General features: G+C 37.8%; 9 protein-coding genes across 21 annotated transcripts in view; 6 read left to right on the forward strand and 3 right to left on the reverse strand.

The window, feature by feature from the left end:
* clstn3 (calsyntenin 3) overlaps positions 1–21,847 on the forward strand; it is a 22,473-nt gene extending 626 nt beyond the window's left edge. For 2 of the 3 annotated variants that reach the window (XM_060870625.1, XM_060870626.1), the window contains exons 2-19: positions 819–885; positions 2,301–2,423; positions 4,135–4,345; positions 4,526–4,734; positions 5,976–6,125; positions 6,815–7,000; positions 7,195–7,482; positions 11,752–11,864; positions 12,105–12,264; positions 12,971–13,030; positions 13,580–13,728; positions 15,284–15,432; positions 18,528–18,754; positions 19,073–19,234; positions 19,493–19,638; positions 19,785–19,920; positions 20,039–20,223; positions 20,322–21,847. In XM_060870625.1, coding sequence (XP_060726608.1) covers positions 819–885; positions 2,301–2,423; positions 4,135–4,345; positions 4,526–4,734; positions 5,976–6,125; positions 6,815–7,000; positions 7,195–7,482; positions 11,752–11,864; positions 12,105–12,264; positions 12,971–13,030; positions 13,580–13,728; positions 15,284–15,432; positions 18,528–18,754; positions 19,073–19,234; positions 19,493–19,638; positions 19,785–19,920; positions 20,039–20,223; positions 20,322–20,471 — 2,871 coding nt within the window. In that variant the 3' untranslated portion in view covers positions 20,472–21,847. The remainder of the gene's footprint in view (positions 1–818; positions 886–2,300; positions 2,424–4,134; positions 4,346–4,525; positions 4,735–5,975; positions 6,126–6,814; positions 7,001–7,194; positions 7,483–11,751; positions 11,865–12,104; positions 12,265–12,970; positions 13,031–13,579; positions 13,729–15,283; positions 15,433–18,527; positions 18,755–19,072; positions 19,235–19,492; positions 19,639–19,784; positions 19,921–20,038; positions 20,224–20,321) is intronic. The other variant, XM_060870627.1, reaches the window with a different exon arrangement.
* Positions 21,848–22,745: 898 nt separating this feature from the next.
* pex5 (peroxisomal biogenesis factor 5) lies at positions 22,746–35,480 on the forward strand. Of its 5 annotated transcripts, XM_060870633.1 has the most exons (17): positions 22,746–23,005; positions 24,909–25,065; positions 25,603–25,641; positions 26,129–26,246; positions 26,588–26,731; positions 28,579–28,669; positions 29,116–29,206; positions 30,057–30,179; positions 30,532–30,645; positions 31,113–31,187; positions 31,321–31,440; positions 31,988–32,131; positions 32,260–32,330; positions 32,448–32,669; positions 32,764–32,929; positions 34,204–34,361; positions 34,487–35,480. In XM_060870633.1, the coding sequence occupies exons 2-17, from the start codon at positions 24,952–24,954 to the stop codon at positions 34,725–34,727; spliced, it is 2,031 nt and encodes a 676-aa protein (XP_060726616.1). In that variant the 5' UTR covers positions 22,746–23,005; positions 24,909–24,951; the 3' UTR covers positions 34,728–35,480. The 5 variants fall into 5 exon arrangements, with proteins under 5 accessions (XP_060726616.1, XP_060726615.1, XP_060726612.1 ...); XM_060870632.1 differs by lacking the exon at positions 30,532–30,645 and having other exon boundaries at positions 22,747–23,005; positions 34,492–34,684; XM_060870629.1 differs by lacking the exon at positions 30,532–30,645 and having other exon boundaries at positions 22,748–23,005.
* A 312-nt stretch (positions 35,481–35,792) lies between these two features.
* On the forward strand, positions 35,793–39,318 carry cdca3 (cell division cycle associated 3). Of its 3 annotated transcripts, none has more exons than XM_060870634.1 (7): positions 35,793–36,036; positions 36,454–36,597; positions 36,707–36,824; positions 37,040–37,647; positions 37,728–38,055; positions 38,202–38,281; positions 39,020–39,318. In XM_060870634.1, exons 2-7 carry the CDS (start codon positions 36,460–36,462, stop codon positions 39,107–39,109), a joined length of 1,362 nt encoding a protein of 453 aa, XP_060726617.1. In that variant the 5' UTR covers positions 35,793–36,036; positions 36,454–36,459; the 3' UTR covers positions 39,110–39,318. The 3 variants fall into 3 exon arrangements, with proteins under 3 accessions (XP_060726617.1, XP_060726618.1, XP_060726619.1); XM_060870635.1 differs by having other exon boundaries at positions 36,457–36,597; XM_060870636.1 differs by having other exon boundaries at positions 35,801–36,036; positions 37,728–38,040.
* Positions 39,319–43,280: 3,962 nt separating this feature from the next.
* gnb3a (guanine nucleotide binding protein (G protein), beta polypeptide 3a) lies at positions 43,281–49,057 on the reverse strand. Its single transcript, XM_060869312.1, has 10 exons — positions 48,898–49,057; positions 47,888–47,972; positions 47,102–47,228; positions 46,480–46,625; positions 46,260–46,323; positions 45,323–45,485; positions 45,016–45,082; positions 44,722–44,923; positions 44,385–44,601; positions 43,281–43,545 (listed from the first exon to the last, which is right to left on the reverse strand). Exons 3-10 carry the CDS (start codon positions 47,156–47,158, stop codon positions 43,439–43,441), a joined length of 1,023 nt encoding a protein of 340 aa, XP_060725295.1. The 5' UTR covers positions 47,159–47,228; positions 47,888–47,972; positions 48,898–49,057; the 3' UTR covers positions 43,281–43,438.
* A 3,591-nt stretch (positions 49,058–52,648) lies between these two features.
* Positions 52,649–64,888, reverse strand: p3h3 (prolyl 3-hydroxylase 3). The gene is made up of 16 exons (XM_060870637.1): positions 64,517–64,888; positions 63,822–64,006; positions 63,526–63,684; positions 62,193–62,379; positions 61,901–62,032; positions 60,776–60,918; positions 60,191–60,280; positions 60,048–60,100; positions 59,883–59,962; positions 59,320–59,447; positions 57,563–57,658; positions 57,326–57,476; positions 56,572–56,689; positions 56,410–56,485; positions 55,282–55,422; positions 52,649–52,999 (listed from the first exon to the last, which is right to left on the reverse strand). Exons 1-16 carry the CDS (start codon positions 64,821–64,823, stop codon positions 52,832–52,834), a joined length of 2,214 nt encoding a protein of 737 aa, XP_060726620.1. The 5' UTR covers positions 64,824–64,888; the 3' UTR covers positions 52,649–52,831.
* A 1,945-nt stretch (positions 64,889–66,833) lies between these two features.
* Positions 66,834–84,121, forward strand: usp5 (ubiquitin specific peptidase 5 (isopeptidase T)). The gene is made up of 20 exons (XM_060870639.1): positions 66,834–67,107; positions 67,789–67,923; positions 69,999–70,065; positions 74,277–74,404; positions 74,876–75,021; positions 75,244–75,428; positions 76,325–76,419; positions 76,582–76,775; positions 77,918–77,989; positions 78,236–78,326; positions 78,952–79,077; positions 79,156–79,309; positions 79,755–79,929; positions 80,710–80,798; positions 81,101–81,229; positions 81,723–81,866; positions 81,952–82,094; positions 82,826–82,976; positions 83,224–83,308; positions 83,389–84,121. Exons 1-20 carry the CDS (start codon positions 67,000–67,002, stop codon positions 83,480–83,482), a joined length of 2,511 nt encoding a protein of 836 aa, XP_060726622.1. The 5' UTR covers positions 66,834–66,999; the 3' UTR covers positions 83,483–84,121.
* Positions 84,122–84,653: 532 nt separating this feature from the next.
* On the forward strand, positions 84,654–90,983 carry cd4-2.2 (CD4-2 molecule, tandem duplicate 2). 5 transcript variants are annotated; one of them, XM_060870648.1, is made up of 10 exons: positions 84,654–84,796; positions 86,076–86,212; positions 86,298–86,459; positions 86,594–86,719; positions 87,768–88,001; positions 88,126–88,373; positions 88,570–88,681; positions 89,277–89,425; positions 89,507–89,559; positions 90,495–90,983. In XM_060870648.1, exons 2-10 carry the CDS (start codon positions 86,176–86,178, stop codon positions 90,592–90,594), a joined length of 1,221 nt encoding a protein of 406 aa, XP_060726631.1. In that variant the 5' UTR covers positions 84,654–84,796; positions 86,076–86,175; the 3' UTR covers positions 90,595–90,983. The 5 variants fall into 5 exon arrangements, with proteins under 5 accessions (XP_060726631.1, XP_060726633.1, XP_060726636.1 ...); XM_060870650.1 differs by having other exon boundaries at positions 86,301–86,459; XM_060870649.1 differs by having other exon boundaries at positions 84,692–84,796; positions 86,163–86,212.
* Positions 90,984–91,958: 975 nt separating this feature from the next.
* On the forward strand, positions 91,959–110,865 carry cd4-1 (CD4-1 molecule). Its single transcript, XM_060870647.1, has 12 exons — positions 91,959–92,096; positions 101,833–101,958; positions 104,208–104,273; positions 104,672–104,761; positions 105,462–105,608; positions 105,709–105,855; positions 106,137–106,397; positions 107,293–107,667; positions 107,782–108,036; positions 108,903–109,009; positions 109,103–109,149; positions 110,439–110,865. The coding sequence occupies exons 4-12, from the start codon at positions 104,707–104,709 to the stop codon at positions 110,467–110,469; spliced, it is 1,425 nt and encodes a 474-aa protein (XP_060726630.1). The 5' UTR covers positions 91,959–92,096; positions 101,833–101,958; positions 104,208–104,273; positions 104,672–104,706; the 3' UTR covers positions 110,470–110,865.
* A 25,823-nt stretch (positions 110,866–136,688) lies between these two features.
* On the reverse strand, positions 136,689–140,287 carry LOC132845359 (uncharacterized). Its single transcript, XM_060869315.1, has 6 exons — positions 140,114–140,287; positions 139,604–139,703; positions 138,812–138,932; positions 138,614–138,708; positions 137,403–138,240; positions 136,689–137,311 (listed from the first exon to the last, which is right to left on the reverse strand). Exons 1-6 carry the CDS (start codon positions 140,116–140,118, stop codon positions 137,160–137,162), a joined length of 1,311 nt encoding a protein of 436 aa, XP_060725298.1. The 5' UTR covers positions 140,119–140,287; the 3' UTR covers positions 136,689–137,159.
* Between the last annotated feature and the right edge of the window lie 3,434 nt (positions 140,288–143,721).

Consider the following 143,721-nt stretch of genomic DNA (forward strand, 5'->3'; position numbering starts at 1 on the left):
GTAAGGTTTATGGTCATACACGACGCACAAAATGGCCAGTATCAGGACCCGCATGCTATGATAATTGTGCTGAATAAGAAGCAGATCTAGTGTGATACCCTGTGTGTTCGTGTGTGTGTGTGTGTGTGTGTGTGTGTGTATGTATTTACCTGAGCAGGAGCCTCCACAGTGAGGCTTTACATTATATTTCATGAGATTATTTCATACAGATTTTTCAGATTGATGTTGAGAGTTTTATATATATATATATATATATATATGGAAAGATATTTATATCATGAAGCCCTTTGAGAAAAACTGGACATGGAGGTTAAGGCCGGTTCATAGTCTGTAAATGATGTAATGTTCTCCACAGTAGCTGATGATATAACCTACTAACACACAGTTAAGGCTCAGACTGCACACATGCTGCATATGTGTTTTACTGTGTTCACCGATTTACTCCATCGCTTCAAAACGACACAACTTCATCTTTTTTTCATTTTACGTTAAAGCGTCCGAAGTTTGTGTATTTGCGTGTGTTTGTGGCACAGACGGTCCTAAATCGAGCAACTAGATCTGGAACAGAGCTCCAGCATCGTGCTTGTGTTGAGTAATCGATCATGATACTTTATTTAAGGCTAGTAAATGAGTGCTGATAAAATGAACGTTTAACGAGGACGAGACCCCATTGTGTGATGCAGGCGTGGATGTGTCCGTCTCTCTGTACTTGCACTCCTCTTTCCATGCTTCTGCCTTTATATTTCTCTGCTTCATGTCAGTTTAATGCATGTCTTCTTCCATGTCCCCTCCCTTCTTCCTCTCCCTTCCTCCCTCAGATGGCCGGAATGAGTTTCCTCTCCTTTCTCCTCTTTTGCTTGACTGCCGTTGCCCATGGCAACAAAGGTCAGTGGCCAACATCCTTTTGCATGTTGATTATGAGCAATGTGAATAATGACAGCTGTCCCAGAGAGCGACAACACGATGGTCAATGAGTTGTGCAGAAGCAAAAATACATCCCTAAATGTATGTCGTTTTATGCCTGCTGTAACCCCTGACCCCTTGAATGAATCTCAAGCATCATATCTGTTTTAAATGTCGTTGAGCTTTGCGTGACGTTAATGTATGGTCTAATCCAGTGCGGCCAATATACTGAACATTATGAGCACAGAAATGAATCGGCCAGTCGATTAATAATACTGGGAAGTAGCACTACTAGAGATTCAAAATGGATGGATGGACACTTGAAACCATCAGATGCAAGCAGGAAATTTTTTTGTAGTGCAGCATAGATTTACTCCGTTCTGACCAGCTGTGAAACATGTAAAAGTGAAAGAAAAACGATACAGGGAAAACGATAGAGGTTAAAAAAGAAGGCTACAGTAATTACTCTGCTGAAAAAAAAGAAATGAAGAGCCATGGCTGTAGGGAGTGGTGGAGTGAGGCAGCGTGCATGAGAACAGTTGGAAATTCAAGTCTCAATCTGTAATCAGTAGAGTAATCCAGCGAGCCGATGCTCAGATTAACGCTACGAGGAAGAAAGGCGGAGGGAGAGACAGAGAAAAAGCCCTGAAACAGGAGCTGAAACACGATGGATTGGTCAGCAGTTACACAAGATAAATCCTCAGCTGCTCCTGGAAGAGCAGAATGCTCATTCATGCTGTGAATATGCAGAATATATGACTTCCGATTATGCTGTTATGCTGCCATTTTGAACCGTACATTACATCAATGCAAATTCGGTTCATGAAACATTGCTCTTCTAATACAGATTGACTTATTATTTTGGCTTCAGAGAACCATATTACTGAAGAGTCATGATTTCTATGCAATACAACAAGCAAGAGAATTTGCCATTTTCATTGTGGCATTTGCTCGCATAGGGTTTTATAGGACATGTTTCTTTCCACTCTTTCAGCCAGCTCGAGCGTTTCGCATATCTGTAGCTGCAGGTGTAGTGGAGTGTTGGTGCAGATTGATGCGTGTGCTCGAGTGCTTTTCATGGGGAAATCACAGCAAGATGTTCAGTGTGTTTGAGTGATAAACCCTATTCTGTGAGATAAGAGACAATTTAGTGTGTATCAGTAATGTGTTTCAGTTTATGTATTGTGTTTGGGTGTAGGTTAGCTGCATGTCCTCTGCATGTGTGTAAGAATATATTGGGGTTATTATATGTGTGTATCTGGGAAACAGATTTGCTCATGCATCTAATTTTTTGCTCATGAGCCTTGGTATTTGTTAAATCGTTTTTAAATCCGTAAATGCAGAATATTCTAAATTCTCACATACTCTTGCCTTGTGCTTCTCTTCATTACTCTCAGCTAATAAACACAAGCCATGGATAGAGACCGAGTATCAAGGTATTGTCATGGAGAACGACAACACTGTCCTGTTAAACCCACCTCTGTTCGCCCTGGATAAAGATGCTCCTCTTCATTATGCAGGTAATGCACAAAACCACTAAGTTTTACAATAGAAGGTTTTTACAGTTTTCAAGCCACCCTTTGTCTCTTGAGCATCAAAATCGTGAGCTCTGTAAGCCTCAAGCGCGAGCTTTGTAACCCTCAAGCGTCAACTTTGTAACCCTCAAGCGTCAACTTTGTAACCCTCAAGCGTCAACTTTGTAACCCTCAAGCGTCAGTTTGTAACCCTCAAGCGTCAGCTCTGTAACCCTCAAGCGTCAGTTTGTAACCCTCAAGCGTCAACTTTGTAACCCTCAAGCGTCAACTTTGTAACCCTCAAGCGTCAACTTTGTAACCCTCAAGCGTCAGCTTTGTAACCCTCAAGCGTCAGTTTGTAACCCTCAAGCGTCAGTTCTGTAACCCTCACGCCGGGTCCGTACTCCTAAAGCGCCGGCTCCGTACTCCTAAAGCGCCGGCTCCGTACTCCTAAAGCGTCGGCTCCGTACTCCTAAAGCGCCGGCTCCGTACTCCTAAAGCGTCGGCTCCGTACTCCTAAAGCGCCGGCTCCGTAACCCGAAAACAGCAGCTCCGTAACCCTGAAGCGCCGGCTCCATACTCCTAAAACGTCGGCTCCGTACTCCTAAAGCGTCAGCTCCATACTCCTAAAGCGTCGGCTCCGTAATCCTAAAGCGTCGGCTCCGTACTCCTAAAGCGCCGGCTCCGTGACCCGAAAGCGCCGGCTCTGTAACTCTTAAATCTCTGAACCCTCACACATCAGCTCTGTAATCCTTAACTGTCAGCTCTATAACATTTGAGTGTCTGTAAACTGTAATTGTCATCTCTGTAATTTTAAGTGTCAGCTCTGTTATCTTTAATCTCTGTACCCTTCCCTAACTGTAGATTTGATTGCATACAGCCGCCTGCCTGAACAATCAGAACCGCCAGACATCTACATGAAACTTCTAAATAAAGTCATGATACCAGTTTTGTCTTAAACATGCACACATTCAGTGACATTCACAATATTATTAGTTGCATTGTTTTTATTGTTTTGTTATAGTTCATTCATTCATTCATTCATTCATTTATTTATTCTTTCATCTTTAGTCACAGTGCTTCCTTTTTTTTTTTTATAACCACTGTAATAACTGCCTGCAATAACTGCTGCTACTTCACTTTGTTGCACAGTCATTACTTGTATACAAACAGGTTGAGTTTATAAACAAGATTACTGTTGATTTAACACGGGGGCAGTTTGGAGTAAAGGGCTGTTGGTTTAGTGCAGCAGGAAGTAATTACACTCCAGCGTTTACACAAATTGCATAACATTACAGAAGGATCGGGCGTGCCTGGCCTGGCTCTCTCCACAGGATGACCCAGCATCCACAGAGACACGTTCATGCACGACTGAGCTCTTTAGGCTTCTGGAGGCGGCTTCACGCTCGTAGCATGGATTGTGATGCTGAGTAATAGTGGGGAGAAATTCTAAGTTTAGATTTTCTGAATTGAATTTTCAAGCTTTCTTTTTACAGTACATCTAGTCAGTAATAGTAGTAATAATAATAATAATAATAATAATCTAAAATAATTGCAATTGTGTGTAATATTGTGAAGGCTATTTGCAGTGTTTTGATGAGGGAAGGAAAATCCTCCCTTCCTTGTTCACCACATCCAGACTTTATTTCCACTAGCTCTTTCTATCACTCATTCCTTTGCCCCTTTCATTGGTTCTCTTCATTCTCCCCTTCTTTAGGCGAGATCTGTGGCTTCCGAGTACACAATGGTCCAGGCGGTTCTGGTTCGGCTCAGTTTGAGGCCGTGGTGCTGGACCGCTCCACCGGCGAGGGCCTTGTGCGCTCCAAAGAACCTCTGGACTGTGAGAGCCAGAGGGAGCACAGCTTCACAATCCAGGCTTACGATTGTGGAGAAGGTCCTGATGGCACCAACAGCAAGAAATCACACAAGTAAGACATCCTCCATACTTCAATTCTTCAGAGGACAAATGTTCTGTGTAGAAGCATCACTCAGACTGTATGTGATTTCTAAACTGTGTTTTAGAGATTTGTTGAGGCAATATTCCTTTGTTGACACCATCAGTGTTTCTGTGTCCGAAGTCTTTATTTTTCCATTTCCCCTTACTACAGGGCCACCGTGCACGTGCGTGTGAATGACGTGAACGAGTTTTCCCCAGTTTTTGTTGAGCGTCGGTATGAGGCGTCCGTCCCCGAAGGACGTCTTTTCGATCGCATTGTACGTGTGGAAGCTCTGGACGCTGACTGCTCACCTCAGTACAGCCAGATCTGCTTCTACGACATCATCACGCCCAACGTCCCATTTGCAATCGACAACGATGGTGAGAACTACAAATGCCAGGCTCCTGGGGGGTCTGGAGCTTTCTGTATTCTATGCCTGTAAACCTTTGAAAACGATTTCCCCCTTTTTCCCTTATGTTTGATTTAATCTCATATTAGTGAAATTCTTAATAGACTGTTTGTGCTGTGCAGTTTATTATAAAAACTATACGACAGTTTTATTCATTATTTATTAAATATTCAGTATAGTTTCTGAATTTTTGTTTTTGTTTACAGTGTCATAATGAAAGCGTTATTCGACTTTATCTTCTTTATACCATTTTTTTAAATTGTCATCAAGTCTGTTTATATTTTTTATCTTTTATCTTTTTTGCACTGACCTGAGGTATATATGATTAGTAGGTCTGGATTTATTTATTTATTTATTTATTTATTTACTCTGTAACCTGAGGGGAAACTGAGGAATCCTGATTGCAGATGTGACTCTCTCTCTGAGTCCCAATGACAAACCCAGAAGATCAATAGCTGACATTTGGTAATGCGATAAGAGCCAAGAGTGAAGGAGCCCAGCACGGAAGGCAGGTTGAACATGTGAGAAGAGAGAGACAATATAAGAGGGTCACGGGAAGGGGAGAGAGAGTGAGAGAGAGATGATAGCTTTTTTTAGTGATGACCTTGCAGATTTCTGTGCCAGGCTGTATGCAGTTCGACTGGTAATTTGGGTCAGGCTGAACTAGGCACTACTGCGTGAATGCCCTTGCACTGTGTTTTCACAGCCGTCTTGCACTCTGTTTTTCTGTTTCTTTCTGGTTTTCACTGTTTTTCCTTCAATATGCCTTTCCTTTGCTTTTAGTCACTGGGTTTCTGTGTAAGTATCTTTTTTGGTATCAAGACATTTCATTAAATTAAATAATTGTACTCAGTCTCTGGAATTATTTAGACCAAGTTCTGTATTGTTGCCTCATTGCCTTCAGTTAAAGATCCCTGCTGATGCAGCTTTTCTTCTGTTGGTCACGTTGTTGAAATACTGTTTTAATAAAGTACCTGCTGATTTCTGCCTTTTTGTTACATTCTTCACATGTCAGCAGGTGAATACCGCTCTCTCTCTCTCTCTCTCTCTCTCTTTATCTCTCTTTATTTCTCTCTCTCTCTTTATCTCTATCTGTCTTTTTTCTCTTTCTTTCTTTCTCTTTTTCTCTTTCTTTCTCTCTCGTTCTCTCTCTCCCTTTATGTCTCTCTCTCTCTCTCTCTCTCTCTCTCTCTCTCTCTTTCTCTTTCTCAGGGAACATTAAGAACACTGAACCTTTAGACTCAAAGAAGCAGCGCGTTCACAGCTTCTGGGTGACTGCATTTGACTGTGGGAAGAATCGAGCTCAGGCTGATGCTCAGGTCGTAGTGACCGTTAAACCTTCCTGCAAACCCGGCTGGATTGGTACAGAGCTTCATTTTCATTAAGCATCTCCTCTGTTTAGTCATTGCTGTGATATGTGAATGTTGCATGAATGGCACAGCTGTTCACTGTACTGAAAAAATGGATTGTGCTGATTTTATTACTCCAACCATCAAAACTTTTTAATTTTATATTTGCTTGGAAATGCTTGGTTGGAGCTCTGTCTGTGTTCCTTAGAAAAGGATTATTAAAAAGAAAAAAACATTCAGTTTAATTAGCATTAAAAATTAAAATACGAGACGCAAACTGATTTTTATTTTGAAAGCATTTTTGTTGCTGTTTGTGGTTGGGTCTTGTTTTTAATCTCTATATGGGGACCAAATTCCCCAAATATGATATTATATTGTGGCTGTATTTATATTATGGCTGTAATTTAAAATCTATTGGTAGATTGTTTTGCTGATTTTAAACGTTAATTACTATAAAGAAGCAAATTATGTTAATAAGAAAATAAGACAATAATAAAATTTCAAGCTTAAGATGTCAGACCCCTTGACCAGACCAGAGCTTAAGACCCCTTGCTAAGATGTCATTTCTTTTGCAGTGTTGTTGCTGTGTTTATATGAACCTCTTTATTTGTTTGTTTGTTTGTTTTTTAAATTCGCAGTACGTTACCTGTTTGTTCGGACTAATGTTTTTGTATTTGCATGTATTTTCAACGTGTCTCTCAGGCTGGTCAAAGCGTGTTGAGTACACGCCTGGTTCAGGCAGCATCCCACTATTTCCCAGCCTGCACCTGGAGACCTGTGAGGAGACCGTGTGGAACATCCAGGCCACTGTGGAGCTTCAGACTGGCCATATTGGGAAAGGCTGTGACCGAGATAGTTACTCTGACCGCTCTGTAAGAAGGCTCTGCGGTGAGTCTTCTAACCTCAGTACACATTTTTGTTTTCCATTCTTGTGTACAGAGTTATTATAAGCATGAGCAGATTAGCATTTAGGATTGTGGATTTCACATATAACGTATTTTGAGAATATTCCTCTCCCCTATTGAATGAATCGATAGCTCAAATTTTGTTTTTAATTACAAGAAAAACATGTTTCTGCCCAGGTGCTGTAAGGGGTGAGGTCGACCTGCTCCCACCACCGTCTCCTGCTGCAAACTGGACAGCCGCACTGCCCACCCTTCCTTCTTCTGACTCGTCTCTGGTATTTTCTTTCAACGGCTCCACACACGTTGCTGTAGTTCCCGACCCTGTTACCGCGACTGTGCCAGGAGACCACTTCACTCTCCAGCTGTGGATGCGAAGGGGCGGTGCCAACACTCAGCCACCAGCCAATCAGGCAAGAGGAGCCCGTAGAGAAGAGGAAACGATTGTGTGCAGCACTGTGAAAAACGGTCAGTTGTACTGGGTACATTTTTAATTTATGTGTGCAAATAATGGTCAGTTTCAGAATTACTGGTAACAAAAATGATCATACAAAACAAGTCAAAAGAGAGCGTGCAAAACTTTAATAAATTGCTTTTTAAAACATGATAGATATTATATTGAATATGGTTAGGGTTTCCCTTTGCTCTCCTAAGTACAATAAACATTCTTAGTACTTCATGGCATGGAGTCCAGTAGATGTTGGAACCATTACTTTATCAATTATGCTCCATGTTGACTTTCATGCCGCGAATTTCCATTATTCCACATCCCGAAGGCAACTGGGAAGGAGACTGAAATTCAATGAACTCATTGTCTGTTCATTACCAGTTTGAGAGACTTTTGCTTTGTGACATGTTGCTTTATCCTGCTGAAAGATGGTATACTGTGGACATTTACAGCATTTGGCAGACGCCCTTATCCAGAGCGACGTACAGAAGTGCTTAAGTCTCTTGGATACATTAACTCTGGTTCACTAGGTTACATACTTAAGATACCATGAGTCTAAAACATTGTTCAAGGTTTTTTTTTGTTTGTTTGTTTTTTTTAAAAACATATATGCAACAAACAAGGAACGAAGTGATAGTTGAAGTGTTTCATGAATAAGTAGGTCTTCAACTGTCATTTGAAAATAGCCAGCAACTCAGCTGTCCGGACCCCTAGGGGATGTTCATTCCACCACCTTGGTGCCAGAACAGAAAAGAGTCTTGTTGTATACTTGCCTCTTACCCTGAGAGATGGTGGAACCAGTCGAGCAGTGCTGTTAGATCTGAGGGTGCGGGGTGCAGTGTGAGGAGTGATGAGGGCTTTTGAGGTAAGAGGGAGCTGGTTTTGAATCTGATGCGTGCAGCTACCAGAAGCCAGTGGATGGATCACCGCTGTGGTGTGGTATGCGAGAACCTAGGCAGGTTGAAAACAAGCCGTGCAGCTGCATTTTGGATCATTTGCAGAGGACGAATTGCGTTCATAGGTAGACCTGCCAGCAGTGCGTTGCAGTAGTCCAATCTTGAAATGACAAGAGATTGAACAAGTACCTGAGCAGCCTATGTGGATGGCTGAATCCTTCTAACGTTGTAGAGAAGGAACCGACATGAGTGAGTCACATTAGCAACTTGAAAGGAAAAGGACAGTTGATTGTCCATGGTTACATTTACATTTACATTTACAGCATTTGGCAGACCTTGGTTACCCCAAGGTTGCGAGCTGTGGCTGAAGGGGAGAGTAGATCGTTATGCAGGGATATTGCAAGATCATGACCTTGGGATGAATCACCTGGGATGATCAGCAGTTCAGTTTTGCTAGGATTGATCTTTAACTGATGAGCAGTCATTGAAGATGATATTTCTGCCAGACATGCTGAGATCCGATCAGAAGCTGTGGTATCTGAGGGTGAGAAAGAGAAGATAAGTTGTGTATCATCAGCATAGCAGTGGTAAGAGAACTAACTTCACCAAGAGAGTGAGTATACAGGGAGAAAATAAGAGGACCAAGTACTGAGCCCTGTGGGACACCAGTGGAGAGTCTGCGTTGAGCAGATGTCACTCCCCTCCATGTTACCTGATATGAGCGTCCTTTCAGGTAGGAAGCAAACCATTCCCAAGCTGAACCGCAAATCCCAAGACTCCTGGAGTGGACAAGAGAGTCTTGTGGTTGACCGTATCAAATGCTGCTGAAAGGTCAAGGAGGATAAGGACGGATCACAGTTTGGCTGATCTAGCAACATGTAGTTTCCCAGAGACATCCAAAAGGGCTGTCTCTGTGGGATGAGCTGCTTTAAAGCCAGACTGGTTGGAATCTTAGAGGTTGTTCTGTGAGAGATAGACAGACAGTAGATTATAGACAATGTGTTCAAGAATTTTTGAAAGAAATGAGAGAAGTGAGTACCGGTCTGTAGTTACTGATGTCTGATGGATCCAGAGCAGGTTTCTTTAGGATGGGAATAAGCCTTGCTCTCTTGAAAGTAGTTGGTACCTGGCCAGATGCTATGGATCTGTTGATGGTAGTGGTAATGGACATGACGTGATGCACATGACCAGCGCTAATACTCAGAGATATTCAGTTGATGATTGATTAGTATTAACAGCCTAAAATGTGGCAGGAAAACCTTCCCCACACCATTACACCTCCTCCACCATCCTGGACTGTTGACACATGGCAGGTTGGTCCATGGAGTCATGCTGTTGGTCTCAATTTCAGACCGTATCATCTGTGTTCCTCAGCAGAAATCCAGATTCAGACTTGGCTTACATAAGTGGAACCCAATGTGATCTTCTGCATTGATGTGTTGTGCATTCTGATATGCTTTTCTGCTCACCAGAATTGTATAAAGAGTTACTATATATCTTCTGTCTGCTTAAAGCAGTCTGGTCATGCTCCTTTGAGCTCTCTCATTAACCAGGTGTTTCAGTCTGCAGAACTGTACTCATTAGCCCTATTCGGACGGGACTAGTTTTCCAAACGACGTTTGAGTTAGAATTTTTTTCAGCCGACGTCTGTCATTTCATGTATGGATTCGGACGGGACTAACATCTGTGTTTATTACGGAGGTAGGAGTGTCTGTGTTTTACATGTGGGCGTTGCACAAGACCACATGTCCAGGATGCGTGGATTGCGTATGGTCATATGACCGATCAATAGTATATCAATAGTATCAATAGTGTTTAACATCATATGGTTTTATATAGAACTTCTTATAAACCCACTGGAATAAATACGTTTTTATATAATTTTTACGATATGTAATTGACTACAGAAATGAAAGTACTCTTACCTGAAACTGATATTACAGTAGCCAGTATTAACAATTTACGTGATTTGGCTCTTCTTGTTGTTCATTTTTTTATTTCTTCGCAGGGTAGAAAACACATTTACATCCATTATTGGTGTGCAGAAAGCAGAAACTTGAATACTGGTGCGCTAGGGTTAATATGGTAGTTCACGTTGACCAAAACAGACAAGAAAACGCGTTTTGGAAAAAACATTTCCGGCAATCACAGACATTCGCATTCAGACGGGATTAGATTTCTCAGAGGAGCGCCGATTTTGCTGAAAAACAGTAGGTAATTTGCTCTGGAATTTTTACACAGGTCGTGTGAGAAAAAGACAGACATGGCAGATTCGGACGGGATTAAAATCACAAAGTACATCTGTGAAACTGAAATTTCTCGAACGACCCCCTGTAAAACTAGTCCCGTCCGAATAGGGCTATTGAATGTTTTTACTTATTCCATCATTGTTAGTAAACTCTAGAGATATTAATTTCAGGAGTTATAGAAATACTCAAAATACTCAGGCCGTCTGGTCAAAATCACTTTTCCCCTTTTTGGTGGTTGATTTGAACGTTACCTGAACGTTACCTGAACGTTACCTGAACGTTACCTGAAGCTGCTGGTTTGTATCCGCATGAGTTTATCTGCTGCCAGACGATTGGCAGATTTAGTGCATTGCTTGAATTAGCAGGTAAATAGCTGATCCTAAAAAGTGCTCTGTGATTTAAATATTTGAAACAAATTCATCATTTTTTTGGTTCTAACTGAAACCTAATTTGTTTTATATTATTAGGTTTGTGTATGTGGATTGTCATAAGTCCTTGATTGATTTTGTTTGGCACTACCGTATCTGTGTTGATTGACTCATTGCTGATGTGTCTGTCTATCTGTCTTCACAAAGGTTATCTTAAACATTGTAGTATTTTAGGGAATTATGTTAGCACTCTTTGAGGCATAGGGTTTGATATGCAGCTTGCAGTGATTCATTAGCATGTGTATGGGCTTTAGGTTTAGACGTCTCCAGTTGTAGATGTGTTCAGCAACCGCATATTTCTGGATTGCCTTTTAGAAGAGCTTGTTGTTGTTTTGTTAACAACAATTGAAAGCCTCTGGCCTTTATGTATTAAAGGAATGATAAGTATGTTGTAATGTTTATTCTACATAATCACTGTTGCCCTTTCTTAATAAGTGATCCCATGCATCCTTTGTACAGATTCATTTTCTTTAGACACGGCACAGAATATTCTCTGAGATTCGTGTTAGCTTTGTTATTCATGAGTTTTGCGAAATGGCTTTTCCAGCTAAAGTGCTGTTCTCCTCTCGCCATTATTAAACTGAGTCACAGGAAAGAGTCATGGATTAAGCTCTCAAGCTCTAACTCTCTCTCTCTCTCTCTCTCTCTCTCTCTCTCTCTCACCCACACACACCTGTGTGTAACCTGTGTGTGTGTGTGTTTGTTCTTATCAACAGATGACTCCTATTCACACTACTCTCTGTCTGTTCATGGTTGCCGCCTGTCTCTCTTTTACTGGCCGGATGTCTCAGCTGCGCGGCCAGTTAAATTTCTCTGGAAGCTTGAACAGGTAAATTAGTGAAATGCGTCGGCAACATAAATGTATGGGATCATTCAGTATAAATAATCTGTGTAATTCTTTCATTCAAGCAGGTGTGTATTCATTTTTTCTAACCAACTTTTAATTAGTTGAATAACATGAGAGGCAGAGACATCAGTTATAGACTGTAGGGGTGGTGTACATAATAACTTGGTCTGGTGTGTAATCAGTTTGGTCCCTGCTGAGATTTACCCTCTGTTACCTTCACAGGTGTGTGACAGTGAATGGCATCACTTGTCTCTTAGTGTGCAGTTCCCTTCCATCACACTGTATGTTGATGGTGTGACTTTTGACCCTGCACTTATTCATGACAATGGAGCCATCCCTAACCCGGCCCCACAACAGAAGCTGGTGATTGGAGCATGTTGGGGTATGTGCACTAAAGCAACCGTTTGCAAGACACAGTTGTTTTTGTATGTGTGTGTGTGTGTGTGTGTGTGTGTGTGTCAGACAGTGCTAAACAGAAATAAACAGCCAGTTAGAAATATTCTAGCAGCAGCTTGGTGACAGCTTGGTGCTTTTTCTCTTTAATTGCGTGTGTGTACATTTCTGTCTAATTAAAACCATTCGATTAATTTCTTATTCAGATAAAACAGAAAAACAGGTGGGTATGCGTGTGTGTGTAAGAGAGAGATAAAGAGAGAGATAAAGAGAGAGATAAAGAGAGAGATAAAGAGAGAGATAAAGAGAGAGATAAAGAGAGAGAGGAAGAGAGAAAGTGAGCGAGAGAGTGAGAGAGAGTGAGAGAAAGGAAGAGAAACAGAGTGAGAGAGGAAGAGAGAGAGAGGAAGTGAGAGAGAGTGAGAGAGAGAGAGAGAATATTTGGCCAACAGATGCCCAGCCAGGCTTTTAGTCTCCTGCTGTTCCTGCTTTCCTATGCTGCAGTGTGTGCTAATCAGCGCCATTGGCACTGATGCTGCACTTTTCTGCTGTGGATCAGACTGGATTTACTTATATACTTTATATCATTTCTCAATCATTTACTAAGTTTTTTTTTTTTTGTTTTGTTTTTTTTTGTTTTTTTTTACTAACTTTCTGTCTTTCCACTGTCTTCCTCTATATCTCACTTTCTCCAGAGCCAGAGAACAAGCAGAAAGACATTCTTAACAACAGCATCCCAGAAGGAAAGAACACAAGTGAGATATGAGCTATTGAGTAAAGTGTGTGTGTGTGTGTGTGTGTGTGTGTGAGTTAGAGGCTGCTGTATATTTATATTCCTCATCACCAGAGCTCATGATGGACCATCTGACCATCACTACTTTGAGTAATTTCACAGCCGTCAAGCATCGGCTTTCTTTTCTCCTACTGATGATTATCGCTTAAATGATTTTGTGTGTTCTTGAAAAATATTCTAGCACTCTTTCTGGCAGTGATTGTTGGAAACATCTTGTTGAACAGATATAGTACAAATCTGGATCTGTTTTGTAGCTAATGGCAGTTATATCAGACATTTTGATGGTAATGATGCATGGCATTGGTTCAGATTGGATCAGTGATGTTTAAATATTAAAGACCTCCGTGGTCATTTTTAGGACTTTCAGTATTTTTTATTAGCAGCGATGAATCAATCTGTGACTAAGTGTCACATATTAAGCATTGAATTTTTAAGCACATCATATTTTGCCCTGAGGAGTACACAGATTAAACATCTTGTATATTTTTTTTTTGTCTCTACAATCCTTCAGGGAGGTTTGTGGGTGGTTACCGTGGCTTGTTGTCAGGGGTAACGGTGCGTTCAGGAAGTGTGGAGCCTCACAGTGTGGTGGAGTGTCTGTACGCCTGCAGGGAGGGTCTGGACTTTGGAGATCTCGAGAGCCTTGGCTCGGGCATGAAGGTATTATAACAGAGACCACTATGGCCACTTTGCTTTACTCTGTTTTCTCTTTATATATATATATATATATATATATATATATATATATATATATATATATATATATATATATATATATATATTTATATATATGCTTTATTTTTAAAACCAAATTATTTGAACTAAATATATGCAATGTTAACATATTAAATGGTTCACTGTATAATTTAAACCAAACATCAAGAGAGGTTTAACATGTAGTGAACAAACTCAGCTTGATTAAATGTAACTAGCTGTAAGTGATCACAGTGCTTTTGTTGTTTATACTATAAGCGGCCGTAAAATTAGCATTGATGTAGCCTCAGACACCACAATTCCTTAAGAACGTAGACCTTAGCTGTGTTTTGATATTCGTTGCATTTAATCCTGGCTGCTCATGAACTCTTGAACTCCATCTATCCATCCATCCATCCATCCATCCATCCATCCATCCATCTATCTATTTGTCCCTAACACTCTCTATCTATCTATCTATCTATCTATCTATCTATCTATCTATCTATCTATCTATCTATCTATCTATCCCTAACACTATCTATCTATCTATCTATCTATCTATCTATCTATCTATCTATCTATCTATCTATCTATCTATCCCTAACTCTATCTATCTATCTCTATCTATCTATCTATCTATCTATCTATCTATCTATCTATCTATCTATCTATCTATCTATCTATCCCTAACACTCACTATCTATCTATCTATCTATCTATCTATCTATCTATCTATCTATCTATCTATCTATCTATCTATCTATCCCTAACACTCTCTATCTATCTATCTATCTATCTATCTATCTATCTATCTATCTATCTATCTATCTATCTATCTATCTATCCCTAACACTATCTATCTATCTATCTATCTATCTATCTATCTATCTAACCCTAACACTCACTATCTATCTATCTATCTATCTATCTATCTATCTATCTATCTATCTATCTATCTATCTATCTATCTATCTATCTATCTAACCCTAACACTCACTATCTATCTATCTATCTATTTATCTATCTATCTATCTATCTATCTATCTATCTATCATTTTTTTGCAAAAACTAAAGAAAAACATTGATATTCATAGATGTTAAGGATAGTTAGTCCAACCTCTTTCCAAATATCAAAGTACAGTGATCTCCTAAGACTACACAACCCTATGAGCAGACAGCTTTGATTTTACCAGTGACAGAAGATGCCAGCCTTGTACGGCACGTTTCGAAAGTACTTCTGCTATAACGAAACACAAATTGGACCGGGGTGTTTTTGTTTTCACGTCACAAAAATCAATCAAACCACATAAGGTCCCACAAACAAGCAGCACTCAGTCAATATCCTGATGTCCTGTCAGTACGGTTCATACGTGGTTCCTTATAAGGGGAAACCGAGATCATTCACATACCCTAAAACACCCTAAAGATAAGCGCAAGTGGCTGTTGTGTTAGTTTTGTCACTCTTAATACTTCAGAAGCACTGCTTTGCCTCTACATGGCATTGCTCATGTTTCCTTAGGTTCACGTAAACCCCAGTCAGTCAGTGCTGGTGTTGGAGGGAGACGACATCGAGAGCTTCAATCGAGCGGTCCAGCAGGTGACCTACAGAAACTCTCTGCGGTTTGCTACACCTGGAGTGCGTCCTCTCAAACTCAGCACATCCCTCAGGTAAAGACTCCTGCACACATTCAGGTGTGAGCATCTCTTACATCTCTTACATAACCTATAATCATGAAATCCATCTGAGTTAATCACCTTACCTGTTGGCCTGGTCTAGTTTCACTAGTCCTATTAGTTACACTGGAGTTACAGCACACTTCGTATTAGTAGTAGTAATAATATTCTTTAAAATGATAGAAGAATTAACTAGGGACACTGTTTACATTAAAATATGTTTCTCAATATTAGGCTTGTTCATTTATTGTATATGTAAATATATTGACTATGTATTAAAGCGAGACAGCTTTTTATTACTGAACTTTCACCCTTATTCCAGGTTTTTTTTTTTTGGTTTAGATTGAGAATAAACTGGAACATGGTTATTGGTGTTGGAAAATATAAATACAGTTCATGTTTTTGTGTTGGTTTTAGCATTTCTTTTTTTTCCGGTGAATGCCACTAAAAAAACTGGTCAAATTTTCTTTATTACATATCATTTTTACAAGCGATGAATTTTTCATTAAATTTGGCTTCACACTGGAGTGGGTTCAGTTATTGTCCTGCTTTAGAAGCCGAACGGAAGATGTAATCGAATAGTCGGTCTCTCTGTGGAGGGATGCGAATCAATGAACTCTGCATCAAAAAAGACGCAGAAAACTGATACGGCGGATCCATTTAACGAATCGACAAGGACAGATACTGAGAGTTTGATGTAATCCAGCCTGAAGAAATCAACCATTATGAAGTTCAGGAGTAGAGAATGCAGGATTTAGTGGCTCTGGCTCTTTAGTGGTTAAGGTGTTGGACTAGTGATCGGACGGTTGTGAGGGAAACCAAATTGCCACTGCAGTTATATAAATGACATAAATGGAAGTCACTCTGGATAAGGGCATCTGCCAAACGCCATAAATGAGCAGCGCTCTCAGTCAGATTTCATACATATTTTCCACAGAAAATTGTTTTATTTATTACACTTTTATTACTTACATTTTATTAACATTTATTACGTGCTGCTTTTTTGTCCCACAGACAGTAAAGTCTCATGAATCATATCTACTGTACATGTATCGGCTGTTTCAAAAGTTTTTTATTGCGTGGTCTTCTAAGGAAACTTACAAATGAATGAGAGATGAGAAGCTCTGAAATGCAGACTTTTTATATCATCTCTTTATCCTGATTTCTTTAGATTTTCCAGACAGTCTCACAATGGTAAGGGCTTCATACTTCACTGTACCTAACCCTGGGTTCTCATCATTCTAAGCTTTCCTGCTTTAAACTCTGTGTAGTGGAACATTTCACAGTTGTAGTTTAGAAGAGAATTAAACACCAAGTTGTTCCCATGGTTATGCAACACTGCTCTACCTTCACTGCAGTGCCAAACGTGCACGGTCTGAAACGATGTGGTGTTAAAATGTTACAACTAGATGCTTAGCAACAGACACTAAATCAGAAATTGTACAGCGTACACCTCATACCATGTGTTTTGTGCAGATACAAAAGTTATTGTGTGAACAGTAGTTGTAGCATTTGAGGGGAAAAATAAAAAATAATCTTGAATAGCGATGGAAACGTGTCAGTTTGTGCAAAGAGGAAACAAGTCTGTCTTCAGAGTTATGGTCAGAACTAACAGGATGGCACAGTCAAGAATTTAAGGAACTGACTGAAAAATGACCTTTAAAAACTATTTATGTGGGACTTTTATTCTCACCGTCCAGTCTAGTTGTTGACACTGTACGTTCCCAAACCAGGAGTTAACATTCTTCTTTGTATATTTACAGTGTGGAAGCATCAAATTATGAATAGTTAGGATTAATTGTTAACCCCAAGTAAAGTTTGACATTAACATTATAAATCAGGATTGTTTTTACCCGGGGTTAAAGTTGAGTGTAAAAAGCCTTATGATGTCATTTCTGTCGATTAACTGGTCCTTCGTAGCTGTCTGGGACAAATCGGGGCGCTTTTGCATTCACACTACAAATATGATGTGGTCATATGAACAGGAACTTGTTAAAGACACATTTGATCCCATTCACAGCTCTGTGTAATTATGATCCGGTCCTGTAGTTTACAACATTTTGTAGACACTCTTATCCATAGGAACTTACATTTTAATCTTATTTTATACAATTAAGCAAGTAAGGGTTAAGGGCCTTGCTCAGGGGCCCAGCAGCGGCAGCTTGGTGGATCAAGCTGGGAGTCGAACTGACAACCTTCTGATCAGTAATCCAACACCTTAACCGCTAAGCCATTTTTAAACCAGGTATAAACACAGCCAAAAAACAACAAAAGGAAGGTCCTGTGCTTCAGACGCGCCACATTGTGAGTCATGCTTAAGTTTGTTTTAATCTAATGAACACCTTTTATTTTGTTCTATGCGGCTAAGATTCTGAATGGATCATACAAACATTGTTGCAGTATAACATTTCCATTATTCTACTTTTATAATGTTGAATGTCATTCATTCATCTTCTACCGCTTATCCGAACTACCTCTGGTCACGGGGAGCCTGTGCCTATCTCAGGCGTCATCGGGCATCAAGGCAGGATACACCCTGGACAGAGTGCCAACCCATCGCAGGGCACACACACACACTCATACACTCACGCAATCACACTCTAGGGACAATTTTCCAGAGATGCCAATCAACCTACCATGCATGTCTTTGGACCAGGGGAGGAAACCGGAGTACCCGGAGGAAACCCCCGAGGCACGGGGAGAACATGCAAACTCCACACACACAAGGTGGAGGCGGGAATCGAACCCCGACCCTGGAGGTGTGAGGCGAACGTGCTAACCACTAAGCCACCGTGCCCCCCAATGTTGAATGTTTTAACCAAAATGCAAACCTGTGACCTGTGCAATAATGTTCATCCTTTGTACAGTGTTCTGATTTCCTGGTTGTTGATATTGTTTTGTTTTCGAGTTCATGCTCATGATTTGCCTACTCTTTGTTGTTTGTTAATCACCTGACCTCTACCTGTTTTCTGTGCATGATTTCTAATCACGCTTTGGATTTGCCTTCCTGCCTGTCTATAATTAACACTGTAACTGTAAATGCAGGACATGACAAATTTACCCTCTGTCACTTTTTCTTCTTTGCACAGGTGCTTCAGCGAGGAAGGATGTCTCTCTCTGCGGCAGCTGGAAGGTTATCTGGTAGTACTTCAGCCTGACGCTCCTCAGATCTCTCTCTCAGGCGTAGGACCTCACTTGGCCCGTCCCGCCCCTGAGTTTGAGGCTGTGCACGGAGTGCCTCTGTTTCCTGAACTCCGCATTGTCTGTTCCCTCTCTCATGCAGTGAACACTGCTGCCCAGGACATGGAGGGAGGAGGTGAGAATGCTCAGCACTGAAAAATCTTCCCACAAAAACCCACCAACTTTCACTTCTCCATTACTATAAACACCTCAGGTGACAAATCCCATCTGTGAGTCACTGTTCTCTAGCGTCACAAAGCCCACATGCTTATTGTAGGAGAATCAGGACAAAAGAGAGAGACAACTCTATATCCTTTATCCTCTTTACTATCTGTCTCCTTTCCCTGTGGCTACTGTGGATATTTCAATCAATATATGGCATAAAGTGCTTTATGTCTTGTGGTTTTAAAGTATTTTACTTACACTAATTGTGCACACTCTCTGTTTCTACCAGCTCTCATGTCAGACGCCGTGGCCCACACTCTGGATGGCTGTGAGGTCCAGCCGTTAGGGGAGGAGCTAAACCCAGAGAAGGAGGAGCTTCTGGTTGACATGGAGGCACTGAAAGAGAAAGGACTGGACATCATCAATACAACGGCCTACATCGCCATCACTGGTGATTTCCTTCTATAAAATTGTATTTATATATATTTTTGTTTGCTAATGATGCAAAAGCTAAAGCTGCATGGAATGAAACTATTACAACTATTGCATTACAACAACTATTGACTATTACAATTCTTGTGAATTAAAGAACGTTTCACGATTTTTTAAGTATCATTATAATTATCTAATTATTATAGGTGGGTAAAAACATTCAGTCTTTATAATCTGCATCTTTAACCTTTTTTTTATTCTTCCATTTAATTTCTAGGGGCGGAGTCTATTTCAGTGTACGAGGACATCCTGCGTTCTGTTCGTTATCGTTTAGCAAAAGGCTCTGCCCGCTTCGAGAGGAGATTCAGGCTGTCCTGTTCAGAAATGAACGGACGGTACACGAGTAATGAGCTCACACTGGAGGTAACAAAAGCACCTCTTAATATCAGTAATGATCAGTATTTGCTTCAGTTGTCATTATCACATCCGCTAAACATCTCCGTGAACACAGATTAAAGATAAAATGGCAAATTATAGACCTTCCATCCTTATTCCTGTATTCATCCTAGGTAAATTTCCTGCACTCTTTGGACAGCCTGTATCACCCGTCACACCTCCTGGCCTCTCAGCAGCAGTTTCTCCATCCGTCTCATCACACAGGGGAGCTCAGTGGACATACACTGCCAAACCCTCACCGCAACTCTGGTACACAGTGACTCATCAAAAAATCACCTACTTAACACGCACTGCAATGCGCAACAGTCAAACACTGAGTGCCCACACTGCACATTCACTGAAACTTCCAAATTCTTCTCTCCTGCAGTGGTTCCCGGGGCTGCCACTGTCATCATCATGGTGTGTGTGGGCTTCTTGGTTGTCATGGTAATCCTTGGCGTGTTCCGCATCCGCTCCATCCATCATCGTGGAGAGGGAGCTAGAGGAGCCGGCAAAGAGAGCAGCAACCAATGGGACGATTCAGCCCTTACTATTATCGTCAACCCTATGGAGGTGAGTGGGACGAGGAGTGTGCTTTGAAGTTCCTGAGTAGTTCAAATGGCCTATTGTATAATCAATGCATATTTTTTTTCATTCTCGAACCTTGTCAGTCCTATGAGAACCGCATGGGCATTGCGGCAGATACAGAGGGGGAAGGCGACGACGAAGAGGAAGTGGTCGAGTCGCCCGATGACTCGGCTGACGACCAGCGAATCATCATTAAGAAAGAGGGAAGAGATTCCGCCCCCCGTCGCTATTGAGTCAAGCATATAAACCGCCACACTCATGAAATCTTAACCACGATAAAGCCCATTTACATGAAACATAAGCACCACACACTTGCATATATTCACACAGCATAAATGTATTTGTATCAGCCTTTGTGAATGCATTGTCTCTGGAATGTATGCTCACACACACACACGTGCACACACACACACACACACACACATACACACGCAATGCACATGGCATAGCATCTCACATCAATGTCCAGTGCTTAGTCCACATTTCACTCAAGACTCTATAAAGTATGTATGTACGGCACAACGATGTAATAACCTTCAGTGAATGTGATCATTGCACTGTATCAAAGCACCGGGTATAATTGCAGACGAATGTAAGCTATGTGATTTTCATTACGGTAGAAATCAGTCACTTACAGTCAGTACAGTGAAGTTAAGGTTACAAGTTCATATTTTTACAGTATCACAGCCATAATGTGGCTCATTCAGACAATGTACAGTTTAATTCACGATTTGTCTTTTCTTTCTATTCTCAAAACATTCCTGTACAAATACACTGTTGTAGATAACGAGTGTGTGGATATTAATATAAGCTATATGCAGGTAACCAACAAATTCTCTAAAAACACACTCGTCGTAAGCCTGTGTTACAGCACTACCCCCAACCGAATGATGGCTCATCCTGGGCTGTTTTGATTGTATTTAAATGTATAGAAATTCAAATGACTACTATTATTATTATTATTATTATTATTATCATGAATTTTTTTTCTTAGTTCCATTGTTCTGATCCATATTTAGTCTTTGCACTTTAAGATGGGCTAGCTGTTATTTTCTATTTCTATTTATCTCTATAATGAATACAGATGCTGACAGTATATAGTGATGATGATAATAGTATTAGTAATAATAACGGTCATGATTGGCTTGTTTATTTGTGTGTCTAATTGTGTAAATGCAAATTTGTTAACATTTGAATCTCGCAAAAGCAGATGTATTACAGTTAAATTCGCTAACTTCTTCACACTCCTCATCAGAATTTTCCACTGTCCTTTTCATCCGTATTACAGTCTTTCAATTTGTTGCTGCTTTTCCAACTCTTCTCTCTCAATCCTCTCCTGCTCACATTATCTCCTGTGTGTTTACTCTTCTGTCTGTGTCAGTGTACAGTGCAAATCCTGTCTCTTAATAAAAGCCTGTTGTTTTTTTCAATGTGATATGAAGAATGGATCGAATTGCATAATTATATGATGTTATTATGGTCACTGTTGGAACATTTAACTGTATTTATTATTGATGCAGTCACGGATTATCGACTGATTGTTATTGAAAATCAACTGAAGAGTACATTATGTTGAAAAGTTCATAATAAAAACACTCAGATGACCTCAGAGAGGTGTTGTTGATTAATTTACAATTTTTTTCTATTAGGAACAGCATACTAATACTGGTTAGGGCTGCACATTCATGCTGTGAAGGCTCTATTCTACCACATCCCAAAGGAGCTGTACTGGATTATTATGATTATAATGATTATTATGCCGTTATAAAATTAAATTGTGGCCATGAAGGGAGCACATGATCAGTAATAATGCTACAATAATATAGGCTTTGGTATTCAAATGATGCTCAGTTGGTATTAAAGGAACCAAATTGTGTATCAATGGGCACCATGTTTTGAATGTGATCTGGTGTTCTTGTATTGGTGCCCATCTGCCTCAAGATTTCATGTAGTGTGCTCTCTCTGGGATGCATTCTGCTCATCAGGGCTGTAAAGAGTGCTTATTTGTGTTGTCGTAGCCTTCCATTTGTCTGGGTTGTTTTCTTTTTCCACTATTCTCTATCTTAAAAGATTGCAGAATGAAAATTGCATGAAAATCCCAGTGGATCAGTCATTTATTGAAATACCTGTCCCTGGGGTAACTTTTTTTCCCCCATTTCTGATGTTTAGTATGAACTCGTAGTGGTTTGTATGATCTTATGCAATGGTTAACAGATAAGTGAAAACTCTATGAATATACAGGTTCATGGGTGTTCCTAATAAAGTGGACAGTGAGGGTATTTATTGTGCACTGTGTCTAAACAGAAAGCTAGGACTAAACCCTTAATCGTTATCGAGCACAACATCATGACTATGTTTACATGAATCCTAGATGGATTTTCTCTGTCAGTCACAGGGTGACGGTGGACTTTGTGTCTTGACATTATGTACCACAACGAGGTACATACGTGCTGTCATTTTAGGAAGTTTGCGTAGTCTCGGCGTAACCTACGCACTATCTGTATTCCCAGTGAACAAACCACTGGCGCTCCATGTGTTTGTGAATAGCGTTTTGCTTCATGTAGCTGCTTCACCTCTTGCTTTGGGTCAAATAGGAGCCTAAACATATAGATTTAGCCACGTTTCCTGAATCAGAAAAGCACGTACTGCAGTTTAGGTTCGTATAATTTATTTTATAAGTGTCAGATATTTCGTTGAATCGTTTAAGCTGTTTATTAGTCTTATTAAGCTGAGTTAACAGCCACAACGCCTGGAGAACGACGCAGCGGTGAGTCTGAAATAGCTAGCTAAATAAACTAGCCGAATAGCTACATTGATATGCTAGCGTTATTAACTAATATTATCCATGTCTGTGTTACTGTTCTATCTATATTATTAGTGTGTTCTGCTGAAAAAACAAAAACGTTAGCTACTTTAGCTACCAAACATTGCTAACTCTTGGCTCTTTTAAGCACCTATTGATTATTAGCTAGCAATATGGACATTGAGCCAGTGACACACCTGAGCCAACTAGTTTGTTAGCTGTTGTGTAAATTTGTACAGTTAAATTATTGATGTATTTAACTAGCCGATGTAAAAATACGGGCAAAAAAGATCTACTGCATCTTAACAAAAACAAATGCTGTGACAGATATTGTTTTTTACAGATCACAGGTGATATCTAGGATGCTTACAGTATGTAAAAGTGTAAACAAGTGTGTTGTTTATTCACTAATAATGGGCTTTGGTCAGGACAGGACAAGCTTATTGTACAAATATTAGAATCTCTATCTGAACCAGGTGGCAGTACACAGTGTACCTGAACACACAAAGGATGGGACTTCACTCAGCACATATGTTTATTATTCATTCATTCATTCGTTCATTCATTCATTCATTAATTTTCTACCGCTTATCTGAACTACCTCGGGTCACGGGGAGCCTGTGCCAATCTCAGGCGTCATTGGGCATCAAGGCAGGATACACCCTGGACGGAGTGCCAACCCATCGCAGGGGACACACACACACCCGCTAGGGACAATTTTCCAGAGATGCCAATCAACCTACCATGCATGTCTTTGGAAACTGGAGTACCCGGAGGAAACCCCCGAGGCATGAGGAGAACATGCAAACTCCACACACACAAGGTGGAGGCAGGAATCGAACCCCGACCCTGGAGGTGTGAGGCGAACGTGCTAACCACTAAGCCACTGTGCCCCCTTTATTATTAATTATAACACCTAAATACAAATGAGTGGCAACAAAGAAATGGAGTTTTCTAATGGCAATATAATGTACCTAGAGTAAGAGTGCAAATGGTGCAGAAATACAATAAATATGTATAAGAATTATTACTACTCCGTCCATGGTGTATCCTGCCTTGATGCCCGATGACGCCTGTGATAGGCACAGGCTCCCCGTGACCCGAGGTAGTTTGGATAAGCGGTAGAAAATGAGTGAGTGAGTGAGAGAATTATTACTGCCTTAGACTGGAGGAGTTATGTAAGGGTCTGTATATACAGTAGGTAAATGCATTTCAGAGTAGAAGAGAGAAGTTGCATCATGTGTCCTAATGATCACAGTGATAACGTATTGCATGCTAAAAAAATGTTCTTCACAGTCAATGAGTTGAACTGGTGGCCTCTGGGATGAAAACCCAGTTCTTGTGTACAGCTGCATTGACAGGAGTGTCCCGGGTTTGAGGTATTAGTCGTGACTTGGTCACGCGTCATGGTCCTTAAAAAAGTGAGAGATCTGAAATTTTCTCATGAGTTCCTTTGTTACACTTTTTGAAGGAGTCCTCATAGTCGTAGTTCGTGTCATAAGCATGAAGCAGGTTATAATAATAATAATAATTATTATTATTATTATTATACACATGTACAAAAACACATTTTCACCAGCTTTTCCAGTCTTGTGTACTTCTTCTGTTGAGTGTCCACCTTTTTAATAGGTTTCTGATTCCTTATTCCTTCGACCGTAATCAGATTATGCGGCGTGTATTAATGCCAGTGGAAATTTAGATGACGTGACTAATTGTGACAAAGACAATGATGTAACCTCTTATAATCAGATATTATCTAAAGGATATACAGTATGAACCTGTTTGGTATTCTACTCTAGAGTTATTTTGTTATAAGACTCACTCATCTAAAGTTGTGTTTTGACATTAACGCTGCATTTATTCCTAGAAAATTCAAGGAGCCGTCAAAGCCGTCCTGACCCTGTGTTGCTATGGCGATGCGGGAGCTGGTAGAGGCGGAATGTGGGGGAGCCAATCCCCTCATGAAATTGACCAGTCACATGACTCAAGAAGGTGGGGCTTGGAGACATAGGTCAACACCCACCGTAAGTAGTTTTGCTGCATCCTAATTTGTATTTATGCATTAAATCCATGTTTGAAGGAACTTGTGAGTGTTTGGCAAAACGTATGCAAGGCCTGGGACATACTACAACAGAAAAGAGCATTATTATTTCTTAGTTACACACACTGTCATCGTAAACAAACACTATTCTTCATTCATTATTTCTTATATAATTAATGCTGTCTAAACGAATCTCCTGATTATACAATCAGACACTAGTCTGTACATAGTATGCAGTAAATTTTGTTCTTTTTAGGTTTATCACACAGCATACATTATTTTCTAGTTTCATGGTCCGTTATATGCTTTTGATCTCTAATTCCGTAATGAAAAGAAAACATTTTACTCTCTGGTGTTAAGATGGATTATGAAACAAAAAATGTTTTCAAGGCTGATTTTACTAAACATTTTAAGGTACTGCAACCATGTTTATGGGGTTTGACAAACTGACATAATGACATATTCGGTCAGCAATCAGTGGACTCACTAAATGCTTCTCTGTGACTGTCTTTCCACTTAGATCCCCCCTACGCCGATTGAAATAGCCACTGAAGAAGAGGTATCTATTTATTTATATTGATATTAACACATTACTGTATTTTATTTTACATTTTGTTTTTGTGCATTTATGTAAAATGTTGATTTTTTTTTTTGTCGTATATCGTTTTGTGAAATTCCTTCAGTTAGCCTCCACATCACTGCCAATGTTCGTTCGTGAAACCCTCTGGTATCCATGAGAATAAGTTATATTAGACCTGCTAGTATTCGTCTAGTAGCGCTATAGCTCTCTAGGTGGTGAATCAGTATCATGTGCACTGATTAGGACCCTTAGCACACTACACCTTGCGTGTAGTTTTTGGTGACATGATTATGTATGTATCGGCGTTGTAAGATGTTACCACTGCTATTTATCTTTACACTCTTAACAGATGCAAACAAGCTTGAATTTGTTGTAATTGTTTATGGATAATGTTACTCAGTTTCAGTCATCTGGGGCTATTTCAGCTGCCAGTGAACAGTCATCTTCTTTAATTCTTTAATTCCAGCTGGTGAATGAGTTTCTACAGGCACCCCCACGACCTCCCCACAGTTTTGACATGGGTCAGCTTTTGGAAGAAATGCAGCAAATCGACCAGCAGAGCTACAGACAGGCCCCGCAAAGAGGTAACACTATTATAAAAAAAAACACACACACACAGTATTTTAACAGTGTCAGTAGCTAATCTGAAGAACTGCACAAATGACCCTCCTTTTAAATTCAGTCAAGGTGCCACTGTATGTCATTTTACAGCAAGCACATCCTGGAGACATCATATTTATGCCATGAACTGACTTAGTCACATTGTCATCTACAAGCTATTTATAGTAAAGTTAGTAACAAAAAGATAGCATCATTTTGTCTTCTATTAAAAGCCACAGCTCTGCATCCACTTCTGATCAATTGCCATTATAGTACTACTAGAACATGATGTAAGGTGTAAGATGTTAAAACATTCTGCCTGCAGCTCCAGACGTAGCCGCATTGGCACTATCGGGTGACTGGGCAGCAGAGTTCCTGTCTGGCGCTGACTCTGCAGTGTCTCCAGCCCAGGCAGGCTTTGATGCAGCAGACGCTGACTGGACCAGAGAGTTCATTAATGACGTGGCAGGTTAGTCATCATACATCTTGTCATACAGCTTTGATCCTGTATTATTTTATCGAATAAAGAAGCATTTTTTTTTATATGCATTACAGTGATTGATGAACTGAAGATTAAAAGTGTGGATGTTATTTATTAATAATGTAATAATCTACTACATTTTACAGGGTTAGCATAACCCGATTTGATGCAGTGAATGTGGTCATGCTCTCACTCGCTTTTTTACTATATTGCCAGATGTTTCTAGACACTCGTCCATCATGGTTGGATTTCCCATTACTAATATAGTCACACCTTTATTGCTGTAACAGCATCCGCTCTTCTCGGAAGGTTTTCTATAGGGATTTGTCCATTCAGCCACAAGAGCATTAGTGAGGTCAGGCACTGATGTCAGGTGAGGGAGTCTGGTGTGCGGTCACTGTTCCGTGTCAGGGCTCTGTGCACTTTCACTCCAAGTTCTTTCACTCCAATTTTGGCATACTATGTCTTAATAAACCTTTTGTACATAGAGATTTGTACATAGAGATACTGTCATGCTGGAAAACGTTTGGCCCTGTTACTATGCTACAGCACGCAAAGACATTCTAGACACTTCTTTCGATATTGTAGTGAGGGTTGAGCAAGGCCCTTAACTCTTCAGTTGTGTAAAATGAGAGAAAATCTAAGTCACTTTGGATAAAATTGTCTGGCAAATGCTGTAAATAAATGCAGTTGTGAAAGTACATACGTTTTAGGCTGTATACAGTGTAAGTTAATAACACATTTCTGAATCTTTATTTCTTTATTTCTATAAATATTAGTGTTTTTCTACGAGTTTTTTTTAAGAGTTTTCCAAGAAAACATACCATTTCCATATATCAAGAATCTTAAGACCAGATTCAAATTTGCAAAATGAATTAATGAGATGAGCCACAGCATTTATGGTACTAAGAGTAAACTTCCAGGTAATTGGGAGGAATGTCTTAATGCAGCGAGCCAGTGATCTTCATTACACTGCCAACATGTCAGTGAACTTTACCAGAGAGAGAAGTTTAAAGTTTTGGACTGGCCAGGTTAATCACCAGACCTCGACCCAATTGAGCAGTATTTCCCGAATCATCACAAAAAAAAGAATGCAACACTGGTGATGTCGTTGAGTCTCTGGATTTATACAGTCATAGGAAACAAGGTCTATCTGTTCCAGTGCTTAAAGGTGGGGTGCACGATGTTTAAAAGCCAATGTTGACATTTGAAATCACCAAAACAAACACGTTCCTAACGCAAATGGTTGTCACCCCTGTTTTGATAGCTCTGCCCCCAATATATACGCAACCCAGTCAACTATTATGGCGGAACCTGCAGCTGGCCTAGGGGATATTTTTTCAATAAATGAACTCAATGAGTAATACTATGGTAATACAAATGTGTTTTTGTAGTACACTGTGTTGTACCGTGAAAGGTTTAGCTCCGTTTCGTTTTTATCCACCATGTCAATCTTTCACTCGCTTTCTGCTAATGTCAGACATGAGCACTGAACACTCTGTCCGCCGCATATTGACAAGACCCGCCCCTTTCTGCTAATTGGCTCCACGTTTGTTTTGTTAGTTGGCCCGACTCAGTTTTCTGAAGTATTTTTAAAACATCGTACACCCCACCTTTAAAGTATAGCAAAAAAACCCCCAAACAAACCCGGCCTTACAATTGTAATAATTTCAGAGAGGATTGTTTACATTTACGGCATTTGGCAGACACCCTTATGCAGAGCGACGTATATTATTATTATATACATATATTATTTTTAGGATTATGTATATACACTGATCAGTCATCACATTACAACCACTCTCCACACTCCATCTATTTCTGTGCTTTCCCAGACCCTGGGCGATGGGCTGAAGAGTATCTGGAACAGTCAGAGGAGAAGCTATGGTTGGGAGATCTGGGAGAGAAGGAACAGGAGAAAGAATGGTGAGAGACTTTATTCAATGGAAATATGTGGAAAGCTGAGAGAATGTAATAAAGTTTAGAAAGCGTTAACTCAAGTAAGTCAAGGTTGGAAAATGTTGCTCTGCATTTACAGATTTAAATGCAGAACCACTTTTCAACAGAACGAGAGAATTTTAACCCAGAGGCTTAGAAGAGTAATATAAGCAGAACAGTCTGTTGGTAGATGCGTGGATCACGTCCTTGGCAAATAAATATGGAATGTAACCTGAATAAAGGGGAAAAGATTAACGGAGCAGAGTTCTTACTTAGTCTATCAGACTGCCTGAAGTAGCTGTGAATGAGTCTTAATGACCTGCAGATGTATTTTATGGCAGGGTTTTTTTTTTTTTAATTGTAAATTTCACTGTGAAGATAGATACGAAGTTTTCTATGTTTTTATTTATTTATTTGTTTTTATAACCCATTAGGACAAAAGAGTACCAAACAGGGGAAGAGCTGAAGCAAACGGCTAATGAGCTTCTCGCAAAGGTCGATGACCCCAAGCTGCAAAACTCAGAGGTCAGCCGGTTATTTGATGTACGCTTCTCCTTCTGCACCTTTCATGTATTTTCTACTACTTTATTTGAATTTTAAAAACACTTCTGAAGGGGACAAAACATGGGTAAATTCTCTATTTTGATAACTGCAGCTTATTCTCAGAAATATTTAGCCCATGCTACTATGCTGGATTGAGAGACCAGACATAAGTTTGGACACACTGGACTGAATATACGTATCCTCATGATATATGTAATATGAAAACTTGTACACATGCACATTTACACAATTATCCAATAAACCCATCACGTGGCATGGGCACAATGCATAAAATCATACAGATACAGGACGTCAGATTGGGGGAACATATGATCTCAGTGGGATTTTCACTCACGGCAGTCTCTAGAGTGCAGAAATTATGGCACCACATCTTCTTAAATTTTTTCCGCTTTTTTTGTACTGATTTGTAAATTAGTAAAGAAACTAAGGAGGAGATTTTTTTTTAGAAGGTTAGATCTTTCACATTTTTTTTTTGGCCTGTACGCATATTAATTCTGAGTGACTGGACCCTTCAGCCAAGGTGTTGTTTTTTTGTGAAACTGCACCTCACTTGTTATGACACCCTCCTCTTTTTATGTAAAAATGTATTTCCATTCCCTATTTTACTTTGCATTGTCAATGCATTTTTTAGTAGCGTAGTGTTTTGTCTCGAGTCCTGCTTGTTTTGCTTTGCTGTGTGATTAGTGTCGTCATGGCAACGTTGGCATGTAAGGATGTGTGTCTGTTCAACACGTCTTGACTGAATTCCCTTGTGTGAACAACGAGCTGTAGGAGAGTAATGGCCATTGTTGTTGTTGTTGTCATTGTGCAGTTCCTACGATTTGTTAGGCAGATTGGCGAGGGCAGTGTGGCTGTGGAGGACAGAGCAGGAAAGCAGCTCGCTGATAAAGCACAGGCCAGGGAGGCACAGAACTGGGCGTCCAGCTTCACGCAGGTACGAGCCCTAACCAAACTCATAAAGAGGGCATGTGCAGCCAGCAGCCATTTGAGCTCATGCTGTTTAGTGTGAATTAAAAACGATTAGACAATCACCCTTGCCTTGTGCTTCTGTCACAAGTAACTTTCTTTTGGGTTTTAAGTAATAAATAGTAGTTTATTACTTAAAATTCTCCCTCAGCTATAACACACTGACATGTCACTTATAGGAGTTATTACTGTAAAATGCTTTGTTTGTCTGGCTTCTTCTTGACACATTTACCTCAATCCATACTTAACTCCACATCGAACCCACAACCAAACCCATAACACACCTGTCCCTCCCACCTGCCCCCATAATGGCTGCACAGTTCCTGAAGGAATCAGGGGGAGGGACTGTACAAGTGGAAACTGGAGAGTGCAGAGAGAAGAATGACCAAGATAAAGCTAAACAGGCAGAACAGTGGGCTTATCTCATCGGTCAGGTACGACCCCTGCTGCTTGGCAACATAAACACAATGGTCCTTTTTTTTTTTTAATTTGTCTTTAATATGCTGGGGTCCATTTCTTATTTAAAAATAGATTTTTTTTTTTTTTTAATCTTGTATGTTTGCTGCTTTATAATTCTGTTTACTCTTTGTGCTTCCTTGATGCAAGCCATTTTGCTATCGCTTGCATTCTCTGAAAGCAAATTTGCACAAAATGGCTGCCTTTCATTAGATCCACTCAGTTCCTCAAAGCACAATAACACTGCTTGACTTTTCATTTAAGGGCAAGCGCCTCTATAGATGTATAGAAAGAAAGATTAATGAGGGTAAGATGCTTTCTCTTCTAGGCAATTCCTTTTTTGTCTTGCCCTCATTTACCTTTTCCCTGTTCCCATCATCCCCATTTGTAAGTGGAACAAGATGGTTATAATGCATTATGAGGACCATCTGGTTCCCTTCTTCAGGTATCTGCCGAGTCCTGGGTAGACGAGTTCACTACGTCCGGTCCTGATTTTCAGCAGGCTAAAGCTGCCGTGGAGGTATTCGAGTACACACATGCATTTATTTCAGTTTTGCTGAATGTAGCAACAGTTAAAGTGTGTTAACAGTTTTTTTTGTGTGTGCGTCCATGCGTCTGTGCGCGTGTGTGTGTGTGTGTGTGTACACGCTCAGAGTGATATCGATTTCTGGGAGAAGCTGCAGGAGGAGTGGGAGGAGATGGCTAAGAGAGATGCTGAGGCTCATCCATGGCTGTCTGACTTTGACCAGCTGCTCAGCACCTCATATGACAAGGTAGTTTGCGTACACCTACACAAAAGCTTCTCAATTCACTTTTGAGGAAAGCCTTTGGTTCAACTCGTGCTGCATGTATAATTCTGAATATTCACATTTTCATCATATAATTTCAGTCCCATATGAACCATTTTACTGGGTGGTTTATCACAAGCTTGTAGTTACTGTTTATAAATGAGTGTTATATATTTTGTGTTTATGCAGGAGATCCGTACATGCATCTATTTACCAAATAATAACATGGATACATTATTCATATTTTAAACCTCTAAAGCTTTAAGGCTTGTGGTGTTGTAATACTGGTGGAAATATCCAACTTTGTCCATATGCATGAAAAACATTGCATTGTTTTTTTTTAATATTCTTTATACCACAAATGAATCTATGTCTATTAGTTTTGCCTAATGCCTTTATATTGTTTCTTTGTGACATAAGTTATAAGGTATTGATACTGTGCATATGTTTTCTTTTCTAAACATGCTTACAGTAATGTAATGTAGTGCACTGTGTCTGTTAACTCGTGTGCTTGATTTACTGATTTTCTCAGGGTTATCAGTTTGAGGAAGAGAATCCGTACTTGTCCCACGAGGACCCGCTGACGGAGGGAGTGAAGAGAATGGAAGCCGGGGACATCCCTGGAGCCGTGCGCCTGTTTGAGAGTGCGGTGCAGAGAGAACCAGACAACCAGCTGGTTAGTCCTATAGCTAATTCAGTGCTAAAACATTAGAATAACGATCTGTATTTTTTTGCTTATTAGTTATCTCTGTCTCTCCATATGCACCTCTGCAAATCAGATGTTTTGTTTCTATTACACCTCAGGCCTGGCAGTATCTGGGAACATGCCAAGCAGAGAACGAGCAAGAGTTTGCAGCCATCAGCGCCCTCCGCAGGTCAGAGAAGAGACACACACCTTTCCAAACTTTCCAGAATTTTTGGTTTCTAACTGCATGATTTTTTTATTGCTCTATTTATACTCGTTTATGTTCCTCCCGTTATCTTGCATTCAGGTGTATAGAGCTGCAGAAAGACAATTTGACAGCTCTCATGGCTCTAGCAGTCAGCTTCACTAACGAATCACTGCACCGGCAAGCCTGCGAGACACTTCGTGATTGGCTGAGACACAATCCAAAGTACCGGCATATTCTTGAGCAAAGGGACAGTGAGAAGGAGGCAGAAGGTGTTCGAGAGAGAGAGAAGGAGAGGGAGAGATTCGGATCACTGCTGCCTGAGTACAGAGATTTTCATGATTTTGTCAGAAGTGATAGTGGACTTTTTGGGTAAAGTGTGGAATGGATATTGAATCGCTTTTTTTCTGTCTCTCAGGGCATTGTTTAATGAGGTGCAGACTTTGTTTCTGAGCGCGGCGGGTGCAGATCCAACGCGGGTCGACCCTCAGCTGCAGTGCGGCCTTGGAGTTCTCTTCAACTTGAGTGGAGAGTATGACAAGGCAGTGGACTGTTTTACTGCCGCCTTGTCTGTTACTCCACAGGTACACACACACACACACAATATAGTATTTACAGGTACCAAATCAACTAAAAGCTTCATGCAATGCCTTCATTTTTAGTTTGAGAAATACATGCTGTGGAACAACTTGCAACTGCTTTTCTGCCTCCTCATATATTTGGCTCTCATTCATCTGCATGCTGTAATAGAACAAAAAAACATTGAATAAAATGTGTAGATTATATAGGTGTGTAATGTATAAAATATATGTATGGGTTAGAGACTGTAGCAGTGAGGAAAAGACATAAGGCAGAGATGAGGATGTTGAGGATGAACAGGATTAGGAAGCAGCACATCAGAGGGACAGCTCAGGTTGGCTGTTTTGGGGACAAGGTCAGAGAGGCTAGATTGAGATGGTTTGGACATGTACAGACGAGGGTGATGGTTTTATTGGTAGAAGGATGGTGGAGATGGAGCTGCCAGGTAAGAGATCAAGAGGAAGACCAAAGAGGAGATATATAGACGTGTTAAAAAAGGACATGGAGTTAACTGGTGTGAGAGTAAAGGATGCCGAGGATAGAGTTAGGTGGAAACAGATGACTCGCTGTGGTGACCCCTAACGGGAAAAGCCGGAAGTGGAAGAAGAAGAAGGAGAATGAGTAGTGTTTATATATTTTGTCTATGCACCCACTATATTACACGATACACATTCATATACTCATTCACACCTACAGGGAAATTTAGTGCAGTAGCTACGGACATGTTTATGGGAGTTGGAAGGAGAACCTTAAGGAAACCTTTTTACATTTATTATTTAGCAGACACCTTTATCCACAGTGTCTTAAAATTCAAATGAACAAATGAAAAGGTAGGCTCATGTCCAAGGCCCCAACTGTGAAAGGTACTAGGATTTGAACTTGAAACCTTCTGGTCAGAAGCCCAGAGCCATCATTGCTGAGCTAAATCCAGTGAAATGCTGAGTAACAAGCACAAAGAAGTAGTTGCCTTAAACCCAAATAAAGTAGCAACACAATATGGCAAAATCAGATTTGAGCCTGCACCAATATGACGCCCAAAATCTCTCACTCTGTCCTGCTTGTTCTTTATAAACTAATCTTAACAAAGCTGTAAATGTAAGCATAGTCATGCTATTGTTGTTTTTGCACAGTCTTATTTTGGAAATAAAATTGATAAATTCTGTGAAATGCCCTCAAATTTTTGGATTTTCTGTATTGGCATAGGTATAGATAGAGGAATAAAGGAAGTCTTCTCTACTCTGCCAAACTGTTGTCTCGGTCTGTTCTAATTTACTTGCAGGATTATTTGTTGTGGAATAAATTAGGAGCTACTCTAGCTAACGGAAATCGTTCTGAGGAGGCCGTTGCTGCCTATAGAAGGGCGCTTGAGCTGCAGCCTGGGTTTGTGCGCAGCCGTTACAATCTGGGGATTAGCTGTGTTAATCTGGGAGCTCACAGGTAAGTTTACTCCACTGAATGCTACTGTATGTTGCTGTATATATGTACAAATCAGCTTTTCCTTATTGCAATCACTGTCCTTCCTGCTTTTTCCTTTTTCATGTGTTGCTCTGTATCTGTCTCAGAGAAGCAGTGGAGCATTTCCTGGAGGCGCTCTCTCTTCAGAGGCAGGCTGCTGGTGACGTGGAAGGAGGTGCGAGTCGAGCACCAGGCTCCGCCACCACCATAATGTCAGATAACATCTGGTCCACCCTGCGTATGGCATTGAGCATGATGGGAGAGAGTTCGTTGTATGCTGCTGCTGACCGGCGAGATCTGGACACACTGCTGGCACACTTCTGCCAGAGGGACGGAGAGACGGACTGAAGGAGGGAGAGGGGACAGGGGTGGAGGGAGTTGGTAGCATGCGAGTGTGGGGAGAAGTGTTTTGGAAGTACAGAAGAGTAGTTGAAGGAACAAAGAGAGTCCTTGAGATGGACGACAAGAACAAAGAGGAAGGAAGGACTCTAAAGAGTGTAAAACACTCAACACATGCACTAAATGCTCTGAATGGACAGATAGACTAGCGATAATTGATGGCTATTCTTGAGAAATGGGTGTAACATTTGAAAATGCTACATCATTACATTACATTATTCAGAAGGTTCTTGTGCACAGAGTGTGGTGTTTTTCTCATTTTGTTAATCATTGATATGGTATGTCGTGGTTACATTCCAACTACTCGAGGACAGTTATTTCACTAAAAAGAGGTTCTATTTCAAGTACTGATCATGTGATTGCCTTTGGTGAAAACAAAGACTAAAGAGACCGGTTTGTGTGTGATACTTTTAGGAAGCGTTACTAACCATGATTTCTAAGACCGTATAGAGATGGTAGTTATTGCCAACAAGAAAATAATGAAAAAAGGATGAGAAATTTGAGGATGCATGTTCGCCATTTCTCTTTTGCTTTTTATCTAATTTGATAAATAATCCTGCTGTAAATAAATTTGCTTAATTGTAAATGCTGCCATCTTGTGTACCATAATTGTATTATTATTATAATTATTATTATTATTTGAATCTAGCCAACTGACTGTACGATTATATGTGTAACCCAAGCAATAAAACTTTAAATTAATGATCATGTATCTGTGTGTGTGTGTGTATGTGTGTGTGTGTGTGTGTGTGTGTATTGTTTTATTATAGATTAAGAATATTAAGATATGTCATAAATAATAGTCAGCAATACTTCAATATGTCATTCATATTACATTAATGTGTGGGAAGATGAGTAAAATTTTGAGATTGCTTTTAAAATAAAAATATATGTTTTGGTGTAAACAACAATCTGTTTATTTACACTCAGTAGGCGTGGTGTGTTATTTTCAAATCGTTTAAAACACCCACTGAATGGGAAACTCTGAACCAATCAGTGAGGCGGACGCCGGCACGTGCGCAGTCTCTCATTGGCTGGTTTGAAAATTGCCCCAAATGCGCTGCACGCGGTTTAAATAGTCGCTGTGGCTGTTTGTGAGCAGCGCACCTGGGTGTCGTGTAGCGGGTTAGTAACAACTCAGTATATTTGTCTCTCGGCTTGTTTACAGTTTTACAGTTTACTTTACGAGGTTTAAAAAGAGGTAAACCGAGGAAAGGGTCACCGAAGGAAAGGTTTGTGTGGAACACAGTAGTTTCAGGTGGGTATTGGGACTTAAACTGCTTAAATGTTGTTTGTTTACTTGTTTGATTCAGGAGCTAGTTTATTTATTTATGTTAACAGTGTGGTGGCTAACAAAGAGTGTGTGTGTGTGTGTGTGTGTGTGTGTGTGTGTGTGTGTGTGTGTGTGTGTGTGTGTGTGTGTGTGTGTGTGTGTGTGAGATAAGTACCTAGTAATTAACTATTTTAAATTTTTTTTTTTTCTTTTTACCACCATTCAGTCAGCAAGTGAAAATTAGTTTTTCTTAGACAATCTTATAAACTCACCCTTTTGTTTCTTATTTATCTTTTATTTCCTTCTGCATGTTCCATGAGTATTCACAAGCTTTTGGATTTCATGTTTTTAATTTTCCTGCATCCAAACACATTATTTTCCCCTATAACTTTGAAACAAAAGCAGATCATGGGTACCAGTGAGAGCAAGATGGCTGTGGAATCAACGACCAAGCCAGAGCTGATTCAGCGTCTCAAAAATCAACGCTTAGCCCATCTCGCAGATCCTCGATCTCCCTCCTGCGAGATCAACCGTACACCTATACAGGTAACACCTAGCCAGTTAGTCACCTGTTATTCATTGTTTTTCTGAAATTAGGTAACTGTATTCTGTATTCCTTTTGCTGTGAACATTTCTGTGCCATATTGTGTTGCAGGTGAATGGCGTAGCATCTACAATCCAAGAGGTTCAAGAATCAGTTGGCCCTGTGTTTGTTGATCCGCGTTCACCTACCGTTGGCGTTGCTCGCACACCACTAAAGGACAGCATGAAAGGTAAGTTATCATACTGAAAATTATAACCAGGTTGCACCAAGCCAATCTTTTTATACAAGCCAGACATGATCTTTAAAGAGTACAAGAGTGCTTGTTTAAAGAGATCATAGTCTGATCTTCCTGAGGTTTAGAATATGTAATTAAGGGGAAACCAGAACTAGATTTTGCACCAGAGCCTTTAATTAAAAACCTGTCTTCCTCTGTTTGTTTTGCAGTAACAGTCACCTCACTGGCTCGTCGGTTGAGCACATTCTTCCTTAACGATGTGATGGTTGGAGACTCCGTCCCCACTCCTCCCCCACCCGTGTCATTTATGGAACATCATAGCCTGCCTAATGTAGAGCAGAAAGAAGAACTGAGCTCCAATGAGCCCCTCCTCCCACCTCATTCCTATGACTCTCTTAATGGGCCTATCAAATGTCCATCTACTCCGAAAGATTTCAGCTCTTCCAGGGGTTATGTCTCCTTCTGCAGCAGTCCATTTGTGGTGGTCAGTGAGGCTCAGTTGGAGGTTGGGGCCGATGCTGACACCACTATTGATGAGGCTGAGGAGGCTGTCCTTATGGCTGGGTCTCCCCTTAAGCGTGAGCTCAGTCTCAGCATGCTCGGCTGCCGTGAGGGTGTTTACTCGCCAGAGTTCTTCCCCTCCGCTGAGGAGCGTCCTTGCACACCTCTTCCTCCATTGGAGGACAGGCAAGATGTGAATCATTCTTCTGCACAGCCTTGCATCAACTGTGATCCCATACAGTCTGCTCCTGTTCCAGTCCAAGAAGCCATCTTGCCACCAAGCACTACTGACCTGCCACAGTCACCTGAGCAGGAGGTATGTTTTTTTACTTAAGAGCACGAAAGTTTATATTGTCATTGAAACCAACTCTTCAACATGTTACCTTTTGTGCCCAGGTTGTTGTAGAAAAAACTGCTATTCTGCCAGAGCAAGTTCTAAAACAGCCTGAGAAGCCAGTGTTTGCCAATTCTGAACCAAACAAGAGTGAGGTCCTGGTGCATGGTATAACATTTCCCAGGTTTGACACCCGCAGCCCGAGCCAGGCTGTATTTAAACCCCAGTGGCTGGGTGTGGGATTTGGCGTGTCGGGTGTCCGTGCTAGAGGAGTTCAGAACCGTGGGAGAGGACCCTCATCCCCACTGTCCACCCGCAGACCAGCCACTGATGAGAATGAGAATAAGGTTGTGGTCAACAAACAAAAGCAGAGAGGTAATTTGCAAACATGTACTTACTTATTTTTTTAAAAATTATATTGTGTGGCAAGGGTTTGTACTTTTTATACCGAATGATGGATTTTTTTCCCCTTTTGTTGTGAAATTTATTACACTAGCTTGGTGATTTGTCACTAATGAGGTGTTTCTTCTGTTTAGGCAAAACGCTTATTGGTGAAGGCAGGTCCCCTTTGCAGATCCTCAAGGAAACCAATTCACCCAGAAAAAACAGTGCACAGGTTTATTCCTCATTCCTTGTATTTGTCTCATCTCACTTATTCACACTTTTAGTCAGCCACGTCTACATTGTACAACTACATTATACAAGATGTGTGATTTTATATCAACATGCTTTTAACCAGAGCCCTCTTCCATTCATGTGTCCAACATGAGTACAGCTGTAGAAAGTAATTACATTACATAAGTGTCTTTTCACTGGTTACTGGTTTAGGAGATGTAAAACTGCAAGCATGCAGTTCCAGTTCAAGTTGTTTTTTTTGCGAAAACTCTGCAGTTGTCAAATCTGCATAACAACAAAAACCTGAAGCAAAACCAAGCAATTTGATCACAACAGTCACAAAACTGCAATCCTGTGTGTCTTTGTCAATTCTTAAGCATCCTCAGATACTTCATTTGTATTATGAAATCGTGGATCTCGGTCGGAATCCTCAGGGATATTTCTGGCAAGCTTTTTGGCAAACGTGACTAAGCTAGTAAATTATAATTCAAAATCACATTGTTGTCAAATCACTGGTGGTCCTCATGTATGAATTTAGAGCATCTGTTCAATTCGAATAATGCATTCCTATAACTTTATATAGTGTTTATTATAAAAGTGGTAGTTCTGCTAAAATGTTCTACTTGCAGACATATCATTTGTCTTGCCAAACAGTAATTAGTTCAGTTGTCCAGAAAAAAGATGATAATGTTCTCAGTACTCATTTAAAAACCCTGTACATTGTCTCACTTCTGTGCAGATGAAGCTGAAGGTTTCTACTCCAGAGCAACAGAGGTTTGGACAAATGGACCGAAGAGCCCTCATTCTTTCTCTGAACAAAGAGAACTAGTCCAGGACCAAAATTGTTCTACATTTCTAAGCATAAACTCTGTACATAGGCCCAGTTTCTCTCTCAGAAAGCAGCTGTACAGTAATTATAAACGTTGTATGTGTGTGCGCCTTGTGTGGATGTAATTTTACATTCCTTTTCTGCCATCTTTTCTGTGTCTTACTTTTTTTTCCTAAACATTTGTAAATAAAATCAACATTTTAATTTTACTGTTTGTCCACATCATTAGAATTTGTTCTTATTCGGGAGCTTTGGTGTTAAGTGTAACAAACTATTAAAGGTACTGGAAATGTTTTCCATGAAGTATAGAATATGGTATATGATGTGTTCGGATGCTTAATGTAGCGGTGGGGGGTTTTTGAATTATTATTTATTTAATTTTTTCTTCTCCCCAGATCATAGCTAATGACTTTTACTATAGAGTTCATTTGTATGTGTCGATTCCATTGGCATAGAATATAACTTTATCTTGGTAAAGCTGAATGGACTGAGTGGTGTCTACATCAATTCAAAGTAATTTTTCTGGTCCAAATAATTACAATTTTTAAAAAAATAACCATTGAAGACTTGTCAGCATTGTACAGTCAGGTCCATAAATATTGGGACATCAACACAATTCTAACATTTTTGGCTCTATACACCACCACAATGGATTTGAAATGAAACGAACAAGTTGTCCTTTAATTGCAGACTGTCAGCTTTAATTTGAGGGCATTTACATCCAAATCAGGTGAACGGTGTAGGAATTACAAGTTTGCATATGTGCCTCCCACTTGTTAAGGGACCAAAAGTAATGGGCCAATTGGCTTCTACGCTGTTCCATGGCCAGGTGTGTGTTATTCCCTCATTATACTAATTACAATGAGCAGATAAAAGGTCCAGAGTTCATTTCAAGTGTGCTATTTGCATTTGGAATCTGTTTCTGTCAACTCTCCAAGATGAGATCCAAAGAGCTGTCACTAACAGGGGAGCAAGCCATCATTAGGCTGAAAAAACAAAACAAACCCAACAGAGAGATAGCAAAAACATTAGGTGTGGCTAAAACAACTGTTTGGAACATTCTTAAAAAGAAGGAACACACCAGTGAGCTCAGCAACACCGGAAGACCACGGAAAACAACGGTGGTGGATGACTGAAGAATTCTTTCCCTGGTGAAGAACACCCTTCACAACAGTTGGCCAGATCAAGAACACTCTCCAGGAGGTAGGTTTATGTGTGTCAAAGTCAACAATCAAGAGAAGACTTCACCAGCGTGAATACAGAGGGTTCACCACAAGATGTAAACCATTGGTGAGGAAGGCCAGATTAGAGTTTGCCAAACAACATCTAAAAAAGCCTCCACAGTTCTGGAACAACATCCTATGGACAGATGAGTCCAAGATCAACTTGTACCATAGTGATGGGAAGAGAAGAGTATGGAGAAGGAAAGGAACTGCTCATGATCCTAAGCATACCACATCATCAGTGGTAGTGTCATTGCGTGGGCATGTATGGCTGCCAATGGAACTGGTTCTCTTGTATTTATTGATGTGACTGCTGACAAGCAGCAGAATGAATTCTGAAGTGTTTCGGGCAATATTATTTGCTCATATTAAGCCAAATGCTTCAGAACTCATTGGACGGCGCTTCACAGTGCAGATGGACAATGACCCAAAGCATACTGCAAAAGCAACCAAAGAGTTTTTTAAGGGAAAAAAGTGGAATGTTATGCATTGGCCAAGTCAATCACCTGACCTGAATCCGATTGAGCGTGCATTTCACTTGCTGAAGAAAAAACTGAAGGGAAAATGCCGCAAGAACAAGCAGGAACTGAAGACAGTTGCAGTAGAGACCTGGCAGAGCATCACCAGGGATGAAACCCAGCGTCTGGTGATGTCAATGCGTTCCAGACTTCAGGCTGTGATTGACTGTAAAGGATTTGCAACCAAGTATTAAAAGTGAAAGTTTGATTATTATTCTGTCCCATTACTTTTGGTCCCTTAACAAGTGGGAGGCACATATGCAAACTGTTGTAATTCCTACACCGTTCACCTGATTTGGATGTAAATGCCCTCAAATTAAAGCTGACAGTCTGCAGTTAAAGCACAACTTGTTCGTTCCATTTCAAATCCATTGTGGTGGTGTATAGAGCCAAAAATGTTAGATTGTGCTGATGTCCCAATATTTATGGACCTGACTGTATTTCACTGCCATCAGTCAGAGCCATACTGAAATGCAATCACAGCACAGAGGGGGATTCCAATACATTTAATGATTCATTTTAAAGCACTCCAGAGAAGCTTTAGCAGTATGTTTTGGACCATAGTCCTGCTGGAATGTAAACCACCTTCTTAGTCTCAATTTTGGGCAGATTGAAACAGGTTTTCTTCAAAAAAAAATGCCCTGTATCTAGTGCCATCCATTTTTCCTTTTATTCTGACTAGCTTTCCAGCCCCTGCCCATAAACCAATGATGTCCTCAGGGGTGATAGGAAGTATTTGTTTATACCACATATGGTGTTTTTCTTGACGGCCAAAAAAAATAAAATTTTAGTCTAATCTGACCAGAGAACCTTCATCCGTGTGCTTGGGGAGTCGGCCACATGGCAAACTCCAAACATGTTTTCTTGTGTGTCTTTAAGCAGGGGGGCACGGTGGCTTAGTGGTTAACACGTTCGCCTCACACCTCCAGGGTTGGGGGTTCGATTCCTGCCTCTGACTTGTGTGTGTGGAGTTTGCATGTTCTCCCCGTTTGCATGTTCTCCTCCGGGTACTCCGGTTTCCTCCCCCGGTCCAAAGACATGCATGGTAGGTTGATTGGCATCTCTGGAAAATTGTCCGTAGTGTGTGATTGCGTGATTGAATGAGAGTGTGTGTGCCCTGCGATGGGTTGGCACTCCGGCAGGGTGTATCCTGCCTTGATGCCCGATGAAGCCTGAGATAGGCACAGGCTCCCCGTGACCCGAGGTAGTTCGAATAAGCGGTAGAAAATGAGTGAGTGAGTGTCTTTAAGCAATGGCTTTTTTCTGGCCACTCTTCCAGAAAGCCGCTGTAGAGTATATGGCTTAAAGTGGTCCTATGGATCCCATATCCTCTCTTCTTACCCGGTCTATGAGATTTGGTGGGCATTCTTCTCTTGACAGGATTGTAGTGGTGCCATAGTCTTCCTATTCAGTTATAATGGATTTAATAGGACTCTATTGGATGTTCAAAGTTTGGGATATTTTTTATATACAACTTTGTCTACAACTTTAGTCTACATATTGCCTTTCAGACGATGTGTATTTATACTGACATCGTGCGACAGAACACATGACACTGACTGCACAAGTAAATGGACCTTAATCAACTAATTATGGGTCTTTTGAAGTTAATTGGCTGGACCACATCTTATTTAGGGGACTCACAGTATACTTATGCACCATCTAGATTTCTGTTTGTCTTCATTATTGTTTGTTTCACAATAAGAAATATTTTGCTGCATCGCACCATCTAAAAAGATTGTTACTAGCGGTTTTCCAATCAACATTGAATAAATAAAATGTTAAAACAATAAAAGATATTACACTCAGAAAATCCATGATTAACTTTCTTTTTTAATGCCATATAATGGAAAAGCCAAGAAAAAAGTGAAATCATGCTACAAAGTGTTATTTATATAACAGTCGACATATGTCATAGAATAAGAATAATGATACTTTATGAAAACAACTAATGTTAAATTGATCAAATGTAGTCAATATTATATTCTTCAAATAATGTAAATGCAGATAACTAAAATCTTCTATCGAACAATATTTTCCAAACTCATAGATCATTATGAATCTATAAAGCAAAACGGTTATAGCTTGATTTTTAAATATGCATGCGAAATGTATTTGTCTGCATTAGTCTGCATTATTTACACAAGAACCCTATTGAATTGCTCGCTCTGGTCGGTATGTTTCAGTTCATTTTTAAAGTTCTATGCACTAGTAACAGTAACAGAAACCAACATAACTTACATACCTACATTCCTCTAACTGGTCTTCGTTTGAAATGACCTTAAAAGTGCCTGCTGCAGCTACTCAGGGCACCTTGGTCACTGTAATATTTAAACAATCCTATATATCGCTTGTCATTTGTGTAGTATATTCCATAAATTCTTTAAGAAAAAAATGTGCCTATATATAAGATAATGCTCCCTCTATCTCAGCCCCTCTCTCTCTCTCTCTCTCTCTCTCTCTCTCTCTCTCTCTCTCTATCTCTCTCTCTCTTTCTGCCCATATACCCAAATTTAAACCCACTCCGCTGTTCCCCTGAATCATGTTTTTCCCGCTTTTCTTTCGATGTGACTCATCCAGAAGGTGTATTAGTTCCAGATCTTCAAGAAGCTATCCCAGGATCCTGTGCAGAGGGCCATTCCGTCAGGCGTCACACCAAGGCAGCTCACTCGGTTATCGTGGCCTGACAATGTTCCTGTAGAAAGAAATCCAGCATTTACATTGAATGATAGTAGCACAACCTTCATCATAATATTTTCTCATGGCTCTGAGCTGTATCCTCTTTTTAAATCCTGTTTTCGTTCTTCTTCTTGTTCTAGTTTCCATTTTCTTAAAGGCATCTGTCTCAGAGTTCCATGCACGCACACACACACACACACACACACACACACACATACACTCCCCTAGGGGAAATTTAGCATAGCCATCCTTATTTACACTAAGAACCACACAGACTGTATACTGATTAGCACTACTTTATATACCTGTGTTGTAGTGTATTGTGTTTTCTGTTTGCACTGTCTTTAGTCTTGCACTGTTTGAACAAAGCTGCACACATGCACAGTGTGATTTATGAGGTTAATTTGACTTTTTAGCCCTTAGTTCTATATAGTCTTATATAGCACCAGGGTCCTAGAGGAACTTTGTGTCATGTCACTGTGTACTGCATCAGCTATATCTGTTTCAAATGACAATAGAAGTCTCTTGACTCGACTTCACCTACTGGCATGTTTTGGTAGATGGGAGGAAACCTGAAAACCCTAAGAAAATAAAAAACAGACAGGTACAAGGAGAACATGCAAATCCTATCTTTTGTGTTTTTTTTTTTCTGTTTCCTAGATGCTTTCTGTGGATTGTTATCATGGATATTCTTCTGTGATCTGACCTGTTACATCAACACACAGCTTGGTCGATTTCTATCAATTTGCGAAACCCTTGCCAAAAAGCCAGTTCAATCATGTTAGCCTCTTTCCTTGTAACTCCTTCCTCCTTCCCTGGCTTCATTTCATTGCTCTTTTATTTCCTCTCACTCACCCACTCTCTCAGCCTTCAGCATGTCCCAGATGTTGCAGGTGAAGTCGTCGTAACCAGCCAGCAGGAGGCGGCCAGAAAGTGAGGGTGCGAGGGAGGTGACTCCGCTCATGAGGCTCGAGTCGCTGTAAGTGGTCAGCTCTTGATCACTGCGCAGATCATACAGCTTGCAGGACGAGTCGTCTGAGCCAGTGATCACCGCATTACCGTTGGGGAAAAACTACAGAGGGATGAAGAAGAGTTTGTATTTTAACATGTACTTGAAATTGAAGATAATTTGAATTTTGCAGGTATATGAATATATGTGTGTTTGAAAGAAAAAAGAAAGAAAGAAATTCACCCCAATAGCATTTATGTCGCTCTCATGGCCGTAGAATGTCTGTTTGCACTGGCCTGCTCTTATGTCCCACAGTTTGGCTGTGTAGTCACATGATCCTGAAATAAAGTAATTCATATCTGGCGACAAAGCCAGTGACATGCAGTCCCCAATGTGGCCAGCAAAAATCGTCTTCTGTTCCCCGGTCTCGATGTCCCAGAGACAGCTAAAAAAAAAGATAATATTTTTCCTCAATCCTGAACAAAATGATTGTTATTATTGTTATTGTATTAAGTGCAGAAGGACAAAGGTGCTCACGCGGTACAGTCTCCAGAGCAGGTGATGATCTCGGTGTCACTCAGGAAGCGACAGGAAGCCAAATACCCTGTCATATATATAAGACAGGGGAATTAGTGAACACACATAACACACATTAATTAATTAGTTAATTAATGAATACATTTCTTCTGTTTGAAATGCATGGCACAAAACAATTGCATTAGAAAATAGAAATATATACCTGGCCTTACATTACATATAATTGTAGCTCTAGTAATTTAACCATAAAAAAAAAAGGTTTATCAAATTATAAAGCCTTATTCAGGTGTGTGTTTAATGTTTGCACCTGTATGTGCAGCCAGCTCACGTATGACCTTAATATTGCCATCTTTTGGCATCAGGTTGTAGATAGAGCACATGTTATCAAGACCACCGCATGCCACCAGGTTTCCTGAGGGAGCGTATGCACACGTCATCACCCAAGAAGACTTGAGCGGGATAGCGTTCACCTGGAACATGGGCATGGGGCAAAGGTCAAAACATTTAAAGTCAATTATAAAGAACGAAAGAACAAAGAACGAGAATTAAACAAAGAATTTATTTTTAATAAATTTATTTATTTATCTTGGAACAGTGGGATTGTCAATGTGTTTTTCCTAAAACTCTCCAAGCTATAAGCATTTTCTGTACATTTCTATTGAATTAGATGACCTTATGATTCATTTGACATCATCAGAAAGAAAACTGGAACGTTACTTAGAATTCTGTATGTTTCTAAAAACCTTAAAAATATTTGACAATTTTTTTTTTTTTGACGTATACACTGATAAATGTGTGTTTAATTCATTTTTAAGACATTTTTTAAATCTCTTTTTTTTTTAACTGTACATCTGTAAAACCGTACAAATTCATTTTACTTTTCGTTCTTTATAATTAATCATTTATTTAAAAAATATATATATTGTTAACAAAGTACCAGGAAATAATATTATTTTTATAAGCTGCCATGTGAACATCAGTGTAAAAAAAAAAGTGTAAAAGGATATGGAATTTTTTGATATGCAAATTAGTATGTTTGTAATGATCTTTTAACAGAAATTTGCAATTCAAAAATACAGCACTGCTATTTACTTTTTAAACCATGTTTTATTCTGATATGGAGAAAGCAGGGTGTGGTACATGAGCTGTAACAACTAATTCCCTTCATTCAAAACAGCTTTCAGCCTGGGATCTAAAAAGATCATACATCATAAATGAATCATTTGTAATCATGTGCTGAGTACCTTGTTGGTGCTGTAGGTGTCCCATACAATCATTTTACCATCCTGAGATGCACTCACACAGAGTCTGACAGACAAAAACAAAGGAACATAGAAAACAGGGTTGGAGAAAATGTAAAAGTGAGTTAAAATGCCTACTGACTGATCCACCACTGACCCACTACTATTAATTTGCATCTGTATATGCGTGTGTGTGTGTGTGTGTGTGTGTGTGTGTACATACTTTGAATCTGAGCCCCATTGCATGGCGTAGATCTTGGACAGATGTCCTCTCAATGTCTTTTTGGATTTGAGCTGAACCTTTGACAGTGATGCTGTGCTTGAGACGCTATCCTGCAGCGTGGAGTCCTGCACTGATTTACGTGCCGCCTGTGGAGGTCAAGGGTCAGAGAATATGTTCAAGGTGACAAACTGATGTTAAATAATGGCACTCATGTTGACTAACTATCCAAAAACTAAAATGTAAACAAAAACAAAAGTAATTTTGAAAAAAATAAAATCAATCTTTCCTGATGTAACATACGAGAACGAAATCCTTACATGGAGATGTGCAATTATTAGTCGAGCTCAAAGGCACAATGATGGCTGCTTGGCCAGTCTAGGATTTGACCTTCAATCACAACCTTCCTGTGCTAGGAATTAACACAGAACCTTAACCACTGCTGCTACAAAGGGCCAAGTCATGATTAAAAAAAATATTTTTATTATTTGTATGAGGTGTATTTTTGAAACAATAAAAGTTTAATGTCTAAAGTAAAATGAATCCCTTGCTGAATGTGTGTGTGTGCGTGTGTGTGTGTGTGTGTGTGGTGATAGATGGTATAGTTCACACTAGAGATACTAACAGCAATCTGGTCCTTGAGGTTCTCCACCTCCTTCCGAAGTTGAGCCAATTCACCCATGGCAACAGTTGTCAGGCACAACCAGCGACAGAGATGAACAGGAAGTGAGATCAGGTGAGTGAAGTGACTTCTGGAAGGCAATGGACAAATGTAAATAAATAAAATTAAATGAAATTTAAATGAAATAAGTCCCTTTCATGTTTCTATAGTGTCCCTCTATAGTCCTCACTTCTATAGAAAGGTCACATTTCATTGAAACCAAAACACATCCTCCCTGCCTTTGAGGCCATTTGCAATTCAAACTCTTCCTGAACTGGTTTGCAAATAGTCACAAATAAGGATGCACGCAAACACACACTGATTCAACCACATGTCCTTTAAACAATAATTAAAAAAATAACAATTAAACCTATACACACAATGCAGTCATAACAAGTACTGTTGAGTTTGATTTTTTTTTGTCTTTTAGCCCACATAGTAAACAAAGTGTCATATTCATTTATATCTCCTGAGCAGCACTAAACATTTCAGTGTTACTGTGGATTTCAGTTTACACATCTCACATACATAACATAAAAGCTAGCCTTATAAGGCTACACAATACATAGAAATAATAATTCTATTCACTCAGAAGGAGAGTCGTTTATTTATTTAAGCATTTAAAATTCTTTCGTAATAAGAATTTGCGTTACATTCCTGCAGCATCTTAGAATGAAATGAAATGTTCAGAAAGAAGACAAACACCACAGCTAACATTCACCTCAGTTCATTATTACAATTAAATCATACCTTATAATGCGAGGTCACTTTTTCTGCTTTTGCCGTTTAGATGTGATAGTGTCTCTAGCCAGCTCTTATGACCAAATGAGTTTGCCTAAAATTTGTTTGAGGAAGGGGAGTGGGAGAAGGTGCAGGCAGGGTTAGAGGGAGGGAACTGCTCTGGCATGGACATTAGTCAAATGGTGTCGTTTTACATCTTTTTCAAGCAGGGGACACATACTGTAGTATAGTATTTTGTGTGAGTTTGTGCTCTTTAGTGTTTATCAGATTATTCTAATATAAAAGTGAAGTTTTCAGTATGTTGTGTAGCGTAGGGAGTCCAGGAGACCCAGGATGGGACCACGCTAGTGAAGGGGTGGAGAGATGGAGAGATGAGGGGTATTGGACAACAGAGAAAAAGAGAGAAAGAAAGAGAGAGAGAGAGAGAGAGAGAGAGAGAGAGAGAGGGAGAGAGATGGATGGATGGATGGATGGATGGATGGAGATAACTTTAGAGTTGGTTTAACTCCAGACTGGTCAGATTTTAAGGAAAGCCCTTTGGCTCAAATCTGCTCTCATCTGATTATAGACTGCTCTTTGCATCTGGATAAGAGCTCAAAGGGTGGGAGAGAGAGAGAGAGAGAGAGAGAGAGAGGGAGGGAGGGAGAGGGAGAGAGAGAGGGAAGCTGTGTGGGTAAGGGGTTCATGAGTGTGGCCTAGACATCATTTGAATCCTGGATACTGTCCACTGAGTGACCTTTCATTACTGTGGACGGCTGAAATCTAACCTGCTGCTGCTGATCACACGTTTGATTCACATCTAACTTCATTTCACGTCAAAGCCTCACCAGTAAAAATGTTATTTTCCTGATTTTCACTGATTTCACATTTTCTGATTTCACTTTCATCATTACTATAATAAAAAAAATATGTAGAAATAAAATCTATTTATTTTAGTGTAACGTGTGATGTGTGTATCTTGTTTTAAATGTGACAAAAGATTAGTCAGAACAGAATAAAATACAAGTGTAATCACTTACCCTCTCCTCTTCCTCGTCCTTTCCTCCTCCTTCTCCTCCTTTTACTCCTCGGGTATGCTTTTTATTTTTTGCTATATTTGCTGTTGTATTTATGTTTCTCTTCCTCTCCACTTGTTTTTCACATAATGCTGTTTCACACCGCGTTGCTCTGCTTCCACTCGTTCTGATCTGTCCTGCCTCTCTGCCACTTCTGTGCAGGACAGATGATGTTCGTAGGGCATGAAATGAGCTCAGAGTTGAAAGGATAATGCCGAGGATGCATGAGAAGGAGGGATATTTGAAAAGAGAAAGTCGGGAAAGAGGTCATCAGCTGCAACCACCTTGAATCCTGAGCACAAAGAAACAGATAATGGAAAAATACAAGTAGAAACAAACAGCACTGGTGTTATAATAAAGATTTAAAGAAAGGGCTTGATTTTGGGTTTGTAAATTGTTAACGACAAAATTTGAATACTTGCCCAACAGTTTGCTCTTTTTCTTTAACACATTATCATAATGTTTCAGACTGGGATTCTGATCATTTTACTCATCAGTATAATAATTTCTGCTTTGCAGGAAAGTTATATGTTTCTTATGACTAATTTCAATCTCTCCAAAATCTCTTTAAGACACACTGCACAGCACTATATTAGAAATATTTACTGGATATTATTACCTATAAAGATATTCAAATTTAAGATAATTATTTAGTTTAATTATAAGTTCTTTTATTTATTTGAAAAAGTGTATGGTTTTGAGGACCCAGAACATCTGTGCTACTTACAGTATATTCGTGATGCAGGTTTTGTCAGTGGACTGAAAAATAACAAATCACTGCACGGCAGTTTATTATTCACCGCATGCCATGTGACTCGCTCATAAGCAAAGCAAATGACTCAAGCGTGTCTTTTTGCATCTTCAAGATGGCATCATGCACAGGCATCGTGTCCTTTCTCAACCTGTCTCCTCGTAACTTGACTAGTTCGCTCATGAGCCTTCATGACACCTTAGTTGTCTAGCTGTAAAAAAAAAAAAACAAAAAAACATACTGCTCCTGGATATTTACTAAAGAATTTTCAGGTTAAACTCTGTACATGCTCTGTGCTTTGTGTAGACTTTAAAACGTGTGATTTGTTTAACAAAGCTTGAGAAGATGCCAGCTGAGAGACAGGAAGTGGTGCAAGGATTTGGGTGTGATAGATATGGATGGATGCAGAGGAAGAAACACTCACACTGAATTTGAGTTCTAATTAAAAGATTAAGAAAGGAAAAACAGATAAAGCGAGGAACAAAGCCATGTCACTATCATATGCCACTAAATATGGAATATGTCACTACTAATCCATGTCACTAATCCTATTTAAGATGTACTGTAACGTATCTAGCTACAGTAGCTACAGATATATAGCTAGATACTGTATATAGCTAGCTAGTTACATGACATACAGTAAGATATGATGCTGAACACACCTGTGACTCCAGGAGTGACCTCCTGTGATTCCAAACCCCAAATTAAGCTGGTAAACATAAAGCCTGGCTTATACTTTATACTGTAAGTTATGTAAAAGTAGAATAAAAAGAAGATAAAAAGAATAAGGGGCAGCGATGAGTAAAATTAGGACAATTGTCTATATAATATTTATAGAATAGTTCACTAGTACTGGTTCAGACAATGATAAGTAGTCACACAATGATTAAATTCTCTTTTTATATAAATTTATATACATATCCAGATCTCATTAACATCATAATAATATTATTAATGTTAATTTTATAAATTTTAATACGAATTTGTTTTAAATATTGATTATTTTTTTATTATTTACAGATTCCCTTTTTGAAAAGCTATAGATGGGTTATAGATGTTAGGAAAAAAACTACAATATTAGGTTGTATGTTTGCTATATAGCCAAAAGTATTTGGACAGCTGGCCATAACAAGAATACATGTGTTTTTTTGTTTATTATTTTCCAAACCATTTCCACAAGTTAGAAGCACACAGTTGTATAGAATTGTTTTACATGCTGTAGCACTACAGTTTCTCTTCACTTGTACTTAGAGGCCCAAACCTGTTCCCGAGCGACAATGCCCCCATGCACAAAGCAAGCTACATGAAGATATGTTTTGTCAAGGTAGAAGAACTCGAGTATCCTGCACTGATCCCTGACCTAACAGCGTTGAGATGAACTGAAACACTGACTATACCAGACATTCATCCAACATCACTGTCTATTCTTTAGCCCTCATTACTGCCCTTTTTTATTCTGTGCTCTTTTGAATATCATTCGTTCCTTCTAAAAAAGGATTTGAATAAGATTCGTGTATTAACCAAAACATATTCATTTTCATATTTATGTCATATTTAGGTGAATTGTAAGCAGATCAAATTTGACTTTATGTGAACCGGTATACAAATCTAAATAACATTGTTTCTGAATGAGGTCAGTGTTCAAGCTCACATTAGTCATCAATTCTGAAATTTGTAAACAGTGACAGGATCTTGCTGAAAAAAACTCACTCTAGCTTTTTCTGTTTTTGTTTTGGACCACATGTGACAACCCACAAAGATGAATACAGGTTCTCATTCCAATCGAGCAGGAGCTAAACCTTATTCTATCTGTTTAATCAGTCGATCGTGTCTTTCACCTGACTTTGGTGTTGCTTCAGATTGGTTGGAATAAAAACCCGCACTAACACTGGGCCTTTTTTGATAAGATTGGACATCGCTGATATAGTAGAAGATGTGAATGACACTCAATAAAGCAGGACTAAAGCGAAAGCATATCCAATAAGATTGTTTTGATTAGCTCCTACTTTGCCTGCTCTTTCATCTCTAAAGAGAATTAACTATTCGGGACACAGTAGACACTCCATTGAGGTGACACGTATCCCTTACAATAATCTCAAATGAATTCAATTCAGTTTTCCACTTCTAAAAGTGGACATTGTCACAAAGCATTCTGAAACAAAAAATATAAATTTCCATCCATCCATTCTCTATACTGCTTACTACAGGGTTGTGAGGAACCTGGAGTCTATGCCAGGGGACTGAGGGCACAAGGCAGGGTATACCCTGGACAGGATGCTGGTTTATCTCAGGGCACAATCACACACGCTACGGACAATTTAGAGATTCTAATCTGCCTACCACGTGTCTCTGGACTCGGGGAGGAAACTAGAGTGCCTTGATGAAGCCCCTGAGGCACACAGTTGAGGCGAGACTAAAACCCCCAAAACTGGAGGGATGAGGCAAACCATCAAGCCACCACACACCAAAAAGTCATTGTATAGTCAGTAACGGAAGATACACCTCTTTAAGCCATTAACTTCTCATGTGCACATCTTATTGCTTAATGGACATTTTAGCAGATCAGTGGCATTGACAGGGTTAATAGTAAATATACATTATTGTATTCATTAAGCAAAAGACAAAGAAAATAGTACATGATCATAGTGTGTTTTGTTTTATAATGGAGGGGACTGATTCAATAATTTCTTGTCTGGATTATTGTTCCATATTCTAAATGGGAGCTTTGTAGGTTTCATAAACAAATGCATGCAGGATTATCTGTAATCTCGCTGTCCATCCTCCCCCTGCGCTTAAGTCTCCCGCTTTCCCATCATCTCACTCATGTTTTGTGTCTGCTGTTTGACATCAGTGTTAATAGTCAAGAAATTCCGCTTGCCTTTCTTAGTCGTGCTGTCTCGTTTAAATGCTACTTAGTTCACATAGTAACAAAGATTTATTTAATAACAAAACTGTGATCCAGTTTATCATGTTTTGTTTTTATTCAAAAAAAAAAAAGTTTGACCAGTGTAACACTGAGTGGTGAGCTGATGCTACACATATATACAGAAAATAAAAGCCTCAGAGATGCTTCTGAAGTGAATATCAAATGTTCATAAAGAGATCAGAGAGCTCTGGATAGATCACGTGTCAGAAGTTCAAATATGTTTAAAGTTCATCTTTCCCACTTGACACTCTCTCCTTCTCTTTGCTTCTGCTCTTAGATGTTTGGCTTCGCCCACTCCGAGCAGGTGGGAGGTTGTCGTCGAACTCCTCCTTTTCCTCCTTTATTTTTGGTCCACCTATTCCCAACATGGCCTCGGCCTCCTCTCGTTCCTGGAATCACGTGAGCAATCAAGTGAACACAAATTCTAACACTAACACATTATTACAATTATTCAAAATAGGAACGTCACAACATTACATTTCCAGAATCTGGCACATGCCTGACTTACACTCTCTATTATTTTTTACAACTGAACAATTGGGGGTTAAGGGCCTTGCTCAGGGGCCCAGCAGTGGCAGTTTGAGGGTCCGGAGATTCAAATTCACACTCTTCTAATCGGTAGTCCTACAATTTAACCACTAAGGTACCATATTATTTTGCCTATTATTTTAAGTTAAGAACAGTTATACCAGATATATCAGGTGAATTGTTGACCATTCAGCTATACACTCTGGAGTCTACAGTATATGAAGAATTTTCACCTGGATGTTATCCTTGTCTACAAGTGTCAATGCCTGTAAATTTGACTAAGATGAGACACCATAATAAATCTGCCAAAAATCAACAGTATGTGGTATATACAGCACATGACATGGAAGAGCGCAGACCACCATAATGGGTTACTCTCTGAAATACAGTTATAGTATGACGTCATAAGACGTAGATTAAACTATGATCGACTGATGGACTGAAGGAAGAATTCATTCATTCATTCATTTTCTACCGCTTATCCGAACTACCTCGGGTCACGGGGAGCCTGTGCCTATCTCAGGCTTCATCGGGCATCAAGGCAGGATACACCCTGGACGGAGTGCCAACCCATCACAGGGCGCACACACACACACTCTCATTCACTCATGCAATCACACACTACGGACAATTTTCCAGAGATGCCAATCAACCTACCATGCATGTCTTTTTACCGGGGGAGGAAACCGGAGTACCTGGAGGAAACCCCCGAGGCACGGAGAGAACATGCAAACTCCACACACACAAGGTGGAGGCGGGAATCGAACCCCCATCCCTGGAGGTGTGAGGCGAACGTGCTAACCACTAAGCCACCGTGCCCCCCTGAAGGAAGAATGTTTTAGGAAAAAAAAAAAAAAAAGAATTTCTCATAAAAATTCCCGGAGGTACAAAGCAAACATTCTAACCACTAAGCCTCCATACCGCCTTTTACACATGAAGGGTATTGAGAATTAGAAAATAAAGTTCTGTTGTGCTGCTGTGCAGGTTTATAATGTTCTAATGACATGATCTAGTATCTTACCTTAAATAAACGTCAACAGAATGTTTTGTGAAAGTACAACAATAAGTAGATTGATGTTACTTTGGTCCGAAGATGAGTTTGGATCGATTTCACAAACGATTGCGTTTGACTTATACAAGAATGGGTCTCTTAGCATGTGCGTATTTAAACATACCCACGGATAGCTAATATAGAAGCTCCTGTGCAACTTCAAACTAATCATACAAACTTTTGGTATTTAGTCATCAGTTATTAATACTTATTTATTACAAAATAAATAATTAGGTCTGTATTTTATTAGTATTAGGTGTTAGCTAAAGTGGCCTGATATTAATATTAAACATCTATAAAACTAGAGGGTAAGAACATTCGAACAAGACATATAAGGCAAATATTGAGACAATCCAATCACATGGGAATATAAGAACATAAGCCGGAAAATCCCAGTGATTTGGAGGATTTGAATGTCACACCCTCTTTTGCAGCCCACTACCCACTGCAGTGTGCAAAGGCAAAAAAAAAAAGCACACACCTGTGTAAGTAGCTTCCATAGACGCAAACATAGAACAGAGAAAGGCTTTAAAAAAATACTTAAATTAAAGCTGATATTCTGCTCTGCAATCTTATAGTCAGTTTTACAGAAGATACAGAAATACCACTGTATAGTTTTACACAGAGTAGAAAAAAGGTGCTTCAGAAGGGTTATTTGGAATCTTCTACCATTTTCTAAGGTTCTACTTGGAACTGTTTATAAAAAGGAAACCTGCTCTTGTAGAGGACAACATAGTATATTTAACTCTTTAACAGTGGTGATTAATGGCTCATAGGAAAATAAAGAATCCGGGCTTTAACTGGCAATAAAATAATTAATTTGTTTATACTTATACAATGTCAGATATTTCGCTTTCCAAACTGCCAGTGTCATGGAAAGCCGATCCACTGGTAAAAGGGGTTAAAAGGGACAAAAAAACTATTCAGGGGCTAAATGTACTGAACATCTACAGCCTCATTGCTTAACTGGGAGAGAAATGGGTCATGACTTGTTATAGGGAATATCATTCTGAAAATGAAAACAAATCTGTTCAGGCTTTTATACAGTATGGTGACTAAAAAAACCTACAGTATCTCAAAATGTTTTCTTACCATGTCCCTGTGATGCTTTTCTGTGGTGAACCAGAGTGCTAGTGCACACCTGCGGCCTGCCGTGACCGCTGTGACACCGTGAGGGTTCACGGGTCCTGAAGTGAAAGCAACAAGACGTCCACAACTGGGCTTCACCCTGGCCTACAGAGAGAAGGAAAAGGAGTGAAGATTACAACCAGCACTGTGGGAGCAGAGTACGTAAGTATATGTTCTATTAACGTTTCAGTGATAGATCACCTATTGACTTTGAATAATTCTTTTTATAGTAATTGTAAAATGAATAGAAGAAGCTTTAATATGTCACATATACATAATAGTAGAGTGAAGCTACTTTCTTCACATATTCCAACTTATCAGGAGGTTGAGGTCAGAGCTCAGGTTCAGCTATGATACAGTGTCCATGGAGCAGAGAGAGTTATAAGCTTTGCTCAAATGTGGCAGCTTGGAAGTGCTAAGGCTTGAACACCTGACCTTCTGAGCAGCAACCAAGAGCCTTAACCAGTGAGCCCCCACTGCCCAAAACAAGCTTATAAAACACATTATATTCTGTTTACCTCAGTTATTAGGCACACAAGCAATTTTTGTGAGTGACAGATCATATTTATTATACATACAGTATATGACCTGTGCTAGAGGAAAGAAACACACTGAGGTGTAAGAGTTAAAGCATGTGTACCTTTATTTTAATGGTGGCAAGTTAGAGATTAGTATTCATGATAGAATGATAGAAGATAGTGATGTATCTTCTGTATATCAATGGGGATGATGGTTCATTCCACCAAAGTTTGAACGTTTTGGAAGACATAGTATGTTCTGATGGTTGGTGTGAGTTTACAATATTGTGTAAGTAAGAAATGAAGTGAATGTGACGGAGCCAATACTTTTTGTTTTATATTTACAACAACGAGTCATTTTACAAACTTAATGATTTAACCCTGTTACTCTCAGGATAATCTGAAAAAAGTTAACAGTCCTTAGAGAACCTGAGATAACATTAGAAAAAGATTGTTCTACCTTAAAGAAAATGTTTAAACTGACATTTTTATATGATCAAAACTTAGATGTTAAAGTTTGCTGTTGGTGTTACTTTCAAAACTAGCCCACGTGTAGAGATAAGAGATTACTTACTGTGATAGTTTTGGCATCTCTGTCTGTAAAAAAAAGCTCCCCTCCTTCAAAATCTTCATTCAGGTAAAGAACTGCACTGCAACAACATTTAACAACATACCATGTTGCATCTGCTGTTTAATAAATAGGAGTGTATTAAGTGAATGTGTGTATGTACAGTACCTCAGGTCTCTGTGTGTGAATGCAGGTGCTTCTCTCCAGCATTGCCTGGTCTCTGGCTCCAGAATACAATTATCCACGTGCACAGGGTGAGACAGATCTAAGCGTCCCTCCTGATGCCCTACACACAGATACACACATAGACTTAATCAATCCTCTGACACGTGTCTATGTATACGAGTACGATATGTAGGTGTGTCCCGGTGCTCCTGAGAAATTTTGTGTTTACGAGTTGGGAAGTTCAGGTCACTTTCAACAGAGCAAAATGGAGGTGTAAGCCTTGAAGCCTACCTTCTTTTAAATAAAACTACAAAAATACAGCAAGGTTTTTAAACTCCTACGAAATGAAGTACAAAGATGGTGCATTATTTTTATTTTTGCTTTGCTTTTTTTTTTAAAAAATCTTTTTAATCAATTTTACGAAGACACTAAACTCAATTGTTCCATAATTATATTGTAATCAACCATTTCTTTCCTTAAAGTGCTTAAATGTTAACAAATTTGCTTGAATTTTAATAACCCATATGATGTGAAATTCAATGCCCATAATACCAAACATATAATAACTGTAATCAGCTTTTGAGATTCAATTTCAATAAATTTACTCTTAAATACAGATGCTGCATCCACTAATTCCACCATGTTTTCTTACTAACACACCACAGATTCACAAACACGAAGCCGAAAGATTTCCCAATAGTAACTACCTTGAGACATGACTTAAACGCACTGTTACTGCAGTGGTGTGCTTGTATACCTGGAATGGCAGACCGGCAAACTAGGTGTGTGTAGGAGAAATAGAGACCGGTGTGGCTCCTAAAATAGGAGTGAAGGAGGATTCTAGCGTTCTCGCCTACTTCGTGTAACAGCTTTGCATCCGATTGGTTCAATAATCCATCCTGTGCCAACTGAAAGACAGAGATGTGACTTTAGATCTCTTATGGTTATAAAGGCATAACTGATGTTCTTTCATGAACACATAATTCGTTTTCACCTTAAAGGCTCTTAAGACAGTCAGGCCCTCGAATTTCTCGTGAGGTGTGTGTGGAGAGCGTCGTCCCTTATAACCGTCACCGAGTGACGCAGCAATCTGTTGAAATGCAACAGGAAATGTGGTAAAGCCCTTTTGATACCCATTTTTATAGCCACATATCCTTGGACAGTACATTTCATTTTAGAGTGTGTTTAAAAGCAAAGTGCTGTACTAATAATAATAAAAAACTCATTATTAACAACATAGTAATAAATAAGAACAGACAAAAGTTTATCATGTTATATGAAATAGTTGTACACTATAGTTAGTATAGTGTACAACAATAAGCACAATTTCTGTTGAGTTCTAGTAATCCTTAGTGGGCAAGTGGTTAAGGCTCAGGGTTGTTGATCGGAAGATCGAGTTTCCAGCCCCACCACTGCCAAGATGCCACTGTTGGTGTATGTACAGCTGCCCCTAGCAGTAAATTAGGAGTGTTACCACATGCACAGATGATATAATCCATACATCACAAGCAGAGACCTACAGTAATAAGCTTGAGAAAAAAATGCTTCATTTTACATTTTGTTTGGGACTTTTTTTAGAAGCGCAAGGGTGGGGGATGCTTTCATGTTACAGCAATCATAGGGAAATATGTTTATTACAATTATTATGCTTTTATGCTACTCAATGAAAGAATCAGTTAAAGTTCGACTTACAATTAAATCAGTCAAGACGCCATTTTTAAAATTTGTATTACCTTTCATGCATGTCTGCTTATGACCAAACGAAATGTTTATTTATCTTTGTGTATGATATAGTTTATATAAATTTCCCTATATTTCCAAATAATTCCCATAAATTCCCATAAATTCCTGTAAATTCCCATAAATTCCCGTAAAGTTTCCAATTTGTAATATTTCCAAAATTCCCCAGATTACATTCCCGTGGAAAGTTTCCGGAAATTTACCTGAAATTTACCGGAAACTTTCCGCCCCTTTGCAACCCTAGCTGCCCCTGTGTTCTGACCCCAACCTCCTCAGTAGGGATATGAGAAAAACGAATTCTGTGCTGTAATGTATATGTGGCAATAATAAAGCTGTCCAAAAGCTAACCCTAAAGCTAACCCTAACCCTAGCCCCCAATTCATAATAGACAGGGAGTCAGTTATACAGGGATATAATCAGAGAAAAAATGCCCAGAGTTAGCTCAAGCTGTGCTTGATACCAGAACTGGAAAAAAGGCAAAAAAAAAAAAATCATATAATTTGTTTTTAAACAAACAAAACAAAACATTTCCTGAAGTCACGTTTAACATTGTGACATGCTGAATTTCATTTGACTTCATTCTTTATATTATTTAAATTTTTTTTTGTATTATCAATTTCAAATTTTCAAATATTCATAAAAATGTAAAAAAAAATGTAAATATATAAATTTGTAATCCTAAATTTATGTCATGTCTGCAAAGCTGCATTGTAACATTTATAAAAGTGCTATACAAATAAAATAGAATAGAATTAAGATAATGATTCAGTATCCAGATTTGGGTACTCTCAAGCCACTCGGTGTGACACTTCAGTGAGATTGTTAGTATACGCAAATATAAAGGAAGGAGTACAGGATGAAGAAGTGATGCTTGAAGGATTCCACAGACAAAGTTTGTGGTGAAGGAAAAAAAATATGCAACATTATCTGTAGAAATGTCGTTAGAGATGCAGCAAACAGCACTGTGGAAAGGCATTATTAGATATATAGATTATAATGTCATCAGCTTACAGTTGCCACCTGCATCAAGGTGTCGCATTCAGACTGGGACAAAACACCATCCAGTACAACACGATTGGTTCCATTCATGGCCTCGTCATCCATTGTAATAGTCACACCAACCAGAGGAACTGGACCTCCTAGAAACAGAAATTATATATTTTTTTATATTTTATATATATATATATATATATATATATATATATATATATATATATATATATATATATATATATATATATATATATATATATATATACATACACACACACACATATGTATATATGCACATATATATAGAGTGAGAGAGAGAGAGAGAGAGAAACAAATGTTTTTTATTATTATTAGTATTATTATTTCTTTATTTCCATCCTTTGTTAGCTTTGGTGATAGAGAGAGAGAGATTTAAATGCTTATTATTATTATTATTATTATTATTATTATTATTATTATTTATTTATTTATTTATTTTCTTTCTATCTTGTGTTAGATTTGGTTACAATGTAAATACAACAATGCTAATGAGTTAGATAGACAGTGCACACATTGAACCAATTCAGACTCTACACACTCACCAGCATAAAATCCACTATCATCCACCTCTAAAACCTTCTCTCCTTCCTTTAATTTCTCAATTAGCTCTTCTCTCTCTGCTCTGAAAATGAGAAAGTGGAGATGTCAGGTTCCCACAGTAACACTTCCTAAACAAATCTGTGTGTTTATCCATTATTCTCCTTCACCTCCAGCTTTCTCTCAGCGACTCCGGAACGATGTCCTCTGGCGTCCATAGATCCTGCCAGAGCCGAATTGGAAAACCTCATTTAATTACTTTAAGTGGAAAATGAAAAACAGAACGGAAAACAGAATAAGAGGTGTGTTTTACCGGGTCAAAGAACTTGAAATCTAGGTTTTCCACTCCAAAGTAAAGCAGTTTCTTTTCTGCTAGAGCTCTGCTGATGTAGTTGGAAATTTCCTATAAAGAGAAGGTTGTTATGTTTTTACTTGATCTCCAATTTTTCCAAAGAAGGTTACGAGGCTGATAATTGATTCTAAATCAAAATTAAATTTCTTTAATAATTCATAGTTCTTGGTTCATATATGCTTTTTTATCTTGTTAGATAGACTATTTGTGTTTTTCATAAACAGATTCATAGTTAACTCATTAGTAAATTAGTCAATGGTTTCATTAATATTCTAAGTGTTCGTAAACACCTCTGGATGAATAAAATGCTAATCAATGGAAAGATTCTTCCACCTATGCTTATTATTATTAATAGCCCTAATTATGCGAATGTACAGTATGAATTTATTACGTTTCTTCTATTAAGTAAATGTTTATTTTTCTATTGTGTTGTTTTCTGGTGTGACAGTTTTCCAGCTTGTTTCACACATCCCAAAAAGAAAGACATGTTTGAACGCTTTACCTATAACATTCACAATAACATCACGGATCATGCACTCGTCCTACCCGTGAAGGGCCTGTGGCCTGTGCGTCAGTGTCGCCCTCCAGAGACTCTGTGTAGAGCTGAAGGTTACTAAGTGATTCCGTGTCATTTGGGTAAAACAACAGCAGAGAACGCAGTGTCTGCAGAGCCCCCTTCAGGTCCCCCGCTATCAATACAACAAAGAAAAGCCAGTGAGTGAACAATAACATGGCCAAATATATGATCCATTTGTGTTAGCAGAAAGTTCATTGCCTTGAATGTATCATGTAATTAATGAAACACGACATGTTCTTATAGGAAAATGACCAGTGGGTGGTGTGCTGTCAAATAGAGTTGATTATTTTCCGATAACAGCATGTCCAGAAGTGCTGTATTCTTCTAATAGCACTGCAATTTTCTTAAATGTATTAAAGCAATAAGAGAACACCTTATTAAAGCAGCAGACAAGAGACAATGGAGCAGGAAAAAAGCAGGGAAAATACGAGGCAAATATACAAAACACTGTTGAGAACGTATACACAGAAAACAGACATGCAACATGGGACTGGATATAACCAGATCTACTCATTTCCAGATTATAACGTGTGTGTGCAAAAATGTCACTGTGCAGCATGACACGTTAAACGTTCATCCATTTACAGTTGTCCTTAATATTGTGGAACGTACTGTAAGTACTTATGATTTCATTTATATACAACAGCTTCCAACGGTCTTTCCAACAGCCACCACTCTAATTGAATGAGACACAAAACTTCATCTTGTCAAATTAGTAAGAAACTGGACATCCCTCTGTCTTTCAAAGAATTGGAGACTCTTTCCAAAACATCCTAAATAAACATTACTGAAAGCTTCATCGACCAACAATTGTTCTGATTTTTTAATCAACTTCTTAGGAATATCTGCCATACAAAAGCCTGAATAAAATGTTACTACAGAAATGGGAGAATGTAGTAGAGTAAGAAAGAGGAGAACTAAACTTACAAGAGAAAAGTACGAAACAATAAAAAACAAAAAAAATATGATTTTAATGTAAAATAAGCGTTTTCAGGTCAGTTTGAGATGATGAAGACAAAAGCATATACACAGATGCTCGGTAGAAGCCTCCCAGAATGAAAAATGTTCTCAGAAGGAAAGTGGTGAACTCTGACCTTTATACTGGGCAATATGGAGATGCTCCAGCTGCATTGGAAGGAAATCCTCCTGAGGAGAGATCCGTCCAGGCCGAGTGGACACCAGACCAACACATGCTTGATTGCAAGCCAATAGAGAGAGAGACAGGGCTGTGTGGTATAGGAAAAAAAACCTTGTCCAGTATACCCTTACAAAATCATACAAGATCTCCAAAAGTTGATTCTCCTGTGTATAGTACACAATTAACCTTACATTTATTTATGTACTGGTATTAATTCCTGTTTCGTATTTGTTTACTTCTTTTCTTACCTGCAGCTTTTTCATACACTCCCTCTACACTATATGTCTCCTCCGGGAGGCGCTGTGATGTAACCACGCACTGAGCTCTGCACTCATCCGTCTGTTTCAGCGTCTCGTTCACACACTCCTTCCACCTCTCCACCGCTCGGGCCCAGTCAGAGGAGCTCTCAGCCGTGACAGCAGCATCATAGACCTCCTGTGTTTCACACAGGGTGGGATGGTGGAACATGTGCATGAAGTGTGATGGATAAAGAACTCACCATTTGAGGATGTGAGCTTTTGTGTACTCAATCAGTCACTGGCACTGCTATGGAGAAAGAATTAATGAGAAGGAAAGTGGGGGATGAAAGGCTATTATGGAAAGAGGGAGAGAATTAATATATATGATATTAAATATTAGTGAACAGAGGAAGTGAAGGTAGGTATGGGATGCTATTATGGAGCCTGATGTGGCAGAAAGAAGTTTGAAAAGTTATTAAATCAATGATGAACCAAAATAAAAGTCACCTTCTACATCAATGAAGACATATTTGAATTTTTCTTCTTTCATTTTTTATTTAACTAGAGCTACATTGTAGCTAATATAGCTAACATGTAGGCTACATTCATCATTCGATTCACTGCCTTGAGTAGTTTCACAAACTCAGGTACTTGCTATTTGCTTTATAATGTCAATTTTACAAGTAACTCTGTGTTAGATGCGACAAAAGAAGAAAATTATTCATTTGCCTGACACGATGATACTAATTTTACTCGGCATACTGTTAGCATGATGCTAAACTTCCTTTACTTGTCTGCTACATAAGCATCACAGCTGCAGTGAAAAACTGAAAAGCAAACTTGGAGTAAAAACAAGTCTTTGATGACTGTATAAAGTTAGCGTAATTAATGATTATGTACATTTCATAGTTCTATTCAAAAAATGACAAGATTCTATATTTTGTTTGGCCTGAATGATTTTACAGTTGCTTTGTAAGATGTATTAAATCCTTGCACATGCTCTTCCACACCTAGGTGGAAATTGCACGCTAAAAGAGTCCTAACACTAGACATTACTCAATTTAATCATTCATACTGTACAGAGCTGTTACATCTGAAGAAATATGTCAACTTTGCAAAGATGCTGAACAAAATATTCTTAATATATAAAGTGTTTAACATGGGCTGAATTTTGTTAGCTGTAAAGAATTATGCCTCTAATGTTGCTACTTACAGTAATCTGTAATATATTAGTTGATATTAAATGAACATTTCCATTCTGACATATTTCTTGTTACTTAGCATTCAAAGTATGCAGATTTTCATCTCAGATTTCCTCATCATATCCTGTCCTTCTCCTTACCCAGTGCTTCTCTAGTTCTCTCTCTCTGTCCTGAAAGGCATCCTCTGTAACCCCAGCCATACGTCTGTATTTCTCAATGTTGTTCCTCATCTCCAAGTGACTCGGGTTGGCCATAAAGAACGTGTGAGCGGCAGCAGCAGCCTTCCTTGGCTTACCTAACTGCACAGAAAAAGTAAAGGCTACTCAGTATTCAGAATCAGTACAATTTTAATAATGTTGATGCCTAATAGACATGTGTGGATAATAGGTTACTCAATAGGAAGCTTTGTTCATTTGTTGCAGACACATTAGTCTACCTGGAAGTAGATAATCTGCAGGAAATTGTAAGCATTGCGAGTCCCAAATTCATACTCAATATCTGACGATACAGGAAGCTGACCAGCAGGAGTGACACCTCGGTTTAAACAGTACTTTATACACTCTGCTCGCTGCTGGATCCAGTCCAGTGCCCACAGGTCCCGGGTTCTGCCTTTTTCTGCGTCTGCTCACACACACACACACACACACACACACACATATATACAGTATATATATGCACTCACCAGTCACTCTATTAGGAACATGGCATTAAATAAAATCATACTGATACAGGTCAAGAGCTTCAGTTCTTGTTCATTAGACTGGGGATACAAAATGAACATGAACAAGTTTTTTTCCCTTCTTTAACTGTCCTGTTTGGGTGAACCTGTGCCCAATGGTTGTAGCTTGTCATTCCTGTTATTAGTGGACAGGAGTAAAACCTGATGTAGTATTCTACTGTGTATTCTGAGACACTTTTCTCCTCATCATGGTGAGAAACTGTTTCAGCTGTGCATGAAAAGCCCAATTCTGAAATACTCAAACTAATCCCCTATGTCACTTTTTCTCTCCAAATAATTATGACGTGCCACAAATATTCAAATTCTCGCATGCAGTTATTTAGCAACTTTCTCATGGTGATTTTGCTGCTTGGCTATTGTTAAAAAAACCTGCAGTGATGTCTGAAGGCTACCTAGTGTGGACACTATGTCGTCTCCAGCAGCTGAGCACTCGTCGTGGCATTTTCGCCTGATTTTGCGCAGCGCTTCTCGGGTCGATATGGACAGCTCGATGTACTCGGCCGCTTTCTCCCAGTCCTCGGCGAAATAAGCTCGCACTCCGTGGTAGTAGAGTTCGTCGTAAGGCTGCAGCAGGCCTGAGAGAGAAGTCGAGCTTCCCGGACCTCCTGCAGCCAGAGACACGCAGAATAACAAGGCGCAGAGCGAGACAGAGGCCACGCGCAGCGCCACGTCTACAGGCGCTTTAAAGCGCAGCGCCATAGTGCACAGTGCGCAGGAGAAAGAGGAATGGGATGTTGGAAGGAGGAAAGCAGAAAAGAAAAAGGGAGGAGTGATAAAAGATGGGTGGGGATGTAAAAGGAGTGTGTGTGTGTGTGTGTGTGTGTGTGTGTGTGTGCAGTTTTAATGCTACCCAGCTGTTATAGGCTGGTACTGAATAGAAATATAAACATATAAATAGTAAATAATAAATAAAAATTAAATAGTGTCTGTCACATTGCAGACAGCAGTACTGAATGTTTGCATGAAAGTTTTCTTTTCATGAAGGTCCCTTTACAACCGTGTTCTCTGTCCACACTGATGCGACCAACTTCTCTGTCTGGCACTTCACAAAACACTAACGTTTAACACGGACAAAGGCCCTGTTCTTGTAGCATGCGAGTCAATGGGCCGTATGTTTTAGAATATACGCTCAATGTCTTTTGTGGATAGGTTTGATACTACGTACAATTATCTGCCATTTAAATCAACAGAATTTACATTTAATTACGTGTGAGTGATCGGGGGAAAGAGAATTAATATGACTGTGACAGATATCTGACAGGCAGGAAACAACAGGTGAGCTGGGAGTTGTTACCTCCAGTATTCTGACAATCAGCACTGGCACTCCTCAGGGATGTGTCCTCTCCCCACTGCTATTCTTCCTACCATTGACTGCACTTCAAGTGACCCAACTGTTAAACTCTTGAAATTTGCAGATGATACTACGCTCATCGGTCTCATCCAAGATGGCGATGAGTCTGCATACCAGCAGGAGGTAAAGCAGCTGGTGATATGGTGCAGTCAGAACAGCATAGAGCTAAACACCCTCAAAACTGTGGAGATGATAGTGGACTTTCGGAAAGACCCCTCATCACTACTCCCCCTCACAATATCCAACAGCCCTGTGTCATCTGTATAGTCCTTCGAGTTTCTGGGCACTACCATTTCCCAAGACCTGAAATGGAAGTGCAACATAAACTCCATTATAAAAGGCCCAGTAGAGGATGTACTTTCTAAGCCAATTAAGGAAGTATGGTCTGCCACAGGAGCTGTTGTTGCTGTTCTGCACTGCAGTCATTGAATCTGTCCTACTGTATGCATATCCATCACCATCTGGTTTGGAGCAGCAACAAAACAGGACAGGAATAGACTGTAACGCACAGTAAAAACAGCAGAAAAAATAATTGGTGCCCCCCTGCCCACTCCCCAGGTCTTGTACGATACAAGAACCAGAAACCAGGCAGGAAAATCACTACTGACCCTTCACACCCTGGACAAAACTGTCAGTCATCAAATCATCTGTATACATTACATACACTACTGCTGCTGTATATTGTACAAAAAGCATAACATTGCACAATACTGTTATTTGCACTAACATGCACTTCTCACACTTAATGTATGTAACTGGTCTGTCATATATTCTGTATTCATATTTAATACTCATACTGTCTATATTGTATCACATCTGCATTGTCTTGTATAGACTGTATTGTCTTGTATAGTACAATGTTATTTATGTCTGTATTATCTTGTCTTGTATAGTATAGTGTTATTTATGTCTGTATTGTCTTGTATAGTGTTATTTATGTCTGTATTATCTTGTCTTGTATAGTATGGTGTTATCTATGTCTGTATTATCTTGTCTTGTATAGTATGGTGTTATTTATGTCTGTATTATCTTGTCTTGTATAATGTTTTTTATGTCTGTATTATCTTGTCTTGTATAATGTTATTTATGTTTGTACTTTTAAGAGTCACAAACTTGGCCTGATAATAAACCTGATTCTGAAATCGCAAATTTACGACACTTTAAGGTAACCGTGTCTCTGTTGCTTTGCGTTTTCCGCCTGTATTTCGACCACCTCAAGTTATGACGCTATCCTGCTTCTAAGTTATAATCGGCTTGTAGTTTGTTATTGCAAATCATCCGACCAATTACGGCTCAGGAGGCGGGACATTTCTGAATTAGGGTGGGGAAAAGAAATCAGGCAGTACTGGACCTGTGCACTGGGTGGCACTGAAAGCTGCAGTTCATTGAGCGAAACGGAAAGAGAAAAGGGAGTAAGCAGAGCTGTCACATAGCGCCTTGTATTTTGAGTTGGATTGTTGCGGTCTGGGAGCAAAAGCAAGACGGGACGAGTGCGCGAAAGAAAGGCAGATTTATCCAGACGACATGGCGGACGCTAGCGAGGTTTTGATGTCGGTGTTGTCTACTATCCGGGTGCCGAGGCCCGGAGACCGCGTTCATAAAGACGAGTGCGCGCTGTCATTCGCGTCTCCGGTGGGCTTTTTTACTGCACACACTACTATCCACATTACTATCTAATTTATCTCGTATTCTGCTTTTTGTTCAGCTGTTTATTTCCGTTAAGCCGTTAGATCGGATCCACTGTTTTTAGCCTTGCTGCTAAACGATGCTGAGTTTCGCAAGTTAGCACAATGGCTAGTTGTGTTAGCCAGCTTCATTCAGAAGTTTACATACAGCGTTGATTTACTTCAAAACAAAGCTGATTTAAATCTTAATTACCAGACATAACAATCTCTGTCACGTCACTGATGTTTACATAATAAACACGACAGAATTTACGTAACCAGATATCCTTTATAAGTACCAGGATAGCTAGCTATCATTACTAGCTGTATTAGCTACCTAGCTAGCAAGCTAAGTTCGCTGAGTAATGATCGGGCATCACGACTTGTGTCCAAAATGCTGCCTTACTCCCGAGTCCATACTCCATACTAACAGCCAAGCGCTTTAAACCCAAGCCCATTGTGTTCATTTACACGTTGTTTAATTGGTAAAACCGTTTAAAAGACGCGTTATAACACGTCAGTGACGTGAGGCTCGAGCGTGCGGCGTGACGCCAACACGAACAGCTGTAGTTCATTTAAAGCGAATTCTTTAAATCTATGTGCTTTGTAGCTAGACAGATAAACAGCATATTTTGTCCTTGCTGTTCAGGAGAGCGATGGAGGTCTGTACGTCTGTATGAACTCCTTCCTTGGCTTTGGGAGTCGCTTTGTGGAGCGGCATCACGCGCGCTCCGGCCAGAGAGCTTACCTGCACATCAAGCGCACGCGCAAGCCGCACACCCAGGTAACCTGCATCACATTGCTTAAGAGGTTATATGGAAGCTCAGCACACTTCCCAATACTATAAAAACTCCTCATTTTGTTTTTTTTTTTCCCTCCCCGTATAATATAATGCATTCCTTCTTTTAAAGGAAAAGTTTTGCTTTGAATAATATGCACCGTCACAAAGGAACACAAATCCAGATGTAGCTTTAGATCCCTAATAAGCAAGCCAGAGGAGACACCGGCAACCAAAGACAGCTTTGATATCTAACTTTGATCTTTGGTGCATCGTGGGATTATAAATTAATCTTCTTATCAAGTGTGGAAAAAGGATATCCATAAGAGTCTTTATGATTATAACATCAGTTCTTAGATACAAGTTGAACACGGGGGATGTGTGTTACTGTTTAAGGTGTTGGACTACTGATCAGAAGGTCATGAGTTCAAATCCCAGGTCCAGCAAGCTGCCACTGCTGGGCCCCTGAACAAGGCCCTTAATACTCAATTGCTCAGTTGTATAAATTGAAATTGTAAGTCACTCTGGATAACAGTGTTTGCTAAATGACTGAAATGTACAAATTCCACTGAATTAAAAGTGAGACTTGAGCATGAACTGTTTTAAGGGATGTTATGTGATGTTATAGGAACGTACACATAAGTCTAACTAGTGATTAATCATTAGCACAGTTCAGTGACTTCAGTAAAGTCTCACACAATGTTTAATGAATTGTATTGTAAATACAGGGAAAGCATGCATTATATGACTGCAGGTGTATGTGCTGTTTTGGGAGGTTTGCTGGTGGAGCAGCAGATTATAACTAAGCACAGTGGTCGTCCTCCTCGTCATCTACACCTTGTTTACATCGATGAAGTACAAAAATGTGGTGCACAATTCCTCAAATTTATTAAGTCATTAAGGGTGCATGGATTTAAATGCTGACTGTTAGCAGTGTTTCCCACAGATCTAAAATATACTTGAGAAGGTCAGAGAAACATTAGGATACATGGTATGCAGATATTAGATATCATAGAATAACAGCACTTATGGAAGATCAGTATTTGCCCCTTGCTCATCATAATAATGGGAACGCCGTTCAAATGGTAAGTGTTTTTACCGTGAAGTCGATGCAGTGCTACATGATTAAAACGTGTTTGATATCTTGGATCGTTCTGCATGTGTCTATATATTTAGAAATCCACTTAACACACCTCTTTGCCACGATGCATAATGACGCCTCATCTAATTGGCGTTGAAAATTTTAGTGTAAACTGACTGAAATTTGTGCCAACTTTTTTAGCAACGCGCCAAAGGCATCAAATCCAAGCAGTGTGTGCTGCCTGTAGGAAAAGCAGCACCACTCTCTCTGCTGTTGGATCTTTTGTCTTCTTCCAAACACTGTCAACTCTCTCCCATATCTCTTAGGGCACCTGTGTCTGACAAAAAAGTTTATTTTCATGCATGACTATTTCTAGAATCATTTTGGAGTTATCATCAGTTATCTTTTTCAGTGTATATCTCACTATGTGGCTTTTGTTCTTGTGGACATCTGTGTTATTCTGGGATTCCAGTTTTTTTCCAATTAAAAAACCGACAGTGTTCTAACAGTTACGGACATGACCGATCCGGATTGAGATCCAGTTTGTCTCAATTAAATAAGAACTTCCTTTTATTTTTAAGATGCCTCTTGCACACTGACAACAACTGTTGAGCAGGCTGCGATCAAAGTGAAATTTTGATGAATTGTTTGAAAGTAGTTCAGTTGAAAGCATGTTCTTATTGGCACTCCAAATCACAGGCAACATGAGAAGTTAATAGAATTTGTTTGTTTAATTTTTAAAAGAGATAATGTAATGAAACTCGTATACATTTCTCATGTACTGTCTTGTCTTCTTGCACTCTTTCCCCTGACCCTAAGCATGTGCATGAGCACTTCTTTGAACCCCAACGTGTGAAATGGCACAAAACCACAGGAAACACACTTGATCTTCCTTTGACTTTTACTTTATGTTTATAAAACCTGTCCTCTTTTTCATGTGTTGTTCTTAGATGTATCCTTGACGTGAATAAAAAGCTGCTAATTCGTGCATGTTTTTCAGAACGAGGATGACGGCAGTACTGGGTCAGGAGATCCTCCTAAAAAGAAACCCACTCGCCTGGCCATAGGTAAGCCCCAACTTGACTTGCGTTTGAGATGGCCATTTCTTCTTAGGATCCCGTTTTGGGTCCGGGGAAAACTGTTTAGCGTTGCAGCATGATGTAGAAGTGCTGGCTCTAGGCTGAGGAAATTGATCCACTTCCAGCACCAAAATGCTGACAGTTTGAAATCCATAACTGCACTAGCCAAGGGCATGAGAAAGTTATTATAACCACCAAGACATTACACGTTGTAGACATTTTGGTGGGCATTTCAATTCAGTTTATTTGTATAGCGCTTTTAACAATTGACAACATCTCAAAGCAGCTTTACAGAAGCATGGAAACAAAATAAAAATGTTAAAGTTTAAAATTAAGTAACTATTTATCTCTAACATCTATCATCTATCTAACAGAGTTCAAAGTTGTTTTTTGCTATTTTTTCCCTGTAAGATACACACAGATAAGCAACGTTGTTGTTTCGTCACTCACTTTATATATATATATATATATATATATATATATATATATATATATAAAACACTTTCTCAACAATGATCAGATCATCAACGCACAAAATGGATGAATTGCAGCTACAAATCTTCTCGTTTGTGATTGCTGTATTATGATAATATCTGAAACCTGGCTGCACACGCCAATTCCCGACGCAGCAGTTTAACTAACGAGATGCACTATCCACCGACAGGACAGAAACAAAGACCTGGGCAAGAGCAAAGGAGGGGGGCTTTGTATTTTTGTGCACAATGATTGGTGTAATAACAGCAATATCATAGACACTTACTGCTCGCCTGACTTGGAAGCGCTGTCTGTTGGAAGCGCATATTGTAGACCGTTTTGTTTACCAAGAGAGTTAACAGCAGTAGTAGTGACTGCTGTGTATATTCCACCATACGTGTATTATACCATACGTATTATACCATATATTACACCAGTGAAGCTCTCACTCCGTTACATAATACTGTAAATAAACTCCAACAGAATGGTCAGAGGATAATCAGATCACTCTTCTATGCTTCTTCTAACAGCATACAGCCCACTTAAGAGAAAAACTGAGGACCATCTCGCAGACAAAAATCTAAGATGAGTGGCAGGGAATTTATAGCATCACCAACTGCAAGAAAAATAACCACAGCACTGTATACACAGATGCTTCACTGGCCAAGGAACTTAACCATTTCTTTGGCTGCTTTAAGCAAAGTTAAGCAACCCCAATCATTTCAGCACCTCCAACAAACTCTGGCACCTGCCATTTCATCCTACAGAAGTATGAGGTGAGACACGTGCTTAAAAACGTGTACACAAGGAAGGCTGCTGGCCCGGATGGAGTATCTGGCAAAGTACTCAAAACCTGTGTCGACCAGCTCGCTGGGGTCTTTACAAAGACCTTTAGCCTCTCATTGGCATCAGCCATCATACCACCCTGCGTAAAATCTGCTACCATCATCAATGTTCCTAAATAAGGAGCCATCAACAGCCTGAACGACTACAGACCGATCACAACAATAATTATGAAGTGCTTTGAGAGACCGGTCTCACAGCACATCAAATCCAGCCTTCCCTCCACCTTCAAGCCATAAAAGTTTGCTCACACATCAAATAGGTCTATTGAGGATGTCATCACCGTAGCCCTCCACACTGCATTGGATGACCTCGAACAACAGGGAACCTTATGAAAGAATGCTTTTCATAGATTTCAGCTTGAAATTCAATACAATTATCCCAGACATCCTAGTAAGCAAACTGACTGAGCTGGGCCTCTCTCTTTCCATGAGTACCTGGATAAAAGAGTTTCTCACAAACCACCTCTCCTCCACTATCACACTCAGCCCCGGCTGTCCACAAGGCTGAATACTGGGCCCTTTACTGATCTAACTCTCCTCCCACTCATTCTACAGTCATTCATTCACTTCATACTACAGCAATTGGACTCATCTCAGGATATGACGAATCAGCCTACAGAGATGAAGTCCAGAAACTTGAATGGTTCTTTGATGATAACTTATCTCTAAAACAAAAGAGCTCATTCTGGACTTCAGGAAGCACTTTATACCAACGGGGACTGTGTGGAGAGGGTCCAAACCTTCAAATTTCCTGGGAGACCACATATCCAATGACCTTTTTTGGTCTGCTAACACCTCAGCAACAATCAAAAAGGCATAGCAATGGCTGCATTTTATCAAAGTGCTCAGGACAAACAAACTGATGGTGTCCTTTTACCGCTCTACCATTGAAAGCCTGTTCGTGTACTGCATTTCAGTGTGGTACTCCAGTTGCACTGCAGCAGACAACAGAGCCCTCCAAAGAATTATCAACACAGCCGAAAAAAATCACTAACAGCTCACTACCCTGCCTGGAAAGCATTGCTTGCTCCCACTGTCACTCACAGGCCAAAAAGAAAATCAAGGCCATATCACACTAGGACATCATCCGTTTAATCTTCTTCCCTCAGACATGTGGTACAGATCCCTAAGATACAGGGTTTCAGTCGCTATCAGGACTTGTAATAATCTGCACTAATGCACACTTGAGCATAAACAACGTTCAATTCTAGATGTGCAATGCTGAAGGTCAATGTGCAATAATATCTCATCATTTAACCACTATAGTTATTTATTCCTTTTCAATGTGTACTTGCACAAAAACTTGTATCTATGTAAATACTTGAAAAATTGTAGTGCCTTGTTTGTGGTTACAGTTTTTTTTTTTTTTAACACCAGACAGGAGCAGTGCGCCTAATTTTGTTGTATACATTGAATAGGAATACAATTAAGTTTTGTAAGGTTAATCAGTGGGGCTAGCAGTGAAATGCTTTCAATCTGATGAATCTGGATTTTTCTTTTTTGAGAAACACGGATGATCTGGTCAGAATTTTTCACCAAGATCATAGATCTAGAACCTGTGTTAACAGTCCAGGTTGGTGGAGATAGTGTAAGGTCGTTTCCTGTCACGCTTTGGGTTGTTAACACTAATCAGTCATCACCTGAATGTCAGACACTATTTGAGTGTTGTTGCTGATCATGTGGAGAATTTACCATCTTTTAATGACCACGATCATCACGATAAAGCACCATGTCACAAAGTAAAAATCATCTCAAACTGGTCTCATATACATGATAATGAGCTCAGTGATCTTCAGTCAGCCTCCCAGTCACCAAATCTGAATCTAATAGATCACCGTTTGGGATGTGGAATAACAGGAGAATCACAGCATGAAAGTACGGCTGAAAATCCACAGGAGCTGGGTGATGTAATCATGTCAACATGGAGAAGAATCTCAGAGGAATGTTTTCAAAATCTTGTCTTATCCATGCCATGAAGAACTGGGAGCGAAGGGAAGCCCAAACCAGTATCAGTGCTGTGTTCCTAATAAACAGGGTTCCCACACATCCTGGAAAACCTGGAAATCCTGGAAAATTAATGACCAATGTTCCAGTCCTGGAAAACACATGGAAAATGAGAGAAAACATAAACTGTCCTGGAAAAAATCTTGTTGTCCTGGAAAATTATTATTTTTAAATGTTCTTGATCATTTAAAGAACAGTTTACAACTGGTCGAGACAATTAACGTTAGTAACAGAAAGCGCTGTTTAATCTCGCTGTGACGGATGACGCTGTCTTGTGTTGGCGGTTTAAGGTGCTAGGAATGGTTTAAGTGCTCGAATATTTTCAGCAAATGGTGACGGGTAAGCAGGTTAATCTGAATATCATGTGCAAGGGGAATGCACAGCAAATTAAAGCATGACAGCATTGGCCTGAGAAAGGAAAGGGTATTAATATGTGCGGTCTTTTTATTTTATAAATGTTGAAATTTCATTCACATGACAAATTGTCTTTAAAAGTATAGTTAAGTAATAGCCATAAAGTGTACGCTGTTTTTAAGACTTCTGGAGAGAAGAACATATTACTTTAGGCCGTGAATCTGTGATCCTTGTCTTTTTTTTTTTTGTCCTGGAAAAGTCCTGGAAAATGATCTCTGAAAAAGAGTGGGAACCCTGATAAAGTTCTCAGTGAGACATTGAGATCAATATCGGAGAGAATCTCATCCATGTAGCTCATAACACACAATGTCATTACATATAGTACATTTGATTTTATTTTAGTTTCCCGATTAGGCTTTGGCATTGTTTCTTTTTCTTTAGGAGTCAGGAGTAAAGTGTCACATTCATAACTTTTGGTTATCTTTAAATGATGCTCACGTTCTGTATAACGCTGTGTTTCAGGGATTGAGGGAGGATTCGACGTGGAGCAGGAGCAGTATGAGGAAGAAGTCAAGGTTGTCCTTTTCCCAGACAGACAGGAAGTCACCTCAGAGGACCTGGCCACTATGCCAGATGTAGTGAGAGAGCGAGTAAGATTAGGATCGTTTTTTTATTTGGTTTTACGTGTGTAAAAAAAGAAAAAAAAAATCATACAACACAACAAGCTGATGTCTTTCATGCACTTCTTTCTCAAAAACCAGACATTCAGTAACCGTCATTGCTGTCTCTTCAGTACTGAAGTATTTAATTATTAAGCTTGTATTAGTTCTTGGTTTATACCTACATTAATCATGAATGATTTAAAATTTAATTAGTGTAATAATTCTGAATCTATTCCTCAAGGTATTGCCTTTAGTTTATTTTTTTTTTTTTTTTTTTTTTTTGGTAATTTTAATAGTTTGAAGTTAATTGTAATATGAGTTTTAATTACATTTTTAAAGACAGTTCTTATAATACGTAATGGATATACTGAAACTTTAATTTGTCTTACTGAGCCAGTACTGTTTCTACACAGTGGTGTTCATCTTAGTTACAGTATTGTTTGTGTGCGTGTGTGACAGGTGTCACTGTCGATGGCGGGGTTGCTCGCTGCAGACTCGGTATCACAAGCTCTGCAGGTAGAGCAGTGGGACGGAGAAGTGAGGCAGGAGTCCAAACATGCAGCTGAACTTAAGCAACTCGACAATGGAGTAAAAATTCCTCCTAGGTACACACATGGTCTCATAAACACACACATGGCCACACACACACTCACTCACACCACATGCTCTCACTATATAGGTATTATATACTGTAAATGCACATTGACAGGAAATTCACTTCAGTTTTTTACACCAATATTTGTTTAGGTGTTTTGGCCGTATATAATTTCATTTTTTTTTGTCATGTTTGTGCTCTAACGGTGTGTTACTCTTCTTTGACTGCTCAGCGGGTGGAAGTGTGAGGTGTGTGACCTGCAGGAGAACCTGTGGCTGAACTTGACAGATGGTAAAGTGCTGTGTGGGCGTAGAAACTTTGACGGGTCAGGTGGAAATAACCACGCTTTTCAGCACTTCCAGGAGACCGGCTACCCACTGGCTGTCAAACTGGGCACCATCACCCCTGACGGAGCTGGTAAATCTCACTACTGCACAACCTCGGTGAAATGAGGAATATAAAAACATAAAGTCTTTGACAAATGTTTGAACAACGCTGTAGAAAAGCAGACCTAGTGTTTGGACATATTTTATAAGTTATGACCTAGAAATGAAGGAGTTTTCTATGATGCACAATATTGGAGACTGAAATGCACTGTGTTGCTTTTTACATCCAACACTGAAGAACAAAACCATCACACTATTGTTCTTGTATTCTTTGAGCTCAGTAATAAAAACAATTAGCAAGGGAAAGCTTTTTAATGCTGAATGTATGTCTGAGATCTGGGTGTTAATTAAACGACCTACTCTGATCTGTATGTATTTGTCATATTTAGACTTTTATTATGTTTTACTAGTGATTCCCTAAAGCATAACGATGAAGAGATTAAAGAATAGCAGAGATTTAATGAAGAAACAGTGAGTTACTAACATTGCTAAATTGTCATACTGTATATAACTATATGTGTATGTTTTATATATATATATATATATATATATATATATATATATATATATATATATATATATATAAAATATGTTTATTTCTTCATCCCATATCTACTTAGTGACATTCTTATTCCTTTCATTATTTTACTTTTATTCTCTACAAATTCAGTGTATAATTCTTAAAAACTTTTATTTATTTATTTTTAAAAATTATTTCTACTTTGTACTAATTGCTTGAACTTTTCACTTCATTTGAATGTCTCCGCCAACTAATGTGTGTGTCAGAGTGTGAGATCAGCTTTGAGATAAAACATTGATGTCAATGAAAAATGGCCTCTGGTTAACATTGCACTTTTTAGGTTTTTGTAAAAGACACATGGTGATGCTTTGTATTCGCTGTGTGTTGAATTGACTATTTTCTTTCAGATGTTTACTCATATGATGAGGATGACATGGTTTTGGACTCAAAACTGGCAGAGCATCTGAGTCACTTTGGTATCGATATGATGACCATGGAGAAGGTGAGCCATTAACAAGTGCTTTGTTTATATAACGATACATTTACGAGTTATCAGTGAATCAAATTCTGTATGAGTGGCTTATCATGAAGATGTTTTTATATTGTATTTATTTGTGCTAAAAAGAGGTTGATTCCTCCCTGCCTTTGTGTCTGTTCGTTGCAGACAGAACGCACTATGACTGAATTGGAGATTGCAGCGAACCAGCGTGTGGGAGAGTGGGAAGTGATCCAGGAGTCCGGCACCACACTGAGGCCTCTCTGGGGCTCTGGGCTCACGGGTATGAAGAACCTGGGCAACAGTTGCTACCTCAACTCAGTCATGCAAGTGCTCTTCACCATCCCTGACTTCCAGGAAAAGTCAGTAACATGTTATTTCATTAACCTGTAAAACTGTGTCATTCTCGTATATCGTACGTCTGCTTAGAAATAGAAATGAAACGTTTACTCCTAAATGAATTCTGAATACAGTCCCAATCTATATTACAAACAAGTTCTAAATTATTTGTAATCACACCCTCTAGTGTCACCCATATGAGGATGGGCCCCCCTTTGAGTCTGGTTCCTCTCAGGGTTTCTTCCTTACCAATTTAAGGGAGTTTTTCCTTGCCACTGCTGCCTGAGTCACCTCAGACTTGCTCATTGGGGATAAATACATATACATACATACATACATACATACATACATACACACATACATACACACATACATACACATATACATACACACACACACACATACATACACACATACATACATACATACATACATACATACTCACATACATACACACATACATATATACATACAGTGAACTATATATATCTTGAATTTTTATTATATTAATTCTTTATACTTCTCCTTATGTTTACCTTCTGCTCTATGTTTATGTTCTGTAAAGCTGCTTTGAGACAATATCCATTGTAAAAAGCGCTATACAAATAAAATTGAATTGAATTAAATTCATAAAAAGCATCTCTTTAACACGTGTGAATCTGGAAAACTCAACGATTAATTTTGTGCCTCGATGCTTAGTGTTTTTTTTATAAGCAGTAAATTGTAATCACATTGAAGCTGATTTTAAACTAGAAGCACTAACCTCACTGTTGCCCTGCCGCTTAAACATATGTTTACCAGTAAACCGTTTTAACCGGCTGAACGTGGAAAACGCAGTAGCATGCACAAAACCATCTGTTGATGCAAATTCCATGCCTCTAGATATACATGTCAGATACACCCACATTTCTGACTTCCAATTATTGTAAAACCAAAAGCATTGCACAAACATTCCGCTTTGTCGTTCCTACACTGTTTTTCCGCCTGCCGTCAGCTTTTTTACTAAGGAGAAATCGTTTCCACTCATTACATGAACTGATACGCCCGCAGCGTTGTTACCGCGTGGAAAGTTTGAAATTTAGTAGCATTTAATTGTAATTCAATTGCCGAATACTAACTGTGGAGAATGGGCTTTATAGTGTTTCCCTTTAACTTACTTTAATAGGTATGTGTCCAACATTGACAAGATCCTGGACGAAGCCTCAGGTGATCCCAGTCAAGACTTTAAAACACAAGTGTGAGTATTTTCTAAAGCTTGCTATAGCTGCATGTACATCTTTTATTTGCTGTAAGACTTCAATTCACCAGCAGAGGTCGCAGGAGTGTCACCTAGCAGGAGAGCAAACTGAAGGACAAATGAACTTTTGCTTGATTTGTACTCAAACCTGCAAATCACTTTTAAATACTGAATGTTTTTGGTCAGAATTCTTTCTTCTTCTTCTTCGTGTTTTCTTAAATTTTTTTTTCTTTCTCTGGCTGGCAGAGCAAAACTGGGCTATGGTTTGCTCTCGGGAGAATACTCTAAACCCGCTCCAGACCCAGGCGATGACCCCAGCGCGTCCTCTGAACCCAGGGTAGGACCACATATGCTCGCGTGCATCGTGTTCGTCTTTCGATGAGATCTTGCATTTCTTTTGCAAATTCGTGTTTCATATTGTATTAAACCGTATTCCATTTACCTCAGTGTGATCGATTTCTCAAATCAAAAATGTGGATTCATTTTCCATAACCGCATCTCCAAAAAAAAAAAAATTGGGGGAACATATAAATAAATATAATATAATTTTTCATATGGTGAGATTCTCTAAAGCGATGCTTATTTAACTGGAATTATTATTTATGTAATTATTCTTCTGTTTATTATTAATTAATTATGAAAGTCTTCTTCGTGGATGTTCTATAACACTGAATTTAACTATAAACTGTTTAAATAAAAGTCATTCATTAATAAATAAAAGTAGAATCACTGGATAATATGTGTGGTATAATGGGAATAACACACCGTGAGAAGCTCTTATAGGAATGTGATCCACTTCAGTGTGGGTTATTTTCCTGCAAAAGGCGAGCCAGAGGAAATCTTTTAAATTGAGACATGAATTAGACTCGAGACCAGTTGTTTCATAGAAGAATATAGACATTTTCTAAGCACTGGGACAATTCAACTAAATGGTGATTATGCTTCTGATGATTTGCTTATAGGGAGATCAGGTTGGCATTGCGCCACGCATGTTCAAAGCACTCGTCGGACGAGGCCACCCTGAATTTTCCACAAATCGGCAACAAGACGCTCAGGAGTTTTTTCTTTACTTCATAAACATGGTGGAGGTAAGCAACGTCTCTTCTCCATCTCCTTGTCTCTCCCCTGATTCTCTTGTTTATACCCACTCTCCATCCCTCTCACAGAGGAACTGTCGGTCAGGGCCAAACCCATCTGAAGCATTCCGCTTCCTGGTGGAGGAAAGGATCGTATGCCAGCAGTCTCAGAAGGCCAAATATACCCAAAGAGTAGACTACATAGTTCAGCTCCCTGTGCCTATGGACCAGGCCACCAACACAGGTCAGAGGATCCTGGAAATTGTTGTTCATAGATAACTATTTTGAAACTGCTACTTAACACACTATTGATAAACAATAAGATAAGACAATATTCTTATGTATGTTGGATTAAAGCCCCAGGAACAGGAAGTGATAACTAGTGATAGGAATGTAATTAATCTAAATAAAATCTCTATAGTCCTATTTACTGCCTGTTCGGACCTTTTATGTGCATGTCAGACTGCATACGGTTTGACAGAAACAACCTCTCGACACTGATGACTTGTTAGAAAAACGTGTAGGAGTCAGTGAGCAGAGCAATTTTTATTTTTAATTGAACATCTTTTATTAAAAAAATAATAATAACTTAATAGTGTACTGAGTCAAATACTCCTGTCTTAACCTTATTTTTCTGTTACTGTTCGTAACTCAGCCTTTCTTTCTGTTTCTGTTTTCGTCTTCATCAGAGGAGTTACAGGAGGCCGAGCATCTGCGGGAGGAGGCAGAGGCATCTGGAAACCCCCCTCCTGCTGCTCCTCGTGCTCAAATCCCATTCTCAGCATGCATGAATGCTCTTAGTGAGCCAGAGACACTCACTGACTTCTGGAGCTCTGCGGTGCAGGGCAAGACCTCTGCCACCAAGTAAGTCACTTTGACAGTTTCTGTCTTCCTTCTTGACTCTGCACTGTGCTCTTCACATACACCATATTGCCAAAGGTTTTGGGAAACTCCTCCAAATCATAGAATTCAGGTGTTCCAATCACTTCCATGGCCGCAGTTGTATAAGCACCTACTGTATATACATGCAGACTGCTTCTACAACATTTGTGCTCTCAGGAGCTGAAGTATGGTACTGTGATAGGCTGCTAATTGCGCAGTAAGTCCATTCATGAACTTTCCTCACTACTAAATATTCCACAGCCAACTCTTAGTGCTATTATAACAAAGTGGAAGCAATTGGGAACAACAGCAACTCAGCCACGAAATCGTAGGCCACGTAAATTCACAGAGCGGGTCAACACATGCCGAGGCTCACGGTGTACAGAAGTCGCCAGCTTTCTGCAGAGTCAATAGCTACAGAACTTTAAACTTTGTGTGGCCTTCAGATTAGCTCAGAAACAGTGCAGAGAGAGCTTCATGGAATAGGTATCCATAGCCGATCATCTTCTTGTCCAACATCAGTGCCTGACCTCGCAAAGGCGCTTCTAGTAGAAGATGGTCAGAAATTCCCATAAACTCCTAAAGCTTGTTGAAAGCCTTCTCAGAGAAGTGGTGAAGTGAAGAGTGAGCCAAATCCATACTAAACCCTACGCATTAAGGACGGGATGTCATTAAAGTTCATGTGCATGTCAAATCTTTGGCAATAAATTGTGAACACAGGTGAATTTAGACTAAACTTCTCTTCCCTTTTCTGGATTTCAGGACCACACGCTTTGCTTCATTCCCTGACTACCTTGTCATCCAAATCAAGAAATTTACTTTCGGCCTGGACTGGGTCCCTAAAAAACTGGGTAAATATTTAATCTGCTTTATTTATGATGTGACCTGCTTATGTGCTTATTTTTTTATTTATTTTTTTTAAATATATTGTTGCTGTTATTTTTACTTTATGCTTGTTTCTAAAATGTAAAATATGAGGCTTGATAACAATGTATTGTATCTCTATTTTTTTTAAACCAATGTGGTGTTTTTTTAGTCTAATGTAGTTTATGGATAGTGACTGTCGTATGTTTATAAATTAGAAACAGAGTAGCATTTTGAAACCCGTCTCAAACGTCATTCATGATTTATTCCTCGCGTTATTCATCCCTAGATGTTAGCATCGACGTTCCTGATACACTGGATCTGAGCGAGCTCCGGGGAACTGGACCGCAGCCTGGGGAGGAGCTTCTTCCAGAGGTGGCCCCGCCCCCTCTCATGACCCCTGACGTGGAGGTCAAAGGTATCCTGGGTTACCATGGCAACGAGGAGGAGGACTCTCTCTATTCCCCACTGCTGTGTCAGTCTGTCTGTCTCTTTCTCTTTCTTCCTTATTCATCTGTCCATCTCCGACACTTTTTTCCCAACTGTTTTTCATCCTTTGCTTACTTCTTGTTATTTGATGTTGCATGTTTGCATGTAAGGTTTATGCCTGAATTTTGTAATCAGGGACAAATTAGGATATGGAAAAAAGATATTTGGAAAAATATTGTTGTTTAATTACAATTTAGCGTCTAAGATATTTCATTCAGTGTTCATTTGTGACTTTTATTATATTTTTTTGCTAGTTTGTTTTGGTTTGCCATACACCTAGCATTATTTTTTATAAAGACTTTTATGTCAGTGAAGTATTGACTCATTTGCCAAGCCTTTATTATTTGATCGCAGCTCATATGTAGTTATCTGATGTGCTGTAATATCAAGTCTCTTTAGGAAATTCTGTCTCTGTGCCTCAGCTCCAGTGTTGGATGAGTCCACGGTGTCTCAGCTGTGTGAGATGGGCTTTCCTCTGGAAGCCTGCAAGAAGGCTGTGTATTATACCGGGAACACGGGCATCGATGCCGCCATGAACTGGGTAATGGGGCATATGGACGATGCAGGTAAATCTATCAATGTATCAGAAATTGCAAGCTGAAAACACCTCATTCCAGGTTCTATTAACCAGGTCCACATGTTTGATTGCAGATTTTGCCGCTCCGTTGGTGTTGCCTGGCTCTAGTTCTGCTCTTGGATCCACACCCACCGAAAGCCTGTCAGAGGAGCACCTGGCAACCATCGTCTCCATGGGATTTAGCCGGGATCAAGCCTCACGTGCTCTCAAAGCTACGGTGAGCGCACTACATAGTGATTATAACTTCACATTAATTACAGAAGTTTCTATTTCTGGTGTCGGGAACAGTTCAGGACACAGTCATGGTTTATTTAACCTTCAGGAAAAACTCTTCACCTTCACACACAACTGCATATGCTGCCAGCTGACCTTGAGAAGGCGCATATAAAAGAAATGAGTGAGAATAATAAACATGAATGAGGTGGATTTTTTTATCAGCCACTGCAACTTTTCTCCAAAGGTGTTAAAAATGAAATAGACTAAGCAAAGCTTGTCGACGTACAAGAAGGAACGAAAGTTTTGTGTTTGTTGTGCGGTTGAGCGCAGGCACAGCTCTTCTGTTTACCACAGTATAAAAGTAAGCCTGCATCTTTCAGCAAGCTCTGTGTATGTGCAGTAGCTTTATACCTTTGATGGGACCCCATTGCTGCACATAAATGGGTTAAATAAAAGTTCTTTGTAAACAGGAAACTGCTATTGGCTACTGCTATTTCCTTTTTGAGTTCAGGTGTTTTAATGCACGTTACAGCAATGTAAAGAGATTCCCTGGCTCAGTGGGAGAGATCATGAGGAAGTTAAAGTAAATTTAATCTTACACAAGTAGTCATAAACTGATTCTCTAATTCTCATGTAGTAATAACTTGCGTATTTATTTTCCTGCATTTTTTTTAAATAAAAATTTCGTTTTGGATTTTGTAGTAAGCGTGTAGTAAAACTCTTTGTGTGTAGAGTAATGTTCTCGAACGAGCAGTGGACTGGATCTTCTCTCACCTGGATGATCTGGAGTCTATGGAAGTGTCTGAAGGTGGACGCTCAGAGGGCGCCAGCGAAGCCAGTCGAGACGCGCCACCAGGACCCCGCGTTCGCGACGGACCAGGAAGTGAGTCGAGTTTGTGTGTTTATACGGTGATGTTGAATAATAAGTAAAAATAGGTACGTTTTCTTAGTTTTTAGTGATAATGCTTACATTTTGGGGTTTTTGTCCTCTTAAACACCACAATGGACTTGAAATGAAGCAAACAAGATGTTGTGGAAGTGAATATTTTCAGCTTTAATCCAAGAAAAAATCATTTATAAATGAATTTCTATTTTCTGAAACTCTTCCGGATCTCTGTTCTGTCCTGCAGAGTACGAGCTGTTTGCTTTCATCAGTCACATGGGCACGAGCACAATGTGTGGTCACTATGTCTGCCACATCAAAAAGGACCAACAGTGAGTAAATCGCATTCATTTTAAAGTCTCATGCTGTCTTTAGGGAATAGTTTAATTACTTGCTCTCTTTTCTTTCATAGATGGGTGATCTTTAATGATCAGAAAGTCTGCGCCTCTGAGAAACCACCAAAAGACCTGGGCTACCTGTACTTTTACAGGAGAGTGGCGGAATAGAAGACTACATCATACACACACACACGTTGTCTTAGCTGCTGAGGGATGCAGGGGGGCATACTAAAGCTTCTGAACTGACAGGTTTTTTTTTTTTGTTTGAGCAATTCGAGCACTTCTTCTGCTGATACTGCCCACAGCCAGCCAGGGGAGGGTCATGCTGGAGTGAGCAGTGCTGCAGGACTTCTAATGACACAAGTCAACTCCTACAAAACATTCTCTCTCTCTCTCTCTCTCTCTCTCTCTCTCTGTCTCTCTCTGTCTCTCTCTGTCTCTCTCTCTCTCTCTCTCTCTCTCTCTCTCTCTCTCTCTCTCTCTCTCCTTCCCCCTCTCTCCTCTGGTTCTGTAATGGTTATCCACGGTTACACATGTTGTTGCTTCTAGAGCCTGGCATGGCTCTTCTCCCATGGGTTCCAAAAACAAGGTTTCTTCAGAGCATGGAGATCACTACATGACAATGAAATAAAAGGTACACACTGAAGATGACTTGCATAAAAAAGAAACAAGATCAAGCTGGTTGTGCTGTCATGTGTTGCCAGGCTGATAGCTGAAGGGGTTTTTCTCCATTTTTGGGGAAATGAAAATTTTGTTCTTTCCGCTTTGAAAAAAATAATTAAATAAAAGATGTGTCTCTTTTGCCAATGAGTCTGTCTAGAGTTATTCAGTTCTTTACATTCTACATTTACATGAAAAATTCTTTACATTTTTAAAGGGAGACATGAATAGTCAGATAATTTTTTTTTTTTGTACATGTATGGAAAAAGAAATAAATAAAAAATCTTAATTTTAATACCTGCATTATTCTGGTCAGGATTTTGACTAAGTTGAGAAGACAATTTTAGGCTTTAAATAAATGTTAACTTATTTTTTTTTAACAAATTTAATTCAAAGATTTTATTATGGAGGTACAAAAAAGGTCTTATTATTTACCTTAAAAACTATGAACCTTGTATCTGTTTTCTGTGATCCTGTAATATGCATTTCCTATAGTTTTAGAGGGTTGGGTCTTCTTACAGTTATGTTGCACGTATGATCCGTTCATAAAAGCAAACATTATAATCTTCACTAATAGGCTTCCTTACCTAATCATTTTAGTCTCCCTGGATATAATACACAAATTATAAAGTCCACAAATACACAAGTTATAAAGAAGTGAATGTTGCATTCACACTATATTTTTTCCTCACAAACTGCGTCATTTTTTTCTCCTTCCGCTTTCTCGTGTCTGCTGTGAAGACACCAGCTGCTTGAAAATCTATTAACCTACTTTACTTACAGAGCAACCAGCACACACAAGCTTCTCAACTCAACTCTACTGTAAGTATCACACAACATCTCTATTTCTTTTAAAATCATTAAAAACTATCCCCTGATAGTTGGTTAATATCAGTCAAATTTATTTTTGTGTTTTTGGAAAAAAATGTGGGTGGAAAAATTATACAGTAAAATTTGATTTGATAAATATACAGATGAAATTCAGAAAAAGATTTTATAAATGAGCAAAAATAAATCTATTTGATTGGGAATTCATTCATTTAAAATATTTGTTTATTTTATATACTTATTTGTTGCTGTAAATACTACTACCACTAATACTACTACTATTAATAAAATGATGAAAATATATTTAAAAATTCCAGTAGTTTTTTGTGTATTTTTATCCAAAAGATGTTAGCCAGCAACAAATTGCAAATAAGTAGTTACATCCCTTTTAATTTTTTTGCACAATATTTATTTATTTATTTATGCAGTGGATTTAAAAGATCAACACAATTAGTAAAAATATAGTGGTAATACAACATATAGGACGAGAAAAATAAAACACCAACATTACGTTCACAATTCAGAAAATAGACATAGACACAAAGATGCAGTGAGCAGATTAAGGAACACGACATCGTGAGAACATCTCTGTATGAACTAAAAGAAAGCCACACAATAAAAGTAGGTGTCAGCTGCCCCCACACTAAAAAGAGGGTTGCATTTTTAATAAATGCATTTAAAACAAAAGCTAAATATTATTTAATGGCTACTTACAACAGTCAGTGTTATTGCTCGTTTGCTTTATGTTGAATTTTTTTTTTACAGTATTTAGTCTGTAAACGTATAATAAAGATGTAACCATCAGTAGATCAATAATTCTCTCTCTTTTTTTTAAATTTGTAATTATAATTGTACTTGTAATAATCATAGGATCAGCGATTACAATTCTGTGGAGAAAATGTCTAAATAAAACATTTTAAATGTTTTAAATGACTACTTTGTACAGATTTGTGTAAACTACATGCACGAAACACTTTATTTTAGCAAATGTGATTGCTCAAATTTTTTCAAAAATAAACTTACATGCTGCATTTTGGATTCAGATTTATTTTCATATTCATAGTGATCTATACTCTTACTGGAAAAACCCAACTTACCAACAGCTCACAGTCTGAACAGTGCAAAGAAGAGAAACGTGGCATGAACGGAAATAGCTATTGCGGCTTTGTTGTTTTTGATCTTTAGATAAAATCTAAAAACATTTTAAGTAAAAAATAAAATGTATTAAAATTAATTTCAAAATGTTAACATACAACAAAATCTTTTTATTTAGAATCAAGAAGCACAAATCATCCTCATCCTCCCCATTATCATCATACTAAAGCTACCTTGTTTAGTAGATGTTTTTTTTTCTCTTCAGTATCTGAACAGAAATGTTTGGGTCAAAAAGCATCCTTTGGATCACCTTTGGTAAGTGAAATATTGATCAGTACATATATGTCAACATAATGAAGCCACACTCGAACTAGTGCTAACATAGAGTTTGTGTTTGTAGCAGCTTTTTGTGTAACCACAGGAAGTTGTAAAGAATTTTATCAAAAAACTGGCGATACCGTAAAAATGGACTGTGCTGCTGAGGGTCCAATGAACGAAGTAGAGTGGAAAATGAACAACCACCTGGTGCTATTCAGGGACAAATCAGGAAGAATGCGTAAAGGTATTAAAAGCTTTGCTCAAACTGTTTCACATAAGCATTTGGATTAGATTTTTCAGGGCATGTGTACAAACACAAAATATGTGTTTTTGTCAGTTCTTGCCTGTGGTTGTGATGTGAACGGTTTTGTTTTTAAGCTGGTTTAGGCAATAGTGATAGGGCACGGATAGAAGGAACCTCGTTGAAGATTTCCGGATTGCAGCACACCGACTCTGGAGAATTCACATGCAGATCAGCCAAGCACATGCTGTATGTGGCATCAGGTGAGAGGACTGTAACTTCTGTGTTGAATTTTTCATCATCAGGTCCAACTTCTGAGAAACTAGACTTATGAATAATGTTGCAAAATTTAAAACAAGCCCAAGTGCCCAAGCCAAAAGTATTAAAAGTCAAAAAAAATAAGTAACAGTATTCTGGTTCTCGAATATTCTGATAAAAAGACTACAAAATAATAAAAAAATAATAAATAACTAAAAACCTTTGTTCTATTTTTTACAGAAGTCCTGACAAGCCATGCGTTATTACATTTCTTGTTTTCTCGTGATCACGACTTATTTTTCTCGTGAACTCGACATAGCAAGAGTTGTTTTCTTGTTATCACGACTACATTTTCGTGATTTCGGCATAAGAACATGTTCTAGAGGCAGAAAGAGGGCAACATCATGGATGATCGGGATTTACTCAAACTGAAACAGCTCTCTGTCTGTCATTGATTTAGAACTTCCACAGAAGTGTCTGACACTTAAGAAGGAAGCTGTCAGACGTGATCAATTTATGATGGCGATTTTAGACGCTAACACACACGTAAACCAGAAATATTCGCACACAAACCAGAAACATTCACACATAAACCAGTAACATTCACACATAAAGCAGTAACATTAGCACTTAAATAAGAAACATTCACAAGTAAACCAGTAATATTTGAACGTAAACCAGTAACATTCGTACGTAAACCAGTAACATTCGTACGTAAACTAGAAACATTCGCAAGTAAACCAGCAACATTCGCATGTACACCAGAAACATTCGTACGTACACCAGAAACATTCGCAGGCACACCAGAAAAATTTGCACGTAAACCAGTAACATTTGCACGTAAACCAGAAACATTCGCAAGCCGCTTTTGTTAAGTCGAGATTACGAGAAAATTAAGTCGTGATGACGATAAAACAAGAAAAAACATAAGAATGCATGGCCTCTTAGGACTTCCATGATTTTATTTTTTAGTATTTACAACTTAAAGCTATGTGTGACAATTTGTGCTTCCTGTTTCACGCTTCTTTCCTGTCTTTTCTCCTGCTCCCTCAGCCAATGCAAACCCTTCTGTGGTGCTGCACTCCAGTGAAACAAAGTTAAGCTGTGATATCACTGGGGACTTTAAAGGAAAATTTAAATGGACAACACCAAAATCTCAAGTGCAAGCCCAAAGTAAGGAGGTGAATGTGAAAGCTACCTCAGAACATTCAGGATCCTGGAAATGCACCATCACAAATAATCAGCAGGAGGAATTGATAACGCTGGAAGTGATCCTCAAAGTTGTTGGTATGCTTCTCTAAATATATTCTCGTGTCTCGTCCATGTTATGAATGAAAATCTTAATTCATTACGGTGACTGCTGAACATATGGTAATATAATGTTTGGCATCTACCTGTTCACTCTCTTCAGGTCCTCTGGTCACCTCGGAGAACGTTAAGGTTTCTGAAGGGGACTCTGCAATGCTGCCATGTTCTCTATCAGCCTCCAGTGGACTGTCTATAACGGGGGGCTCATGGACACGTAACTCCTCTGGTGTCCACTTGGTCACATTAATGAGGACAGAGAGCGATGTCAAATGGAATAAAACTAACGTCAATACTGATAAAGTTGGCTTCAGTGACACAAAGCTGTCAAACTATGATGTGAAACTGAAAAAGGTGAAAACCAAGAACGCTTATTGTGTTACTTTTTAAATTTGATTTCATTTAAAACTTGTCCTGTTTCCCCCAAGATATATAAATGATTATATGATTCTAATAAGGAGGAAAATGCATAAAATTGTTCAACCATCAATATAGAACTTGTGTTTCTATGTTATGATGTAAATTTGCACATTTTTAAAATATTTCGCAGGTGAAGCTTGATGATGCTGGTGTGTATGTGTGCAGTCTGAAGTTTGACAATGGAAAATCTCTGAGTGCTAGTTTGATGTTGATGGTTTCGAGAAGAGATGGTCCTGCTCCTGGTAGGCACAATATCTCATGCTCTCTGAACATTCATTCATTCATTCATTCATCTTCTACCGCTTATCCGAACTACCTCGGGTCACGGGGAGCCTGTGCCTATCTCAGGTGTCATCGGGCATCAAGGCAGGATACACCCTGGACGGAGTGCCAACCCATCGCAGGGCGCACACACACTCTCATTCACTCACGCAATCACACACTACGGACAATTTTCCAGAGATGCCAATCAACCTACCATGCATGTCTTTGGACCGTGGAGAACATGCAAACTCCACACACACAAGGAGGAGGTGGGAATCGAACACCCAACCCTGGAGGTGTGAGGCGAACGCGCTAACCACTAAGCCACCATGCCCCCCATGCTCTCTGAACATCATACTGTAATTTCACGCTTGTATAAAAATATTCAGTTCAAGTTTAAGCTTTGGATGCGGGGCTAGTGCTCTAAGCTTTACTTCCAACTTTAGTCCGAAAAATAATGTCAAAATGTATTCTTAATTTTTTTGAATGTTTACATGACTTTTGTTTACATATTATGTATGTAAACAAAAGACTTGTGTGTGTGTGTGTGTGTGTATGTGTGTTCTATTTTAGAGACAGGTTCTAAAACATCTACATTGGAAAAAATGTGGTTTGGTTTGCCTTTGTGGATCTGGATTGGAATGTTAGTGATTCTGTTTGTTGTTGTGCTTGTCATTGTTGTCGCCATTGTACTGTTGTGCTACAGAAAGAAAAGAATGAAGGTGAGGAACAAAATGGAGGGAGTGACTGAATCGAGAATGATAGAGAGATAAAATCACTAATGCAGCTTTTTTCTTTTTCAGAGAAAGTTGAAGAACTCCAAGCGGCAACCCAAGAATTACTGCATATGTGACAGGTAGCTGTTTATTTTTGTTATATCTAAGAGATAAAGAGATTTTAAAGAGATTCTAAACACATTCTTACATTTAGTGGACTTTTTTATTCAGCTTGCACATGCTTTTAATACCATAACCTTATATCCTTCTACTTGTTGTTCCTTTACAACAGTGTCTGCACATTGTTTCAATGCTATAGCCTCAGAACCATTTACTTGTACTTTTCAACAATGTCCACACATTTCTGCACTGCTATAGCCTTTATATTTATTCACTGTACATATGTTTACACATATATCTACTTTATATATATTACATGCTGTACATATGTTTACATATATACCTATATATATTACATGTTGTACATATGTTTACATACAGTATATATCTACTGTACAGTATATGTATTACATGTTGTACATATGTTTACATACAGTATATATCTACTGTACAGTATATGTATTACATGTTGTACATATGTTTACATATATACCTATATATATTACATGTTGTACATATGTTTACATACAGTATATATCTACTGTACAGTATATGTATTACATGTTGTACATATGTTTACATATATATCTACTGTATATATATTACATGCTATACATCTGCACTTGTCTATTTGCACAAGCGCTACTCTTTGCACTTCTGGTAGATGGCAATCTGCATTTTGTTGCTGTGTACCTGTACTATGCAATGACAATAAAGTTCTATCTATCTATCTATCTATCTATCTATCTATCTATCTATCTATCTATCTATCTATCTATCTATCTATCTATCTATTCAAACATTCAGAATTAGGATCAACATATTAATGACATGAAAGTGATATAAATTTAAATATGACTGTTATATTCCAGTGACTTAGTTACTGACTCCTTATGAATTATGTATAAAGTTATTTGATTACTATTCACACTTGTATATTGTTTCTTATCTAAAGTGCTAGGAGGCAGAGTGGTAAAAGCCCAGGTAAAAGCCCAGGTAAAAGAGAGCGGCCTCCACCTCTCCCCAGGCATCAGTACAACTCTTTAAATGAATAACGGATCAAATGGTCAAGGAGCGACAGACAATAATACAGGAGATAACAAAGCTTCAAGAAACTAGGAAATCACCAGGAAAACTGCTGATCATAGCTTGCTTATGCTCATAATTTCATTCTTATTTTTTATTATTATTTGTTGATGTCAAGAATATTGCAAGATTTAAATAACCAAACATAAGCAAATCCTTTCCAAGTGTTTTGTGTTTCTTTTCTTCTGTTGTAAATAATACTTTCCTGAAAATATTTTTATTGAAGTTTTATAATTTAGATAGAGGAATGATTGTATTTGTTTCATCTGATTCACTGTATGTTCAAGAGTTTCTTTCTTCTACCTTAATGAAACATTGAAATAAAGCATAAACATATATACGTTATATAGACCTATAACGTGTGTAAATATGTGTGTTTCGTTACATTTGCACCAGCGTGAAGTAGCAGAACTTCCCGCTTGCACTGGTACAGATGGTGTTATAGCTGCACAGGTGGCCACACACACACACACACACACACACACACACACACACACACACACACACACACACACAAACGTATCACTGCCAGAGTGTTCAACACCTGTGTTCGTGGGGTAGAAAGAAAACACAGCAGAAACACTCTGTCACTCTGTCTCAGGTTTGCAAACAGAATCGTCATGAACTTTTCAATCCTGTCTTTCACACTCTGCCTTTGTGCATGGCTTCATGCTTTTGAGGAACAGATATATGATTTGAAGCCATTTAAATCCTATTCAAGCTTTAATCACATGTTCATCAAACAACAGTGAAATTACTACACATTGTTAGGAGCCTGTATGTATTCAATGTTGAGACAATTTTTAGAATAAAATTTTCTAATAGAAGAATTAAAGATTTTTTTTTGCAAAACTATATAAATATTATTTTTTGAATTGTGCAAGTATACTCTATAGCGTGGATCTTTTAAAAATTCACGTCACACATTTTAAAAACACAACTTCATGCATTAACCAGAGAAATAAAAAAGTAAATAGGCCTAAATTTGTCAGATTGTTAATCTTGTAATATCCAAATAAAATATCTATCTCCAGACATGATGCTCCAAATGGATACATTTGTTAATGAGATGTGATATAAGAGGAGAGAGAGAGAGAGAGAGAGAGAGAGAGAGAGAGAGAGAGAGAGAGAAATTGTTAACACACTGTTAAGAGAGAGAGAATGAGAGTGAGAGAGTGAGAAAGAGAGAGAGTGAGTGAGAGAGAGAGAATGAGAGTGAGAAAGAGTGAGAGAGTGAGAGTGAGAGAGAGACGGAGAGAGAGAGAGAGAGAGAGAGAGACACTGTTAACTCACTGTTAAGTCTGTATGCACTCTACACTAAGCATAGACCTCTACAGCAGTAAGACAGGTGACAGCACTGTTTCCTGTCCCGTGTGTGTGTGTGTGTGTATGCTGGTGTATTACAGAACATTAATGTCAGTTCATATCTGTGAGGCTCAGCAGAAGGATTTGTACTTTTCACATTATCATTGTAAGTACTTATTTTTATTCTGTTGAAATTTTGCTTCTTAGTATAACTTATATCAGTGTAAAGTATGTGCAGGCACTCGGCCTGGATTTCAGTCAGTAAGTTCAGTCACTGCTAATCGCACAGTAACTGAGACAGTGTTAGCGATCTCGCTCAGTTACATATCAATCCTTTACTGTGTATAAATCTTATGGGTTTTTTTGTGTTATTGTGTTGTCAAACAACACAGTAATAAATAATGATGGAGTTGTGTTTTTATGATAATTTTAACTGTAATAATAATAATAATAGTAAGAATCATAATCATAATCATAATAATACAATGGGAGTGTATAAATATTGAACCTAAACATTGTATTCTGTCTGAAAGCACTAAGGCCTCAACAGAACATAAACTTTCGCAGTTTTCATGAGAATTTTGTATGTGTGTAGCGAATTGAGACATGTACATATATTATTATTAACTGTTATGGATGAAGAACCGGTTTCTTGTTTTTCTTTCTTGTTTTTCTCTCATGTTTTTCTCAACTGTATCTTAATAGCACAGGCCACAAGCTACATGCTAATAAATTATAAATTGCTTAATGTATGATGGCAATATTCATTCAGAGAAAATTATTAATAAGCTCATTTATTGTTCAGAATCAGACTTTTTCAGGACAGTAATGAATCTGGTTATTTGTATACATTTTTACTGGTGCTATAATATACAGTTATATATACAGTTTGTCTAGACAAAGTTTATTAGTTTGTTATAATACCTAATATTCAATGCGGAATATGTTGATGTTTGGAAATTATACAATTTCATGTTTACGTAAACCGTTATTCCTTACTTTTGTGTTTGACTTGCGTGGATGCTGCGTACTCGTTCGAGCCATCATTACACAAGTAGTTTTTTTTTACAATGGCTTTTGCGAAATACATTTACACTATCATAAACCTTAAATGGCCGAGAGCTGCTGTTTGTAATTCTAGTTAATATACCTAATTATATCATTATGTTTTACACAAGTCAGTTCTTATGGGTTAACCAGCACATGTAAAGTGATCCCATTAGATCCATTTTTTGCGTCCGCTCAGAAAGCTTGTCTTTGCCTTTGTCTCCTCTGGTCTGTTCATCCAAATCTACTTCAGGGTTTCTGTAGCGTTGCTGTCTGACAAACTCAATATTGATAATGTGATTAGTGAAAATTGACTATAAAGTGGGATCACATCAGCTGTGGTGAGCCACTCAGAAATCTAGAATCAAATCTAGTATATAAACCCACATCCTATACGTTGTATATTAAATGCATAATAAAATTAGAAGTTTAGCTGTTGAATGTTATTAACTGATAAACCACCAAACATTTGGGGAACTCTACACCGGTCCAGCTGGAACTTAGTTTCTACGAATGTCGAACGATTTATTCTTGACAAATTGTGGTTGAATTTACGGAGATCTTTACGCCATGTCTCAAGTATAAAAGGTATAAAGGTACTTAAAATCCAGTTTCAAACTACTGACCACTCATTTTCAATCAAACAAATAATAAAAAAGATCATGTTCATCAATATCCCATGTTTTAATCTGATAGTTGTATCAGACGATATGTATCAGACAGATGTATAAAAAAATCAGCTGGAACTCATTCACATCTGATTTCTCTTCAAATACAAACGCAGTCTATTAGCAGCATTATAATGCTGTAATTACAAGGTGTGTGTTGTGTATATGAGTTGTGCGTTGCTTATATGCTGCCATCTTACCTTGACAGTTTAGTTTTTATCTGGATTCACTTGATGCACTTGTCTAGACTGTAATTAGGCCATTGTGGACAATATGTCTAGCTTAGAGACTTTATCATCCTAAAAATATTTCAATGCATGATTTACTAGAGGAGCAAAAAGCAAGACAGACTAAAACAATAAGACAAGAAAGCAAGCTAGAGTAAAGTAAGACAGATTAAAGTAAGATGGACAAATACAAATGTCTCGAAGAACTTGTGCATGTCAAACTAAAGCGAGACATGCAAAATCAAGGGCGACTAAAGCCATGGACTAAAGTCAGACGATCTAAAAGTAGATGGGTTAATGCAAGAGTTTCAAATGCAAAAACAGACAAAAAGCTAGATGGACGTAAACAGGACAGTTTAAAGTAAGATAGACTGAAGCAAGACAGACAATAAACTAGAGAGACTAAAACAAAATGGTTTAAGCAAGACATACTGAAAGTCAGAAGAACTAAAGCGGGATGGTTTAAAGTAAGACAGGCTATAGCATTATAGACTAAAAAGCTAGATGGTATAGATCAAGACTAAAGCACTATGGACACATGCAGAAAGATGGACAAAAAGTCTGACATATAAACCCTAAATTAGAATTAAAGCTAGATAGGTTCAATCAAGAAGGATTAAATATAGACGACTAAAGTGTTATGAGCAGCAACATTTCAAATATCCATTCACCAATCCACTCATTCATTCATTCATTCATTCATTCATTCATTCATCTACAGTAAAAGCTTTATCCAGGACTGAACCAGAGCCTTCCTAGGCAATACTGGGCACGAAAAGTTAACGTTTTTTAAAATGAACGCTATATAATAATCTTAATATTGTTTACTATGTAATTGTTTTTTTTTATTTAAATAAATAGGTTAATATTTCAGTAATCCATACACTGAGTTATCTACTCTATAAGTTACCACACTAATAAACGAGTAACTCAGTGTGCACACACAGATATATCCAGCATGTTTATTGACGACTAAATATCTGTGGTTAACAGTTCGAGTAACTGATTGTATGGAGTTCATGTCTGTAATGGAGCAACATACACAGTTTATTTTGAGTGGTGTTGTTTTTTAACAGCAGCGTAATGATCATGAGCATTTAAGAGCGCTTAAAAACTACAGCTGGAGTTGTGCTTGTAAAATATAAATACTGTGTATGATGTATTATGGGTAGTTGCCGTGTATGAATATATGGTATTTGTATGTGTTTTACACTAGAGATGTGTATTGATGACAACAAACCCTTTAGTCACTTTGCCGTAGTGTCTTTGTGTACTAATAAAAATGACCCAGAATAAACCTACAGTAGCAGGAATCAAATATTTACAAGTGAGCTTAACGTTGTTTGACTTTTTAGCACGCAGTATAATCATTTATAACTAAGACTACTTTTCATACTGAGACTAGGATTCCCTCTTTCATACAATGTGTCATACACACATTTCTTTCCTTTTCACTCCATCCCTAGCCCACACACCACCCATTACCTTCTGGTGTGTCCCTACACCCCCATATTTTGTTTCCTACATCTGTCACGTTGTTGTAGTTATACAGTTAAACAAGGCAAAAACGCCATTAACCACTCAAAAAACTTTGAATACAAGATTCGAAGTGTCAAGTCTTGTTTAAAAGAATAGAGCAAAGGAAGCTGTACTTTATTTCACCCCTGTATGTAACACAAAGCTGTAGAGGAAGAATGAAGTTTCATTGAAGCGAAACAGACAAAGTTGTAATGAGCAGGTAACTTTTATTCATACCTAATAAATGTAGTGGTACTGACTTCCCCAAGCCATTAATATATAATTAGTCCTATACACCGTTACAAATTCTTCTTGGCCTATCGATCTTTGAAGAAACTTTAGAGTCTTTATGGTTTCTGTGATGCAGTGCTTGTTTCAGGTGCTGCTGAAGACGGTTACAGCAGCTGACTTTGCTTCCTTTAAAAGTGAGTTCAGCAGGCCTAACACACATCGTACATATTTACTGTGTGTATATACGTAGGACTTAAATCCACATGTTTATTGTTGATTATTCTTTATTTGTAGGTTCTCATTGTCCATTTTCTCTAGAGCTGTAATCAACCTAATAAGGTTATTTATCACTAAGCTTTGTTAGATGTTCCTTTTGGGTTAAAATGAGACAAGGAATAATTCTTTTTAGAAGTGTTTTCTGTGTTTCTCCTCTATAATAAACTCACTCTTGTTGATAGAAATATCAACTGTAAAATATACACTAAAGGAAGACTACAGGTCCAAGAAACTTTCAGTCTTTCAGGTTTTGTTTAATTATTTATTTATTTTATAAATGATTTCTTGGATGATTTTATGACTTAATGATCATTAGGAAAAAAGGTTAAACCTTTCACTACTGGGAAATTTAGTTGTTTTTTTTGTTTGTTTTTTTGCTACGTTTAGTTGTGGCTGCAGTTTGGTGGAGTTTCACTTAAGATGGAGTTTCACTTAAGATTTTAAAGTTGTAGTACTGGGAGTTTTACTCAAGCACACGAGCACAGAACCTTATTTGCTGCAATACTTACACTGTTCAACCTCTAGAATAATCTTCTTCTGCTGATTTCACAATGAATAATTTTCCTGAGTGATTTACCTGAGTTATTACGTAAACACTAACACACATTACATACTATCTGTGTAAAGGTTTGTCTCATCTCAAGATTTTTCTTTATCAACACTTGTGCTGCTGTAAAAGATAAATAGACGTTAACAATGAGAAAACTGTGACCAAACTAGGAGAACAAAATGTCTTTTACGGGATACAATATTCAGTTATAACCAGATCCATTAGCATTTACAGATTTGGCTGATGGCTGGTTCGCGTTTCTGTTGCGTGCTAAACAGCACCTGCTTGTACCTTTGGAGTCTCAGGAAATAAATCATACCTAAAAATGAAGCCAGCATTATGTAGTGAACCGATTATTTCACTGTTTAGATTACGTCTGTGATACTTGTTTAATGTGTCTACATTTTTTGACAATTTTTTTGTATTATTCTGTTATTTCTAACCAGAAAAGGAAAATATTTTTTTATGAAGCCTTTTTAAGACTGGCAAAAAAAGTCTCCCTATAATCTATAGTCTCACTGGCTTTATCAAATGTGCTTCTTTATTACCATTTAATTCAGTTTAAATAATAAAAACAAATGTTTGTTTTAATTTAATTATGACTTCTCACTCTTTATTTAGCAGTGCTCACTGAAGATCTGAATATGAAAATAACAGAAATCTATGGCACCTTTTCATCCTGTACGTTATTTAAGTGTTGCTAGACACTTTACTGAGTACAGTGTATCAACGTGGCAAGCTCATGTTTGTATCAAGATAAGAAAGAACTTTAATATTGGACAGAAAAATCCCTGGAACAAAAACAATATGTTTATAGCCGATTTGTGTTACTCAACATTTGTGTTAAATAGATACTTGGATGTTGCTGTGTTCTGATCAGGGGACTGTTGGTGTAATTTTTGTCATAGAAAAAAATATTAAATGTTAAAACCTTATTATGCAGAAAATTATCGTTATATTTTCTGTTATTTTTGTGAAATCCCCAAAGCAGTGTTTGTCAGTTTCTGTCCTGAAGTTCATCTCTAGCAAATTGATTTAGACCCACTGTCTCATTAACTACATTACTCCTTGAACAGATGTGTGAATTATCAGCAAATTCTCATTTTGTAACTATTTTGTTATCAAAAGTATTATATAAGCTATAAGTGTTATACATTCTTCTATACAGAAGAAACAAAACACACCATGTTGTTTGATTGTTAAAAAAAAAATCAGTGATGTCTGTGATTTGGCCCAAAGTAAGGTGGTAAAAGTGCTTTATTTCGCTTATACAGTACACCATTGCACTTTACCAGCAATTACAACTTTTCATTATTTACAGAAAAATATATCACCCTTTTTAATGTTGTGAAAGATCTGAAACAAATTAGTACCACTATTTTACAATGCTATGTCACCAGATGTTTACCTAACAATCTCGTTATTTAGACCTATAACCTTTTTTCATGTTGTCGGGAAAACACAAACAGTAAACAGTCCTGTGTCTGAAAACATAAATCTTACGCCTTTATCTCTGTCTGTTATAAAGCAATGATACTGGAGACTCCTTTCGGAACGTTAAATAAACATCTCCTCACCGAAAAACTATCAATAAACCATATCAATAACTTTTTATTTAATATGGCGTGCCGCCTATGTTTATTTTACACAGTAATGCATGGCGAAAGAATATATAGAAACTGAATCCACATCCTCTGAACTTCAGATTCAACTTTTTATGCTGTGGTGTTGTCTGTAACTTTATTAACAAAAGCAATGGAGCTGTGGCATCTCTGAAAGATTTAAGTCGCTGCTCTGTCACAACATTCCACCAGTGCAATCTTCAAACATCTTCATTTAAAAAAAAAACATCAGCTAAAATAGACTGGTGCAGATGGTTAAAAGAAATGTGTAGGAATTGAACCAGATCTGTAAAGATGAGTCTAGAATATAGAATGTTGGATAGGAGTAATGGATACTGAGGAAGAGTGGTTAGGAGAGAGAGAGAGAGAGAGAGAGAGAGAGAGAGAGAGAGAGAGAGAGAGAGAGAGCAAGAGAGAGAGACACAGAGAGAGAGAGAGAGAGAGAGAGAGAGAGAGAGAGAGAGAGAGAGAGAGAGAGAGAGCAAGAGAGAGAGACACAGAGAGAGAGAGAGAGAGAGAGAGAGAGAGAGAGAGAGAGAGGGACAGAGAGAGAGAGAGAGAATTACATTTCACAATAAGGAAACCAAATGTCACTCAGCCATCTTTCCATTGACATTTGACAGTATGTACATATAAAGCCCACGGGACTTGCATCACTGACTGGAAGAGATTTAACTAAAAATAATCTAAAAGAGCACAGATAAACTTATCCGCGTCACTTCACTAGAATTTATTCTGCTACATTTTCTTGCTTCACCTATTCATAAAACCTTATATTTTTTTCTGTCAAAGTATTTATAGCCATTTTTGTGGGTTAATTCTGCCATGTGTTTGACTTGAATGAGCAAAGTGTGGTAATCTCTGAAAGTTCACGATGATTAACATGCACGTATGAGGGATCCCCTTATTGACAGACTTCAGCCTAAATTCATAAACAGTCATTATTAAAGAAGAGAGAGGTGGTAAGGAGTAGGTGAAGGTTTTCTCCCATCAAGCTAATTTTAGTTTGTTAGTTCATGTCTTCAACAAAAAGCTGAAACAATGAGAATTGTGTTCATTTGGCAAAAACGGTGCAGAGTTTTTGAAAAAAGCTGTACTTTTTAGTTAGTGATTGTATCTGTGGATGATGACTAATTGAAAATCTCCTCCTCCTCTTTTCCTCTCAGCCTTTCTCTCTTTCAGTAACAGTTGTGTTTTCAGTCTATACTCCCTTCAACACTGTGAGTAATGAGGGATCCCTCGCAACTGGGTCTTTCCTCTTAAAACACCCTATATGAAAATTTCATAGTTATGAATCATTCTTTAGGTTTCCCAACGAATCTATTTTTAAATTATGGCATATTTCTCTCTAAATTCTACATTAAATATTTAAATGGAGGGCAGATGAAAGCTGAAGTAGATGTGAGCTACATGAGAAAGGCTTTTTTTTTTAAGATTAACTAAGAGAGGCAGGAAGAGGGAAATGAAAGAAGGGAGAAACCTCAAAGACATATGTGAGGCAGGAGCCATGTTTATTATGACCTTCATGTGGTTCCCCTAAGCAAACCACCTGTGTCCTACAGAAGCATGTTGTTACACAATATATGATGCTGCCTTTCTCTCACACCCTTCATCTACAACCTGTAATATATAATGGATGAGAATGAGTGCTACAACTTAACCTGAACCATAAGTTTCAATTCAAATGTATTTGTGTAGCACTTGTAACAATAGACATTTATAGAAAGCAGATTGATTGTATAACACAAGCCTGAGCCAGAGACGACATGGGGAAGAAAGATTGAGGGGAACAAACTCAAAATCAAACCTAATCTCTTCTGGGTTACACTGGATGTTGAGATTATAACTCATTACACTTTACAGTTGTAGAAGAATGAAGACTTCCAGTAAAAAGTGTGTTGAAAGGAGGTTAAGTATGAGTAGAAAGTAGATTGTGAATTAATGTCCTGGGATGAGAACAGGACAGTCTTTTATTCTGTTCTATCTGTTTTAAAAAGGAACACGTTTCCAGTTTTCAGGTGAGATTATACACCGGATCAGGACTGAGACTTGAGCTTGAACAGATTTAGATGTGTTGTAAAATATTACTGAACTCTTTTTCATAAAAGTTTGCTCATGCAAGTTCTTATGAATTTGCGAGCAGAAGGTTGCGTTCATGCCGAAGACTTGTCATGTACCGAGTGGATGTTACTGAAGAAATGAGAAATGTTGCTTTTGCATTTTCTTGAGATTTGTGAGAAGAAAATGCAATTTGTTTTTTTATCACTAAATAATTCATTACTCAAAACCTACATCATGAAAAGTAAAAACTATTCGTATTGTGTTCTCCCTGTAAATTATTAACCAAAGCTAATAAAATCTAGAATGAGACAACTATAATATATTGCATAGATTCATAATTTCGGAAGTGTTTAATTTGAATTGTAAATTAAAATTTACTTGGTAAAACAGTATTAAACTTCAGTATTCACTAACAAAGACTTCAATAATACTTGTAAAGTTTCAGGGTGATAAAATGCCATTTCTATTATCTTCTATGAACCGATGTACTGATTACATTGCACAAATATCAGTTTGCAAAAACTGAAGCTGGCAAATTGAAATAAATATGAAAAGAGAAGTTGGTGAGATTCTGAATGACAAGACAAGCATGAAAAGATTTCACAAGCATATCTAGTTCTCTAAAAAAATAAAAACGTCAATGAGTCTTTTCACCCCTTTAACAAAATAACAAATAATTTTTAAAATAATTTTTGGATGCTACAGATGAGCTACAACTGTACTGCAAAAAATAGAAGATATCGCAATGTTTCTGAAGCTAATTCCATTAAGTTTTAGTAAAACTCAGTTCTTAGTTTGAGGAACAGAGTCAGAGTGTTGATTTAAACATGTTCTGAACTACAATGCGTTCAAAAAAGTAGTTATGTAGAGCATCTGAAGCTATTGCCAAATTTTCTGTAAAGAGTATTCATTAAATCCTTTTATACTGTTCTGATTTATCCTTCGGTCTAATTTGGGTTATTTGGTGAATAATAATGAATTGCGACTTGAGAACTCATCAGCTGAGTTGTTCATGTTAAAGAGTTAAAGTTATATATAAAAATTTTTTCTATAACAAGGAAAGCACTAAAGCAAAAATGATGATGCAGCCAAAATGTCAAGAAATGCACGTAAGGCAACTATTTATTGCTTTCATAATGTGTAATAAAAATGCAGAACAGAAATTAATCCAAGCCATTTCCCATATCATGTTCTAAGTTTCTTTGAAATAGAACGTCAGTATATACAAAAAAAAAGAGGATTTTGTAATTCATAGGAATTTTCTTGTACCTTGAGGATAAAATGATCAGGTGAGCTATAGACCGCATAAAGAACATAATTTTCCCGAACAAAACAAATACTGGCATCAATGTTGTAGTTCCATTAAATATCATTCTTATTTCTTTAGGATCAAAAATCTATTTCATTCAACAAGCTATTACACAAACACGGGTGTGTAATGTTTAACATACATCAGCGCGTACTGTTTCACTCTGATATAAACCAATTATTAATGTGAGCTTGATCAGGTGCTGAAAACAATTTACGGCAAAACTGCATGGAATTTGTGTCCATGATTGTGATCAGTAATATACATACAAATGCATACATATATATTATATACATATAATAAACATGATGATCATCGCCATCAATCTTTATCTAATCAGAATTGAAAGATTACATGTTATTCTAAACGTGGACATCTTGTCTTTCCTGTTAGGCCAATCAGATGTAAGGGAGGGGACAAAAAACCTTATAGGACCGTTACAGCTTGCACATGAGCAGAGCTGGTGAGGATCTGAGAAAGGGAACGACCAACGTCGGATGACTGAATACTCAAACGCAGGTACAGTATTCTCCGTAGCTTTAATTTAGCACTAAATCATTAAACCTAGTAACACATACTGTAGATGTAGAAGAATTCATCGCTGCTGACGGCCTGAAGGAGACCAATTATTATTAAGTCATTGAAATAAAAAAAAACATACACACAAATGCTAAATGTTTGCTGTATATATTTGACATCATCATTACATTTTTGAATGACTGAAATAAGATTTTTCACAATATGCATAGACACATATTTGCCTAATACATTCAAAAAGGGTACTGAAGTGTACTTCCTTCTCAGGAGTGGTACTGTCAACCTTTTGTACCTTCAGGATGGGTCTTTTATCTAGGATGATTTCATCTGGAGTGTAATTACGGTCCAGTTCAATGACTATTGAATATTGCACTATTTTCATATTTCCTCATGAGCGACGCTTTAAATGTACAAAATATACACAAACCATCCCAGTGTCAAGGAACTGTACTTTTTAATAAACTTTTTTCTTAGAATCAGTTTTAGCACCAGACTTTATAAATATTCCATTCATATGATTATGTTTAATAGAAGCGAATGCACTAAGGATTACGTATATGATGTCTGTATTACGGTATTATTTGTCATTATTGTCATATGTAATTAGAAAGATCTAATTCATGTAAAAGAATCGCATATTAACAATTCAGTTATTTGATTGTATGCAAAAAAAATCCTGTGACAGACAGAGTAGTTGAAAATATATGATAATAATTGAATTTATAATAATATTTGTGTCACATTTATCTGACCAGTGTTGTGTCGACATTCCTATGGCAGTTCATGTGAATACATTTTAAAATGTTTGGTTGTAAAGTCAATTTTAAACACATAAACATGCCCTCGATATGCTTGAATTTGCTGCATCGCAGTGTTTCTGTTGAACCTCGGCTCTGACCACAGCCCTGATCATCTGTCTTTCTGGGTTAGGTGTCAGGTGCAGTCTTCTGCTTTCTTCTATCTCGACATCTATTTGCATTTGAACTGCACTTCCGTTTTCTCCAACTTTTTTGTATGTATGTCTGTCTCCTTATTTGCTTGCTTATCTTTTTTTAAAAGAACATTTAGAATATACATTTAATAGTGCTGTTATTTTACTTATCTAAATTTATAAAAGCTGCTGTGACGATGAACGCTCCACTGATGTACTTTTATAATACACTTTAATAACCAGGCCTCTGGAGAAGTATTAGCTACATTTTAGGAAAAAAGACTCATATTGTCTTGTAAAAAAAAGCCTAATATTGTATATATATATTAAGATAAAAATATTTAAGATAATAAAAAAAACATATTAATGTCAGTTGTCCACAGATTTACATAATTTCTGATTTTAATTTCTGGTTTTAATGATCATAAACGTGTGCCTCATAATCTGCTTATTTATTTATTTATGTTGAACTGTGTACTACAGTATATATTCTGCTGCTTATAATCTATTACATTTTTGCATCGTGTAACTTACATTTTTTGTTTTCATATATCGTTAAAAACAAGGGTGACAAAACACCACAACCACAACTAACTCATCATGAGTTAAACTATTGCCAATTCTATTATATGGACAAACAGGAATAATGATATAATGTGGGATAGAATCGAGTAAAATAGCATTTTAACAGATTCATGCTTAAATTACACTAAACTTGTGCGTAAAGTTAAGAGTGTTTTGTTATTGTTTTAAGTATAGGAAATTGAAATGAGGCGTTTTCACAAAATCGTATGAATGTATTGTAAGGAAGTGAATAAATCCTAAGTCTAAGGATTTAAGTGCTGAAAACCTTTTAAATGATTTGAGGTTTTACATTCATCTACAAGTGAAATTAATATGTAAACATCTCGTTTTTTCTATGAGATCAATGATTATTCAAGAAAATGTATTAGTTAATTATTTTCAGTACAGCTGAATTAATAACAGATTAACTTTTATTTATTTATTTATTTATTTATTTCTTTATTTATTTATTTATTTGCGATTTTAGCATCAGTTATTTTTTTAGAATCATTACAATAAACAGAAAAAAGCCATTTAGCCATGTAAAAAAGCCATTTACATCCCCAATGCAAACAGATGAAATAAATTCAGACATTTTACAGTGATGGTGCACATAGGAACAGAAAGAAGAGATTTGCAGAAATCTCACACACAACAAAGCTCCATATGCTTCACACCACACTCCCAGCTCAGCCTACCACTAACAGCACCGTGTGGCATTTTTTTTCTCTTCCAGAGCGTGTAGAGATCCGTCTTTCGTGGAACAGAGGAGGAAGAAGGGCTGTGTAGGAGGGTGGAGGAGGTGAGGAGGTTAAGAAGAGAGGGATAAGAATCTACTCCTAACACAGTGTCAGCCCCCTATAGCCCCACCTCTTTACCACTCATGTTCTCGCACTCTTTCTTCAGAGCTGCTTCTCTTTCATGTCAGTGCCTGATGCCCCTCACTTTTTATGTCTGTAACCCATAGCCCACCGCAACGCACACTGTCTCTTCTTCTCTTCTCATCTTTTTCAAGCTTACTTTCCTCAATCTTTTGAAAAATCAGAGCCCACCGCAAGCCCCTTCCTTCCTTGCTTTACTTTAAAACACTTCTCTATGAGCAACCATATTAAAATTGTTAAGGCTTTAAAATGTTGAGTGTTTGAATGTTTTAAGTGTGCAAAACATATTGATTTACATTATGTCAATTTCTCTCCCCAGTTTATCATTTGAACGTAATTGATTTGAGAGACAAAATGAGCTTCTTATTGGTGTTATTACTTATGCTGGCACCATTTCACTCATCTGCAGGTAAGAATCACTTCATTATAAACAAACAGCACAAAAATATAGTATTAATGATGGAAGACTTTTATAATCATTGTGTAAAAAAAAATAATCCCCAAATATTATTAATAATCATGTAGCCACAGTTCCACGGTCCCTGGTTTGATCTTGAGTCTGTGTAGAATCTGTGTGCTTGTTCTCTCCTTATCTGCATAGGTTTTTTCATGTTCTCCAATTTTACACTTAAAAATACTAGTATTTAGATTGACTATGCTATTGTGTGTGTGTGTGTGTGTGTGTGTGTGTGTGTGTGTGTGTGTGTGTGTGTGTGTGTGTGTGTGTGTGTGTTGTCCTGGCATCCTATTTGCAGTGTATTCTTACACTCAGTGTAATTAGTATAGACTCCACGTCCACTGCGACTCTAACCAGGATAAAACACTTACTGAAAATCAGTGAATGGTTTCTGCAGATTGTAAATATCACTGTAGGGAAACAAAAGTAATGAAAAAATGCCTACTAGTTTTAGACATAAGAGCACAAAGTCACAAAGCATAATATACTATTAGTCATACTTGTTTTTCTTCCAAAGGATTACATCATAAAATGACTTAATTACAAATTGTGGTTTCTGTCACTTTTATTAATTGAATTAAATGAAAGGTACAATCTCTCTCTCTCTCTCTCTCTCTCTCTCTCTCTCTCTCTCTCTCTCTCTCTCATTCAGAAGTACCAGAACCTGTTTTAGCACAGGTAGGGAATGCTGTTACACTTCCCTTGCAGTCATGGGAGAAATCTGACAATATTCATGTCAACTGGAACTTTAATGGAGACTCTTTGATTAGTAGAAATCCTACATCATCTCATACACAAGGTTACCTGAAACAAAAACTTATGCTATTTTAAATCTCATGCTTATGTTATAATACTGAATGTTCATTAATTAATTTATTTATTTTGGTCTTTTATAACAGTGGCAGAAAAGTGGAAGGGACGAATCTCTCTTACAGAAAACTTCGCTCTTCTCATTACATCTGTTACTGAGAATGACTTTGGAATCTTCACATGTGACCAGCATGTACTCATGAGCAGTAAGACGACCACGTACAAACTTTATGAAGGTAAGATGAAAAAGAGATACGACACAAACATTTGTTGTGTCTTAGACAATAACCCAGATATCATGTTAAAGATACAATCACAGCATGTCACCATGTGCCACATTTGGAGTGCCAGATATTATAATATGGAGTGCCTCTTTTATTGTGTGTTAAAACTTTAACTTTGAGATGCCTTCTGAAACTAATCCCACTGCTAGGGCTCATGTTTACTGTTGCAGGGGTTTTAACAATGTGACTGTAGTGTTGTTGAAATGACTTTCTTCTCTTTTTCACCCTTGCAGTAAAGATGTCCACACCGTCACCATTGCTGGTTAATGACAGTCTCAATCTGTCCTGTGAAATCAATCGTGAAGGATTTAATCTTGTTCGTCCTACTGTACGCTGGTTAGGGCCGGATAATACAATTTACGCTGGACAGTCATATGAGAACAAATACACTCTCAGATTGTTCCGAGTCTCCAGCAATCACAATGGAAACTGGATCTGTGAAGTGCAATATGGTGCTCGTAAATTAAATGCCATGTCTAATGTCGTGATTGTAGGTAAGTATAGAATTAATGAGAAACAGCTCAAACCATTTTTCAAGCAATTACACACTTTTGTACTTTAATTTCAGACTACTATGTGTATGTGGATGCTGAACATCACGTTCTGAAACTGTAGGCTTAAATATAGTGTTGGTCCTAAATGTGCTGCTATAATAATCCAGAGGCAGTGACTCAGTTGTGAATGGTGCAGCTGAGGACAGATTATATTTGCCTGTGTAGTCTGCGAGCTTGTGTGGTGTACTGTTCTTGTTGTTTCTAGACATCTCAGTTTTACCAGAAAAACAATGAAACTGGACGGCAACAGCCGTAGCTGTTCATGTCCACACATGCTCTGACTTACTGAAAAGATGAAGGGATGTCCACATACTTAGTCCACATAGCACAAGTGTGTAGGAACAAATGAATATAAATTATGTCACTTGTAGCGTCTTTTTATTTAGGCATGGTTCTCAGAACAAGCGGAGAGAACGTATAGAGCTTTTATAAAAAATCCAAGGCAAAAACCACACATAATTTATCACAAATCTACACTAATTTAAGAGTAACATAATATTATTAAGTGCCTTCCAATTAAAAGCAATCATCATTGATTTGTTCATCTTTAGTAATCATCAAGGAGGTGCCAAAGGCTACCTTCATAACAACAAAAAAAAACAAGAAAAGTTCTAAAGAAAGAATTGACTTGAGGACAAGTCTATTAACAAAGGACAGTCTAATGTGTATATAAGACACTGGTTTAAAAAAACCTTAAAAACAATAAAATAAAATTAAAAAAGCAGATAAACTCACACAACATATGTAGGACAAGCATTAATAGAAGCTGAGCAGAAATATGTTATTTGAGTGATATAATATATTCAAATATTTATCCACTTTATTCTTTTCCCAGACCTCGCCCCCTCGCCATTGGATCCCATCTACACATCTGACTCCTCCTCTAATTTACTTATACCATGTTTCTTTTCCTCAAAAATTTCCTGGGCCACAGTAAATGCCACAGGTGTGACGGGAGGTAGCTGGAGCTTCACTTCACTTAATGGTTCTGCATCCTTACCTCCTCTCCTCAAATTACATCCCAATCCCTCTCCAGTCTGGAAGATTCCCCCTAACACACCCAGCTGGCTCATAGAGAGTGAGGTAAAAAATAATGAACTCGGTGTGAAGATTTCCAGGGTGTCTATAAATCACAGAGGAAGCTACACCTGTAGCCTGGAGTTCATGAAAAGGACACTCAGACATAGAGTGCAGGTTGAGGTGCTACAAGGTACGTACAGATGATGTAATGTCTGCAAATATATCTGCTTTTGTTTAATATTTATTTTAAAATGACATTTTTGTGTAGACTGAAATCATCCTTAAAGTTCCTCTTCCCCTCTAGTTATTTCCTCAGCAGGTAAAAATATGTATGAGGGCAGTACGCTGAACTTGACCTGCACTCTTGGTCATCCCATGCCCCCTGACCTGGAAGTAAATTGGAAATCCCCATATGGTTCATCTCTGTCAAGTCTTAGGCTTCCCCATCTCACAGAGCTGTCTATCCCTGGGGTAAGACTGAAGGACAGTGGGCGATGGACCTGTGAACTGAAAAAGAACAAAACAGTGCTTGCAACAGCTACGATCACACTGAAAATTGGTAAGGAATTAAGGCCAGTATTTTTTTTTTATATTTCTTTTTGTATCCAAGTCTGAAATATTTCTATAAAGAAAGTGAAAAATGTTGTCAGTAAAGACGTTTGTACATATTGCCAAAAGAAAAACCATCATGTTTATCTCACAGTCTGTATCAGGACACTTACATAATTTAGGTAGATCCAGTAAGAGCTCATCTATGACACAGCAAGAGAATGTAGGCCTAACTTTAATCCATGCAACAAACATCTGATTACCGTATTTTTTAATTTACACTTTCTAATTTCCAAGAAATGAAAAAACAGGACCAGTATGATGTCATTTATAACATCAGCTAAAAAAATGTCTAAACTATTCTTACATTACCCGCCATGTCTTATTTAGTGGTAGCATTACCCGATTAACCTTAAGAACTAATTAAGCTGTTTTTTCTGTACAAACACATACTGCATATACAGTACATTTACAGTTTGCAATCTGATTACCCTTATGACTTAAATATAAAGTTTGACTTTATGATTATTGTAAAGTTTTTATGAAGACAGAAAAAAAAAAAAACAAGTAAGTAATCGAGACAGATTTAACTTTATCCTGGAAAAGCGACAGGAAAACTGGTACAGGCAATGACTCACAACTTAAAGAGACTGAGTGAGCTTGTGCACTGTAAGACATTTTAAGATGGATAAAATTAGGAACAAAATTTCCAATACTGTGTTAAAAACATTAGTAATATCATCCTTTGTTTCACATCAGCAGTTGTCAAGAAAACTGATTACTTTAAGTTTATTTTTTGGAAACTTTATTGTATTGTTGTATTTGTTGTAGAGTGTAACAAAATTCTAACACAACCCTGTGTGTCCTGCTTTACAGAGAAAGCTCCAGTCAGTGTTTGGCTTGTTGTAGGTATTATTGCTGGTATTCTGGTCTTGATCTTGGTTTCTGCAATTGTTATCTTCAGCATTCGTAGGCACAGAAAGGTGATAATTTCTACAATATCCACATGTCATAATGTCATCATTTTATGCTGTGTTTCTTATCTTAAATTCTCACGCCCTCTTTTTTCTGCACAGGTGATGAAGCACACACGGCGTAAGAGGAGATTCTGCTGCTGTAAGAAGTAAGTTTTAGCACTTGACTACAAAGTTGACGCCAACATACTGAAATGCTGAAACTTACATGAACATTCCACATGGGCTTGTCATCATTCCATACATTTTATTCATTTTGTGATATATTTATGTGTAGAAATATTTTGTTCCACCAACTATATACGGAACATATAAGTATATAACTCAACTCAATAATGTGGAATTCTTTAAAAATTATGCAGTAATGAAGCTGTCATGAATAAATGTTAAACTGGCATAATTATGATATATTAAATATAAATATTACTATTTTCCTCCACAGCAGCCACCTGTATTAAATATCATAGGTTTAATTAATACAATGATACAATAATACAGTTGTTTGCACAAGTAATTTCCTAACACTGACTCAACAAATTTATCATTTAAATAATAAGCATTTAAAACTACTGGAATTGATGATAGCAAAGAAAACTATAGCAAAAATTATAGGCAATTTAAAATTCAATTTCCAGCTAGACATCTTATTTTATTTGAGTCATTGGTTATTATAGTATATTGAAAATGTTTATCCATATTCAACACATACAGAATAATACCCTATAATGCTAACAATATTGTGTAATTATAAGGGTTACAAAGCAGACAAATTGCCACAAACATTTTATATATACATATATATGTATATGTATATACATATATGTTTATATATGTATATACATATACATATATATATATATGTATATGTACATACATATATAAACATATATGTATGTACATATACATATATATGTATATATATATGTATATGTACATACATATATGTTTATATATGTATATAAACATATATGTATATGTATATACATATATGTTTATATATGTAACTACATAGTAACTAGTGTAAAACGTGTTTTGATCCCTTTTGGAAATGTAATTAAGTGAGAATAAACGTGTTCATTGTCAATAATATACCGAAATAGTTCATAAAAAAGTATAGTAATGACGTAGAGTTCAGTACACTACTTAAGCAGTTTCCACCCTTGTAAACAAAGACCTTCTGATTAAGTAATAATTCAGTTATACGTGTACTATTATGCTTGTATTTAGTAACTAGTGTAATATTGTGCTTTATAATACATTTGCTTATATCATCTTCAGTTTGATTTTGTTGAAAGTTTTTAATTTGTTAGACATCCAAGCAATTCTTTCTCACACTTATCCCACTTAAATATCAGTGTGATGATCTTAAAATCAATGTGTATTATTTGTGAACTAAATGAAATTCAATAGCAATACTAATGACGATGATATGTTTTAGTCCTCGGCCTAAAGGTTTCTACAAGACCTGAACAGAACCTCTCCTCACCAAAGTAACCTGCTGGACTGAAAACTCTGGATTTCCACATCACAAATAAAGCTTGGAGAGCTGGAGCTTTAAAAAAAGACCCCAGAAACAATTCAAGTGTCATCTTATAAATATCAGCTACTTGAAAAGACATGTAGAGAAACATAATGTAAATGCACTTTCTTTACAGCTACAAAAAGACAAAAGCTTGGTGTTATGTGGTACTGAAGCGTTAGTAAAATCTAGAATGATAAAAAAAAAAAAAAAAAATTATTAAATATTGTTCCATCATATAATTACAAGTTATTGGATTATTTTTTATTTTAGACCAGAATTCATCCAGGATAATATATAATATATGGATGTATACATACATCATATTTTGTTTCTCTAAACTGATTATTTACACATATAGCAGACTGCATTTGTATATGTGAGTAAGTCTGTTTAATTAAATATCAAGTGTATTATTCATATTTTTTGTAAATACCTATTTTTAATATTATAAAAAGCATGCATTTTCTGTTTTTGTATCATCATTAAATAAAAATGTACAAAAGAACTCATGGTTTATAGTAAATTTGATGAATGATCAAAATTTTAGAAACACTCAGGTCCTTTGCTTATTTACATGAATAGCAAATGTTCTTAGTTTATTTTATGCACACAAATCTTAGTTGCTACAAGTTAAAAGGCAACTGTAAGCAGTCATATCTAAAGATTTTGAGTATATTTGCAAACAATACTTGTCTTTTCATTTTGGGACAGCAACATAGCTGTAAGCTTTCTATACAGTTAACTAGCTTAAATTAGTTTCTGATCATTATCTTTGGACAGATGAAGTGAGACGTGTCTCAGTAGTAAAGCGTCAGTGTTCTGAGCTCCAGCAGTAGAAAAGTGTGTGATACACTAGAACATTGATGCAGAGCACTTCAGCTTATACATGTACTGTATATATGGTGATTGTTTTTTCTCTGAAGAAACATATACTATATTTTGCCATTGTTGAAAGGAACCAGTGTCAGCACTTTATAGGACAGTGTTAAAGTGGTAATTTACCCAAAATAAATAAATGCATAATTTTTTAAAAATAAAATATTGTTGATCAATTGCTGTGGTATAAAAGCTCAGCATATGCTGATATGTGAAAAAAAAATCATCTGGGAGGATGTTGTTTAAGAAACAGGATAGTGATGATCCATGTGCATTTAATAAAAATATTCTACATTAAATAAAAAAGTTTCAAAATGGCAAACAATGCAAAGGAAGATCAAATATGCAGCTGGTGTGACAATGCAAACGGCATGGCCTGAATGTGACATTATTGTTATACAGGAAATTTGAAAAAACAACCAAGTGTCTTGAATTGAGGGGAGAGCTCCCTCTGGTGGCGTGATGGTGCATTTCCCATGGCGGAAAACCTGCCAATTAAATGTGTTTTATCAGAATCAGGTTCAGAAGGAGCTTTATTGCCAAGTATGCTTGTGTATACAAGGAATCCAGTACACAGAGACAACAACAACACACAGATGTATAAATACAAATAGACAAAAAAATTGTATATTGAAATAATAAAAAAATAAATCTATGTACAGTCTATTCTGTTCCATTCTATCATCTACAGTGGAATCACACACACACACACACACACACACACACACACACACACACACACACACACACACACACACACACACACACAAACACACACCTAGGACACACACGCGCGCACACACACACCTAGCAGACACGCACACATACTGTATATTGAAATAATAAAAAAATAAATCTATGTACAGTCTATTCTGTTCCATTCTATCATCTACAGTGCAACTGTACATACAATTAATTCTTTTTTTAAATAGAATGAGATGCATGGATGTAAGATGGAGGTGGTAAGAAATAAATATAAGATTATTGCATATTGTTATTGCATAATTAGGGGAACCTTTAACTGTTCATGAGGTAAATTGTCTGGAGGAAGAAACTGTTCTTGTGCCTGATTGTGCTGGTATTTGGGGCTCTGTAGCGCCAGCCAGATGGTAAACGTTCAAAAAGTGGATGACTTGGATGTGAGGGATCCAGAGTGATTTTCTGAGGCCTTTTCCTCACTCTGGATATGTACAGTTCTTGAAGGGTGGGCAGGGGAACACTGATAATCCATTCAGCAGTCTGAACAAGGGTTCAGATGTCTGATTTTGTAGCTGAGCCAAACCAGACAGTTATTGTATTGATGTACAAATTATTTATTATGTAATTATGTTATATTTCTTATGTTCAATCACATGCAAGGAAAGAAAACTACTTGTTTCCTTGATTGTCCTGTCAAAGTATACTGACAACTACCAAGGCATATTTATCCCATTACAAAGTATTTTATTTAACCCTTAACAAGGAGTAACAAGTATTTTCAGCTGGATTATTAAGAGTTAAAGGGGTAGAGGTGACTGAACAGTCTCTTCCTGTCGAGTTTATTAGGAAGAAGAAGAGAAACCTAATGAATAAATTCACATCAGGAATTCAAACAGCTGTTTGTAAACACCAGCAAATTCTCAGCAAATATTCTCTCATAAACCTTTGCCATAATTAAACCATCAATTCACCAGTGTGAAGATATTTAACCATTTAGATAGTATGAAAAGAATGAATTGATTGAATGGGGATTATATGGTCTGAGACCATCATATTATTAAGTTTTAGAAATTCCCTGGTATAAATAAACAAACCTCATCACTGTGCGTTTCAGCTGTTTCCACTAGAGGGCGCACTGTAAACACAAGCCGAGTGAGTCTATGGTCTCTACACACATTCTTCACGTTCACTATTGCATTGAGCTCTATTTTACGCATAAATGGAACAAAGCAATGATAAGTCGACGTCGATGGTCGAGTTTTTAATAAGGAATAAACATCTAAATCTAGTTTTTTTCTTATTTGCCAAAAAATAAATAAATAAATAAAAAAACATGTGGTTTTCAAACAATACAATTTCAGCCTCCACTTTTCCACCACGCATTAATAGTAAATTTAAGTGTAATGAAGCATCATCTGGACTCACTTGGGAATCCTCTATATATCTAAAGTCTTCATGCGCGTGCATTTTGACGTGTTGGAACGCTGAGAACACTTAGAACGCATTGCTCATTGTGACGTCATAGAGAGCCAGTTCTAACGTTCTAATATTTAGATTCGAAGTATTTGGCATGACGTTATCAAAAACAAAACACAGCGAAAGGATGAGGTATGGCTCTACTGGTATCTTCACTTTTACTAAGAAACTAGTTCAGATATGTTTCTGTATTTCTGCAAAAATATATAAATCTGTCTATTGATCTTAGTATCTTTTATTTATGGAGCACGTTTTAAAAGACAACAAGCATACAACAAAATCCTCTCAGCTATTGAATATATCTAAGCAACTAGAAAAGACAAATAAATGAAAAATAATAAATATTAGCTGTTTCACTTGCTGCGAACATCTTTTATTGATTAAAGTTAATATTACTAATGATGTACCGCTGAATCAATAAAGATATTTGTTGTGTTGCTTATTTACTTGTGTGATTAACTGAAATTCAAACAAATAATCTTAGAACTATAGCATTTTAATTTGTTAAAATAAATTTGTTTTGCTTTACATCGGTGTGATATTTTTTCCAGTTTTTTCTGCACTGAGGAAAGATTTTCAAAGATGAGAAGGAGTCAGAAAGAGACACATGAGCAGCAAACTGTGAGGAGATTTTAATTTTTGAAAAGCATGAATGAATAGCAATGTTAAAATGTCACATACTGTATTTATGTTTTTTATTGTAATATTACAGATCCTGGAAATAAAGGGAGGCAAAAAGGACATACTGTCCAGGTAAAGTCAGTACATCATTTCACACACACAGGACGTTTATTATAATGAGTACGTTTTCACCAGAATAGCCAAGATGTTTAGAGATATTACGGTCTTTGACCTAATGATAGGACACCATCTGAGATCAGAAGTGAAATGAGAATTAAAATGTGTGTAAAGTCTTTTATATGAAGTTTTAATTTGATAGTGTTTGTGTTTTAAAGCAAAAAGACAGAGATGACAATCACTCCAGATCTGAGTAGCAGTGCACCACCACAGCAAACTGAAGGACCTGAGGGAGATCCGGTAAGCTGTTCACTAAAGTATTTATTTAGTTGATGCTCACTTTATATTTCTGGATGTATTTTGATTTTTTAAATGTTTTATTTTGTGTGCCATAGTGCTAGATAGTGTAATAGTTTACAGGGTTTGTGTCATACCACTAAAAAAAAATCCAAGTGAACCATGTTGAATAAAACAATGCTTGACAGGTGATTTGAGGGAAACATTGCAACAAAATAATTAGTGTTTTGTGTATAAACAATGGGTCATATTTGAGGGTTTAATACAGTAATTGTGTATGTAGCTACAGACGTTTTCTTTACAGGAGAGAGCATCAAATTAAACAAAATATTTGGGTTATTATGATTAATTACAGGGGGACACGGTGGCTTAGTGGTTAGCACGTTCGCCTCACACCTCCAGGGTTGGGGGTTCGATTCCCACCTCCGCCTTGTGTGTGGAGTTTGCATGTTCTCCCCGTGCCTCGGGGGTTTCCTCCGGGTACTCCGGTTTCCTCCCCCGGTCCAAATACATGCATGGTAGGTTGATTGGCATCTCTGGAAAATTGTCCGTAGTGTGTAAGTGGGTGAGATAGGCACAGGCTCCCCGTGACCCGAGGTAGTTCGGATAAGCGGTAGAAAATGAGTGAGTGAGTGAGAGTGATTAATTACACATCGTAAAAGACTTGTATATTTTTTACAGACTGAAGTATATTGAGTCTAATTTTTATTTTAGGCACACAGTGAAGATAGTCCGGGTGCCATAGAAAAAGAGAACATCCATCTATCACCCATTAAAACTACCAGATCAACTCCTCCCACAAAGTTCTCAGGACAGGTTGACCTAGCAGATGCTGGTAAGTTATAAAATATTTAATTTTATCAGAGCACCGTGACTTGTATACCAATCAGTAATAATGCACACAAAACTAATTGCATGTTTTATATGTAATTGAAAGGACTTGCAGCAAAGAACCCTGAGATGCTGAGATTTTTTGAGAGGAGTCAGAGACTGGATCTGAACAGATTTTCTTCATTCAGAGACATGATGCGCTGGGAAAAGAAAAATGAATATGTAAGTGTCGTGATGCAGGACAAAGGCGAGCAAGGATCCAAATGCAGTCTAAAGTTTAATTATCCAAAACACAAGAAACAGACAAACAGACAAAACACAGTGCTAACAGGGAACGGGAACATAGAAACAAACTTTCAACATGTAACAACGACCAACACCAGGGAAGTGGACGAACAGAGTATATATAGCTGACAGGAACCAATGACAAAGCAGAGACAATCAGAGACAAAGACAACACACCTGAGGGGATGATTGAGTTCAATCAGTGTCCATGGGAACAAACAAGTGGGCGGAGCAAACAATTAACAACAGGGAAAGACAGCAGACAGAAACAGGGCAAAAACACAGACAGACTCATCACAGTAAGAAACCTATACAGCAAATCTCAGGTGTATGCCATAGTGCTAGATAGTGTAATAGTTTACAGGGTTTGTGTCATGCCACTAAAATAATTTCACACAAGTGAACCATATTGGATAAAACAATGTGAGACAAGCGTGAGTTGATGGGAACATTGCAACAAATTAACTAAATTAACAAATGAACTAAATTAATATCCATCCATCCATCCATCCATTTTCTACCGCTGGTTACCGATGGTTCTCAACCGGAAAAAGGTGGCTTGCTCCCTTCAGGTTGGTGGAGAGCTCCTGCCTCAAGTGGAGGAGTTTAAGTATCTTGGGGTCTTGTTCACGAGTGAGGGAAGGATGGAGCGGGAGATCGACAGGCGGATAGGTGTATCTTCTGCAGTGATGCGGTCGATATACCGGTCTGTTGTGGTGAAGAAGGAGCTGAGACGCACGGCGAAGCTCTCTATTTACCAGTCGATCTATGTTCCTACCCTCACCTATGGTCATGAGCTTTGGGTCATGACCGAAAGGACAAGATCCCGGATACAGGCGGCCGAAATGAGTTTCCTCCGCAGTGTGGCTGGGCGCTCCCTTAGAGATAGGGTGAGGAGCTCGGTCACTCGGGAGGAGCTCAGAGTAGAGCCGCTGCTCCTCCACATTGAGAGGAATCAACTAACGTGGCTCGGGCATCTGTTTCGGATGCCTCCTGGACACCTCCCTGGGAGGTGTTCCGGGCATGTCCAACCGGGAGGAGGCCCCGGGGAAGACCTAGGACACGCTGGAGGGACTATGTCTCTCGGCTGGCCTGGGAATGCCTTGGTATTCCCCCGGAAGAGCTGGAGGAAGTGTCTGGAGAGAGGGAAGTCTGGGCGTCCCTGCTTAGACTGCTGCCCTGTGACCCGGCTAAATTAACATATTCAGAGTTTAGTTAAATGTGTAGTGAAAATTTAATACTGTTATTGCGCATTTTGGTATTCAGATGCCAGATGCATCTGTTATTTTCTTTTCTTAGGGTTATTTTATTAATTCACACATTGTAATAGACTTGTATATTTTTTACAGGTTGAGATTCTGAGTCTAAAATTAGTCTGATTTTTATTTTAGAAATATAGCCTGGATGCAACGGAAAAAGAGAACATCCATCTACCACCCATTAACACCACCAAAACAATCCCTCCTCTAATGATCTTAGAAGAGGTTGAAGGAGCAGATGCAGGTTATGAAATATTACATTTTATCAGAGCACAGTGACTTGTATACCAATCAGTCTTAATGCACAAAAAACTAATTGCATGCTGTATGTAAATAAAAGTACTTAGACCAAAAAGCCCCAAAACACCAAAGAGGCAGAGAATGGATACAGTTGGTCTTTCCCCATTCAGAGCCATGATGTGTGAGGAAAAGGCAGATGATCAGGTAAGAGAAACATTCAGTAAGCCTCAGGGACTTACTCTGTACTTCTTTAAGTAAATATGTGTGACCAAATTTGATTCAACTCTGAATTTGCAGACTACAAACTTTCATCATACATGTAAAAATATAATATGCTTAATATAATATACTTAATATGTTCATTAATCACAATGCACATGACATTAATGCTAAAGGGCTTAGCCACTGTGTGAAACAGATCATTTATATGTACTTTAATTTAGAGGCAGTGAAACTAAGCAGAAGAGCTTCATAGGATGTTCATAGGATTTCTTTGCTTTGTGCTTTAAGAAACAGTTGCTGAACATCATGGAACCTGTGACAAGCATATACATGATGAACTATTCAGCAAAACAGAAGGGGGTGGTAACATTTAATGTTGAGGAAGATGTGCAGACTCTGAAGGACAATATTAACTCCATAAGAATGTCCACCTATATCCAGTTGTACAAAGAATCTGACCAGTCTTCTGTACCTGAACTTAAATTTGAGGATGAGGGCATCTTGGCTGCACCTGAAAGCATGCACGAACTTGCTGAACCTCTGACATCAAAAGTCAAATCTGACTTTGTTTTGACTGCAAGTGTATTTGAGAAAACCAGACCTCTTGACGTTACCTCTCAAAGGATTCAGATGACTGGATGCCAGGAATATGCTTGGCCTGTCCCTTCACCACCTTCTGGTGATAAGCCAAGTAAGGGAATCTTTTTATGACACATAGTTCATAAAAAACGATTTGACATTTTTCTAGTCTTTTAAATATTAATTACTTAGAGTGATGTGGAGTGACAGAGTGATTTTCTGTTGTTATACTCTGGGTGTTAAATTATTCTGAAGTATTAAAATCACAGCACATTATGAACCATCCATTCATAATCTTTTCTTTTTTGTGTCCAAATTTTAGATGTCCCCTGAGGTGGACACTCAGTGTAAAAGCCAGGTCTTTGCCGAACATTTTCCTGAATGTAGAAAATGGCATTCTTGACCAGTCTCACCAAAAGGTCAAGGCAGTGTGGAAGCCATGATAATGTCACATCTGTGAGGAAGTTTTGAGCAGAACTTAAATAAAAAAAGAAAAAAGGTGACTGCTCTTATTGCTTAACAAAATTTTCCCAAAAATGTGGCACAGTATGGTGGTTTTTTTTTTTTTTACTGAAAATAAAATAAAATTAATTTGTCTCTTTTTTACTAAGAAATACGGGAAAATTAAATTAGTTGTAAAAATTGAATTTGAGAGTATAATAAGTGTGAGAAAACGATCAATCTCAATCTTAACCTGTAAAAACATATCATGTAAAACTACAGTAACACACTGGCAGCAGGACTTCCAGCTGTTTAATGTCGTATTTTTCATCTATCCTGTATTCTGAATTACAGTTTCTTACTGTTTTAATAGAATACATAAAATGCATTTTTATCATGACAGACTAAAAATTATGGGCCTGTATTCATAAAGATTCTAAGAATGAACTCAGACAGCTCCTAATTTAGCCTAAAGATTTATAACTAGGAATCTTAGTTATTCTTAACTCATGAGTTATTCAGGACTGAAGGTGTGTAACATTTTTTAAAGAAAGCATGAGTGAGAAGGCAAAACAAATGTATTTTATTTCTTATAGGACTGGTTAATATGTAAGGCATAACAGAATGGCACATCCATTAAAACAAAATATAAAAAGAAAATAAGGAAATAATCCCTGTTCAAAAGTATAGGGATAATATTGTGTATTGCCCACTTTAGCATCAACGATGGCATGCAGTCTTTTGCAAGAGGTCCTTAATTCTCTCAGGTGGTGTAGCTGCACCTTCTTGGCAAAATGCATCCAGTTCCTGTAAATTTTTTAGTTGTTTTGCCCAAACTGAATGTTTGAGATCTCCCCAAAGTGGCTGAATGATATTGAGGTTAGAAGGACAGCCTCCAGAACCTTCACCTTTTTCTGCTGTATCTAATTGAGGGTTAACCTTGCCTTGTGCTTTGGATCATTCTCATATTGGAATGTTCGAGATCGTCCCATACGCAGCTTTTGTGCTGTAGAATGTAAATTATCTGCCAGTATTTTCTGATAACATGCTGCTTTCATCTTGCCATCAATTTTTTACTAACTTCTCTGTGCCACTGGAACTCACACAGCCCCAAAATATAAAAGATCCACCACCACCATGCTTTACAGTGGGTATGGTGTACTTTTCACTGTAAGAATTGTTGACTCCTCTCCAAACAGAGCGTTTATGGTTGTGACTAAAAAGTTTAATGTTGGTCTCATCACGCCGAATGACTGCTCCCGAAGCTGTGAGGCTTGACTAAGTGCCGTCTGGCGTACTGAAGGAGGGCGAAGCAGGTAGTTCAAGTACATTCTTATTGTCCTCCCTGAAACAACACCACCACTTTTTTGCAGATCAGCCTGTATTTCAAAGTTGTTTGTGGGTTTGTCTTTTGTGTCCTGAACAATTCTTCTGGCAGTGGTGTGTGAAATCTTTCTTGGTCTACCTGACCGTGGCTTAATATCAACAGAACCCCTCATCTCCTAGCCCAGGGTCCGTATTCATGAACATTTTTAGTTGATCCTAGTGACGGAATTTTAAGAGAGAGAGAGAGAGAGAGAGAGAGAGAGAGAGAGAGAGAGAGAGAGAGAGATACTAACGTCTCCAAAACAGAGCTGAAATGCCATAGCGGCAGAAATGATATAATTTTGCACTATGTCTTTTCTGCGCTGTTGGAGATATTTACACTTACATGTACATTAATTACATTTGTAACATACAGACATACATTTACTGGCCAATCAATCACAGTCTTCAAAAGATTGTGTCATACCTAACAACGGGGCCAGCCTTGCTGGGAAGCTAGCCTCCTCTCTGCCTAAAGTTTTTGTATTGTCCTTGCTCAAAGTTGCTCTGAGATCGCTCTTCAAATAAGATTAGAATTATTTTTTGCTAAATTAGGAGCTGTCTGAGATAGTTTATGAATACAGGCAAAGATTTTTATGCTAAAAAATGTGACACTTTTTAGGACAACTTAAACACAAAAATTCTTTGTGTGATAGCACACATAAGTGCGTTATTGTTATTGAATGAAACCTCCTTGCCTAAAAAAGTTTCATTCCGACTGTATGAGATTTTTTTGACAGTTGACTTCTGTAAGACTACCTTGTGCTAGTCTTTATGAGACTTTGTGTCAGAGATGGGGGACTCGAGTCACATGACTTGACTCCAGTCGGACTTAAGTCACAAATTTGAGACTTGAGACTTGCTTGACAAATATTAAAAAAAGACTCGACTTGACTTTGTCTTGACATTCATGACTTGAGACTTGATTCGGTTAAATGACTCGAAATAACTTGTTTTTTGTTTTTGTTTTATCGTTTTTGTCTATTTTGTTTTTAAATCTGTTTTTAAACGCACGCAAGAGCGTAATCTAACCACGTGACGCAGCAGGCAAGCAGAGGGAGCGCGCGCACTAACTAATAAACCTTAACAGTCGTGACGAATCATGGAAGGCGCTACACCAAAAATAATTAATTTCGGGTACCGGGATTTTGTGCAAGATGAGAAGAGAAGAACAGCAGTATGCGACCACATCGCTCACAATTGAATGACAAAGTTCTATCAAATTAAATTTTTTGCAAGCGCAATGTAGTGTAAATGGTTGGTCACTGTTTATGTGGAAATGTCAGCTTTTTTCCAATAGCACTTATAATTGGTCTTCAGTGTTAGGCTTTGAGTGAAAAGCGTATGGATCGTTTATGGGGATGCACATATATATAAAAAACATAAATATAAATATAAAAAACTTCAGAGTTGCAAGCAGAGCCATATTCTTGTCTAGCATGCACACGCACACATACACACACACACACACGCACACACACACACATTCAATTTAAAGGGATAGTTCACCCAAAAATAAAAAAAATCTTTTATAATTTTCTCACCCTCATGATGTTACAAACCTGTATAAATTTCTTTGTTCTGATGAACACGGAGGAAGTTATTTTAAGGAATGTTTATAACTAAACCATTCATGAGCCCCATTCACTTCCATAGTATTCTTTTTTCCCACTATGGAAGTGAATGGGGCTCATGAATGGTTTGGTTACAAACATTCATTAAAATATCTACATGTGTGTTCATCAAAACAAGAGAGAACAACCTCCCTTATTGCAGTCGCACACATTTCTTCTGATTTTATTTTGTAGTAACGAGTAACATGATGCTTAGTGGAAATATAGCGGAGTAAAAGTATACATTTTATCTAGGAAATGTAGTGGAGTAAAAGTGAAAGTTGACATAAATTTAAATAGCGAAGTACAGATACGTGAAATTACTACTTAAGTACAGTAACGAAGTATTTGTACTCCGTTACATTACAACACTGAAAATAATGTACACATTAATAACAATTTAACAAGGCTGACAGCAACAGAAATACTAATTAAATAAGATTATTAACATTAAGATTTATTTTTGCTTCACCAAATATTTTTTCACCGAATGAAAATTCGAAAGTTATTCTGAGTTTGAACCAACCAGATCACACAAAGTTCATCAAACTACAAATTATGAAATAATATTAGAACATTTATTCACACAAAATACTAAAATGATGTTTTAATACGTTATTTAAAAAGAGCTTACCTTTCAGTGCAAAGGTAAAGAAAATGGCAGCGCGACGACGAGAAAATTCTTTTCAGATCTCAGGGTTAGATTGAGAGGCAGAGATTAACAAAGTAAAGTTAACGAGGCAGAACGAGGCAGAGCGAGGAGGGGGGGGCAGAGCGAGGCAGAACGAGGCAGAACTCTGATCTTTATCATTAACACAAAAGGTATTCACAAAAGGTAAGAAATTTATACAGGTTTGTAACATAATGAGAAAAAGATAACAGTATTTTCATTTTTAGGTGAACTGACCCTTTAATTAATAAATTACACTCACTCCAATCATCTCTCTCTCTCTCTCTCTCTCTCTCTCTCTCTCTCCAATAGTTAATTCACTTCAAGGTTTGTGGGATGAAATAATTGACGTGATTGATTGTTGTTATTCTGTTGTTAAAAAGGAAGGATCTAATTTAAGGATGTGTTCATGTCCCATTAAAAGGGAATGCCTGTTCAAAAAATGCCATTTGGTTGCAAAGAAACCGTTGTACTTTTTATATACTGTATATATACCTTTCCATGGTCTTCTGCCATGTTTGAGGCATCTTGAAACATTTCATGCTTTTATGTTGGCCTTATTTCAGTTACATTTACATCTTATTCTTTGTAGTTTTGATTTTTATTCATTTTTAGATTTTTATTGTATTTACAACTCACCTGTATGTGGACACCTTTTAAAAATAAATGCATATAATCATTTTTGTTGCAAATAAAATTATCATAGTCCATAAATACTGTAGATTTAACTTTGTTTAATATATACATTTAGTTAAATCATCAAACATATGTATGACTTGCCAGTGACTTGCTTGACTCAAGCTATGACTTGACTTGACTTGCTTGACATAAAGCAGTGACTTGACTTGACTTGACTCTCACAAAAAATGACTCGGACTTACTTGAGACTTGAAGGTTAAGACTTGAGACTTACTTGTGACTTGCACATGTATGACTTACTCCCACCTCTGCTTTGTGTTCAAAGACTAGCAGCTAATCTTTGATTAACACTAAGGGAAGATGAGCTATTATTAGTGTTAATATTTCACTAATGTAAAGTGTATTTATACATTTATATTTATTTGTACATGTATAATAGTGAGAAATTCTCACTCAATAAACTCTTATTATTGTTAATATTTCACTAAGAGAGAATAGGTACAGTAAATAAGTGTTAGTATTTCTCTTTGTGGTGTAAGCTGAGTTAAACAACAACGAAAACAACTTCAGTGATGTCACAATTAAAACATTTATTAAAACACAGACAGGCTCAGGAAACACACACATGAACGAAAACACCTGAGATAGGCACAGGCTCCCCGTGACCCGAGGTAGTTCGGATAAGCGGTAGAAGATGAATGAATGAATGTACTTAAGTATTTGAAGTAAAAGTAAAAAGTCAAATTTCAGTGATTTTCGGTAGGCATAAGAGGCACTTCATACGGTAGGAAGAATCTTTCATTCCATTGTACAGAAACATTTGCCCAGTTTCATGCGGCTTTTACGTTCATATCGAAGTTTGTATTTGTGTCTTTTTATTGTGCGTGCTCGCTTCGCTTGAGTTTAATACGGTATTTTCGTCAAACGCGCATGTGAGTGGGATGAAAATACCTCAAAGTTTCCCAGTAGGAGCAAGATCATTTGAGTAAACAATTTGTGTCAAGTTGTCTCTTAAAATGGCAGGGAAAAAAAGGAGATGATCATGTGTGCCCATGTGTATGATGTGGCACTTTGCGGTAACACAGTAAAAAATGTGGCTCTTGGTCTCTGACTGGTTGGACACCCCGTCCAACGATAACGGGAGGTCCTTCAGCAGGTGCTTCCATGATGGCGGTTTCAGTTGTGCTTCAGCCTCCTTTAGCAACATTACAGTGAAATAGAGCGTGCGGAGCGTAAAGCGTAATCTAGGAGCAGTGATTCGCCAAACCTCCCTTATTGCAGTCGCATACATTTCTTCTGATTTTATTTTGTAGTAACGAGTAACATGATGCTTAGTGGAAATATAGCGGAGTTAAAGTATACATTTTATCTAGGAAATGTAGTGGAGTAAAAGTGAAAGTTGACAAAAATTTAAATAGCGAAGTACAGATACGTGAAATTACTACTTAAGTACAGTAACGAAGTATTTGTACCCCGTTACATTACAACACTGAAAATAATGTACACATTAATAACAATTTAACAAGGCTGACAGCAACAGAAATACTAATTAAATAAGATTATTAACATTAAGATTTATTTTTGCTTCACCAAATATTTTTTCACCGAATGAAAATTCGAAAGTTATTCTGAGTTTGAACCAACCAGATCACACAAGGTTCATCAAACTACAAATTATGAAATAATATTAGAACATTTATTCACACAAAATACTAAAATGATGTTTTAATACGTTATTTAAAAAGAGCTTACCTTTCAGTGCAAAGGTAAAGAAAATGGCAGCGCGACGACGAGAAGATTCTTTTCAGATCTCAGGGTTAGATTGAGAGGCAGAGATTAACAAAGTAAAGTTAACGAGGCAGAGCGAAGCAGAACGAGGCAGAACTCTGATCTTTATCATTAACACAAAAGGTATCTTTCACTATTAGTTGGTAAATGAACTCCTTAAGAGTAAATGTAGAGTAACACTGCTTGATTAACAATCTATTTTACTGTGTGAGAAACGTTCCTCTACTCTGGGATAAGGGCAGCATAAAATGCTTTTAATTTGTTTTATTTACATTTATTGATATGTTCTATTCTTTCCTGTTGTATCTGAGGTTACATTTAAATGGTTCATTGTCTTTATGACTAACAGAGTGACGTTCTCGTGTGACGCGTGAATTCGAGATTCAGAACCACGGACAGCGCCGCGTCTTTTTTTTAACACGAAGAAACTTAAACACAAACACACACTAAACCGCACTTAAACATACAAACCGCTCTTTATAAAACACCAAAACACTTTTACTCGACATTTCTCAACTACTTCAACCATTCTCAAGCTTCGAAAGGAGAAATACACGGGTAAGTCACTTTCTCCAAACGGTATTTTAATAATGTGTTTCGATGTTGCTAAAGTTCAACTCGTGAAACCGATCTTTAAATCAAACAGTTTTTAATCAAAAACCTTTTTAAACAATTTAGAAAGCCCGTTCTTATTTGTCTGATCATGTGAAAAAAACAATTAAAAGGAAAGTAAAACAAGAAAAACGAAAACAATAATATGAAATTGACCTTTAATCATAAGCTAGCACAAAACACCAACAACTCACAGGATAATAAATAATTTGTTATTTTATTTTATTTTTTTTTACTGTTTTTTATTATGTTTTATTTTATTATATTGCTTATGTTAGTAACAAAGTTCAAATATGAAACAACAAAAATAAAGACATTTTGAAATTCACTCAAGAAAAATTTGGTGATTATTCACACACACACACACACACACACACACACACACACACACACACACACACACACACACACACACACACACACACACACACACACACACACACACACACACACACACACACACACACAAACCACATATTAAGTAATTAATATCACAACACAATAGCCTTAGCAAATTGACCCCATCAGTCAGTGTCCCCCTCTTTGGTACTTTGGTATTATGCAATTGGTTCACTCACTAAATAGAAATAACTTTAACCCAGCAAAGTGAAGTTAAAATCACAGATTTGTTTTTGGCATATTTACTGACCCAGCTATTAATTTTTTTTGTTCAGTTTAAGATGTTTAAACAGGTTGCCCTAAATGCAGTGAGAGCATTACTATGCTGTCGCAAAATTAATAAATTAGGATTCATTTGCTCGGAGTGTGTCAGAATATTTGATATTTGAAGCTTGCTCCTGGCTATTGACTCTGAAGTGTCAACGGTTCCTAGAACTATGCCCCAATTGGCCATGGTTTCTGTCATGGAATCATAGGCAAAAAGAAAAGATCTGTATATCTTGTGTTGGAGTACATTGACTTCGATCACAGTACTTTGATATTTAGGATAATATGGGATATAAAAAAGAAAAGACCTTTAATTTAATAACCAATTAAAAAAGAAATTGAAATGTGATGTGAAATGGTACTTAATAATAGAGTTTAAGACTGTTTTCTCTTTACATACACAGAAAACTCTGTGCAGGAGCAAGAGACTGGACAACGTCCACTTACTGAGTTCAAAGATGCAGAACACCAACAAATGCTATTTGTATGTTTTTTTCTGTGCTTATAATCTATATCACATTTCAATAGAATTATTCTGACTAGTGGGGGCACGGTGGCTTAGTGGTTAGCACGTTCGCCTCACACCTCCAGGGTCGGGGTTCGATTCCCGCCTCCACCTTGTGTGTGTGGAGTTTGCATGTTCTCCCCGTGCCTCGGGAGTTTCCTCCGGGTACTCCGGTTTCCTCCCCCAGTCCAAAGACATGCATGGTAGGTTGATTGGCATCTCTGGAAAATTGTCCCTAGTGTGTGATTGCGTGAGTGAATGATAGTGTGTGTGTGTGTGCCCTGCGATGGGTTGGCACTCTGTCCAGGGTGTATCCTGCCTTGATGCCCAATGACGCCTGAGATAGGCACAGGCTCCCCGTGACCCGAGGTAGTTCGGATAAGCGGTAGAAAATGAATGAATGAATATTCTGACTAGTTACAAGGTGTTCATTTATTTTAATGAAGGCATCTAACTGTAAGGGAAAAGAATATGTAATTGTAGTTTCTATAGTAACAGCTTATCAAGAAAGTTGTATTATGGATGCTGTACATAAACAGATGTAACTTCAAAAAGAAGGAAGTTTAGAGAAGTTCATTACAGTAACCTTGTGTGGTTATTTCTTTATGTCACCCATCACTGATTATATTTTAAAGCAGTTTCCTCTGTGTTTAATATTCTTATGTACTGTATAATTGTCTATGCAATCTATTTTTGGTCAGTTTCTATTCAGGTCAATCTTTCAATCAAATCAACAATCAATAAACAGCATGTCAATACATGTATTTTGTAATTAAGCAATTATGAATTTTTTACTTTTGTCACAGATGTCTCAAAAAACAGCTTCTGGCACCTAAAGGTGTGTATACTTTTGAATTGTGTAAGAAAGTACAAAGACATATATGATTGGGTTACATCATGATGAACCAAGCAGCTTTTTTATGTCATTGTATCAATTACTTTACAGGCAACAAAACTAAACAAAATAAAGGAATCCATGGGCTGAAGTTTAAAATCATTGGCCTTGAAAAAATCCTACGCATAATGAAGGTAACTTTTTTGTTTAAAACAAGGATGTGATTTAAATTTACCTTCAGTGGTAGTAAATATAACTAAATGCATTTGTGTTATCTATGGTAGTTGATGTTTGTTTTTTATTCGTTACAGGTGAAACTTGCAAAAATGGAAAAGAAGTTTAACAAAGGTTATTCCTAACTCTCTGAGTTACGCTTATCATCTACGTTATTTGGAGCACTTGTAAACCTTAATAATCAGCTAATCATGCTCCATGTGTTCTTAATAAAATGGATGGTGAGCCTATATTTTGATCAATTTGCATTGACTATCTACTAAACTCGTCTTTCCAGAGACAAAGTGTCCTTCTACGCAAAATGGGAACAAGCAGAAAGTGGACAAAGGTATTTAAATGACATACAGTGAACAATTTTTAAAACATAGGAAATTTTGTCTTTGCATGTGCTTAACACCGTCCCCTCCAGAACTTTTGGAACAGCCATGCAAAGTCTTTTGATTTTGTATATAATAAAAAAAATTAGCTCACAATCTATTCAGCCTAAATATAAACATATGTGGTCTAACTTTGAACAATGTTTTAAACTCATGGTATCTTAAGTATGTAACCTAGTGATCCAGCATTAATGTATCAAATGTTAGAGATTTAAGCACTTATGTATGTCGCTATGGATAAGGGCGTCTGCCAAATGCTGTAAATGTAAATGTAAATGTCTATGAATTACTGAAGACATGCTTTCCTAAACAAAAAATGATAACATAATGTATTCCACATTAACCCAGATATTGAATTTTCAGTTAACATGCAGACCCTGCGACAGGAAGTGAAGCCACCTCCTGTAGCTGGAGCTGCCCTGACCTCAACTCTATCTCAAGAGCTGAGTGGAAAGGTTCTAAAGGAGAAGGGTCCAAATAAACCCAGGATCCAGCCTAACTGGTCATCAAAAGAAGAGCCATTGTCTGTCAACCAATGGTCAATAGTACCTTCTTCCAATCCTGACCTTAAGAAAATCCTGGCCAAGAGGCCTGGCTCTAGCATGTCACCCGAAAAGAACGTAAAATGGACAGGAGGAGGACAAATTGAATGCCACACAGGGAAGTCCCTTATCCACAGGGCCTTAAAGACACTACAAAAGTCATGTTTTGATGCGTTGCCTACAATCGCGGGTCGTCTTCTTTTTGGAAGAGTATCTGAAATTCCTTGTCTGGGGGATGAAGAAAAATCAGTCGTTTCTGATTTTTGTGAAAACCGGGTAAATGCGGATCTTCTATTTTATGCATGAAATTCAAATGACTTTATCTTGTCTCTAGCTTTATTTTTTATAATTGATATTGATTTGTCATTGTGGGGGTGGGACATGGTTCAAACAGAGGGTAAAGGCTGTTCCCTTAATATAGTATCAAAGGGTGAGGACCAGCTTGATGGAGGTGGGGGTATTGGTTTTGGAAATGCCTTACCCCCAGTCCGGTGGCTCTGGATTCACCAAGGTCTGGAGGGGAACAGACAGATATGGATTTGTGGATTTAGGGTTTAGAGAGTTTTTTAGGGGAATTGGTCCCTGTTTCCATAGTAGGGGCAGGGGAGGGCATGGAATACCAAGAAGCGAGCTTTAAAGGGAGGGAGATAGGAGAGGCCTGTCAGCCCACAGATCCATGACAAAGGACGGTGACACTGGCCCCATTCTATCACATGCCTTTGGATCACCCTCCGATAATATCTTTTGGGACAGGCCTTTACTCTCTACTCGAACCATACCCCTACTTACACAGTTCTTTAATTTTCTAGCCCAGGTTTTTGTAGCTTAAGCAATGCCTAGTACTTTCCCTAAACCCAGACTATAAGAAAGTCATAATTTTCTTTACTTTGTTTTAGATAAATTAATTGAATAATTGTTTGATTTTGTTGTACTGTTGCTAATGACTTTCTTCCATCTCAGGCCTTAGCACAGGACTTTATGTCAGCGATTTTGTGCATGATCAAAGCAGAGGGAGCAGCTATGAAACATGAACTCCTGCAGACTTTGTGTAGGGTTTATGTATTCATGTGTCAGAAGACTGGAGATTCTCACAAGGCACATGCCCTTGCCTACAGGCTTCTGAAAGAAGGTGAGATTGTAGTGACATTTAAATATTTATTAGAATGTATTATTAACTTCAGGACAATGAGGACAATATATATATATATATATATATATATATATATATATATATATATATATATATATATATATATATATATATATATATATATGTATATATATATATATATAGATTTGTATTTATATGGCATGCTTGTAATACTTTGCAGACTTTCCTGAAGCCCCAAAGCTGATTTTGGTCATGGCGACAGCATGGCCAGGTGTTTTTTCCCACGACAGCTCACTGTGCCAAGCCATCCACAAAGTGACCAAGCTAAAAGCAGAGGGAGACATATTAGACTACTTCAGTGAGCACCTGCACTGGGATGAGGTAAACAGCAATCTAATTGACTCTCAATGTTCTTCGCAGTTTCTTGGATTTAAATGACAGTCAGAACTGTCATGAAATATCTTTTTAAAATTTGCTTACTTTATGACTCTATGATATGACTTTATGATTTTTTTTTCTAGTGTGTGCTAGTGCTGCTGAACAACAGCAAATAATTTATTAAACTGCATTTCACTTAATAGCCATACACAAAGATACAAAATTAGGTGTTAATGCCTTTTTAGGCAAACTTGTTATTGAGGAAGAAAATCTTGGCCTTTAATAGCTCATTTATACTCGCTGTTGACTATGTGTACGTGCATACAAGATGGCTGCCACACACATTGTTCTTTTCGATGCTTCACATCATGACTGCCTGTTACATTACTAACATAAATAGTGGACACAGTACTGATGTACTGTACTTGTACTAATATGTACTATTCTAGCCTGTTATTGAGTATTTTCTACTCCACCACAATGGGGCCATTGCTAATGTCTGCTACATAAACATACCTTTTTAGTAAAGTGTGCGTTTTTCATATATATTTAAAAATCATGGGGTCTCCTGGTGGTTATTTTGAGTGTCAGCTTTTAATTCCATGGTTTGCGCATCTACACTTTTTCTAGGACTCCTCCTTATATTAGGTTTGATCAATAGAGATTGAAAATGGCAGAATAACATTTCTTAGCCTTACCTCTGTATTTTAATGATCTGCAATTTGATTGGTCGACGGCTTTCCGTTGTCACCAGATTATTGGAAGCATTTTATAATTATTGGAATTTTTTTTTGTCAGCCTCCAGCTGATGTCCACAAAATTATCTCCAGGATACTGAAGGCTCTTCTCCAGGACAGCAGTCTGACCTTCAAGAAGAACAGCTGGTATGGATTTGACCTCTGCCCTGCTGCCTGGGACTACATCTTCAGTCTGGATCTTCTGTGCACACAACAGGGATGGATGTGGACCTTCAAAAATATTATAAGGTAACTGCAAAACATACATGACACACACAATTCTCAACTTTCCAGGTTTATTGTTTACATTCAATAGTCAATTTTATTTGAAGTGATGAAAAAGACTACTTAAAAAAAAACAGTGTTTGTCTGTAGGTGGGGCGGTTCTAGGATTTAATCTTTAGGGGGTTTAGCCCACAGTGAGAATTTAAAACAAGAAGAGTTTTATATTATATATTATATGACTACATTGTAAGCCAAATCTTATGGTATTATTTAAAATGGCAAAAGTGGACACCAAAATCTTATGCATGATGTAATGATGCCAATATTGAATCAAATCAGTTCATGTATGTGTGCATTATCTACGAACAGTGTGTCCAATGAATGCAGTGGACAATGCAGTTCACAAGACAAAGACCAAATCAATAAACGTTGTTTTTATTTAGTATTGAATGGATTGTTTGCATTAATATTTTGTTTGTGCTATCAACTCTGGTAATAAGAATAGTGAAATTTCACTGCTTTTGGTTGCCGTCTTTGTGGTTTTCTGCTGATTAACGTTATATATAAATGCCTCCAGATCTGACTGTGCGTGCACGCTGCACGTGCCTGTGCTTCTCCGTTCAAATAAAGCAGACAGCTGATGATGCACTTTTGAAACACTAATACGCACACACGTAAAAGCAAAGTAAAAAAAAACGCTCTTGGATCAAACTGATAAATAATTTTTTTTCCCATCGACGACATGTCCTGCATTTTAACGTAATTTTTATTGTTTATTTTTGAAAGTAATAATTATACTTATAGTTTTAGGGTGGCTGAGATCACAGACAGGGGGGCTGGAGCCACCCTATAAAAGGCCTAGAACTGCCCCTGTCTGTAGGCCTTCTTTTTTTTTCTGTAATTCAGCTGGTGTCCTTTTGTTTATTATTTGTTTATTATTTTCTAAAACCAGCATGCTCAAACCATCAAGGGTTTTAATTCAGTCAGGGTGTAATTTGAAATATTTAAAATTTCCAAAAGATCTATGTCCACCACCACGTAAACACACATCATGGTGTTTTTTTCTGATTTACCAGCCAGGAGATTTGGCTGAACATGAGCACTTGGCTGATGCAAAAAAGATCTCAGCAAACGGCAGTCGGAGACGTCTGCGTAGCAGCACTTTTGAGGCTACTTGGTAAGTCTATTGGAAATTGTGTTTTTGGGAATCATCACACGCTACAGTACCTCTGGATTGTTCAGTTTTTCACACTTGGTCTTTGTCCATCTCAAACAGGGCGACTTGGCCAGCTGGGCCTTAAGGAGAAAGAGGCTAGGTTGGTCAAAAACCTTGCAAATGGTATAAAAGACTTTGGAAACTACAGACTATCAGACATTGCAGGTATGCCTTGGGAGGTACAGCTTTCAGTGTTCTATGCCACTCATGATCTGGCACCCGGCAACCCCAGGGAAGCCCTGGAGGCTTTGACATCATGGCAAGAAAGGATCACACAACCAGTTCCTCCAGCTGTCACCAGCTGCATTACACAGATCAGTACGCTCTGTCAGAAGATCTAACCTGTAAATAATAAATAAATCTGTTTATTATCACCTCTATTTTGTCTTTTCTCTATGTATTGGGAAAAAGTCTGTATGCAATTGACGTTGATGTGTGAAAATATTCCTCAGATAAAAGTTGAGTCTCATCTAGTGAGGTGACTTGTGGTAAATTCTTTACCCATTTAATCCGAGGTGCACCATGTATTTTTATTGAACAGATCATTTAAATGTTTGCTGAATTGATTTTCTTAATTTAAAATAAATGTCAAGGTGGACAACATTTGAGGGTTTTAGGCAGACAATTAAATCTTTACTTTATAGAAGTCCTTATACTGTATGTGAACTTTACACAGAAAAAGATAAATTAATCACACATATTTTAATATTGTTTATGTCCTGTGTTCTGTATTGTGGTATTAAGTCCACATTGCACAGGTTGTCAAATATATTTATGTATTTTCAATAAGAATAATATTAAGACAAAATAAAGATTTATTTTAATAGTAGTAGTATTGTTAATTTTACTACAATAAACCGTGTTTTTAACTGTGTTTTTAACTGTTAAATTTAAGGTCATTTTCCATAAAACAAGTTGTATCGTAAATTCTACGGCTATTGCGTAGATTTTACGAAATACAGTTTTATACTGTAGCATTTCAACTGTATTTTACTGTTAAATTTACAGACATTTTTACAGTGTGGAGTTTACTAGGAAGTTAAGCAACTGAGACCAATGAAAGCAAGTCAGAACCTTGCTGTTAACATTATTTACTGGATAGTATATACCATACCATTAAATAACCACAATTCCTAGCCACTTTTTCTACAAAGGTACTGTGTCACCTCACATCCATATTTTAGTACCATACTATTGGTTATTTGTTTACATTTTCACACCTCAGAACAAACAACCTCACTAAAGAATACACTAAATATAAGTATGATGAATATTGCTCGAGCAGAGGCTTACAGGGAAAATGAATATTTAAGTTTGGAAAATACATTTTGCCAACAGGTGTGGACAGAAATACACTGTGTACATCCAAACAAAAATGTCAGGAAAGTCTTGATTCATACAATCTTTTGGCTTATGTATTATTATAATTTTGGTAATTATACACATCTAGGTAGAATGGTGAACTGAAATAACATATTTTCTTTTGACACAAACATTGTTATAATGATGATTTTTAATGGTTCAAATAACTTTCAGATAGGTTTCTTCCCTATAAGCTTAGAAAATTAATTGAAAATCCTGGAAAACCATTTTTTTTTTTTCTGGTAAACTCTTGACATTTATCTATTATGTCCTGTTCACTATTTCCAAATAGGCAAGTGTGCGAAATACAGTGATCACTACTCATCTTTAAACCAACATTGTGACATGTGTCACTTCTCAGAATGATCTTTTTATTAAAAGCAAACTAACTCAAAGGTCCTAACAATGAGAACTTTACACTGTGAAAGCAGCCTACTAGGAAAATAATGAGAAAAAAAATCAAATAAACTGTATGACCCCTAAGTACATTATTGTAAGCTGATCTCAGGTTATGGTCTAATTTAAGCATGCTGGAGGTAAAGGACATAATGACTACATTATTTCTAAAATAAGACCCACGGGCTACAGGAATATGAACAAGCAAGACTTATAGTTTATATGGTTAGGAATTCTACATTGGGGTCAGAATAGAAAGATGATCTTATGTTTACTGTGGTCCAGTGTGTAATATATGTAACATTTCTAATTGTATATTTGCACTGGCCACTTTGCACATTCTGAATTAGTGTACAATTCATGTCTCTATTCTTGTTTACATCCAATTGCTTGTTTTTTTTGTAAATCTTTATGATTATTCTCATTATTATTATTATTATTATTATTATTATTATTATTATTTATTTATGTATTTTTTTTTAATTATTATTATTTTTTTATTTTACAATTTTTTATAATCTTTGTTTCTTATATTTATGCTTCTTCTCTATTATTACTATGCACCAGCACACCAAAGACAAATTCTGTTTGTTTTGTGATGTAATGCTTAATGTCTGTCTGCATGCACCATGTAGCATGCGCCAGTCTGTAGCACCGTGATCCTGGAGAAGTGTTGTCTCATTTCACTGTGTACTGCAACAGCTATATATGGTTGAAATGACAATAAAAGCTTCTTGACTTGACTTGACTTGACATATATGGCCAAAAGAAATGTTCAGGGATGAGGAAGAGAATATGATCTACAGCATGATAGCCCATTTCATCATGACATTCTCCCAAAACTGTACCTTTATATTTCGCTGGAAGGACCAACTGTGCACAAATAGGAGTGGTTCAGCAGATACCATCCTGATTTATGTTTGTTTTCCCCACTTGAAACAGGCATCTTGTTTTTAGGCTGTATATTTTGAGCTGCTTCACTCTTGGTTTTATTCCAGACAGTTTGCATTCGTATACAGGACTGATATCCGGGCCAGTTGGAAATTTGCTCTATCACATTGAATCCTATGATAGGGTAAGAGATTTTGGCTCTTTGCAGGGAATAACAAGTTGGGTCTGGGAATAACAAGTTCAGTCTGGTGAGGTGTCTGTGATGCTAGTCTGAAAGTCACTTCAACATATCCAAAGTAAGGCATATCAATACCATTTGTTGCCACAAGGGTCAAAGTATTTGAAGACTCAAGAAGGTCAGAAACATCTCTCAGTGGAACTTCTAATAAGTATTCCTGTTTCCACAATTAATCGATGATACATACATGAGAGCCAGTGTACCACAATGCTTCAATTCTATGGCCATGCAGGTAACATTCTACAAGACACTGTCTTACAACTAGGTATGTGACAGGGGAATGCTGGTTAACTTGGGTGCTGCAGGAGGTGTGGACACTCATTGTCAGGAAGGAATCTGGCACTATCTGAATCTGTTTATAAAAGTTTGCTTGTGTTCAATCCATTGGTGAGTTTGGCATGTCTTAGAACAATACAGTGTCTTTTTATATCTTGAACACTGCTTTATTTGCTTCACTGTTCTTTCACAGGCTGCACATCTTTCGGACTGGTCTGTGGATTCGGTTACTCCGTCCCGTGGAAGTAACCACTCTCCATTTGAAGGACTCTCTCGAAGGCTTAATGCCACGGATCCTGCATCTTCCTTGGGAATGAGTATGGGGTGCATAGTATTGTTGGGGCATGTAGTCAGTTTAAAACTGAGTATTCGCTCTCATTTGGTTGGTGTCTGGTGATGACCAATATGGTTGCATCTGACAATGAACGTTGTCTCTTTCAGGGACTCACTGTGCAGGATAAGGACATTGCGTTAAGGCCAAACCTGGTTGCTGCAAGGCTTCTCTGATGTGAGTTATTTCAGCACTAAGTGTTTTGAGTGAAGCTACATCAGTTCTCAGTTCTTTTAGTTCTGTCAGCATGTTCGAATATGATCTTGATACACCTATATCTTGATAGCCTGCCTCGTATTCTTGGGATGCAAAAACAATTTCCTGGCGCAGGTCAAGAACATGCATGAGGAATTTCCGTAGTGTTTCTTTGTTACCATGGCATTCAGAGGTAAGTTGCTCATAAAGTACAGTTGCATTTTTTCTTGAAAGTGAGAATGCAAGATTTGCCTGAGTGCAGGTTGGGTCATAGTTGGATTTCCTTGTAAATAGACTTAAATAGTATCTGTAAACCTGGAGAGATGGCACGGATTACTGTGACAATCACAAACGCTGGATAACTTCTGCTTAAAAGGTTAAATTATAAGTATTTTTTATGGAGCAATTTTGCAGACAAAATTAAAAAGGAATTGCAAATTATATTTGCAATATCCTCTCTCCATTTGAAGGAATCTCTCTTGAAGGCTTAATGCCACTTATCCTGCATCTTGCTTGGGAACGAGTATGGGGTGCATAGTATTGTTGGGGTATATAAATATAATTGCAAAATTATATTTGCAATTGCGTTTCCTAGTTGTAGTAAAAACTGTGACATAATTCAAACGCAAATGAAAACTGTTTGCACAAGTGGATGCACAATGTATGCAAAGTTTCAAATGGAAAAGCAAAGTTCATTTGCAATTGAATTTCCTATGTCTTTTGAGTTACGACCCTGCCATATTTTAATCTCAATAGCAATTTCCCATTTGCTATTTCACTTTTTTGGCATCGCAGACGGTCTTTCTGCTCTGAGACTGTGACTGGGTTTTCATTTTGTTAATTAAATATTTAATTTAAATATATACCCTCTAAACATTTCTTAAAATCCCTTACTTGTGTTTTTTTTAGCCTAAAAAGACTATTTAAATGTCAGTAATTTCATAGATGTTATACCTTCAGTGTGTGTCATGATAAAAATGCATTTTTAGAGTATTCTATTAAAACAATAAAAAAACTTTAATTCAGAATACAGTGTAGACACTAAATGACATTAAACAGTTGGAAATCCTGCTGCCGGTATGTTACTGTAATTTTACAGGACGTTTTTACAGTGTAAGATTAAGATTGATGACATGTTCTTTCCTCACAATTATCATACTCTCTGATCAAAATAATTAATTTTTTTCCTTAATTCTTGGGAAAGAAAGAAACAACATTTATTTTTTATATTTTAGTTTAGGTGTATTTATTTAACCTATGTTTATGTTGCTATGTTTTTTGTTTTATGCACGAATATTGGCAGTGTGGAAAATGGTGACAGAACAAATATCATTTTAGGTCAGAAGTTTAGGTTGATGGTTCTTGAAGCTGACTGGTTGATGTTAGTCTCTGTGGTTTGGTGAGGGAAGAGAACAGTCAGCTTATTTGTTAAGGTTTGCTCAAACCTTTCCTCACTGTGTGCTACATCATCATGGCTGTCACGATCCCTTCCTCACAGCCTGTCTATTCCAGTTAGAGAATGGCTATGCTTGACTTCACTCTCTTTTTGGTGAGACTGATCAGGTATGCCACTTCTTACAATATCTGGACAAGAACTGGCTTTTACAAAGCGTATCCTTCTCCTGGCACATACTCTTGGGGCATCTAAAATTTGGACAGGAAATAAATAGTCATAAATTATTCTTTAAAGTCTTTAAAATTTTAGAAGATTTTCAAAATTTGAAGATTCCCTTACTTGGCTTATCACCAGAAGGCGGTGAAGGGACAGGCTTAGCATGTTCCTGGTGTCCAGTCTGCTGAACCCCTCGAGAGGTAATGTCAGAAGGAATGGGTTCCTCAGAAGAAGCAACGACCTCAAGAACGCTTTTAGCCAAATCCGAGTCAGATTCGACTCTTGAGGTCAGAGGGTCATTCTCAATCGCTGCATCAGACTCTTGAATAAAAAGATTATCAGTCATGCTAGAATCCTCATTAGTGCTAACATCCCAGTTCAGATGACAGTGATCGTCATTCATGGGTAACAAGGATTCAAGCATGCTGTCAAAAACATTGCCCACTATTTCATTTACAAAGCTGCATGCTGATGGTGATTCTGTCTGAAGTTCGTGTGACTGGCTTGTAAAATTATTTTTCATGTCTTCTCTTACTTCCATCAGTGCATAACCAATCACAGAAGCAATACCCTCACTAAACCCAGGTGTGGACAGAATGTTGCTTGATTGTTGCTCCTGGGAGAGGTACTCTTCCCTATCTCTTGCTGTAGCGAATCTTTGGGCATGCTCTTTCCTCTGAACCTGGGACACGGCTTTTGCTATATTAGCATCAATCTCGTTAATAATCCGCAGACTGAGCTGATTCTTGAATGATGTAGAGGTGACGTATTCCAGGACAGCATCAGTAATGTCGGCTCTTATTTGAGATACCTCAACAACCGAAGCCTCGGGAGAATAACAACTGTCCTCTGTATCGCTGAAGTACATATTCTCCGCAAGGTTGAATCTTACCTTCCCCTCATGTGCTGCTGAATATTTCTTCATGTATGTGCTCTTTGCTGGTTCCATGATGTCAGACAACTTTTTGGAAAAGCAAAAAGCAAAGAAATAGCTTAGATAGATTATTAATGCAGATAATCAAAGAATGTATCCATTATAAATCCATTATAAATCATCACATGAAGCCCTTCTAGTTTCACTGTCTCTAAATTAAACTATTCACTAGAAACATAAATGACCTGTTTCACATATTAATGTCATGTGCATCAGGATTAATTAACACATTCTTAAATACAAATACAGCTTCGGTATTTTTGTACATTTTTACATTTATGATGAAAACTCATAGTCTTGAAACTTGTCCTATTCAGAGTTGAATCAAACTTGTTAACATACACATTTACTTAAAGAAGTACAGAATAAGTCCCTGAGGTTCACTTAATGATTTTCTTACCTGATCATCTGCCTTGACTGGGGAAATTCTATTTGGCTCCGTTCTCTGCCTCCTCGGGAGAAGTTTTGGTTTTTCAGGGATCTTTGCTGAAAGTCCTTTCAATTACATATAGAACATGCAATTAGTTTTTGTGCATTAAGTGCATGACTTTTATACAAGTCACCGTGCGCTGATAAAATGTAATATTTCATAACTTACCGGCACCTGCTCGTTCAAGCTCTTCTACAATTATTATAGGAGCAGTTGATTTCATGGTGCTAATGGAAGGCAGATGAATGCTCTCTATTTTGGTGGCATGCAAGCTATTTTTCCCGTGTGCCTAAAATGAAAATACAAACTGTAGACTCAAAATTCCTTTATATATAAATGGTGTGAATTAATACAAATATTACAAAACCAATAATTTTGTTAATTTGCTATTCTCTCCGGGGGCACGGTGGCTTAGTGGTTAGCACGTTCGATTCCCGCCTTCGACTTGTGTGTGTGGAGTTTGCATGTTCTCCCCGTGCCTTGGGGTTTTTCTCCGGGTACTCCGGTTTCCTCCCCCGGTCCAAAGACATGCATGGTAGGTTGATTGGCATCTCTGGAAAATTGTCCCTAGTGTGTGATTGCGTGAGTGTGTGTTTGTGTGTGCCCTGCGATGGGTTGGCACTCCGTCCAGGGTGTATTCTGCCTTGATGCCCAATGACGCCTGAGATAGGCACAGGCTCCCCGTGACCCGAGGTAGTTCGGATAAGCGGTAGAAAATGAATGAATGAATGAATGAATGAATGAATGCTATTCTCTCCTATATACTGTATCTGTAGCTACATGCGAATACCGAGATGGTTCACTTGTGTGAATTGTTTTTAGTGGTATGACACAAACCCTGTAAACTATTACACTATCTAGCACTATGGCATCGACAATGAAACGTACTTCAAAAATTGAAATATATCTAACAATATAAAGCATGCATCAGCTAATAAAATACTTTTATGAACAGCTTACCAGAACTTCCTCAGCTTCTGCGGTTTGCTGAGAGAAATCTTTCATTGTTGGACTGCTCCTTGAGTCTGGAGCAAACGAAATTGCTGTTTCTTCTGTTGTGCTTTAAAATACAAAAACAATGTCAAGTTAAAACTTCTTAACATGCATCTTTTTTTTGCATGATTACCTAACCAGTAAATTCTTTTTAATAGGTTTTAAAGGTTATTTTGTCTTGCCATGAATATCTTTACTGACTTTAGTCATTTTCAATAATCATTCAGTCATTTCAGATTCAGCTGATATGATTTACAGGTGTATTTATCTTTACATAGCATAAATGCTATTTATTATGCTATCTTTACATAGAATGCTATTTAAATAGCATAAACATGCTATATAAAGTGACTTGGCCTGAATGGACTAACGTATCAATATACAGATTAATAAGTTTTTATTTTTCAGAAATACAGAAAGATATGTTGTCTACTGGATTCTTGGTAAAGGTGAAGATAACAACAAAGCCATTCATACCTCATCCTTTCGCTGTGTTTTGTTTATTCCTTCTGATCTCGACTTCAATTGCGTTCTTTAGAACGAGTTCCCATGACGTCACAATGACGACAGCGTTCAAACGTTCCAGAGCTCAAACCCGTCACAGTGCACGTGTATGAAGAGTTTACGTAAACAAAAAGACACGTGTAGACATAAAACTGGATGCAGAAAAGGGTAAATAAATATTTCCCAAATCCCACAAAGCACCTGAGCATAAAGTACACAGAGTCTGTGATAAGAAAATGCTGATATATTTTTACATGGTCAGTTTTACACCCGATCCTGATGGATTCAACTTTTTCCCCACGGTGGGCAATAAACTGTCTAGGATTTCTAAAGACAACGTAAAATCTAGGCGATGCTTAAAGATCACTAGGCCCTTTTTAGGGGGGCTTTAGCACTAGGTCACTAGGCCCTTTTTAGGGGGGCTTTAGCCCCCCTAAACTTCTGCCCAGCCCCCCTAAAAAATTATTTGATTAATTATTTTTTGATCGCTTCACTCCCCTTTAAAAACGTATTTGAAGCGGCGACAAGCTGCGTCATGTTTCGGCTCCTCCCCTGAACTGAGTCTGCGTGGATTTGGCGCGTTTTTCAATCCTTAGGGACGCCGAGCAGAGCGAACATCAGAGAGTACAAAGTGTGTGCTTTTATTGATGGATTGCTGATGGTCCCAATGAAAGACCAATAACTGGGCTGCAAAAACTTTGTCCCTGCTTCTCACAAGCTGCTTCATTTTCGCTTGTTTTTCATTCCTTCTGATAGTTAACCACAGTCCATTGTCCAGCCTCATACATGTGTTGTTTATATTGCTGATATGCATAGTCAAAGTTTATGGCTTTTCTGGTTAAAAGTTGGTTAAAAGTTTATTTTATTTTGTCAAAAAAGTTCCTTATCTGAGGTTTTTATGTGAGCATAGAAATGCAAACAGTAAAATGTTGTGTTTGTACTGGAAACGTGTGTACGTGTGTTTGTACAGTGAGTAATGAATCAGGAAGTCTTCATTGTAAAAAAAAAAAAAACTACATTCACAACTCATTTTTTACAGTGAAATACAGGGAATACAATGGAATAGTGGATTGCAATAAGGTTAGTAGTATACAACCCTACCCTGGGGGCTGAGCCCCCTAAAATTAAAATTCTAGAATCGCCCCGGTTGCAATATTAATGGTAATGACCAGCAGATGGCGGCATTACTAGTTATTAGGTGTTTGAAATTGAATGTTTATGCAAGTTGGTGCTGATGTTGCTATAATAATAATAATAATAATAATAATAATAATAATAATAATAATAATAATAATAATAATAATAATAATAATCATAATAATAATTCTTGCAGAGTTCTACTACATCCCACCAAAAGGTGACCTATTTGGATTCAGATCCAGTGACAGATCACTGAACTCATTGTCATGTTCATGAAATCAGTTTGACAGACTTTAGCTTTGTGACTTGGTGCATTATCATGTTGGAAGTAACCATTAGAAGACGATAATGTATGGCCATGAAGTGATGCACATAATCAATAGCAATACTCAAATAGACTGTAGCATCTAATTGATGATGGATGTCCAAAGTGTGCCAAGAAAACCTTTCCCATACCATTACACCATTCTCACCCTACCATCAGTGTGCCTCAGCAGAAATCCTAAATTTTGAGACGCTTTTCTGCTCACCACAATTGTACAGAGTGGATATCTGAGTTATTGTAGTGTTTCAGTCACCTTGAACAAATCTGGTTATTCTCCTATGACCTCTCTCATGAATAGGACCTTGCTTTCTTCAAAACTGCTGCTCACTGGATTTATTGGATACAGCCTCTTTTTTTCCAGGCCAAAGATTTTGCATGGCAGTAGTAATGGCATTTTGTTTTTTAATCAAACGTGTTTGCATGAACTACTCAATAGCGTTGTGTAACCTAACTACGTTTTGTCCACTAGATGTCACCACTTTTCAGTACAGGAAGTAATGTCTGCGCTATAGAGCCTTGTTTGAAAGAATAGGATGTGACATTTACATTTATAATAACGCATGATTTTGCAACATAGAGCTAATCCTTTGAGATTAAAGAGATACAAGAACCTTTCTGCTGCCATAAATTTGTTAGTAGATTGTGGTCACACTTTTGGTGACTGCTTCATAACCACAACATTCACATGCAGTCTCATGGGGGATGTTTCTGAATGCTAGGCAGAATACAGCAAGTTTTACAGCAAGAGTTATGCACTTTAAAAAGCTTATAAAAAATGTTACAACTGGAAGATTGAATTTAACACCAAATCCTCTATACAGATTTGTAACAAGAGAAAATTAGCATCATTTAAAACTATACTTAAACTTAAAAAAAAAAATAATAACTATCTTTTTTGTTTATATAATGATGGTTATACCACATCATGGTATTTATTGATTTAATGAATGATATTTTAGTTACTGCAATGTCCAAAATAGTAATTTTCATCCGCCTTTAACAGACTGATTCTTCTGCACACAGACTCAAAGGGCAGTGGGTTAAATAGGGTTTAGTGCAGAATTATGGTAGAGAAGTGTGGGGAAGGGCTGTGGCTAAGCATACCAGTTTAAGTGTGTGCTGCTTATAAACAGTAGGCTCCACCTTTTCTGGTTGGCTTTTTGTTATGATTAATCTATTTGTCCACCTATAGCTGAGCACAAGGTGCCAGAGACATCAGAGCAACACACAAAAGAACAAAAAGTAGAGGGAATCTCTTTGCGAATTCTCACTATAGTGAATGAGGTTTTGTATCATTTGAAGGTAAAAGGAAGTGGTCTATAGTAACAAATGTTTGGTTGCTTTCTAAGCAAGTCCAGAACTCTTATTATATTTCTCTGGACTGAATGAGCAGCCTTCAAAATGTCTATCACATTCTGTATAATCTTCCTGAGCTTTTTTTACTTGTAGTATGTCCCTTTATGGCCTTCTTAAGAGAAGTGTTACAGTATAATGAAACTATGCACAATTCCTCTCAAAGAGGGGACATGTGAAGTTTTAAAGGGCACATAAAAACCCTTTTCCTGTCTGCAGTGACTTCCCTGCATATGCACAAGAAAACCACATAGGTTCAGAAGCTTTTCATTTACATGTAAAGCTGCTCTGTAAAGCATCAGAGAAAAATACATATCATACAGGTGTGAACCACAACAGACTTACATTGCATCATACACTGTGCTTAGAACTTTCAGAGATAAATGCCTAAAAACTCTCATTTCCGTTGTTGCTGGGGTGGTATCATGAAGGGGACATGTTTGTACCTTTAATATGTAACTTATAATCCTTGTTATTTTTAATGGACCCCCCACCCCATTGATAGAAATCTGGACATGCAAAGTGAGTTTGACATTGAAAGACATACACACGAACAGAAGTAACACTGCAAAATCGAAACACTGTACAAAAAAAAGTGAATATCAGAGAATCAGTTTCTGACGATATAGTATTTTTATCTTAAGCATCAAGGAAGTGAGTGGTTTTCATTTCCGGCTTTTGTAAAAATAAGTTTACCATGTCAGGAATAGTGTCATGACAATGTGTAAAATAATCAAAGTATCAGAAATGTCACTATCACATA

The sequence above is a fragment of the Tachysurus vachellii genome, chromosome 5 (genome assembly GCF_030014155.1).
Source record: "Tachysurus vachellii isolate PV-2020 chromosome 5, HZAU_Pvac_v1, whole genome shotgun sequence".
In the NCBI taxonomy this organism is placed as follows: Eukaryota; Metazoa; Chordata; class Actinopteri; order Siluriformes; family Bagridae; genus Tachysurus; species Tachysurus vachellii.

Coding starts and splice junctions, on each gene's coding strand:
- usp5 (XM_060870639.1), top strand. CDS start 67,000: ATGGCGGACGCTAGCGAGGTTTTGATGTCGGTGTTGTCTACTATCCGG. Junction 75,022..75,243: donor GGAGTAAAAATTCCTCCTAG/GTACACACATGG, acceptor TTGACTGCTCAG/CGGGTGGAAGTGTGAGGTGT. Junction 79,078..79,155: donor ACTTCATAAACATGGTGGAG/GTAAGCAACGTC, acceptor TCCCTCTCACAG/AGGAACTGTCGGTCAGGGCC.
- cd4-2.2 (XM_060870648.1), top strand. CDS start 86,176: ATGTTTGGGTCAAAAAGCATCCTTTGGATCACCTTTG. Junction 88,002..88,125: donor AGTGATCCTCAAAGTTGTTG/GTATGCTTCTCT, acceptor CACTCTCTTCAG/GTCCTCTGGTCACCTCGGAG. Junction 89,560..90,494: donor AATTACTGCATATGTGACAG/GTAGCTGTTTAT, acceptor TCTTATCTAAAG/TGCTAGGAGGCAGAGTGGTA.
- p3h3 (XM_060870637.1), bottom strand. CDS start 64,823: ATGGCGCTGCGCTTTAAAGCGCCTGTAGACGTGGCGCTGCGCGTGGCC. Junction 64,007..64,516: donor CGACATAGTGTCCACACTAG/GTAGCCTTCAGA, acceptor GTGTGTGAGCAG/ACGCAGAAAAAGGCAGAACC. Junction 57,659..59,319: donor CCTTGATGCAGGTGGCAACT/GTAAGCTGATGA, acceptor GCATTTCAACAG/ATTGCTGCGTCACTCGGTGA.
- cdca3 (XM_060870634.1), top strand. CDS start 36,460: ATGGGTACCAGTGAGAGCAAGATGGCTGTGGAATCAACGACCAAGCCA. Junction 36,825..37,039: donor ACTAAAGGACAGCATGAAAG/GTAAGTTATCAT, acceptor TTTGTTTTGCAG/TAACAGTCACCTCACTGGCT. Junction 38,056..38,201: donor GAGAGGTAATTTGCAAACAT/GTACTTACTTAT, acceptor TCTTCTGTTTAG/GCAAAACGCTTATTGGTGAA.
- pex5 (XM_060870633.1), top strand. CDS start 24,952: ATGGCGATGCGGGAGCTGGTAGAGGCGGAATGTGGGGGAGCCAATCCC. Junction 25,642..26,128: donor AAATAGCCACTGAAGAAGAG/GTATCTATTTAT, acceptor CTTTAATTCCAG/CTGGTGAATGAGTTTCTACA. Junction 31,441..31,987: donor TCAGCACCTCATATGACAAG/GTAGTTTGCGTA, acceptor TGATTTTCTCAG/GGTTATCAGTTTGAGGAAGA.
- cd4-1 (XM_060870647.1), top strand. CDS start 104,707: ATGAGCTTCTTATTGGTGTTATTACTTATGCTGGCACCATTTCACTCA. Junction 105,609..105,708: donor TACATCATCTCATACACAAG/GTTACCTGAAAC, acceptor CTTTTATAACAG/TGGCAGAAAAGTGGAAGGGA. Junction 109,150..110,438: donor AGATTCTGCTGCTGTAAGAA/GTAAGTTTTAGC, acceptor GATATGTTTTAG/TCCTCGGCCTAAAGGTTTCT.
- gnb3a (XM_060869312.1), bottom strand. CDS start 47,158: ATGGGTGAATTGGCTCAACTTCGGAAGGAGGTGGAGAACCTCAAGGAC. Junction 45,486..46,259: donor ACACCTACAGCACCAACAAG/GTACTCAGCACA, acceptor CCCATGTTCCAG/GTGAACGCTATCCCGCTCAA. Junction 43,546..44,384: donor GCTGAAGGCTGAGAGAGTGG/GTGAGTGAGAGG, acceptor TTCTTTCTACAG/GAACATTGTCAGGCCACGAT.
- LOC132845359 (XM_060869315.1), bottom strand. Junction 138,933..139,603: donor CAGAAGCTGAGGAAGTTCTG/GTAAGCTGTTCA, acceptor TTTTCATTTTAG/GCACACGGGAAAAATAGCTT. Junction 137,312..137,402: donor GCCTTCTGGTGATAAGCCAA/GTAAGGGAATCT, acceptor TCCAAATTTTAG/ATGCCCCAAGAGTATGTGCC.